Genomic DNA, 104,425 nt, shown 5'->3' on the forward strand with positions numbered 1-104,425 from the left:
CTGGGTGTTCATTAGCTCTGGTGCTGGGTGTTCATTAGCCCTGGTGCTGGGTGTTCATTAGCCCTGGTGCTGGGTGTCCATTAGCCCTGGTGCTGGGTGTTCATTAGCCCTGGTGCTGGGTGTCCATTAGCCCTGGTGCTGGGTGTTCATTAGCCCTGGTGCTGGGTGTTCATTAGCCCTGGTGCTGGGTGTCCATTAGCCCTGGTGCTGGGTGTTCATTAGCCCTGGTGCTGGGTGTCCATTAGCCCTGGTGCTGGGTGTTCATTAGCCCTGGTGCTGGGTGTTCATTAGCCCTGGTGCTGGGTGTTCATTAGCCCTGGTGCTGGGTGTCCATTAGCCCTGGTGCTGGGTGTCCATTAGCCCTGGTGCTGGGTGTTCATTAGCCCTGGTGCTGGGTGTCCATTAGCCCTGGTGCTGGGTGTCCATTAGCCCTGGTGCTGGGTGTCCATTAGCCCTAGTGCTGGGTGTTCATTAGCCTGGTGCTGGGTGTTCATTAGCCCTGGTGCTGGGTGTTCATTAGCCTGGGTGCTGGGTGTTCATTAGTCCTGGTGCTGGGTGTCCATTAGCCTGGGTGCTGGGTGTTCATTAGTCCTGGTGCTGGGTGTCCATTAGCCCTGGTGCTGGGTGTCCATTAGCCCCAGTGCTGGGTGGTGTGGATGACATCGCTGCAGAGGAAGGAAGCGAGAGCGGGGCCTGCAGGTCATTAATCACAGCCCCTGACACGCAGACGAGGGGGCTGGGGGACACTCCCCCCCCCCCCCCCAAAGCTCACAGCTGTCTCTTGCTCAACTCACAGGAGAGGTGAACCTCCTCTGGCCTCCTCTCCCCTCCTCCTCCTCCTCCACTTCTGCTTCTCCCTTTCATTTCTGACCGTGCCCTGTCCTCTGTTTCTCGCCTCGCTGGCCCCCAAACCCCCTGCCCGACCCCGAACCCCCCCCCCACGTTACTGATTTTGTAGCAGATGTCGAAACATGGCAAGGTGTACAACCATGCTGCCTTAGCTTTTAGTTTCTGTTCCTTATCTTCAGCTCCCCTCCCCCTGGATATTTTCAGTATTTTCAGCCCCCCCATCATCCTCCCTAAAACCAGATTCTATAGACGCACCAGATGTTCAGCACCTGAGTTCATTCTATCCTTTCTGCTCCTTAGCTACAGGAGGTTCCGGTTGGCAACAGGAGTTTCTTGAGCTGTATAACAGTACAGAAGGTCCATTTCCTATTTGTCATGATTTAGTCTTGGCCCAAACCACAAATATTCTTAAGACACATCAAACCGGAAAGTTTCTGTTTCAGTGGTAGGGACAGTGAATTTGCGGAGTTGAGTATCTGGTGCATGTGAAGGATCGTGGGCGCAGCCTCCCTCTGCTCCTGCTCTGCTGTTTCCCATAAACTTTTTCCATATGGGTGCCGCTTGCTCTTCCTTCATCTGAGGATTTACGAGAGTGTTTGAAGGAGTGTGTGGGTGTGAATGTGTGCACAGCCACATATGTGTGAGAGTGTGTGTGTGCGTGTGTGTGTGCGCGTGTGCATGTGTGGTGTGTGTGTGGTGGGTATGTGAGTGTGTGTGTGTGTGTGCGTGTATAGTGTGTGTGTGTGTGGTGGATGTATATGTGTGTGGTGGATCTGTGTGTGTGTGTGTGTGTGTGTTTGTGCGTGCATGTGTGGTGTGTGGCTGTGTGCATGTGTGTGTGTGGTGTGTGCCTGCATGTGCGTGTTCTGTGAGGTTAGGCAAAGTTCAGAGTAGGCCACATGGAGAGGAGAGTTAGCGGATGAGCTGGTGGATGACACAAGGTTTCAGTAAAAGAACACATCGGGGATGTTCACAGCTGTTCACCATTTCTGAGTCCTCTTCCCATGAAGAGAGCAACTGCCGCAATCCGTGGCCTCGCTTCAGGGATATCGGCCAAACCGAAACCCCTGTCCTCTCCGGGCCTTCGAAACCAAGTCCAGACGGTTAGCATTGGCATCGCAGACACGCCCTGCGTAAGCCCTGCCAGCAATCTCTCCCCATCACTTTAGTTAAATAACACGAGGGAGAGACGATTGCTCTCTCGCACAACATTAATGACAAAATGGGGGGATCTGGTACTCCGGTCAGGGAGGGAAATAAGTGAGCGAAATGGAGGTAGTTACACGGCCCTGATATCTGGGGACGTGACCACCAGCCGGTGGTTCTTTGAGACGCTGATCCGATGTGACGGTCGGACTGAATGACCGCGTACTTCCCGACTACCTTTGTGTCATTGTTCGTGTCCGCGCGCGGGGTGGGGGGGGGGAGGCAAGCCGCGTGTCCCGGTCTCTGATGCATTGTTTCAGTTGAGTCTCTCTGAGCCTCGGCTCTGTTACTGGCTTCCCACACATAAAAAAAGCAGCAGGAGAGAGAGAGAGAGAGAGAGAGAGAGAGAGAGAGAAGGCAGGCTTCAGCACTTTACCACTGGAGCAGAGGACAATTAATCACTACAGAGGTCAGGCCTGACAAGACCAGCTCTTTCTTCTCTCTCCCTCTCTCTCTTTCTTTTGCTCTCTCTCTCTCTCTCTCTTTTTCTCTCTCTCTCTCTAGGAGGAAGAAAGCCACAGAACAGAGGTTTAGAGTGAAAACAAACCAGCTTACCGCCTTTCTGTTCAGGGGCGATCTAGCTTTTTTCGGTGCCTTCACCACTGTGGTGATTTTACAGCAGGCATTTAAGTAGGCAGCCGTGGCGAGGCGAGGACCCCGATGTTTCAGATCTCGCAGGAAGGACAGCGGCGTTCTTTTGGGACCATTCCAACGCAGGGTCCTGGCAACATGGGCGAGGCTGTGATGTCAATCGCCTGATTGTGTTTGACACCTTAATTTGTACCTGGAGTGAGGTTAAAAGGCTAGGACAAATAGAGAGAGGGAGCGAGGGGAGTTTTTTAATCAGAGTAAATAGGCTGTGTCAGCTGGTGACAAAAAAGACCGCGGCAATTATCCTGATAGCTGGGGTGCGAAAAGGCTTTAAACTTTTGAAGTAACCCGAGAGGAAGTCTCCTCCATTCCAAGCGGTCAGTGGCGTTCAGCTGTGCACCCCTTGTTTTAGAGTGGCAAGAACACCCCTTGTTTTAAGAGTTGGTGCTCTGTACCTTCTATCCACTACTTTTTGAAACTGCAGAAACGGCAACAAACATTTATTAGCTGCCCACCCCCTCGGTCTGCCTCCCGCCCCATTAAGTTTTCTTCAATGTGATGCAAAAGTATGCAAGAGTCATTCCATTCATTTTCAATCAGTCCCTCCCTCCCTCTCTCTCTCTCTCTCTCTCGCTCGCTCTCACTCCTTCCAAATTTCCACCTCGCCAGCTCGTAATGTTCCACACCACAACTCCCTGTACCCCCCCCCACCCCACACCCCCACCCCCACCCCTACCTTCCCTCTCTCCTCTACCTAGAACCCCCCCCACCCCCCTTCCTCTAACCTCAGTGAGGCCTCACACACAAGCCCTGCCATAAATCAATGGGCAGAATCATGTCTGCCAGGGAGACTAAACAAGAGCGTTTGTGAGGATTTGCTCTTGCCCATTAATCATCTTGGCAGTTTGAAAAACACATTTCCCCTTTAATGGCTGTATTTGGATAATCAGGCCTGTTTCCCTCCCTGCCTCTCTTCTCCTCCGCTTCCCCCTCCCTCCCTCCCTCCTTCCTTCCCCCCCTTTTCTACCACGCCTGAAGCAACACTGTGAGACAGCTGGGTTAACTTACCACTGTGAGAGAGAGAGGGAGAGAGAGAAAGAGGGAGAGAGTGAGTTAGAGAGAGAGAGAGATGAACAGACCAGCACCACTATCACTATCACCAACCCCATCACTCAGCTTCAGAACATCTCAAGAACACCTCCAATTAGAGTGAACCAAATTATCACCTCAAAAACTCAAATTTGAACAATTGGGATACAACTACTAAAACGACTGCTATCAGGCTCTGAACATAACCGAATATCGTGTCCGTGACCACAGCCTGGTCATCAAAGAGGGCTGGTGCAGGTAAACCTGGCTAGCCAGCGATCAGCGCACGAGTAAAGAGGCAGAGACAGATTCATATTACATTACAATTTCCTCAACTTGCAAAATGTGAGTGACAACGAAATTTTATCAATAGCATTTGGAGGACTGAAGATTTCTCATCATAATGAAGAAAAATCCTGCCTTCTGAAGAGTGTTTGTGATCTGTTGGACAGATTTTTGGGGGCTTGTCTTCATTATGGCTTACCAGGCTCTTTGTGATTTCTGAGCTCACCTGTGCTCTCTTCTTATTGATGTTCCAAACAGTTTATTTTGGTTAGGCTGAGGTTTGGCCTATGTCTCTGTTTTGTTTCTTATTTCTCAGCCTCATAATGGATTCCTTGTCTTTCATTGCCGCAGCCCTGGTTCTCATATTGTCAAAAGCCGATAACAGACTCCAATATATTTGACAAGTTAATTTATTTACAATTGTTATTTTGTTGACTTATTTTTAAAAAATGGTTAACTTGCCACAATTAGAGAGGAAGAGGGAGAGGGAGGGGGGTGTGAGGTTACTCCACATCCTAAAGAGGGTTCTAAAACAATAAAAGATAATTCCTGGTTCTATGAGCAATGTTTCATTACCCAGTTTGTCTCTGGCTTTATAAACACACAATACATCAGCATAATGCAAACACACACACACTAGAAGCGCACACGTATACACATACATTATTATATTATGATTCATACATTATGTATACCCTGAAAATAACATGCTTTCACATGCCTGGAATACCCACGGGCTCTTGGAGCATAAGCGTATATGTGTTCTGGAGTCTGCTGGACTGCACCAATGTCAGTGCTATGTACGCGTGATCCTTTTCCATGCCACACGCCTCGTGCTGTGCCGCATACCTGTGGCCGGGAACATGCACCCACCCCGTGCATTGTAACGTGTGTGTGACCCTTCACACACGCTGTGATGCGTTAGGGACAGGTAGGCTTTTCTGTTGACAGGCAGACTTCTTGGGCCCAATTCTGACCGGAAAACATTTATTTACAACTAGAACTTCCAGCTCCTGTCATTGGCTGTACTCATTTCAGGGGCGGATCCACGCGTAGCTGCACTGCTAGGGAAATGGAGACACGGTGCTTCATCTGGGTCATGAGTATTGAATTATATACAGAAATTTCAAGTGCCACAATGGCTTGTTTGTATGCAAAATAGAACTGCCTGTACAGGGAGTCCGGCACACAAAGATTATCACAAATTACCCCTCGCTATGAGCATGGATCTTTTTTAAGATGACCCCCGCTCAGTAAAGACCTAATGAAGGCCGATCTGATGGGCAAAACGTCATGTTTTTCCCAAGTAAACATGACGGGATGTTGTACTCGTGAACTGCACTTGCTGGCTATTTGGGCGCGGTTGCACGGTAGAACTGGGCGTTCGTCAATGTTTTAGCGAGTCAGTGGCCAATATGGCGCGGACAGTGTTTACAGCTTTTGCACAACAAGGAACCCCCAACTGCGCCCGCTATTTTCTCTTCACGTGTCCCCACCCCTCAGTCTGTCTGGCTGCGCTGGTTAGCCGGAGGAGCGAGGAAGAGGGCATCTCTTCTTCAGGAAGCTGTCAGCGGTGGGCCATTCGTCACCGAGGAGGTCGCGCTCTTTGTGTTCCTTCCTGGCCTAAAGGTCTGGCAGAAGAGATCTGCTTGCTCCTTCAGCCGATGAGAGTATTTTCGGGGACAAAGCTTGCTGCCGTGTATTGGGTCAGAAGCACAGATTCTGTCTCTCCCCACAAGATACTCAAGTCTGCATTCTTAGCTCCCTACTCCCTCCCTTTGGACTTCAAAACATTCCAGTTTGATTGTAATCAGCTGAAAATTCACCAAGTGGGCATGGCCAAGTGCAGTACTCTGGCAGGGTATGTTCTGTACCGTAATGCAATACTGGAAACTCCTATTACCGACCGGAACCCCCTGCAGTTATGAAGCAGAGAGGATGGAAGGTGCTTAGTATCTGGTGTGTATAAAGAATCTGTGGTATTAGTGTCACACGCAGAGAGTAGCTAGTGTGTGGAATAGCCTGCTAGGTCATGCAGCTGAGGCAGAAACTGGAGGTTTTTAAAAACCAGGCTTGAAACGATGTTAGATACTATCTAGCCCTTAGGCAATCAGAGCACTGGGTACAGTTTAGTTAGGAAAATGGCCAGCATTGTTGGGCTGAATGGCCTGTTCTCGTCATTATGTTACGTCATTATGTTACATTCTTACACTCTGTTACAGTTCTCTACAGTTATATTGTGCTGGAACCCACTGTAGGTAAGAAGCAGAGAGGATAAAATTAATGCAGGAGCTGAATATCTGGTTAGTCGAGATAATCTACGCCACAGCCTTCACTGTAATATATAGAGGGTCGACCGTTTTGGCATGTTGCTTCAAGGGAAGTATGTTCAGAACTTCAGTGTGAGGAATGTTTCTGCAAATAGCTGTCATCTCAGCTGAGCTCAGGAGGTTAGTCAGAGGGCATGTGATTGTATGTATGCTGTAAGTAGGCTACTTTAACTAAAACTGCATGATTAATGTGTAGAGATTGTAATATCTTTCACAGTTGTGCATCCTTGCTATTTTAAAATATTGTACTTATTTACCTCACAGGTTTCCCCTGGTTTTCTTTGGATTCTGCTTATGGCTAAAGTTCTGGATGCAAACGAAGAACTGTTGCCTCACAAGATAATAAATAAAAAATAAATAATAAATCTCTAATTGGAGTCAAGTTATTGTGGGTGCTAATTGTTTAGTAGCACACGCATGCATATGTTCTGTGCATTTTTAATGAGCTGCCCAAATGCTTCAGTGCCTTGCTACTGTCTTTGCTATAGCAGTATGTTAGTCATTACGCTCCATAGTTGGGCACGGCATGAGATCATTACCGTATAAAGAAGAGGGGAAAAACATTTTAAGGGAAAGTCCTTAAGATAAAGAACAATAACGACCGCAACCTCGCAGCGCGGTGTTGGAGACGTGGTTTGGGTCAGAGCTGGGTAGCGGTTGCTGTCCGTCCGCATTACGTACATTAAAGAGTGAGAGAGGACAGAGACGGAGCAGAATCATTAAAGAACTAGCGCACGCGGTCGCGAGCCAAACCTCACTCCCCCCCGGGGGTACGGCATGTCACCCCGAGAGCGTTGAGGGAGCTAGGCTAACAGCGCCTTCTCCCCCTTGCCAAGGCACGTTTTTCCACGATCGCGGCTCTCGTGACGCATTGAAGCCGACGTCTCCGGAACGTTCCCCCAGCGCGTGGACAAATCGGACCCATCTGAGGGCGAAGCACGCATTAACGGCGCGTCATTAATGCGACGGCCTCTTTTCAACGGCCGTGTGTCTGTCCGCACAACTTCACGTCAAACGGAACCTCTGGACTCCGAATAGAGAAAAGAAGCTTAACAGTAATTTGCCAGATAACATTTATCAGGGGAGGAAGTTAGAGGAACTTAAAAAAAAAAAAAAAACGAGTAGTATGACATCATGACGAATGATGTGTCTTCAACATCTGGGTCGCTTTACTATGTTGTAAATGGATGAAGCATGGAGGGGAGGGGGTGTGTGGAGAGAGAGTGTGTATGAAAGAGAGAGAGAGAGAGAGAGAGAGTCTGTGTGAGGGGAAGAGAGAGCCTGTCACACACAGGCCAGTGTCTGTGCTGTTCTGTTCACCAAACCATTTGTGCCTTCGTTCAGCTGTTTCTTGAGTGACACCCTGCGTGTAATTAGAAGCAGTAGTTTTGGAAAGTTGTAGCAAACTTGTGCGCGTCTGTGTGTGTGTATGTATACATATATGTGTGTGTGTGTGTGTGTGTGTGTGTCTTCATCTCTCTCCCTGCCTGTCTGTCTGCTTCTCTAAAGTCCTGGCTGTCAAACCTCTGAGGCAGTGTGGACTTGGCATCTAATTGAGGAACAGTCACACACCCTGTCATCATTAATCACAGGGCCTGTCGGCTGCCCGCCCAGGGTGCGCGCTGTCCCGTGGTCCCGCGGCGCCAGAAGCGCGACAGGAAGTGACAGCGGGGACACACGCTCTCGAACCCTCCACCCCCGCACCCCCGCACATCCTGCCTGCGGGACGACATGAGAGGATGGATCAACCTCACAGGTACAATCTTAACACCCCCCCCGCCACTGCTTCCCCTCCCCTCCCCTCTCTCAAATGTGCCCCCATACATCCACACAGTCCCCCAGTCTCTCTTTCACAGTGTGTCACAGTGATTTAGTTCCCGTCCCTGCTCTTCGTGTTGTCTTGGGGACTAAATTAACTGTCACACACACCCCCTCGGTGTCAGCCATACAGCGTTTGAGTGTTGATTCAGCTGGAACTGTGAGAGGGGGAGAAAGATGGATGGAAGGAGAGATTGATGAGGAGGAGGAGGTGGAGGTGGGGAGGGGGGGATGGCAAGAAGGAAGTGATGGATAAGATAAATGAGTATGGATGGGTGACAGCAGTGTTAATTCCTCCTCTAAAACAAGATGAAAAGTTTTTTCTTTTTTTTACAGCCAAGCCCCGACACACACACACACACACATACACACAAACACACACTCCCACTTTCACATACGCACACACACACACAAACACACACTCCCACACTCACACACACACGCACACAGATTCCCCCGCTGTCTCCTTGCCCTCCCTCTGCACTGAATCAGACTTCCTGGAATCTCTCCCTGGAAGGACGTGGCTGAGCAGGCCAGCAGCACACTCAATCACACCGCCTGACACCCACTCAAGAAAAACTGTAATTTACAACAAATCATCTGTGTGTTTCCACTGGGCCATTTTAAGAACCTAGAACATAAATACAGCGAACCAAAAAAAAAAAAACGGTTTAAAAAAAAAAAAAAAAAACCCACTTCTAGCTAGGGTATCTCTCGAGTGTCTTTCCATAGGGGGCCCATAGGTGGCGATGAAAACCCTACAGTTTGAAAGGTCTTGACAGCTAACTAATAAGCCCGATGATGAGGTGTACCGATGAAAGTTCGAACCTCCATTAGTGCTTTCTACTATGACTCGGGGAGGTCGATGCTCGCCGCTGTTCATGCAATATTAAACACGCCCCCCCACCCGGCCCTCGCAGACGAACTGATACTCTCAGAGAGAGGATGGCATTGAAATGTCTTGCAGCTGCAGCGGCGGAGTGGAGCGTAGCTGTTAAAGGACTAGGCCTGTTTCCAGCAGGATCTGCACAGCACATAGTTAAGTAAGAGCATATATATATATATATATGAAATAATGTGCTCAGGGCCAGACATTTCAGTGAAGGTATATAAATATATATATACAGTGAGCTCCATAATGTTTGGGAGAAATACTTTTTTTTTTCTTCTCTTGATTTAGCTCTGTACTGCACAATTTCAGATATGTAACCACATGAATTGTTTGTTTAAAAATCCACAATTGAGTACAGAAAAAATGTCTTTGGCTCAAACATGACTAAATAGTCTCTTTTTTGAATATTTACAAAAGTATCTGCATATTTACAAAGATCTGCAATCAGTATTTTTAGTTCAATTTAACTTTTAGCCTCATTATAATTGAAAACATTGAGCGTGGAACTTTTTCTGAATCTATTTACTGAATCCCAAAGCTAGGCTAAAGAACACAATCCATTTCCATTTTAAATGAAATTAACTGAATGTTTAGCAGGGTTATTGTTATGTATTGTTATTGTTATAGTGATGTAACTCGAACCCAAGCTTGGTAGCCTAGCTCAACACATTCCCGTCTACACACATATGCACACACGTGCACACACACACGCTTCCTAACCCCGCTTCCCTGAGATCCACAGCGTGCTCATGGGGGTGGTGCTGTATGTGTGTGGGGGGGGTGGGGGTGTAAGGGGGGGTGCAGGCTCTCCAATTACACCCCAGGAGCGAGGGTACGAGGCCCAGCCGGTCTGGCAGGACTTGCCGTGACCTGAGAGGGTGATAGGTTTTGTTAACGGCCCTGTCAAGTTACACCTGTGCTGGGAACTCTGCTGTCCTGAGAGCTATTAAACCCACTGTGAGTGTGTGTGTGTGTGTGTGTGAGAGAGAGAGAGAGAGAGAGAGAGAGAGAATGAGGGAGAGAGAGAGAGACGCAGAGAGAGAGCGAGAGAACGAGAGAGAAAGAGAGAGAGAGCGGGACAGGGAGATGCAGAAAAATAGAGACGCAGAGAGAGAGAGATGCAGAAAGTGAGTGTGAGAGAGAGAGAGAGAGAGAGAGAGAGAGGCAAAACTCAGCCCTGTCCACCAGCTCTGCCACTCTGTACACATTACAACCTGAACCCCCAGATCTCCCCGGTGCCTCAGGAATAAGATCAGGCTGGATCATGTCAACAGTGTCATTACTCCGGCTGTCACCGGTGGATGGGCTCAGCCCTAAAGTATTGGCGCTTTAAAAAAAACTGTGACTAATGTGTTAGTAAAGTAATTGAGCAATGCTTTTTGGCATGCCTTACCTTGGTGGCGTGGGGGACATGGGGGGAGGCTCACGCCCTATAAAAACTCAGAGGGAGAGATTTCAGTTTTTTTAGGAGCGGGATAATAAGAGGCGAACCTCCCCTCTAATATTTCTCTCGTTAAAAGGCTCCAGTTGTCAGCCTTGCCCTTTTTTACTCTGGACCAACGAGAGAGATGGAGAGACAGAGAACGAGCGAGAGAGAGACTGTCCCTTGTTGTTCAGCGTGTGAAATGATATGTCATGGCAATAAAGCATTCTGAATTGAATTGAGAAAGTGAGAGAGAGAGAAAGGGGGAAAGAGGAGAGAAAGGGGAAAGATGAGAGAGAGAGAGAGAGAGAGAGAGAAGGCTTGGCTCTCCTGGGTCATTATTAAAATCAGTGTCCTGTGCTTTCACAGCAGCGCACAGCCCTGCGATGTGCTGAGGTGGCGTTTCACTGTGCTGCTGCTGCGGAGGAGGAGGAGGAGGAGGAGGAGGAGGAGGAGGAGGATGAACAAACAGGCATCAGCAATTAAGGTGCATTTCCCCTCTTTCTGAGACCGGAAGAGCCAGCTTCTGCTTCTCTGCTTCCCTCTGAGCCTGGAAATATACTCACAGCTGGAGCCAAATAACAACACACACACAGGCATAGACACACACATACACACATACACGCACACAAATACACATGTACTCACACACAAAAACAAACACAGAACAAAACCAGACTACCACAAACACACACGCAAACACTCACAAACACGACGCACACACAGAAAACCCACACGCACCTGGCAGGGATACAGCAACACCGACACAGAACATGGAACACATCGGTGCACCAGTACACCTCGTCCGAGGTCACAGCAGCACCAGTCAGGGTACGATGACAGACAGTCACACTTCCGCAAAAAACGAGCACCTCTCGGACGCAATCTCACACGGCTCGTTTAACGTAGCCAAGCCCTTCACTGCTAGCCCACAGCCCACAGAATAACACGCCCATCAAAATCAGACTCACACGTTTCTCTCGTTCACCCTGTTTGGCAAACGTATCGATCCGCTCTCAAGTAAATAACCACCCCCCCGCCTCACTCCTCCAATCAGACCCGTCAAAGTCCCGTCCCCCTCTTAATAGCCCTTGGCTCCCGTCAACGCCCGCCCCGAATGACCGTCCGTGTCAGGTGAGTGACAGGGCAGAGTTGCCACGGCGACAGGAAACCAGTGATTCACCGCGCCGAACGAGACGGCCGAGTGACGGACGGGTCGATGGCGGGAGGCCCCGCCCACTTCGCTCCCGGAGATGCAGGCCCCAGCACGCCGGGTGGGGGGCGGGGGGGGGCGGCACGTTGTCATTCGGGATCGGCCCCGGACGAAAGCTCGTCGATTCGGGGCGGCGGCACTTAGAGCGATTTGGAGACGCGTCAGTTCATGTTCGTCGTGCTCGATTACAACGCGCCAGACACAGAAAACCGCGAGGACGACACCGCTGGAATGGACAGAAGAAAAAAGCCAGAACGCATGTTTTAAATATAATCAAGTATCATTTATTAAACAAAATAAGACCTTGCCCTGCGACTGGATAGCACGGCCATCGCTGTGTGTTCTTTCAATTCATTTTATTATTTTTCCCCCAGTTTCAATCACCACCCCCCCCCCCTCAGCAATTACATTACAAAAAATATTACATCTCTTTCATTTGTGTGTTTTTTTTTTCATTATCAGCTGCTTAAATCAAAAATAAAAGGCATTTTATTTAAGCCCTGTCTGTTTGGACATGCGTGTCATCACCCCACCAGAAGGCGGGGGCGCTGGACTGCAGAAGGATGGATTAAAAAAAGGAAGGAAAATTCTAGAAAAAGAAAGAATACAAGTTTTTTTTGGTGGAAGAAAGGGGAGGGGCGGTTTTTCCTTATTAAGAAGCTTGCAGTTCATGTTTTGCCATGTTGCATACCACAAAACTTTTAATAAAAAAAGTGTAATAATAAGCATAATATTTTATCATCATTATAATTATCATAATAATAAGATTAAGAACAATGCATTTTGGATAATAAAAATTTTCCCCAACTCGAAAGCCAAGCGCTCCATTGAAAATAAATACACTTTGTCAGTCTGGGAGGAAAAAAAAGCCCCCCAAAAAAAGATAAATCAAAATCTTAAAAACAAAAACGAATCCCACACACTCAAAGAGTCAAACTTGCATGCGACCATCTCCACTTGGTATTCCTCCTCGCCAAGCGTCGCCAGGATACCTCTGCGGGACCGTCCCTCCTCGCCGCTGTGTCCCCCCCCCACACCCTCATCTTTGGGAGCACCCCTCTGGGGCGTTAAGAATCCCCGATGGAAGAGCAAGATGGAATCCCAGCTCCAATAAGCCTGCAAGCACGGTCCAATCCGGCGATGGCCTCCCCCACACCCCCGGGGGGGCCTGGCTCAACCCGGTGCGGCTCCCTGGCGAATGCATCCAACTGTGGGCCCGGCTCCGCCCCCCGCCTGTCATTGGTAGCCCAGCGCGGAGGCGGAGCCTAGCCTCTGGCTGTAGAGGGCGTAGGGGGAGTAGTAGGGGGCGGAGGCCTGGAGGGAGTGCATGGGGAGGGAGCCGGCGGCCGTGGGGAGGTGGGCCTTGCCGTAGGGGTGGTACCGGGCCAGGCCCAGGCTCGGGGGGGCCCGCAGGGAGAAGGAGCCGGGGGAGCTGGGCGGAGGGAGGTGGAGGTGGCAGGAGGCAGCGGCGGAGGAGGAGATGGAGGAGGGGTAGGCGGAGAGGAGCTTGCCGCTGTCCAGGCCGGAGAGGGCGGTGTGCGAGCGCAGGTGGGCCAGCAGCTCCTCGGAGCTGGAGAAGCGTTTGTCGCACGGCCCCCCCGCGGACACCCAGTTGCAGGCGTGGGGGGGGGGCTCGTTGGGCAGCATGAAGCCGTAGGTGTACAGGGGGTGGGACAGGGACGGGGTGACGCTGGACGACAGGGCGTTGTGGTGCAGGGAGTGCAGAGGGTGGGTGGGGTACACCAGGGGGAACCCCGATTTCAGGGCGGAGGGGTCGTGGACGCAGGACGTGCAGTTGCTGCCCCCCAGGTGGGGGGCGTTGGGGTACGTCAGGCAGTACGGGTCCCGGCACAGGCCCTGCATGAACGAGGGGGGCGAGGCTCCGGTGAGCGGGCTGGAGCTGGGGTGCTTCCCCGCGACCCCGATCCCCCCTCCGACCAGGGCGGACTTGGTATGATCCAGCCCAGGCACAAACTGGGAGGGGTAGCCCGCGTAGGCGCCCACGATGGAGCCGTGGTAGCCCATGCTGGAGGGGGGCAGGGGGAAGACGGAGTGGCCCGGTTTGAACGGGGAGACGGGGGCCACGTGGCCGGCCCCCAGGCCGCCGGGCTGCTGGGAGGGGTTCGAGTCGGCCTTCCCCGAGTCGTGGTGCGGGCTGCCGTCGGAGCTGGCGTTGCTGGAGTTGGCGCTGGCTCGGGCGTGGCTGGAGTTGGCCAGCTGGGCGCCGTCCAGCGCCGACTTGCACGGCTCCGCCTCCTTTTTCAAACCCCCGCTCCCGCCGTCCGTGTTGCCGGAGTCGCCCCCTGCTGGCTTGGGGTTGGCGTGCAGGGCCTGGGGGTGCTGGGCCGGCAGGGTAAGGGGGGACTGAGAGGCCTGTCTGTGCGGCTGCAGCTGGGCGTGCTGCGGGGAAGACCCGGAGCCGGAGCCTGAGCCGGAGCCGGAGCCAGTCCTGGAGTTCGGGGAGGCGGCGTGCGGGGGGAAGGCCGAGCAAGAGACCGCGCCGGAGCCGCCGCCGCCGCCGCCGCCGCCGCCGCCGCCGCCGGGCACCCGGAACCCGGCCTTGTCCGCCCCGCCGTTCCCGCCAGCCCCGTCCTTCCGGCACTCCCCGCCCACTTTGGAGTACGGCTTGAAGCTGGACTTGTCCTCCAGGGACTGGTGCTGCTCCCCTCCGAGTTTGAGGCTGGACTGGCTGCCGCCGCCGCCGTCCTTGTCCGCCAGGCTGCTGGAGGCGATGGAGCCCAGCTTGGTGGTGGGAGGCGGGTCTGGCTTCCCGATCTGAGAACAGGTCTGAGCCAGCAGAGCCAGGGGACTCTTCTTGGCATCCAGCTGTAGGGAGCGAAAAGGAGATGGTAAATAGGCATTCAATTCAGCAGCTGAAACAATTGATCGAAAACATGCTGGGATTACAGGGCTTAACATGGAAAGCGTGGATCTGAATTTCTGAAATGATCATTTAACTATTAAAAGTTCACATTTAATAAAAATTAAATGGAAGTTAAAATATTTGGCATTGCCTTTTTAACCTGATTAACAATTCCTTTTAAAGGCTTGGCTGTAGACTAAAAAAAATTTACGAAGGTATTTCAAAAGTCAATATCAATAGCAAACTCGTTATTACAAGGTGGAGTCATTACATTGTAAACCATAAATCAATCAAGCCATAAATTACATTTGGACGGCTCGCTACGGTAGTATCATTAGTTGTGGATGACAAATATTGCTTATCTGGGTTTGCGTAAGTCTCTTTGCGCCTTTCCCGGGTGGTGTTACATGCGCGTATTATAAGTATATGTATGCTAAACGGCTAGGGAGAACCATATTGTGATACTGCGATCCAAGAAATTTGAGAGAAAGATAAACAAAAAAGGAAAAACAAAAGAACTGGATATATCTTGCTAGACCGTCCCGTCGGTGAAAAAAAAGCACAAGGGACTTGCGTTTGAGTAACTTCTTAAGAAAACAAAGATAAACCAAATGTACGTGTGTCATAAAAGAAATGTACGTGTGTTTTAAAATAATAATTATGCTAATAATATAGACTTCCCTTCGGACATTTATAGTCGTGTTAAAACGTACATAGGCACAGACGCAGTAAAAATGGATCTGTGCTGACGCTCGAACAGAAACAGAAAAATCTAAACGTTGTTCTCTACTGCGATGTCAGAAGAGGAATCTCTAAGGGCGAATTGCCACAGTCGGTCTGGGAGAACATTGCGTAATGTATGCTGTACCTAGGATTCCAAGTGTGAAAAGTACAAACGCAAACGAAACTAGTAGCCTTTATTATCAGTGTTTATTTAAAAAAGAACGCCATTCTAAATAACAACACCAAGTATATATTTAAAAATCATAATATATTTCATTTCCTTTTACCGATTCGTATTATTATTGTGTTGGGCGGATAGACGTCTTCAGAAACCACAAAACAGACAGGTATACTCGCAGAAAGTGTCTTGCGCCCCACAAGATTTTAAGTAAACGAGGGTAAGGCTGCCGTAATGCTCATCGGGCACTTTTCTTGCTCACATGCAGCCTACATGGATAGGTTTATGTTTAGAAAAGTTTTTTCCTCATGAGAAACGCCCGACGAAAGCCGCAGTATCTTGAAAAACGCAATAACGTTGCGATCCAGTGACACTTTTTTAGCAGTGTTAGTGCCCCGATCCATCTTTGTAAAAGCACAAAGTCAATCCACGAAATGGGAATTAAAACGGACTGTTTTACCAGACAAAGGTATACTTTTACGATGAGAAAACATTACGCCATTGGAGAGGGCAAAATGGATACTTTACCTCAATGCTTACTGGCGCAGAGGTCAGCGGCTGGAGGTAATCCGGGTGCAGCAAGTGGCTATGCGCGGTCAACATCTTGAGAATCCGAATGGGCAGCCGCTTTGCCTGGCGAGTAGGATCCGAAGGGGGGAGTGCAGTCGCCGCAGGTTTTTTAGTACCGAGGTCCTTGGAGGAACACTCGCTTCTGCTGCCGTCACTGTCGCCGCTGGTCCGTCCGGGTGTCTGACTGCCTGTACGTGCTCGAGACTCACCAGGAGAATCGTTCATTTGGAGCGAGGCGGAGCAGGGTTCGGGCGAGGGCAGCGGTGTGGAATGTTTCAGAAAGCATTTATGTACGCATTACAAAATCAATAAACTGTACGCCCTTCTGTCGCGCCCTTTATTTATTTATTTATTTTTTATTTTTTGTAATCCAAGCGAAGCCTTTCTTTACCCTTGCGTCGTCCCAGCAAAATCAGAGCGGGTGATTGTCTTTTAGCCTTAAAGCAATAGAGGAACGCTCTGTCGTCTGCGGTTCATCACTCCCAACCCCGATCCGTCTTCTCTTCTATTTCTTTTTCAGAAAGGATACTAGTCTCCACCGCTGCTACTGTCAGGAAGGAGGGGAAGAAGGGAAAGAAACCCCAAAATAGAACCGTCTACGAGCGGAAAGACTGAGAGAAATATGGGATAAGGGAAATTAGAAAAAAACAAGAAATCCCAAACGCGGATGTCCGCGCCAGATACGCATAAGCAGTCCCAATAGCACTCCGTTCTCTTTCTCAACGCGCATTCCTCTCTACCATGAACACTTCAAATATTGTAGATCTGAAGGAGAACTTCAAAGCGAACAACCGCTGTCCAATCCTCGTAGCCCGCATCTGTAATGAGAGGGTTGGCGCTGGTCCCTTTAGGGCGGGGCGATGTCCACCCCCCCCCTTCTCTCTCTCTTCAGCTCTCTCTTTCCCTCGTCGTGCGCGCTCTCGCTCTCCTGTCATTAACGTTCTCTGGTTGTACTAAGGATACAAGTCTTGAGATGTGGGGGCCTAATGTCACGCGTGCCCGCACACATTTCTTACAGTAGCCTACTTCTTGTTAAATGTTAAAACACCCGCGATTAATGTTTTTTTTTTTTTTGCACCAAGGGACCGCTCACCCAGACATGCTGCGTCTGCTAGCCTTTCATCGGGACTGTCAAACGCGGGCCACTGTCCACCGTTGTAAAATTTACAAACAGACAAAATGTCTTTTTTGTAGTAATAATTTTATCTCACCCGGTGCACCGCTTTATATTTATCTTATGTTATTCACAAACATTTTCAGTGTAGCCTATTGAGCAAGAGCCACAGGAATTTGTTGAACGGTAGCCACGAAGTTCACGACGTGTCACTCAAGTCAATTTCTTTAGTGCCGCTTAAAACATCTGTAAATATTAAATCTAATAAAGCAAGAACGACCCCATATTCAAGTCTCCCTATGATACTGGAATGTTAATAACATTATTGCATTACTGCCGACTGATTCGCCAATGAGGTAATTTTGCTAACCTAATTATACGATGAATTGGTTAAATTACTTAAAAATTACGCCTGACAGGACCCATTAAGAGGGAGCTCGGGATGGCTGGAGTCGGCGGAGCTTTGATGCTCACAATGTTTTAGTCTCAATTGTATGCGAAATTTGCGAGGCTTAATCCCTAATAATTTAAGGGCGAAATTCGGAATAGCCCCCACTAAATAAACAGACCTCCTCCGCATATGCAAAGCGGCTATGCTTCCAGGCATCCACATAATAATAATAATAATAATAATAACTAAGGACTGTATTTACATTTTTTTTAACTCGCAGATGACGCCTGTTTGCTTTTGTTTTGGAGAGGTTTGTCAAGATTAGTTCAACATGCCGTTCCCTATTGTCTGTCTGCTGGGCGTAGTGTCACAGAAACCGCACTGTAGCCCTTTCAGACAGCTTTTGAGCTCTGCTGAAATGTGACGGGACGGGGGAGGGAAGAAAATCAACGAGGATTAGTGTTAATTTAACCTATAATTTGACGTTGAAATTGAAAATTCCAAATTACCAAAGCGAGCAAAAAAAAAAAAAAAAAAAACCCAACACATATTGCAGCTGTAATTAGAGCTAATATTGTTTGTTTTGAGAGCAGTCCCAGTATAAATCTTCAATTTGAACTGAGCACCCAACGCACTTATAATGACATAACCCTAAGTGGTATCGTTGAAAGGCACTGTAGTTTGCTGTTCTTCTGCAAATGGTAATATAAATTTTTGTTCGTCAGTCTTCAAGTGTTAGCATTTTTATCCAGGTATTTATTCTTTGCTTTGGGTTTCCCAGTCCCCTTAAGTGAATAACAGTTTAGGTTAAGATATCTAAAGTGCTATTACCACTGCATCCACGACTCTACCAATCACAAAACTGTTATTTTTTTTAGTAAATTCTGAAATATTATAAGTGCATAAATACACAGGTGCATTATGGGAACACTGTATACCAATGGCAATAGTTGACCTTGCGAAAAACCAATTGCAAACGTGTTCACAGAAGAAACGTGCACAGCTCTCCGGCCCAATCCACAAATTTTTTTTAGTTCTTCAGGAATTCTGCCACAAAAGTCCTGTGACCCCTTGGTCAACATTCCAAAGGCCTAACTGCATTTCCAGCCTGCCGCTCGCTCTGGTGACAGTGATGAACTGCAACAGTAATTCACAGCTTTATAGGGCAGGCTTTGTCTTCCAGTTGGGAGAGGTGCACATTTGGGGGTGCCTTTCCTAAATGGGTCTGTCCTTTTCGAGGGGCGATGTCAGACCTCAGATAAATCACCGAGGGGGAAAAGAGAAGATGGCGAAGAAACCAGACGGAGATTACGCGACCTGTAAGCTGTCAAAAAATCACCCGCACTGTCATGTTAAATTGGCAAGATTTACCGATTTGTTCAAAAACACACCTCCCTCCCTTGACTTTTTTTCATTTAAAACATATACAAGACCCTCAGGTCCCATCAATCAAAGGCAATGATGGGAAGAGGGTGGGACAGAGGAGCAGAGGTGGTGTTGGAATAATGTGAAGGCGTGGGGTCAAAGTTCAAGCCGCACTGGAAAGTCTTCCTTGACAGAGGCAGTGATAGAGCACAGAAACAGCCTGTTCTGGGCCGACTGAGGGTGGGGGGTGGATGGGGGGGCTGGCTATGTAGTCACTATACCCTAAATTTTCTCAGAAAACAAGCACAGCTGTGCGTGGAATGCCGGTGCACGCATTGGCCATTACGGACATTAGCGCGGGCCAGATGAGTCACCTGGTTAAGTGCCACCTGCGGGACGGCTCGGCAGGTACGAGCGCGGGTCGGAACACCGACATCAAAGCTGACACTTCCGTGAACGGCCCCCCCCCTGCGAGCGGCACAAAGGCGGCGTGAACCGCTGACCCAGGGGCCGGGGAGGGGCCGCAGATAAACGCGATGTGCTCCCTCCCTCAGCCGCCCTCCTCCTCCTCCGAGCTCTCGGCCACGGAGTGTCTTTAATGATAGTGTCAGGGCCCGAGGAGCAAACAGCCCTCGGGACACGGGTGTCATGCACAAGAAGGGATCTGAGCCCTACCTGGAACTCCTCTGTCCTTCCCCCTTTCCAAACAGACGAACAAAGGCGCTCGGCAGACGCGCTCAAATTACAGCGTGTCCGGCTCAGCCGCCAGAATGATAGCAATTTCAGAAAGGTACAAAAAAAAAAAAAAGAGAAAATTAAAAAAATTTGCCTGTCTGTCTTGTGTACCAGCAAGTCGAGGAATAGCAGAGCAAAGGAGAGATACATGCTGACAGTGTCCATTAATCTGTGTTTATCTTCTCTCCCTACTTGAGTGCAATTATGGGCCTTCAGAGTCATGGAGCCCGTGCCAAAGACTATCAGCCACCGTGGACAGAGTGGTTCTTGACTGCAGCGACTTGTGCCATTTGTCCTCTGTCAGACGTGGGAGCTGGGGGCGTTTTGGGGGGGGGCGTGCGTTGGTGACTCCTTCGCCTGTCAATAGGTCAAGTGTTTGACTTGTCGTTATTAACGTTAGCCGTCACTTATCACCCACGCTGAGTCACAGATGCTTGGGTAAAACCTGTAAAAATCACGGGACTGGGATGGTGGGTAAGCAGACCTTTATGCGTAGAGGTTTAATGTGATGTGATCTTGTCCTCTGAATGGTTTCTCTGAGTTTAACTTGCGAGGAGGCAGAGACAAACTGCAACATTGTTTGAGGTGAAAACTACACTGTATAATGTTCAGGGTTAAATCAACCCTGACATTGTGTGTTCGTAAATATATAATGTAAATATACATAATAATAATAATACATTTTATTTATATAGCACCTTTCCAGAGCTCAAGGTCACTTAACAAAGTTAAAATTATGAAAGTATCTGATCCCTAGTTAGAACACTGAAAGTTTAATTGTGTTGGCTATCTTTCCCAACCACTGAGATCTTGGGCATTTGTTGTATCAGTGTTAGCTTGTGCTGAAATTGCATCCTTTTAATTATTAACTATTTTAAGATTTGCATTTTTAAAACTTTTTTCCCTGTATGAAATGTTGATTTAATCTTGTGATTTATTTCACCGTAAGAAGCCCCATATATTCTATTCTATATAATAATCCTCTCAGCTAGTGACAGGAAACGAAATGGGGTGACAAGTTAGTGAAAACAACTTTGTCTGTGGGTTTATCCTGAAAAGCACCTTATGAATACGCATTGTCACAATCGCAGGCCAGAGATGAAAGGAACCGCGGAGTTCAAAGGGGTAAAGTTGGAAGGTGATGTTTGAACATTGGAATTTCTCTGTAGGTGGCAAGGTACCGTTCAGGGCCGTGATATTAGTCATTGTTTTATTACCAAAACAATAATGACACTGTTAACTTCGTTTTACAGTCAAAGTAGATTATATGTCTACAAAACCGTAGGCATACATCAAGAGTCAATAAAAAAAACGTATCCTCAGATTTACTGAGTACCAGCACGAGATAGGACAGCTGCTAGACCGTTTATTTTTTTGAAACGCCGCGCGCTGCAGTTTAACCGAAACTTAAATTAATTGATTCAATTTTCAGGTGGTTTCATGCAGCGCGTGGGATGTCAGCTTACCCTGAAAAAGAAGTGGAAAAGGGAAAGGAAAAAGTCGCGGGGAGGATACGGCTGAGAGAGCAGAAAAAGACTGAGTAGGCGGGAGTGAGGGAAAAAGACATAAAGAAAGAGACTGAATGAGGGAGGGTTCCAACAGGGAACTGCTCCCTTCATGTATCGCCTTGAAGTGAGCCGTTAACAGCTGTTCTGGCGTGTCGATGACTGATCGCCGTTTCCTGTTGTTGATGTTTTGAGGGCAGGTTTCCCGTTGCGAGGCCGAGCAGTAGCATAAATCTCCAAGCCCGAGAGGCGGAGTCGACAGTTGCCAACGCATAACTTCATCAAAGCGAGGGTCTTTAGCAAAACAACGGTCAAACATTACACCAGAAAGGAGCAGCTCCTTTTTTTCTGAGGAAGGACCTCACAGGTTCCTGCTATTTATATTCCCGGTGAGTGTCGTAAAGGATGTTTTCAAAGCCGATGCATTCATTCAAATGTTGATGACTCTTATTAAACATAGCCTACGCCCGATGAAAACGTACAGCACTATGTCATGATTAGGCGTATAAATGTCCAAATTTGACAATAAATGTCAAATCCAAAGTAAAGGAAACGCATAACCGTCATATCCTTTCCATAGTTTTCGTTAAAACGTTGTGACTGAAGTGATATCAAATGTGTGCCACGCGACTGTGTTCCAGATGACGCAGGGGTGGTCCGACAACACCTGCCTGTGTCAAAGCCGAACGGTGCTGACAAGGCAAACAGACTCAAGGCAAACCTACACAGTAAAACGTCCAGTGTTAGTGCAACTCTAGCAGTGTTAATTCAGCTCTAACAGATAACATTTGGAATTAACACTGGACATCTTACTGTGTACTCATGTTTGTTTGTGTGTGTGTGCATGGGAGAATTCACATATGAAAAAAAAAAAATACATTTACCTAATTTTAAATAATAATCATTTGGCAAGTCACACCGCTTGTTACTTGTGCTCTGCCACATCATAGGCCATATATGTTGAGTCATATGGTTTGCAGGGGTGCAAACATGGGCGTGATGTGATGATGACACTTGTAGAAAATGTGATGGATGACTTGAACTAACTAGCTAATTAGGTGACTGTGGAAATTCCTGGAACTCATTAGGTCACAGTGGCTCCAGGACGAAGGAATCAGAACCTCAAACTACACACATGCTGGCATGTAGATGGATAACAAATGTAGGGCAGCACACCTTTCCTGAGAATCCACGTGTTCCAGTTAGTCAATTGGTGGAAATGATGTCCAATGAGGAGTCGCTCTGATATTGATATCTGATGTCAATATCTGATATCTGATAAGAACTGCTGTTATTACCAGGCGGACTGAAATACTGTGCTTGAAATTAGCACTATGCAAAAACCGGGATTGAGCAATGGATTGATTGATTGATTGATTGATTGATTGATTGATTTTTTTTGGCCAGAAAATTAATGTAGCTGAAACAACAATGCAGTGTACTTTGCTACAGCTAAAACACAGCGATTGACTTTGGCACAGACAAACCTTTCACTAATGGGAACTATTGACAGGCGGAGCGGAGGACGGATGTTAGATTCACACTGTGGATTAGACCAAGATACGGAATTCCAGTTAACCAAAAAACAGTGATCCCTGATATGCAGATTTGAGGTTCTGCATTGCGCTAGAAGCTTCTATGAAAAATCTACCGCATTCACTGTGCTACAGATTTATGTACCAGTGCAATTTTAGACACTTAAGTTCAGGTTTACACTTGGGCTTTTGATGGAAGAAGCAGGCCATAACTTTGCTGATCCATTACCTAGAATATATACAGTAGAGTGACGTTATTTAAGGTGAACTATAAATGAGAACAATACATCAAACTTTTCCTTCATTAACTTCACTCTTGATTGTACATTTGATACTTGCATTCAGTTTTTACATTTTTTATGAATGTTTTTGATGGAGTCAGAGAATGACTAATTCATAAAAAATATAGCTTTGGTGCATGTGGAATAACAAGGAAGAACAATAAAATAGTACTATTGCAATGTAGAGTTGACAACAGTGTATTAGACCAATTAAAACTAGCTTAGATGAAGGCTAAATACCTTTTTTTCAGCTTAAATTGATGTGATGCAGTAAAACAGCATTTGTGTAAATGGTACATAGCAATCATTCACGTTACATCAACATGACTTCATTTGTGTTGTGTCCCAAGATCTGGGATACGGCCCTGCCAGAATAATCCTAGTTTTTGTTGTTTTTAAATGTGCTGTTATTATCCTTCTTTTACAGTCCTTTGATTTGTATTTAGATTCCTAGGATGATATATGATGTGGCTGTCAGAGAGAGAGAGAGAGAGAGAGAGAGAGAGAGAGAGAGGGAGAAGAGAGAGGTAGAGAGAGAGCGGGAGATGGTGAAGAGAGGGGGAGAGATAGAAGGAGAGAGAGATATATATATATATAAAGAGAAGGAAAAAGGAGAAGAGAGGAAAATACGCATAAATCACTTCCATTTAATTATCTGTGACTGATTTATGAAGTGTGGTGTATGGAAATGCAGGAACTAAAGCCGCTGTCTTGTGTGTTCTCCAGAAATAATAATAATATAAAAAAAGAAAAACAAGACAGGTTTATGGGGTGAGGCTGACATATGTGAGTCACCAGCCCTGGTGAACTGTAAAACTGGTTTTTCTCTCTGTCCAAGGCCTTTTAAAATCCCGGCACACTGTGGGATCAGAGAATTGGGAGCCTAACGGTGGAGAGCAAACTGCATACAGAACATAAAGGCACAAAGGTAGCACGGTGTGTGCGTGTGTGTCTGTGTGTGTATGTGTGTGTATCTGTGTGTGTATGTGTGTGTGTGTGTGCGTGTGTATCTGTGTGCATGTGTGTGTGTGCGTGTGTATCTATCTGTGTGTGCTTGTGCAAAGTACAATGTTCAGTGTTAATTCAACTCTAATATGTCATTATTCAAATAGGATGAAATGTACTCTGTCGGACCAAAATATACTCTTAACAGAGATGATTTTGCTGTGTGTATGTGTGTGTGTGTGTGTGTGTGTGTGTGTGTGTGTGTGTGTGTGTGTGTGTGTGTGTTTTCCAATGTGCAGGATAGGCCTAATTGAACTCCAGACTCGAGCGCTTCAGTGAATTGCCAAGCTTTGTACCCTAGCTTTACACTACTTCTGCGCAATGCGCTATGTTTACAGTCAAACTATAGGGGATTCGGCCCGAACTCAACATAAAATGGATGGTCTTATGGTGTGTTTGCCCTGGCATCAGAGCATTTATTTCATTTCATTGCATTACATTTCAGTTGCTCTGCTGACAAGCGTGCATGTTTTGTTTCTGCTGAATGCAACCACAAAACAACCACCCAAACATGACTCAAAAGTATGTGAGACACAACCACACATGGATGATGCACAGTCATTCCACACAATAGCACTCTTTAGATGCTGAAATGATAGGCTGGCATTACGGGAACTAAACACAAAAATGCTAATTAAAAATAAAAAAAACTAAACATTAACTCTCCATGTGACAAGAGAACTCACACACACACACACACACACACACACACACACACACACACACACACACACACACACACACACAGAGGTTTCCTCTCTTTTTCACACAGCAAAGGCCTTCTGCTGTCTTCGTGCCCCTTGTTTTCTATCTACGCTGACAGAGAGACTCACACACACAGATACTCCCTTCAGATAAGGCCTTCAGCGTGGAATATTTACATATTTGGGCAACCATATAATCTCTCTCGCTCTTGCGTGTCAGTCACTCCGTGTAGCCGCTGGCTGCGCTAATCTCCGCAGTTTACGGGATTGTCTGCTCTGCCTCCTCAGTCTGTGTTTGTCTTTGTCCTCGTCCCCTCTGCCCACCTGCTGTCTGACTGCCTGTCTGCTTATCTGCGCGGACAATGAGCTTGCCGCTAAGTGAATGTTCCTTTTCACCGTTTCCTTTTTTTCCTTACACTTCATTCATGCAAACACTTCACTAATATCGCATGAGCTTGCTCAATCTGTCACTCCCACACACACACACACACACACACATACACACACATGCGCGCACACGCACTCACTGTCTCTCTCTCTCTCTCTCTTTCACACACAGGCACACGTAAGCAAGCGTACAGACTTACAACACACACACACACTCTTGTAAAGTGACAAAAGAAGCTATTGTCCTCCACATGTAGCAGTTATTGGGAGTGGATTGTGGGGAAATGCCCAGAGAAAACCTCCAGCCAGCACCCAATCAGATCGCTGTACACAGTTGTGTGAAATTTCAGCTGACATCAAAAGGTGTTTTCCCCCTCCCTGCAGAGAAGTCCTTTGCTGTAGTCACAATCGGCTCATTCACCAGAGCCGTGACATGTCCTGTTTTTGAACCTCTTGTTAAAGTGAAATCTTCTTTACATTCCTCAACCTTGTACACTCACTGTTGCTGCCCTGTCACACAAGAGGTCCAGCTCCCTTTTTCCTCTGTGTACATGTACACACACACAAGCATAAGCACACATGAAGAAAAAATAGTTGAACAGAAGTGCAAATGCTATTTTTACCCTTGCATACGCTAAGTAATAACTTATCTCCTGATCCTACGTCACATTCCTTTTAAATCACGAGGTTGTGATCAAATGTACATGCACTATTATTTTGAGCAAAAATGCTGTGAACTTGCTATGGTACGGGATGTAAAAAAACAAAAACTGCCAAACAACAAAAGGCCCTCTTGGTTGTGCCCTCTGGATTAATGAACACAGGCGATGTGATGTCATCCCCGGCACCTAATTGCACAAGCAAGAAAGAAAAAAAAAACCCCACAGCCTCCACTAGCAATCTGAAGCGCAACAACCGCAAATTCCTTTAAAGTCATAAAACGGCCATAAAGCAAATCACTCACATTTTCATTTTCCCCCCATCACCTCCCCAGGGGAAGATAAACAGCAGTGTGGCAGTTGCCTCACTGTGTGTTGCATCTGTACATCTTACATTATCCAGTAATGCTGGGAACAGCCTCAGCCAAAAAAAAAAAAAGAGAAAAAGGGCTATCCGTTTATTTCGCCGCTTTGCAAACCTGCGCCGTGTCATAATGAAGCGGAGCAAAGCGACGCTGCTTTAGAACACCTTGCTGCCTGCCCCTCGGAATGGCGTCCTGAAACCCGAAAGCTCGGCCGTCCGTAATGGGCCCCTTGAAGGATGGACACTCACCCTCCTTCCCTTACTGGTTTCTGCTGGTGTAACATTGCTCATTAAGGTTATTGAGAGATCAATACTGGCCTTTTTAAAATGGACAGGCTGCCGGAAAATTGATGGTGACACGGGCACCCGGGGGCCCGGAGTCGGTCCCTCCCATTCCCCTTTTAAAGCCCGGTCCTGTGACAGCGTCGGGGCAATCCGTTACCATCGATCTCCGCGGCGTTGTTACGTCTTAAACAAAGATACAAAGGGGAAACCGATTCTATTTTAAAGACAGGTTTGTCTCAGGGTGAAAGCCTCCATTGATTCTTTCTAACCCCCTGCTGCGGGCTTTTGAGACGGAGCGATCATATTGATAATTTGCGGCAGTAACCCTAAATGCCGGGCCTCTCTTTTCCTCGGGCCTGTGATTACGGGAGGCACTTAAAACCTTTGCGCGTGTGACTGCGGGTGAATAGGACGATCCAGGTTTGGCATACCGTTCACTTTTGAGTAGAAATAATATAAAGTCTAGTCTCCAGCCCATTATGGAAAATTAAATTTTGTGAGAATGGTTTTATCCTGCAATCTGATTGGTTTTATTGAGCTAGCATAATGGGTAGTGGGAAAATTGGCTTGATTCCCAAACTCCAGTTGGAGCCCACCCCTCCTATTCCTCCAAACACACACACAAGATCATCATTTAACTGATCATTTGTTAATTATAAAAACAATTCCCTGGTATTGGGTGGACTTGGCTATCTCATGTCAGAGTGACAGCCTGGTCATGCTCAAAATTCTGAGATCAGAAGACCAGGGCCATCACCCTTATTCTATAATCTACATGTAGAATCCTGGCCAGCCATTGGCTAACACCTTGCAGCTGAAGAGCAAATTGGCGAACATGTTTGTCCTTAGAAAATGAAGAAAAGAAATATTCTAGTGAAATATTCTAGTGGGAAATCAAGGGTAAGTTCACTCTGCAGTCAGGTTAAAAACATTGTGTCTGTTGTACCTTCACACCTCATAATCAGACAGATGGTCTACTTTATGCTACAAGTTGATCCCTCTGTACGTCAAGACGGTGGCCCCCAGGCTAGCTTTACATTAAACATGGATGCAGTGCAACGAATACCGCAAATGCATCACCTAAAAATTAATACACCAGTTGAAATATTTCAGTTGTCGCCCGGAGGCTTTGTGAGTGCTTAACCGGGTCATAATGTTGTTGCAAACGGAACGGCATAGAGTGCATACAGATCTCAGATAACTTGCTAATGGATAAATACGCAGTTCTACATGCTTGTTTTAGTTATGTGGTTTTGGATAGGTAGATTACCATGTTTTTTTACAATTATGGAAAAAAAACAACAACCCAATGTCACTTAAGAGAATAAGTCATGTCTCTAGTGATGACACAACGCCAACGAGCTAATGAAGTAGCAAGAAGCAGCGAGCAATAGGCGTAAGAAAGTAGCAGTGATTATCACTAACTAATACGAATAGCATCCACACCGTTAATATATATAATTTAAAAAATCATATATATAATACAAAAGTATAATTGGTAACAGTTATTTTATACAGATAACCAGACAACTACCGGACTAGAGTGGTGGCAATCCAGTTTAATAGGCTACTGTGGACTGTATTGCCACAATTGTACCAGCTAGTGGTACAGATTGGAGAGCGACGTATGCTAAACTATGATTTTGCATTCATCTTTTGTTATGAAGTTAAATAGCCTTTATCCGCTTGTTTGTTTTGCCCCCACCTTTTCCGTTCATGCGAAAACAGAGTAATAAGCCAGCATTCCTGACCACGTTGAGAAGGAACAGCCATGCGAAATAATGATCTGTGTGTGGGGCTTATTTGAATTGAAATTGGTTACATATTATGCTACCCCGGTACAGTTCGTATAATAATACCGATTGCTGTTATTAGCGAATGTGCGTTTCAGTTTTAATAAACGATAGCTAACGCAATCCACACCATCCAATGTTTGTCCACATCATACGCGTCTTCTCACTCTTCCTGCTCGCAATTCACTGCACCCTGACAAAGCACTGCTACCAAAAACTAGTGCAAATGATTATCACCAAGGGATGTGTTTGGTTTAATAGATGCGTATAACGTACAGTGTTTGTTTTGAAACGATAAAACCGTAACGCAATGACTACCAGGAAACTACGAAAGCAGATCAGTATCAGGTATCTTCGACACGCCGCGCAACTGGATATCATTTTCCCTTTCCATAATTCTCTCTGAATAAAGTTTTATCATCAGCCTCGGAGTCCTAACAGTCAGAAATAAGTGTAGTGAGAGATTTGGAGCCAATTCTTCGATGAGTCCCCCCTCCGCAGTTCTTGAAATGGGTGATCGAGGAAGTAAAGGGAAGGAAAAGTTGGGCACAGTGGTTCCTGTCAGTCATCACGCACCGGAGTGAAAGGGGGGACCCTTGGCGGTCGCCGTGCCTTTGATGTGACGAAGGATAGAGGCGCTCAATTAAAAGCCTATCAATGTGTAAGTAAATCAACGCCTATCAGCCTTGTCACATCAAACAAACGATTATTACAACGGCCCGCCCACCCCATTAATCTCGCAGTTCGTGTTTGACAGCTCAGGGTCGTGGCGGCATGGCACAAGTCCCGGAGTGGAGTTTCCAAAAAAAATCGCGGATCAGATGACTCCTTGCAGTAATTATAGAGAAAACAGAGAGACTGAACAATCGTGTATGCGTTCCATTATTAAATTTTTCACATCGGCCTACGATTAACGGTCAGTGATCGCATAAATAGTAATGGTTTGCTCATAGTAATTCTATACTCCCAAACAATAAACATGCACAAAAGATCATACACAAAAAAGTTGAGTGTTAATTCAGCTCTAAAAGAGTTTAGATGAGTCCAGTTGGGATCTCATGTACTTTCAGAGAAAAATATTACTATCATTATCAGAGTTGATTTAACCCCATTTATTGTGTCTTGAAAACCAAACCTTGCACTTCAATGGCAACTGGTCCTGCTGGCTTTTGCTCTTGCTCACTTGAGTATCACAGCAATTGATCAGTTAAAACAGTTGATTACGAGGCTAACTCAGGTCACCTGGGGGCTGGTGTCCTGATGCAGGATTACTGCGTTAGCTGAATAACGGCACTGAGCAAACCACGGAACAGCTCTTTTTACTTCAGCCCATGTTCCAGATTTAGGAGGGTTCTGGGTTTTAGTCAGCGCAGTTATCCAGCTAAATCAGTAATACTGCTTTTCGATACAGGCCCCTGGTTTCTTGGGTGTGAATCAGTTGCTGATCCCGAAAACAGAAACCAGCAGACTCTGCAGCTCTCCAGGACCAGGATTGAGGGGAGTGCTCTCGAGGTCTTTGCTTGTGAAAATGAACTTTCGTAAGTTGCTTTCATTAGTGTTTTTTGTCATATACCTGCCCGGTGATTACCTGGGTGGCCATGAACTCAGCCAGCTGATTCCATTAATTATTTCTACCTCCTGACTGAAGAATTGTGCTTAATGAGAAAATCCAGGTGATTGGAACAAAATACAGGGGAGGTCTTTTACTTTCTGAACGTGTATATTCCACCTCTGGGTGTCAACTCGTTCCCAGAATGCTGCCTAATAACGATGATGAGCCGAGTGTGTTTCAGTTGAGTTCAGAAGCAGTCACAAGTTGTGCCTTGCCAACCCTTTTCTAATAAGCACTGTCATTACATTACATTACTGTCAAGTCAAATTCATCTCTGTATCTTAGCATATGAATTGGGGGGGGGGGGGGGGGTTCATACGTGTTAAAAATAGGGCAGGAGACTAAAGCCGTGTTCCAGAGGGACCATAACAATGAGTAAGTCCTCCACTGCCTTCCAATTGCCTCCCTCATTTGCCTAACTGTTTTCTGTCAGAAAAGGAGTGAAAGGATTCCTTATCTGTCCCACTGGCTGATGTCTTAAGTACGAGTGTAATTTATGTAAGAGCTTTTTGGGGCCCTGTCCCGGGACTGTAAAAGACAGGGGTAATGCTGCTAACTGCCGGCACATATGGAAAAAAAAGATTGATGTGAAAGGATTGCCATGTTGTTTGCCACCTCATTTTTTTAATGCAGTATATTACTGAGCTAAGTAGATGAATGGGTCTGGGAAAGTTATCCAGCTGTTGTTTGTAACATTATTTGTTCTTCAAGACAGTTTTAAAGTGGGGGACAATGCTGCCAACAACACTTCTTTATGAATTGCCCACTTGTTGACAGGTACTGTAGGTGACTTTGTGAGAATGCCTTGGAAAGTTTTTACTGTTACTTCGTGGCATGTTTTTTTTAAAACACTTTTTTTCAGTAAAATCTCTAGACATCAGTTTGCTGTACTGTTTTTTATGAACAGTCCCCCAGAGTTATACTTTTACAACTCCCTGTCCTCACTCACTCACTAGTAAAATGTGGATGCTATAATGTCATTGGAATGGCGTGCATATTATGACATCATCAAAAGTGGCCACTCACTAGATGTTAGAGCAGTAGGAGTTTCAGCACTCTTCTGTTCAGTGTGTATTTGTGCGATTTCTGCTAGGTTTGGAGGCGAGACGCCTAAAATGACTCCTTGTTTTGACTTCTGTTGGACTTCTGGGGCTTAAAATTGCAATGTCCAGGCCATAGTCCAGTTTATAGATGAGAAGTATTTAGCCGCATGTAGCTATACATATTCAAGCTTTGATCATGCTGTCTGCCATCTAGCTAGCTGCATAAAGTCCACTATAATCCAAGAACAAGGTTATAGCTAGCTTGCTCGCTTGCTAATTAACCAGCCATAGCTGGGATATGTATATTTTTCAGTTCAACTTTACAGAATTTAATATTGCTAACATTAAGAAATTAGTGTACAGCCGTGCTATAGCTCGGATTTTGCCAGTGGTCATCAAGTTAATTTATGTTAATGTGACACCCTATTAGTTTGATGAAATCACTACTAACATAAAAAAAATACAAATGAGCGCAAAAAAAGTTTTTGGTCCTAAAAAAAAAAAAAGAATTCAGAAAGCAAAGATCTCTTTATCACTGTATTTTAACACACATTTCCTGAGTAAAGTCTGTGTATTTTCATGTCTGTCCGTGAGTGACGTTGCACAGTGTGACTTGGCGTGGGACATGAGATGATTTATCCCGTTGAGTGGGAATCTTGGCTTTAGAAAAACCAATAGAGGAAAAACTTGGAAAGGAACTCTTGGCCCTGCTCATCAAGAGGAAAAGAAATAAATCATCTTTGTGCGCTCAGTACGTCAGAGGCAGGAGTCCGTCTGCTCTCCGACACGGATAAACAAATCAATAATGCATTTTGAGAAACGCGCATGATCGCTGCATAACTCTGCATTAACTTGTGGTGACATAGCACTCTACCTGTACCCAGGTCGCAATTTATTTTTCCCAGATGAATACATGAATGTGAAGCAGTGCCATAACTCACCAATATCTCCCCCCCCTCCCCGCCCCCCTTTCCCCCCTCTCCGAATATGATTATGCATGCCCCAGAAAGTCACAGGGACCTGTTTGTCACCCGAACCACGGCATTCTCGGTTTTGGAGCGTTCTCTAATGGCCGCCGGGCCCGGGGGCTGACACTTATGAAATATTTCCCGCGCTGACCCCCGGCTCCCTCCCTCCCTCCCTCCCTCCCGCGCGCGGAAAGGGTGATTAATCCTACCCCGCCGCAGACACCAGGAGTGCCCGAAAAACAACGGCGCAGCGAAACCAGATGAAAGATGACGCTCGGCGGAGAAAATCTTTAACAACATCCCCCCTAACAATCCATACGGCCTCTTATTGATTGCAGTGGGGATCACGTTGCCCTATTGTGCTTTTTTTCCTTTTTCTCTCTCTCTCTCTCTCTTTCTCTTTTCTCCTCCCGTCTTCTGTTCTTTATCTTCATTGCTTCTTGTATTTTTTTAAACAAAGCGCTCAGTTTTATTTAATAGTTTTTTTCTTTTTTTTTTTTTTTACTTTTTAAATCCACCTTTTTATCTCCTGCCTACCGTGGTGTAGGAATTAAAAACCCTTTAAAAGGGTTATTTAGTTCCTGAGAGTTGGGCTGATTGTGCAGTGTCCGCCTAAAGGTTACTCTGCTGTGGCGTCATCCATTACAGGTGACAGCAATCGTGAAAGGGAGAGAGAAAGACAGAGAGAAAAAGAGAGAAAGAGAATGAGGGAGGGGGGGGGTGAAGAAGTAAGCGCAGTTTTCTTTATTGTCCAACTTGATGAATGAGCCTCAGAACAAGGCAGAAAATACATCATATCACCTTTAATGGGCGCACATTTCTGTAGCCATAACTCAACGTTTAAAAATAGAAAAAAGTGAAATATGGTATCATATATTCCCCCCTTCTGACACATTTACGAGTCCACCCTGCAGTATAAATGCAGTGATTGCTATTTCAAAGCACCATGTCAGGATCTGGACTGAGTGCTAACAGCTGGCATGGGAGGGAGGGAGAAAGGGAGGGGGAGAGAGAGAGAGAATGAGCCTTGGAGAGAGAGAGAGAGAGAGAGAGAGAGAGAGAAATTATAGCCCTGGCAAAGTTAGACGTCTTTTCAAAAAAAGTCTCACTGGCAGCCGTAAGTTGAAGCGTTTGCGCTAACCGTTATTAAATCCGAATCCATGGCCTTGCGATGGCTGTTCTTTTCCCGGGAACCAGCTGGAGGAGATTCTGGGCGAACGGGCAGGACCCCGCTGTAAAAACAAGGCGGGGGGAGATAAGCATCGAGACAACAGACAGAAAGGGTTAGAGAAATCAATGAAGTACATGTGCGTTTGGTTTGCTTGACGTACCCCGCGACCCCCACGGTTTTCAGATGGGGGGGGGGGGTGAACGGCGCTCTCGGTCTCCGGGGTCTGCGTTTCTTAACCAGACGCTCGCCTCCATCTTGTCCGGGGGGGGCGGGCGACTCTTCTTTTCCCCTTTTTGTCCATGGTTGTGTTTCATCGCTTAGCTGAGAGAGTTACAGCCTTGCGGTGCGTGCGATGTTTTATTTCGTGATCTCGCTGTGATATATCACCAACACCCCCCCCCCCCCAGAGTCCTTTCCGCCAGAATAAGGACCTTAGCTCATGTCTGTATGTGACAAAAGGAGTGTTCTGTTATCAGTGCCAGAAGGATTGGCCTTGTCTTCACCACGCAGGACCCTGAGGAGAATGACGAAACAAGGCTCTTTCATAAGCAAGTAGAATTAGGGTACAAGAAAAAACTGTTTTAAGTAAGGGTATCTCTCGTGTAGTTTATTGATATTGTTGTTAAGGTTAATTTACGTGTTACGCAAAAGATTATTTTTGGCACTCTTTGCCAATATGTGGTGTACAAAGCGTATTTGTTTTCGTATTTGGATTTGAAACAAAGGACAGTATAAATAGCATTTGAACAACAGGCACTGCAAACATTCACTCACTGGATTTTATAGCTGTCTGACCTCTGCGGTTTTCAATTGTCTTCCACCCATAGATTTTGTAGTTTTATATCTCTCCTATGTCCAATACACATGCCTCTCTATCTCCTCTCTCTCTCTCTCTCTCTCTCTCTCCCTTCCTCCCCTGTCTCTCTTCCTCTCTCCTCTCCCGCCCTCTTTCAGAGGATCAGTCTATTAAAATCTATTCTGGACTCTCGCCACCAACACATCATTTATTTAAGCTGGGGCCAAGAAGAATTATTGTTGTGTAAATCTTAAAGCCTTTTAGAAGATCAAAGTTGCCAGACATAAATCACAGTTCCCCACAAATCCCAAAGTCACTCACTCACTCTCGCTCTCGTTCTCTCTCTCTCTCTCTCTCTCTGTCTTTCTCACGCGCATGCAAAAAGAGAGTGTGAGGGAGGGAAAGAGAAGGAAGGGGGGAGGAAAAGACTCTTTCTCTCCTCCCCTTTTCCTCTTGACAGGCCAAATCCCTCGTTCCTTCTGTTTGTGCGTTACTCCTCTCTTCTTCATCCTGCGTTGAACCGCCACACCAGCAGAGCACGCGCTCCCTTCCCTCTCCTCTGTTTTTATGTCTTTCATTTTTCATTTTCGACGTATTCCCTCACTTCTCTTTGTCATAGTTTACAGCGGTGCTCGGTTGTTGTGTGTCGCCCCCCCCCCACCGTGTCTGATTCGATCCTGTGCTCACACATCCGAAGAAGACCTCTTGGTTCCGATCTAGACGTGTGGCATCATTTGTTTTAAAAACAGTTTCAGTATTTCAACACAAGGACTGAAATCCCCTCATTGCAATGCATTTTTAACACACTTTTTTTTTTTACAACAATAATAAAGCCCACAGTAAGAGAGCAGAACAGATGTGTCTTCCTCCACTCTTGAATTGTAATTATTATAATGTAGTTATTGTTTACACATTTTTAAATGATCAGCATATTTTAAAAATTGATGATACAAATTCTAAAATTAGGTGTGAAATCTTTTTGATGTGATTTATATGTACTCAGATTTCAAGACTGTACATAAATTTTCAACTGCAGTGTTCTCAGTTGGGTTCAACTGCTAAAATTAGTTTGAAGGGAAAAACAGGAAACCTTTTTGCTTGCTGCTATTACTCACAATATCTAATAGCTTTTGCTATTAAAATAAATGGCAGCATTACTGGTAATAATTTCTCCAGTCTCATTGACATTTGTTTTTTAGTATGATTGACTGAGTGAGAGAGAAAGAAAGAATGAGAGAAGGGGAGTGGAGCTGAAGTGCGGTTCAGGATTGTGTTCTGAAGCCTGCAGGGTAGGATAGTGGGGGGTTGGGGGGTTTGGGGGGGGGTAGTGAGATGGAGTGGTTTTCTCCCCAGCCAAAATTTCTGACATTCTCCAGGCCTGTGTCTGGGGCAACCAATCACAGCTCTTATCTGTTCCTTAAGGACTAACTGGCTGATTGGCTGGCTGGCTGACTGACTGACTGATTGACTGGCTGTCTGATTGGCAGATTGGCTGACTGACAGACAGACCGGCTGACTGACTGACTGACTGACAGACCGACCGGCTGACTGATGGACAGGAGAGGGTAAGAGCGGAAACGACGCCTGACTTCATCAGTGAAACACGCCAAAAACACCTGGCTAATATGTCACTGCGCTGCTCCACATATCACAGGTGGTTTTCAGTCCAGCTCTTTTGTAGCACTGCGATCCCTGCTCTCCTTCACTCTGTGTATTCTCCAGTCTCAGTCTAATGTATCATGAGCCTGACAACTGCGGCTATATTTCCTCTGGCCTGCGCAGTTACAGTGGAATTCAGACCTTCCTTTTTTTGCGCATGTTAAAACCTCTGTGATAATCAGTTTGCTTTATGCAAGGTTTCAGTTCGTCCATTTTCTAAACAGTTTACTCCTGGTCAGGGATGTTGAGCCTCTCCCAGCATGCTTCAGGTGAAAGGCAGGAATACACCTTGGAGAGGGCTCGCATACCATTGACTCACACATTAATGCCACAGGGACAATTTAGACCAGTTAACCTGACCTCCATGTCTTTGGACGGTGGGGGAAATCCAGAGGAGGGAACCCACGTGGACACAGGGAGAACATGTAGGCTCCACACCGAAAGTCCCTCAGCTGAGATTTGAACTCCTACTTGCTGTAAGGCAACAGTGCCGTTCAGTGCACCCCCATGCCTTCCCAATTCAGTCCAATCCAGTACAGCCCAATATTTTAAGTAGTCATGGAGTTCGTACATGGAACACTTTTCAAATGTAAGCATGAGAAAACAGCCAAAATGGTTAATGCAATGACTTCATCCCCAGAAACCTTTTGCGGTTAGTTAACTGTGTAATTAACTGCTTTAATTGATCAATTAAGCCCTGAGTAACAATGAAGGCCAGCTCACCCTGCGGCTGTCCAGGGGCAAGAGTGAATACCTCCGCTCAAGACCAGTGCTTTTCAGACTCCTGGGGGCTCACTGTGGAACAATGTGTCTTTAGGCACATTACAAAACATTATGGAATATTTACTCTTTATGGCATTCATAGCTATATATGATGAAATCTGACCTTAAGAGTTAAATCTAACGTGGACATTAATTAACCCTTTGAAGAGTAGGTTTTTTTTTCTTCCATAATTCCGAGTCAGTGTTCAAGAACTCCATTGCTTTCAGTTACCGGTAATGGTCGTTACATCAGCATTAGAATATTCAGTGAAGAACATTCTGATCACATTTGTGATCTCGCACCTTGAAGTGTTAAACTCGACAAAGGGATAAATAGAAGGCCGGACAAACTCTCGTGTAGCCTCCTGAAAGAGACTGAAAAAAGTTTGTTTTTCTGAATCTTTCATTTGAATCTTTACATCATCTTTAGCCTCACCGAAAACACAATGAGACCTGGCTGGACCCCACCAGTGTCAGCTGGCCTGTTTCTGGGGGCATGTTCTGAATGTTCAGACCTTGTCTCCCAAGGTTTGAACATTCAAAACATGTAATTAGAACGTTCTTAACTGAACATTCTAATGCTGGTGTAACAGTCACTACTGGTAATGGAAAGCAATGCGGTTGTAGAGCACTGACTTGAAAATTTTGAAGAAACATTAAAAAAAAAACCTTCTCTTCAAAGGGATAAATCATGCGTGAAAAGGATTTTTTTCTTTTTTGGGTTGTTGTAAAAAATGGTTTTTGGCTGTCTCGCGTGCCTTAAACGACGCATTTAATGAAGCGAAAATCAAATGAAGTTTTTAAATTGCTCTGCCTCACAGATCACACAGAGAGCTGCTGTTGTGACATCTCAGCCCCCTGAGGGGGGAAGACGGGCTTTTTTTGATGTGCCGATTCGCCGAGGCTTGCGTTGGCTGCCAGATCTTATCGACAAACAAGGCTGACAAACGAGGAGGAGACAAAATAAAAAGGGGGTTAGCGATAAAAAAAATAAAATAAAAAAACGTGAAGGATTATCTTCTGTTCGTGATCCCTGTGATGTATCAAAAAGGGGATTTGGTGGAGATGATTTGACAGGAAAGGAGGTGATGGAGAGAAGGAGGAGGAGGAGAGGAGGAGGAGGAGGAGAACCAGAGTGGGGGAACATTTTGTTTTCTGTTATTTAATTTCTCGTCATTCTCTCTCTCTCGCTTTCTCATCAATCCTGTTTTGTTTTTTTTTTGCGCAGATTGGAACTTGTAGAGGTTATTCCCTGGAATTATTGCGGCTGTCACTCACAGGTAATTTCCTCTGAGCGAGAACGCGGAGGCGGGGCGACACGGGTGACAGACAGGTCTCTTTGAATAGCCTCCGTATCAGATCACAGGTAGTGACAACAAGTCGTCACCATGGTGACAAAAAAACCCAGATACTGAAAGGAATAAGCCGCGAACAAATCACGTCAAGAATGCAAACTGTCGTCAGCTTCATTCCAGGATTTGACGACCAGAATATTTGACTACCAGAATTGGTATATTTCAAGATAGCGCTTGAAATATGCCAATTTAGTTCAGTGCGCTTGCTTTTTGGCATATCTTTTGTAGACGTAATTATGACTGTTGTACTGATGTAGGACGTATCCGGAGAGGGATCTGGCATTGGGAGGGGGAGCAGATGTGATGTACTTAGTTTTCACTGTATTCGTGCTCAGTCTAGCGCTAAATGGACTGTAAGAGTTACTATTGGCCCATCTGAATATTTAAAACCAGTCAGTTGACTATTTAAATAGCCAACATTTTCACTGTAGGCAGGCTTGTGTGTGGTGTAGGCCAGGGTCCATTGTTTGTTGACCAATAATTTGGCAAATGTTTGTACAATCTAAAAAAAAAGAAAGAAGTAGAATTTACTTCAATTTAATTTGATCATGTGCATTTTTAAATTCTTGTTGAGATGAACCTGGCAGTTGTATCTGATGCTGAGCACGTGTACTGCCCTATTGTCTGGAATGGTCAATGGAAAAACAGGCCATTATCCCGCCGATCTTTATCAGTGATCACACCTCATTCTCGCCCGTAGGCCCCTCCCCCCCCTCTCCCTGGGGGCGTGGCCTGACGAGGGATGGTCTGTGAACTGGACCAAGATGGTTCGATCCGCGTTTGTGTTTTGTCAATGTGAATGAGCCCCTCAGCCTCAGCAGATCGGGAACATTACCACCGGTGTGCTGCCCCCAGTCAGGTCAATACGTCGATTTGAGGATAACTGGTAATGTGGTTTTAATAGAGGAAAATGCCCTCGCTTCAGTTGAAATGATTTCTGCGCACTGGCTGCAACAGGGTTGGGTCAGGGGTAGAGGTGGATGGGTAGATCTGTCCTCTCGCTTCTGTTCGTCCAAAATATCCCGAAGCTTTTGAAATGTACTCTGGGAAATGAAGGTACAGTGAGTGGAGGTGCATTTTTTTTCTTCAGGAAGCAAATGTGCCAAATGTACCCTGGAATTACAAAAACGTTTGCTTAATTCACTTTATAAGGAAAAATATGTTTTTGTTTCATAAATTATTGCGGCAGAAGTTCATTCTGCTCTCCTTCAACTCACTTTGAGGAGTCTCTGCCACTTCCGTGACATCATCCGCAGCCTGTGACATCATCCGGAGACCCAGCGTGTTAAACTGGCCACCTCGTTGACAGCTTAATATCCCCGCTCTGGTTTTTTTTTGCTGCGGCGCGTTCTGGGAGTTGGGAGGGAGGTGTAACTCTGGGCACCTCCGCTCATTGAAGTCCGACGGACGGGGTCATTTCTAAAGCTGTGAATTCTCAACGCCGGAGATTATCTGGCTCCGCGGGTGGGGGCCCCCGGGCTCCCGTTTGCCTGTGTGTTTCGGGGAAATGGCACTCGGGTTCGAGAGAGACTGTCACGCGCACAGACGCTCTCTCTCTTCCATCGCCTGCTCATTCGCATTCCCACTGGAAAGTCTCATACTCTTTTTATCCCCTAAGTGAATACATTAGTCGATATGGGGATAGATCATCGTCTGTCATTCATCTTTGTAAGTCTCTGGCGGAGTTTAATATGCATGTAAGATAAGTAGTTACCATTTATTCTTTTTCTATTTACAATTTACAAAATTATTTCTACTCATTTTTTTGATCTTGTATATGTTTTACCCTTATTTCATAACATAGTATCTTTTTTTATTATTCCACTATGAGTCACTTTGAGCTGCTTGATTCTTTGTGTGAGAGGCACTGTACAAATGAAGTTTATTACTTATTGTATAGAAAAGTGAGATCAACATTATATTCCAAAGCCTCTGGAGGAGAGTGGAGTGTTTCCGTAAACGTTCTTCCTCTGAACGAGTTCAGTGGTGGTGCTGGAGTGTGGTGGGGGGGTGGGGGGGGGTTGGGGGCAGGAAATTGAGAAATGCCCAAAGTGTGAGAGGGGCCACATGGACCCCTCCATCCTGAGGAGGCTAACAGGAAGTGAGTTTGGTCACAAAAAGAAGAGGTGTCGCCTTGCTTTGTACTGTTGTAGTTCTTGGTTTATTTTGGGGGGGTGGGAGCAACATCTGTTTCTTCCACCTGTCTGTAGCCTCTTCCTCTGTGAAAATACATAACACACACTCACACACACACACACACACGCACATACATACACAACCACTCCCTCAGCCACAAGTTCATATCATTAGCAGAAAGAGAAAAAGAGGGAAAGAGAGAGTTGAGGGGCAGAGGCGCGATTAATGTTTTCCTCCCCAATCCTCTCCTCCAGGGCAGACTTCTCTGGTGCCCCGTCCTATCACACCCCTAACTGACACTGTTTCTCTCCCTCTCACCTGTCTGTCACTCTGTCTGTCAGTCTGTCTGAATGGCGGATCAGGGCGTGTGTGAGGCGCGGAGTGCTTCAGTCGGCGCTGCTGCTCTGATCCTCAAGTTTCGTCTGAACCCCCTCTCCCTCCCTCAGGGGACAGGGGGGCTCCCGTCTCACTGTGCCCGTCACTGCAGCCCTTGTCACCCCCTTTTGGGGTTCGCTCCTTCGCCTCGATCCTCACTTACTGTTCCAGAGCCCCGGTTGTCCTGTGCGTATTGGCCTTCTTGGCTCAGGCCCAAAAGAACCTGCAGCTCTGTGCAGTTTCTCAGAAGGTGAACAGGTGTCTGTGATATAAATGGTTTTTTTTAACCTGTCATCTGACTCCGTGTATAGAAACATGCATGAACTTGCGTGCGCACCAGTGTTAGTGTGTGTGTGCGTGCATGTTTGCATGCTTGTGCATGTGTGTGTGCGCGCGCGCGCGCGTGCGTGTGTGTGTTAATGGTGTTTGAGGTGGTGAGACGGCAGCAGCCTCCTCCTTTTTTAAATGAACACCTTCCCTCTTCTCTCATGTTCCCCCTGGCAGTGATCTGGCAGGGAAAGACAGCTCTCACAAAAGGAGGAGAGAAACAGGGGGATGGGGTGGTGAGATGAAAAGTTTAAGGGGTGAAAATAGAGTAAGGAAGGGAACCTGACAGCACCTTGAAAAGAGCTATTGTGTGTCGGGGAAATGAGTCTGTGAGAGGTGGCTTTGATCTCCAGGAGCTGGGATGGGGGGTGAGGGGGGGAGGGGGGGGCAGGGCGTGCTTGTAAACTGGGCTCTCCATACTCTTTTTTTTTTGGGGGGGGGGCGGAGGGGCGGTGGGTGGAACATGGAGTAAATCCGACTTGCAATTACCTTTGATTAGAAGTCAAACAAAGAGGACAATGGCTCTAATGACTGTACAGAATGAAGCCAAAAGGTCAAGTTTTGAGGTTTGAAATGTAAGGGTTTCATTGAAATCCTTCTGGAGACTCTCAGTTTGAACTTGCTTGGTGTACCAGCTCGTCCCTGAGTGTAGACAAATTAAAAAGGCGAGCACTGGTGCGAGTGTGATAAACAGGTCTTGACGATCGATCGTACCTTGAACCTGCTGCTTCAGGAAACCGTGGGCACAGGAGAGGAGTAGCAATGGGAGGGTCACTTTCGTTAAAGAAGATCAACTTCAGATGGTGAATCTGAGAGAAATGTGCCAGAAAACAAAGACGAACGGATGTAGAGGATGTAGGTGTATCTCCACCTTTGGTTCCCAGCTGGAACGTTGCTGTCGTACCCTTGAGCAAGATAGTCAGCCTGAACCACTTCAGTGAATATATCCAGCTGTATCAGTGGATTATATTTAAAAATGGAATCCGTGTTAATTGCTCTGGATAACAGCATCTGCTGAATTCTAAAATGTCAATCTAAATGTCATAATAGTGTACTGTTTTCCCTCTCAAAAATGGTGGTGGTGAGTATAGGGCTGTATTCACCCTAGTAAAATGGCGGTGGTGAGTATAGGGCGGTATTCACCCTAGTAAAATGGCAGTGGTGAGTATAGTGCTGTATTCACCCTAGTAAAATGGCAGTGGTGAGTATAGTGCTCCATTCACCATAGTAAAATGGTGGTGGTGAGTATAGTGCTGCATTCACCTTAGTAAAATGGCGGTGGTGAGAATAGGGCTGTATTCACCCTAGTAAAATGGCGGTGGTGAGAATAGTGCTGTATTCACCTTAGTAAAATGGCGGTGGTGAGAATAGGGCTGTATTCACCCTAGTAAAATGGCGGTGGTGAGAATAGTGCTGTATTCACCCTAGTAAAATGGCGGTGGTGAGTATAGTGCTGTATTCACCCTAGTAAAATGGCAGTGATGAGAATAGTGCTGTATTCACCCTAGTAAAATGGCAGTGATGAGAATAGTGCTGTATTCACCCTAGTAAAATGGCAGTGATGAGAATAGTGCTGTATTCACCCTAGTAAAATGGCGGTGGTGAGAAAGCTTTAGTCCCGGGACATTCGTGACCTCTCCTTGACTGGAGGAGGACGGGTCGGGGTGACTGATCCCCGTCAAGGCCGCGCTGACGGCCATCTCAGCGCCCAATCATTTATCCATCTGTCACTTCCCTGGGACAGGCCTGGCTAAACCGCCTTCGGGCCCCTCAACTAACAGCCGAAACCTGCCTCTGACTCCTTCTCCCGAGTGAGCGTGTCTCTCACTCTCGCTTTCTCTCATTTTCAGCTCGGCTCAGTTCAATTTAAGTGTTGTAGTGGCATGACATATTCAACAACACGTCTTCCCAAAGCTTGTCAACACGTGCGTTTGTCAGCAAGTCGTGTTGTCATCGTGAAAGGTAAGCTGACAACCTCTCGTACACAAATAGAGGAAGTCTTTTGTACCACACAAAATGTGTGTGTGTGTGTGTGTGTGTGTGTGTGTGTTTATTTGTTTATTTAGGATCCCCATTAGCAATACACAGTGTGCAGCTAATCTTCCTGGGGTCCGAACATAAAATACATACAATACGTTTTAAATTTTATACTGTGTGTGAGAGTGTGCGCGCATGTGTGTGAGTGAGTGAATGTGTGTACGTGTGCATGCCCGTGTGTGTGAGCGTGTGAGTGAGCGAGATTGTGTGTGCGTGTGTGTGTGAGAGAGAGTGAATGACTGATCATGCGTGTGTGTGTGAGTGAGCGAGAGTGTGCGTGTGTGTGCATACTTGTGTGTGTGTGAGCGTGTGAGTGAGCGAGAGTGTGTGTGTGTGGAGTGAGTGATGACCTGAGCATGCGTGTGTGTGTGAGCGGAGTGTGTGTGGTGTTGCATACATGTGTGTGTGTGAGCGTCAGTGGTGAGCGAGGAGTTGGTGTGTTGCGTGTGTGGTGTTGTGCCCCGCAGCCTGCTGGATGTCTCTGAGTTTAGGGCAGTACTGTCATGGAGCTTGATGCTTCCTCTTCGGTTTCTGACTTTTTTGCCTCGGTACCTCTGTTCTTTCCTGGTTTCCCTGTGTTTGTTGGAACAAAGACTTGTCTTCCTAGCTATCTTTCCAATTTTTCCTGTTAATTTAAAACGGTCTAACTATTACATAGTTGCTTTAACATGCAAGCATAACAGTGATTAGATTGTATATTATACAATACCTCACCATCTTTCTGTGAAAGTACTTCTCTCCACTTTGGGGGCTGGTCGGTGATTGACAAACATACGGGGGTAACCTGACCCCATACCCCCCCCCCCCAACCTCCGCCTTCCAGGAATGAAATCTCCAGGCAACGTAACAGAAATCAAACCGAGCTCAGCCAATAGCCTGGAGGAAATGGCGACGCTGGGGAGGGGGTGGTGTAGAACGCAGCGTTCAGCGTTAACTGTACCGGAACATGCCTTCAATTTTTTATTTAATATTTTTTATATAACCCCATTGAAATATTGGCGGTCGGTAGGTGGAAGAAATATATGTTTGACTCTCCGCCCTCTCTCCAGGCCATTGGACGGCCGGGCGGTGTGTCATTCTACTCGGTGATCCGCCAAACATCCACAAGCACCGGCGTCTTGCTCCAAGCTAATTGCGGGCGGCGCGGAGGTCAGCGCGACAAAGGGGCTCCCAGCTCCGTTTAATCGCACAATGTCTGTGCAAAGCATGATGGGGGATGACAGGAGGAAGAGCCGAGCCTCATCTGTCAGGGCCCCCTCTTCCGGGCAATTAGGCCTTTTGTGTTTCTGCGGTTAATTATGTACTGAGACCAGCGACGGGGGGGGGGGGAGACCGCGTTTAATGCGTAAAGGCCCGAATCCTTATCGGGGGGCTCTGGGGGGGTCCTCGGGTCTGGGACAAACCCGCCATACGTGTGTGTTTGTGTGTGAGGAAGATGTGGGATTTTAAGGATAGAACTTAACATGCAGATTTTTTTTATTTTCCTCTTTAAAAAAAAAAAAAAATTATTTCTTGAAGTTTTTTGACACTGGTGTAAATGTGGGTGAGAGCAGGCACAGTAAAGGGAAAAGCAACCTGCTTATCATTACGGGCGCTGCTGTGTTTGCGAATGTGAAAATTGTGTAGAAAGCTGGTTACGGCTAGGCCAGAGAGGAGGCAAAAGCAGTGTTTGTGCTCTGGGTAGAAACCTGAATGCCATTTTCCCCCCGCAGTTCTCAGAGAGAGCGGTTTTGCGGGTATTCTTTGATTATTATTGCATTCACCTCCAGCCAGTCACCAGCACTAAAGTTTGTGCACTAAAACTTTGATTAAAAACACGCATATGAAATCATTGTTCAGGTGTTTGGGGTAGAAACTGCAAAAATTTGGCTGTGAATGAATAAAATCACTTTATGGTAGTACAGGGGGGTGCAGTAGATGTAAACCCTTATCCGGTATCTGGATAAGTGAGTTCTTTTTCTCGCTTTAGAATGTAGGATGTGTTTCATATGGGAGCTCTGGCCTCAGTTCATACAGCTGTGGAGAAGCGAAAGAACTGATCTGAGCAGAATGGCAGTGGAAAACCTGCAGTCACTGTGTGTGTGTGTGTGTGAGTGGGTGTGTATATGTGTGTGTGTGTGTGTGTGTGTGTGTGCGCGCGCACGCGTCTGTGTGTGTGTGTGTGTGTGTGTGTGCGCACGTCTCTGTGTCCGTGCGTGTGTGTGTGCGCGTGTGTGTGTGAGAGAGTGTGTGTGTGTATATGTGTGTGTGTGTGTCATGTGTGTGTGTATGTGGTGTGTATGTGTGTGTGTGTGAGTCCGTTTGTGTGTGTGTGCGCATGTGTGTGTGAGAGAGTGTGTGTGCGCGTGTGTACTTATGTGTATGTGTGTGTGTATTGTGTGTATGTGTGTGTGTGTGTGTGCCTGCATGGGTGTCTGTGTGTATACATATGTGTGTGCATGCATACGTATGTGTGTGTAGGAGTCCAGCAGGGAGCTCCAGTCTTCTGGATGGCCACAGACCACATGCGTTTCTGAACCATTCTGTCATTCCTTACTGCATTTCTGCTTTTACCAGTTTGTGTCTGGGGGATTCGGTCTGTTGTTGTTCTGATCATTTTAAAAAACAGAAATGGTGGACGAGAAGAGAGGAGGAGTGGGATATGAGAGAGGAGCAGACTGGGACAGTAGATAAAAGAAAGAGAGTGAGTGAAAAGGAGGGAGGTTTTATCTTATTTTATTACTGTTATTTATCAGTCTTTTTTATTATTACTTCTATCTCTATATTATTTATCTCTACATTATTATTGTTATTATTATTAATAATATATCTAAATTTAATTGTTATTCATATTATCTTAAAGTAATTGTTATGACAAACTTTGGCTATTTGTTTAGCAAAACGTGTCATATCAATAAAGCATTTACATTTAAAAATGAGAGGGAGAGAGTGTCAAAGAAAGAAAGGGTTGAAGAAAAATGAGAGAAAGAACATGGAAGATAAGAAAAGAAAAAAGTAAGATGAGAGGAGAGGGAGAGGTTTGTGTTGCCATTCCTTGTTACTTATATTTTCTTTTAATAGCCATGAGGGTATAATCATGAAAAATATATGGGAATATGTATTGTAAAATACATAAAATATAAAGTATATCAAGGCAATAAAGAATTTAAATTGAGTTGAATGGCGTTGAACTGAGAGAGAGAGAGAGAGAGAGAGAGAGAGAGAGGAACAAGGAGTGAAAGAATATGGGAGAGGTACAAAGAGATAAAAAGCTGTAAAAAAAATTCAGTTAAGAAAGAGAAACCGTAAGAAATAAAGAAGGGGGTTGAGGAAAAATGAGGAGTAGATGTAGGAGAGAAAGCGAGAGAGAGTCAGTTTTATAGAAAGAAGAAGGAAGAAGAAAATAAAGGGAATTAGGGATGTGTGCGCAGTGATGGGTCAAACAAGGCCTGTCAACAACATGGCTGCTTTAATTTGACATATTAATGTGGCCTGCCAGCACCAATAACTCAGTACATACAGACAGGGGCTCCAGCACATGTGTGCATATTTATTAGGGTCCATAACTTCAAACCCCTTCGTAAAATATTAAATCCCCCCTTGCGCAGAGAACTGCTGAGTGTTATAATAAACCGTCGGACCGTTTTTTTTTTCTTTTTTCTTTCTCCTTTCCTTTTTCTTCCCGTCATAAATTTAAGAGCAAGAGGAAGGAGACAGCAGAAGGGGCTTGTGGGATACGGAGTCATCAGAATGTCTGAAAGAGTAATTCATTTCAATGAATCAGCCCAGACTAAACACCGTGAGGGGGTTAGACGAATGGCGCAATGTTTTTTTTTGTTTTACGTTTGGCTTCTGTGCTGGTGTTTTATTATAATCTATTTGCATTATTTATTTGTTTTACGGATGCTCTTATCCGCGGTGATTTATGGGGCGCCCAGATTCCACGGCCTAATTATACAGCGGGGTTTTTTCGTGGGGGTAAATCAGCTGTAATATGTAATACAAGTGCTCAACATTAATGTTTCTGAGTTTGACTGATGATGCGTTTCAGGGGCCAGCTCCCTGCATCAGCCGCCACTTTGCAGAGCGGCGGTTTGGACTGCGGCCTTCAAGTATGATGTATTTTGTTTCGCGTTGCCGTGGCGAGATTTAAATTCTCCGGCGAGAAACGAACCCTGGCGGATCGTTTCACAAACAAAATGGCTCCTCTCGTAACTCCCAGCGTTTTGCCGCTCTCCAAAGATATGTCTGCGCCGTCGAAAATTTGGCAACCTTCGGCTAAACTTCTGTCCAGACAAGGACATTTATTCGTCCTACGCCCAGAGTTTATCTTTAAAGCAGCTGAGGGCCCTTGTATTGCTTTAATGGTAACATGCAAGCAAGCAACAGCGCTTGGCAGTATTCATTTTTCAAGTTCGTTGGCTATCAATCTAGTTGGCTAACGTACACCGCAAATCTTTCAGTCCCTCTGCTGTTCAACAAAAACACAATTTTTCTTTTTGAAGACACATGAAGAACTGTTGCTGTCAGTCGTCATTCCAATAGCAGGTCATGGACTCCTCTGCAGGAATCTTGGTTCAGTCCTGGTCATGGATTTCTGCTTCAGATGGAGTAGAGAGAGCTGGGCCAACAGAGACTTATAGATTAGGGTGTGATTCTGTGATGCTGTGATGAGGAAGCATGAACAGGCTGAAACATTGTAACCAAACCATCAAAGCTCAGGTGGAACAAGGCTGGACTGACAGGAGATCCAGTGTGTGGGAGTTTCTTTTCATATTCACAAGGTGTGCAAACATTCACAATTTACTCTGCAGAGAGTGGGGGAAAAAAATGTTTTTATTTTAAAAAGATCTCTATCTCAGAGTATGAGGTACCCTTCCCGGTGATCCCTTGTAATTTAAGAGGTTATCCCTCTTTTTTGCTTTTATTCAACTACTTGTTCCCTTCTTCATCTGGGTTTCATTCTGGTCTACATTAACTTTGCATTTTCATTTTTTCCACTTGCCGTTGGCTGCATTCAGCCTCGGACAGCAGGGGCTTGTGGGTAAAGAGGGGAACAGGACTACTAGGGTGGAAAGGAACTGGTCATCTGGTCCGTCATACTCAGTGGGAGAGGGGCTGCATTTATCATGCCTTAATCATCACAAACCAGTCAACTCCGGCAACGCTGATTGGCTCTTTAACAGCCCCCTCCCATTGCACTGTTCCTCTGGTTCTTTCCATGTTCCTGGGCCCTGTCCTGCCCAGCTCTCAGTAATGATGAAATGAGATTTCCGCTTGCAGGTGTCCCACACTCATCTGTTCACCTCTCAGTCCAATTCATTCACCTCTCAATCTCATTCATTCACCTCTCAATCTAATCCATTCACTTTTCAGTCTCATCCGTTCACATCGCAGTCTAATTCATTCACCTGTGTTTTTTACTCTGAGGGCTCCAGTAGTGCTTTCCTGGGACATCAGGAAGCAGCGCTCTCATCACTCCACGAAACCGTCCGTACAATCCCAGCCGGGATGAATTCAAGCCTACCCACAGCCCAGAAAGAAACAAAAACTTTGGAGGGTTTGGACTTTGCCTTTAAAATATTCTCAAGGAGGAAGAAGGAAGGAAAACAAGAATTGAGGTTTAAAAAAAAGAAAAAACAAAAACTAAAACCCTTGAAACGGATGAAAACTTTCCGCGGCACTAATGGCCTCGTTGACAGGCTGGAAGGAAGCTGAAGGATAAGGGTGATCTGGGCTTCAGGACAGGCCTCCGGCAGCCACCGCCTCCCTGACATTTACGGCTTAGAGGAGCTTCGGATAAGACCGCCGGGAGAAAGGAACCCACGGAGAGATCCGCGCGCTCGCTTCCCCCACGGAGAACGCCCTCGACCGGAAGGCCCCCCCCGTGCCAGAGACAAACAATGGCGCGATCCGGAACTCTGGGGTTCATCTCTTAGGCCTTACCACACCAAGAATTCCAAAGGAGGGGAGGGGAAGGGAGGGGAAGGAGGGGGGAAGGAGGGGGAAGGAGGGGTGGTTCTCGTTGATGGGAAGTGGAATTTATGAACCATAAAGAAATCTTATGGAAGATAAAATAAGTCAATAATTTCCAGAATGAGTAATGGCACCTCTCACCGCAGCCTCCTCGGTTTATATCTTCATCAAAAACCTGTAATTCTGCTGTGAAAGAAATGTTGCAAATGATTAATGTTTATGAGTAAGTGTGTTGTATCACATATTTTGAATTTATTTATCGCGGCTGGCTCTTTAACGGACTCGTTGTTGGCTGAAGCCCATGCGTACTTTTTATTTTATTTTATCTGAGGCATTGTGACACCCAGGCGTGCTGTTTGGTTAGAGATTTGAGGGTGTGTATGCGTGTGTGTGCGTTTTGGAAATTTATATTGGATATAAATTCACTATACGCAATAACTGTTTCTTTCCGGTCTGAGTAATGAGCAGTTTGCAGGGCGTGAATATGTAAGTAAAATGCAGGCACTTTAGGAACAGAAACCAAATACAAATCTTGGTCTGGCCGTGCAAACATACCGTTACAATGACACAGTGACAGTCACACAATCGCGCCTTTTCGTTTAGAAAAAAGGAACCAGCTTTAAGTTACTGTTATGACGCCTGCCATAAAATAATTCACATTATGTGTTTGCTTAGCGGAAGCCATAAAACCAGGGGGACTCACATTTTTTAATTCTACCCATTCATAAAGCTGATATTTACTGAAGCAATTCGAGTTGCGTTGCAATGGCAGAATTCCACTTTGGGGCTTAAACCTGCAACCTCTCAGTTGCCACCCCAGGTCCCTAACCGTCATTCTGCCCAAGATGGAATAATCACAGTATAACGTAAGGAAAAAATGGGCCATACAGTGCTCCCATTTTCCTGTATTTTGACTTACAACTTATAACTTCTTCTGTCTTCTTTATTTTGACTTGTAGCTTCTTCCTCTCTTCTCTTTTGCTTCTGGTCTGACTGTATTCATTACATTACATTACAGGCATTTAGCAGATGCTCTATCCAGATACATTGCATCCATTTATACAGTTGGATATATACTGAAGCAATGCAGATTAAGTACCTTGCTCAAGGGTACAACGACCGTGTCCAACTTGGGGATTGAACCTGCAACCTTTTTGATTACAACACCAGCTCCTTACCCATTATACTACACTACCGTCCCGCATTCATCTTCATCATGTGCCCCTAAATCACGTTCTCCTATTTTTTTCAGAGGGGACGTTTCTTCCTACATTCTTTTGTTTCTTTCTCCCCCCTTTTTCGTGCCTTGGATGAAGTGTGACTGAGCGGTGGAGCAGCACATGACAGGAGTTCAGATGGCAGGCAAGAATAAATTCAGACATGTGATGCAATCTGAAGAGGTCACAAGGTCTTCTCCCCCCTCTACCATAAAACACTAATTTTAAACATATAATCTGTGCAGTTGTTGAGAAGCACACGCTCTCTTATTCTCTCGCTCTCTCTCTCTTTCTCTCTCTCTCACTCACACACACGCACACACGCACACACACTCACACACACACACAGTCACAGCGAGCTGCTATCTTGCTTCGATCAAAACAAGAAATGTCCAAACAGAGGGCATGAAACATCAGTGCAGAGGAGCTCAAATTGAAAGTGACAGCTTGACATATCATATAACACCCATAATGTGATTAGGCCAGTGTGCTGCTTTCTCTCCGCACTCTCAGAAGTAAAACGTTACGTGGCATCAGCCTGTGCTAGACATATTCAATCTCTTTCTGTAAAAAAGAGAGAGAGAGAGAAAGAAAGAGAGAGAGACAGAGAGAGAAACTGGCTGATTTTTACCCTCTTAATCCTGCTGGAGATTGTTCATGCTTTAAAGAGAATCTGGATAATGCTGTAGTGAAGTTGTGGCCATTGGTTAGGAATTGCAATTGCAAACACATGTGGGGGGGGGGGGGGGTTTGGGGGAATCGAGTTTCATGGTTTAAGTATGTGTGGGCCAAAATCAGTGAGTTTCTGTGGGGAAAAAGATTACCCAAAACAATCAAACAATGCTGGCCCTAAGTCACTATATCTGTGGAAATAAGCGCAACTGTACAATAACTAAAAATTCTCTTTTATAATGTTAATAATGTTATAAACTGTACCTATGGCGAATGGAATGTGTAGTTATTACATTAATGGGTATTACCACTTCTTGCCAATAAAGTGTAATAGCAATAAAGCAATAGTTTAATGCATTATAATATTCAATATGACTAAGCAAAATAAATCTATCATAAATATAGCAGATTTTTAGTGTTTATGATATGGGTGTCCCTGGTTTCATCTGATATATCACCTTACTGAGGGAGGGTAAGTCATTAACCAATCAAAATGTCCCAAGATCGTGAATCAACTTCTGTCTCCTGAAGCACCTTATGTACTTAGGAGGCCAGGAAAGTATGAAGAAAAAATAGACTTATCAAGATAAGAGAAACAAAAGAAGTAGAGAGAGCTGAAGAGGATATGGAGAAGAATGGGGATGGAATGAAGGGAGACAATAACCAGGAGAAAGAGGGGGAAAAGGAGAAGATCGAGTGACTGAAATGGTGGATAAAGAGAACGAGAGAAAGGGTGGAGGAGAAAAGACAGAAAAGGATTGGGGGGTGTTTGGAGTTAAAAAAAAAAAAATGGCAGCCCAGTCCAGCAGGAAATTCAATAAAAATTCTTCAAAAAGGGCCGAGGCTGACATTGAAAAATAGCAGAATTATAAAATGGGAGCGAGGTAAAGAAAGAGAAGAGTTATTATATTTGGCAGAGAGAGAGAGGTGGGGAGGGGGGGGGGGAGAGGGACAGCCCTGGGCTGCACTTTCAAATGAGCCGTCACCTATTGAGGGAGTTAAGCCTTGCGTTGATTAAATACGGAGCCTGCAACCTGCAGCCCGCCAGCAACGGGAGAGAAAGAGGGATGTCTGCATTCAGAGAGGGAGGGAAAGAGAGGGGGAGAGGGGAGGGAGGGGAGGAGGGAGGGCTGGGGCTGGACAGGAGAGTGCATTGGGCACAACAGCAAAAAAAAAGAAAAAAAAGCTTTAAATACCCAAATAAATAAGCTCTACTGGAGAGGACACAGAGTACGTTTACAGTGATAATGGACAGAGAGATGGAGGGAGGGAGGGATGGACGGATGGCACGTGCTGGGAGGATAGAGTGGGTTGGGGAGGGAACAGCCTGCAGAAGTAAAGGAGAGAAAGGAGGGATGGTGGGGAGGAGAGGGGAGCTTTGGGGTGTCAGAGATGGATGGATTGGCCTGCCATATACTGAGAGACAGAGGGCCCCAGGTTCTCTCAAATGAGGGTAATTCTTCAAATGTGTTTAAAAAATGTGTCAGCTGGCCAAGAGGCAAACTGGCCCAGTGTGGTCAAGCTATCTTTCTTTCTCTCTCTCTTTCTCTCGCTCTCTCTGTCTCCCTCTCCCTCTCTCTCTGCCCAAATGAAACCAAATTAATTTGAATGATCGATTTAGTGGCAATTTATTAATGTGTCAGAAACATCACGGAACTAAGCATCATGCTATATGAACCAAGTAGCATCACAATGAAAGTACTGTACACCTGTATAGATTTGCTACTGGTGTTCTTAATTCAAGAGAGGGAGAGTGCTCTTAATTCAAAAACGTGTTACCATTACCCTCCACACCCCCCACGAGGGGTGGAGTGCGCTGTCCCCCCCCCCCTTTGCCACCCCCCCGCTCACGGAAAGCTCCGGAAGCTGCTGATGGGATGTGACTTGGGCGACCCCTCTCCTCCCCTGCAGACACGGGCACAGCAGAGATAAGCAGTGGCGTGCGGCTGTGCGGTACACGCAGAGGGACGGTCGATTGGGGGTGGCCCTGACCTCGTCTCTGCCCCTGCCCCCATCGCTGCCCCCATCACTGCCCCTGCCCCAGCCCCTGCCCCTGTCCCTGCTCTTGGGCGGAGTAGCAGGGGGACAGGTGACCCGTGTGGCTGCTGATGTGGCCGGCCTGCCTGCCTCTGTGCTGTGGGGGCAGGATGCTCAGCAGAGCGAGGAACCGTGACCTGCTTTCACACGGCACACACACACACACACACACACACACACACCAAACCGCACGTCCCCATGAGTCACTTGTACAGACACGGCGTAATTTCACGGGTACTATGATAGGGTACTGTGTACACACACACACACAGAAATACACAATGCAGGCTTTGTGTAAGGAATGGCGTTTGGTAATGAGCGCTCTGCCACAGGGCCCCACAAGTACACGGTCATTTCCTTCCCCCCCCGGTCCGCTCGCCGTCCCGTTTGAACGACGGCAGCTCCCCCAGCGCTCGCCCGCCCCTGTGCGTTTGGGGGGGACGCGGAGTGGTGACTGAGAGCAGAAGCGAAGCTCGGCGTTGCGCGGAGACACATGTCAGGACTAATCCGGGCTCTCGGCACAGTCAGGTGGATGTGTGGGCTTTTCCGCCTTGGCCAGGGGCCCCTCCGTCAAAGTCAGCCTCGCAAACTCCAAGTGACGCGTGTAGCCGGGAGCGGCGGGGCTAATGTTACAGTACCAGTGAGCGGGGAGAGAGGCGCACATTCAGTGTTCGGCAATAATGATAACATCTTAGTCACTCTCTGTCTGTCTCTCCCTCTCTCTCTCTCTCTCTCTCTTATGTCTCTCAGTTTCTGCCAGTCTGTCACTCTCCTCCCTATCTGTCTCTCTCTTCTCTCCTTCTCTCTCCCTGTCTTTTTCGCTCCTAACTCTTTCTCTCTCACTGCCTCTCTGTATTGCTCTCTCTCTTTCTCCCTCCCTCTCTCTCTCTCTTCTTCTCCTCTCTCTCCTCTCTCTCTCCCTCCCTCCCTCCCTCGTTCTCCTGGTCCCCTTGTCTCATGCCCTGGGTATAAGGACGTCATGTTGCGTTTTGAAGATAAAGGCTGAGGACTGACGCAGAGAGACAGTTTGGTGACAGGCCTCACGCCGACACCGGCACTGCCAAACGGGCGGAGGCAGAGAGAAATATGCTGCATGTCATTTTCGGTAAAAAATGAGGGACGTGTGTGTGTGTGTGTGTGTGTACTGTACATGCGTGTGCGCATACAGTGTGCACATGCATGTGTATACATGCGTGTCTGGGTGCTCTCGTGCACACGCGTTTGCAAAATTAATAATATAATCAGTAGGCAAACAGGGAGCCCATTGTTGTTTTTAAATCCTCTTTTTTATCGTGCACACTTCCAGCAGATAAGGTTTTCATCAGAGCTCCTCCAGTCTATCTCTAGTCTCTTTTCACCTTTGATGAAAATGCAAAATGGGGGAAAAAAAACTGAGTGGAAAAGAAAACAAGTCTCGAAACTTAACACGAAACATATTTACTGTCAGCACTCTCAGTTTAATACAAAAGTAACTGACTGCCACAGCGTTTACCGGCAGGGCTGAATTTAATCTCATCTCCCCCAGGAAATGAATGCTGGTGACAGGAATGTCAACTCCATTTTGTTTCGTGCTTTGCCGGAGAACAGTACCTGTCTCTGTTTCGCTGTTGCACAAGTGCCCAGTCATAGCTGCCCCGCACGCGCGCACACGTGTGTGAAGCTAAACCGGTCTTACTGTCAATCTTTCAACCGTACGACTAACACGTTAAAAAAAAAAAAAAGATAAATTATTTTTGAAAAATCGCCCAGAGGAAAATCCAGTTCATTTAAAACCGTTCCTCCTTCTGTCAAGATAACTGTAATTTAATGCACCTCGGCTAAAAACAAAAACTAGGGGGAAAAGTGAGAGAAATCAGCCTCTGATTTAGATGGGCAGCTTCAAGCTGTCCTCTCTACTGAGAGTTCTCCTATAGCTTTCAGCTCTCTCATAGACTCTGTGTGCTCAGTAATGTGTTTTATCATGATTGCGCCTTTTCAGGTATATCATGTAAGACTAAAATTAAAGTCACTGCAATCCTGGGTTTTTGCTTCTCTGGGTTTGAAAGACTTGCATTGCTGTGAAGTTTATTGCGGCAAATGTTTTGTCAAATGTACTATGGATACGATTTCGATTTCATTTTATCTTGATTGAACTCCTTAGCTGTTGTTTCCCACCACAGTGCAGGGCTACTAAATTAGCCTTGAAAAATAAAGATGTTTATCATAATTTTAAAAAGCACAGCAATGTGAGGTAGATGATCGTTAGCATCGTTAGCATAGGGCGGGTTGCAGGCAGTGGGTTGAATATCAGCCCAGTGACTGTTTGCTGTGGTTTCTGTGCAAACTCAGGGCTGTCTGCCTGAGGGGCTTTTGATTTTGGTGTCAAACTCTCTCACCCCCGTGGGCATCAGAGGGATGGGAGGAGACGTGTTGCTAAACCCCTCCATGGCCCAGATAAGTTTTCATTTCAACTCACCCCCCCCCCCTCTCTCTCTGCCTGTCAGTCACAGAGGGGGTGCCCCCCAAACAGGATGTCCTGCCGTGGATGAACTTTTGGGCCGAAGAGTTCGAGAGGGTGAAGAGTTCAAGGAAAACCGAGCCGGCGACAAGAGAGGTGAGTTCTGGGGAGACGCAGGGGTTAGGATGGGGGTCGGCGGAGGGTGGCTGTGGGGGGTTTGGGGGGGGGGGGGGAGAGTCCAGACGCTGGATAAACCACCCCAAATATTCTTCTGTCCTCTCTGTGTTTCTTTTCCTGGGACACTGTTCTTTGATAGCTTGGGATTACAGGGTTCTATCTGACTTTTTTGTTTTTTTTTCTTCCAAAAAATGAGTTATTAACATTTGAATGCTCTTTGTCTTCTATCTTACCACAACACCACAGAAATAACATCTGAAATCACTTTTGCTACACTTTTTTTTTTTCTCTCCTGACATTTAAAACTACCAGATGCGATACAAAACAATGCAAAAGCTGTGGGACTTGAAAACTCTGAAGCTTGTTGTCTCAAATTTATACTGTCTGCAGATAGAATGCTGTAATTACAAGCTTGTGATCTGGTTTGCCGGAGGATCTTGGTGGTATTTGACTTGGCTCGGCTCGGTTTCCACCACACCCATTCAAGATTATTTGTAATATGGGAGCGAATCATAAATCTCTCTGAGATTCCAGCGATGACAGGCGGGCCTTTCAATGTTAAAAACACAGAGCTGAATATCTACTCACCATCCTGAGCATCTTTGTGCTCAGGATGGTCTCTTTTTTTCCATGTGGCGTTTGGCAGCTGTGTACCGATCCATCCCGCTGCAAAGCCACTGAGATGAAACCGAAAAGCCCATTGAAATAAAAAAGGCATTTATTGAGTTTATGAAAAGGCCCATCGCATGTGCGTACATTTGTTGGGAAATGTAATTGATAAAACGGGAGTGAGAGGGAGTCTGAGGAGATATTCTTGGCTCGGAGGATCATGTGCTATTTTGGCGGAGTGGTGTCAGAGGAGCGGCGCTAGCAGGAAGCGGTTAGCGGTGTTCGGTTGCGTTCTGATACGCGCCGCGGAGGGAAAAAGCGGGAGAGGTGCACTTAGCGATGCCGCGCAGCAAACCGCTCGCCCCTGAACGCTTTCATATCAATCTCCATCGGCACGGCCGCTATCGATCAACACATTAAAATACTTAACGGAGCAGGCCGGGCTGATGCTGATTGATTGTGAACAGCGATGTCTGTCGTCTTACAGCGGCAAGACGTGGGTGAAATTTAATGCTGTAACTGCGTGACTTAATTTTTTTTTACAAACATTGTGTGGTCCAGCAAAGGCATCTATTTAATTATCCTGGCCATGTACCTTTACAGTACTGGAAGGACTTAACATTAGGACTTAAATGGGAAAAAAATTAATATGATGAATAGCAATGAATTTAACAAAAAATTCCAATACTTCAGAGAGGTAATGAATTATTTGTTTATTTATTTACTTAATTGTATTTGTTTGTTTGTCTGTGTATTGCACCAGATATGGCTCCACATGCTCATTTCCATCTGTGCTGCCCATATACTGTGAAATGTTGATTTAAATATCTCCTCTGATCTTGATATTGTGTATTCAGTGTCTGCATTCTGCATTTCTGTAAGGGGGGGCAGTGGGGTGGGGGAGGGGGTGAAGACCACATCAGAAGCGGAGACACGGCTCGTTTTTTCGGCCAGCGAGCACAGTAATGGATTTTCGCGTCAGGCTCGTCTGAGCCTCGTGGCTAAATTAGAGCCGGCACGTGATTGTCCGAGGCTGAGGTCAAGGGGAGACTTGACGCCCGACACTGTGTGTGTGTGACAGTGCATGCTCGGTCATGTGGGCCCGTGTCATAACCTTAACAAAGACTGCCACTGAGACAGCAGGACCTACAAGGATGCACCAATGAATTAATAATAGTAATAGCATGATAATAATAAATTCAATTTTAGTGACCACTTTTCCACAAACTCAATGCAGAAAATGTTGACAAAATGAATGGAGGGAATGTGTAAGATACTCTTTTTTTAGTCACTTGTTTGGTATGTAAGAACTCTTATGTAAATCGGGGGGGGGGGGGGGGGGGTCTGATTCATAAACGTCTGCAAGAAATATTATTTGCACATTATTATATAGTATTATAATACTATTTAAAGTGTAACCTCTATTTTGGCTAAAGCATGGATACTTTGGGGTTTCTGTAGCAGTTAAAGAGAAGATCCAAGGACTATAAAGTCACTGTGGATGCATACCCACCCCATTTAAGAATCTCAAGGAAGTTTTAAAAAGAACTTCTGTAATGAATTTAAATGTCTGGGGGGGAAAAAAGTAACCAAGGATTTTTTTTTTTTTTGACAAATTAGCTAGAACACTTTTGACTGTCGAGCTGCTAATTTATGGCTGTGCAAACTTCCAAATGTTTGGCTTGGACGTTCAACATGGCGTCCCGCAGCTCTCTGAGGTGACTTGCGGTGTGAAAAACGGCCGTGGTGTTTTATTATGTATGCCATTCTCTCTCTCTCTCTCTCTCTCTCTCTCCGTCCCCCCCCCCCCCAGTCTTTTTCACGGAGCGATTGCTTTTAATGCTCTGGAGTGCCGTAAGAGAAGGGCGATTCCTGTTCGCATTAATAAAAATAATATTTTTCAGAGCGAGGTCTAATGGTCAAAATGTCACTTTTTATAGCTCGCCTCTTTTCCCCCTCCAACCATAACTCAACAGAGCGCTCGTTTATGTTCCGGGGGGCGGGGGGGGGGGGGGGGGGGGTTGCCGCTCGGCTCCCTTGCTTTGTTTGCGCTCATGCGCACTCGGGGCGGTCCACATGCCACTCTGGACGCCCGTGGAGGGGACGTACCTGCAGTGGCTTCGCGGCGGCGGCGGATTACCTGCGGTACCTGCTGGGTGACAGAGCGCCTGCCGTTATGGGCGACGGTCTTTCAAGTTCCTCTGTGGGGGCGGGGACTCCGCCCCCTCAGGGTTTAATTGGCAGGGTGAAACTCTCCTGCCCTGTTCCGCACCCCTGCCCCTCGCCCCCCCCCACGATAATAAAACAGGAGTCATGCACAGTGCACCCTCCCAGAGCTATGTTTGCTGATGGGGGGGGGGGTAGGGGTGTCAAGAGGGAAAGTGGAAGAGAAGAGGAGAGAGGGGGACACAGAAGGAGAGGGACGGAAGAGAGCAAGAGAGCGATAGAGAGAGAGCAGGGGGAAGGAGAGAAAGAGAGGGTGAAGAGAGAGGGAGTGAGAGAGAAAGGGGGAGAAAAGGAAGAAAAGCGTTTGAGAGGGAGAGAGAGAGAGAGAGAGAGAGAGTGCGCTCAGAGAAAGTGAGTGTGGTGTAGCATTGCAGCCTGCCAGCCACAACCCGGGTTTAATTAATAGCGAACAGAAACGCAGTCAGTCACACAGGGGCCCTTGAGCTCAGAGAGGCGGCTCTGACAGGCCTGTAGCGCTGACTTGCTGCTAGCGCACAGCCGGGACGCTAAGCAGCGCGGGGAGAAAACTGCTGTTTGAACTCAAACGTTCTGAGAGACCACAGCCAGGGGTGACGGAGAGTCTTGGGTGACCCCTTGTAACCCTGGGGACCCCTGCTTCTGTCTGTCTGTCTGTCTGATGGATGGATGGAGGTGCTGGGATTAGGGGGTGGGGCTTGTGTGTGTTTGTGTGTGTGGACGTGTTGTGTGTGTGGTTGCGTGTGTGTATGATGTGTGGTGTGTGTGTGTGTGTGTGTGATGTGTGTGGTGTGTGTGTGTGAGTGCGTGTGTGTATGTGGTGCGTGTGTGTGTGCGTGTGTGTGTATGTGCGTGCGTGTGTGTGTGTGTCGCGTGTGTGTGTGTGTATGTGTGTGTGTGGTGTGTGCTGCGGCGCGCGCGTGTGTATGTGTGTGTGTGTGTATATGTGCGTGTGTACGTGCGTGCGTGTGTGTGTACGTGCGTGCGTGTGTGTGTATGTATGTGGGTGTGTGTGTGTGTATATGTATGTGTGTGTGTGTGTGTGTGTGTGTGTGTGTGTATGTGCGCGCGCGTGTGTGTGTGTGTGTGTGTGTATGTGTGTGTGTGTGTGTGTGTGTGTGTGATGTCGCGCGCGCGTGTGTGTATATGTATGTGTGTGTGTGTGTGTGTGTGTGTGTGTGCTGAATTCCTGAGGAGTTCATGGTGAGGCCAGGTCCCATGGCTGAGTGCAGAGGAAGCCCATTAATAACAGGGGCCTGACACCAGGACAGCGCGGCGTATAAATGATGCCTTCTGTTGCCGCGGGAGAGCCGGTCAGTCACGCAGTGAAGGGGTCACTGTTCCGCAGGGAGGGGGGGCCCACGCCCCAGCGCTCCGCTACACCCCGGAGCTGTGTGGGGTCTCTGTGTACCCAGTTACGTGGGGAGCCCCACACCGCAGCACTGGGCCCCACCCCAGAGCTGTGTGGGGTCTCTGTGTACCCCCTTACTGGTTTATCTGTCCCGCTCCTCTCCTGGCTTTCAACTTTGTGAGAGTGCCTGTGCTTTGTGAGTTATACTTTTTCAGGTAAGGGAGAGAGAGGAAAAAATGTATTTTTACTTATTATGTGTGAGTGTTGCTCTTAAGCTTGTGAATGTGTGTTGTCTTAGCAGTAATTCGATTTAGTGGGATTATTTTCTTTGGCATTAAAAAGTCTTTCTCTCTGACTGCAAATGCACACATGTTTAGGTGCTTGCATGTGTGCAAGCATGCGCGTGTGTGGGTGTGTGTATATCTGCGTGTGTACATGCGTTTGTGTGTATGTGAGTGTGTGCGTGCGTGCGCGCGCCCGTGTGTGTGTGTGTGTATGTCTGTGTGTGTGTGTGTAACCCTATCAGTGTGCGCTCTGCGTACGGCCTTGTCACTGTGAGGGAAGACTGATGGGCCGTCGCAGGCAGGATGGATTCCTGCTCGTCGGGGTCCTTCAGAGTTTGCAGGGCTCGCCTTTGATCTGCCTGATGAATAATGAATGAGGAATGAGGCGTTAGGTGGACAGAGTGTGTGTTCCCCACCCCTCTCCCCCCCCCCCGCCCCCTCACCCCCTCACCCCCCTCACCCCATGTCTCATTGCATTACAGAGCAGAGGGAGAGGTGTCTGAGGAGACAGGGGTGATTGAAAGGGGACGGGACAGGGGTCAGGGAGAGGCCAGCGCAAGGCCAAGAGCTCACGGCGCACCAGGCCTGGCTGGGCCTGGCTGGATCCCTGCATGGCAGCTGTTTCTCCCCCCGGGCTGAGTGAGGGCCGCGGCCCTGCTGCTCAGAGTGCTGATCTAGGAGCAGTTTTGCCTTTTAACTCATAATGGATTAGGATGTGGACTCGGGGGGGGATTGCTGATCCTAGATCAGTTCTTCTGCTCTGAGAGGCTTTATCAATATGGACCCCATCTTCATGAGTGGATTCTTACAGCTGCAGCCTGATTTGAGTGAAAGGAGTATTTTTCATGTCATGACCTGGTCACAGTCACTGCTGGACAGGTATAGGCTGGTCTGGACATGTGGGGTGAATACAAAATTTCATTCTAAGGATCTATATGTTATATGGCCTTCAATGAATTCCCTTTTCTCCGCCCCCCCCCCTCTCTCTCTCACACACACGATAGATTAAAAGTGAAAAGTGAGAATGAAAACCAGGTGTGTGAGCTTTTTTGGAGGGGGTGATTTAGCTGTTGTCGGCACCCCCAGCTGGGCTCTCTGTGGTCAGGGTTGACATGGGGGTCAAAGTGGAGGCTGCTGGGGTTGCTGTTTGTTGGTGTGGACCCGGGCGTAAAGCTATGCCCCAGGGAATTCTGGGAGCTCAGCAGAGAGGCGGAAGTCAGTGAGAGAGCTGAATCCATATCTTCTCCTCTAACCTCTTCCTCTGTGCATATTTTCTCATTTTATGTGAGATTTGCAAAGGCATATTCCTCCTAAGACCTCATTTTTGTCCCCTGTAGGGAACATGAGTCTCTGTCATTAATATCAAGAACCATATATTCCACTATGCTGAAATCTACCCTAACAAGGGACATTCAATAAGAAGAAATAATATTTTTGAAAATGTTTTCGCAGCAACATGTTCTTGTCATCCGAGACACCCGTATTATGTCATAACAATTTGAATAATTATACATTATTTTCTGCCAAGTCTCACGAGGATATGGCACTTTTAATTACTGTTACTGCTCTGAATTTTCCGCTATAACGATTTTGCTCAATTTTTTAAATTTTTTTTATTATTATTGATACATGTTGTTCTTTCCCACCAATGCTTCTGACTGCTTTGTTGGAGAAGGGGCCCTGTTTCCTCCTGGTAGAAGTTCAGCGAAGTTCCGCATTTTCCCCATTGAATTTACATGTGGATCCGCGTGTCTGTTCTTTGTCAAAACACACTGAGTTTGTGACCTGGGAGCACTTGTGCAGGATCAAACGGGCTGTCAGAGGCACAGAGATCCCCGCTGACACGCCGGCAGCTTGATTGATGGAGGCAAAATACAGGTTGTGTTGTGGAAATGAAACCTGATGCTAATAACAAGCTGCTGGCTTTCAGTCCTCTTCCCTGAGCTGTCTGCTGCATGACGATGCAAATGTGGGATTGGGAACATAACCTCACTGATAATATTATTAATGGGTTTTTTTTATTTTTTTATTTTTATGAGTATTATATAATAATACGATTTGGCAAATTATGTTATTTAGCGTGTTATCTCATTCGCAGATGACACAGATGCGTTGCGCAGTGCTACAGTTTAGTTTCAGGCCATGATGCAGATCTTCGGGGGGACTGAAAAGGTCCTCTGTGCTTTGCTTAATTTCCGTCATAAATCCCGCAGACCGGCTCAATGTGTTTCTCTGTTTACTCATTTGAATGATAAAAACCGAGCGTTTTGAGCGCGGGTTCGCGGTGTCAGTGACACATCACTCGGAGCGGGTTTTCCAGGCGTATGCAGAAGCGCTCTTTTGACATTTAAATCAATGGCCCGGGGAAGTCTCCGGCACCATCCAACCCAATGAACTTTTCACACCAGTCTTTGAAGAATGCAAAATGTGAGCCTCTCTCTCTCTCTCTCTCTCTCTCTCTCCTTTTGACTGTTTATAGGAAAATTAGCACCGGTAGGGAAGTGTCCAAACAACATGAGTTATTGCTCACCAGATACCTCTTTTGAGTTTAAAGGAGATTCTGAGCAAATGACTCCAAAAAACAAAGATAAACACTTATAAATCATGGCCCTGTGTGAGAGAGGAGGAACAGGCCTGATTTATGACCCTATAATATTGCATTCACTTGCAAACCCCGCTGCCCCCCCCATCCCCCCTCCCCCCCCCCTCCACCTCCCACCCCAACCTTGTGAAACTGTCCTGCATGTTCCTGTCTACCCTGTTTAACCCCTGCCTGGTAACATTAATTCCCTTTGACAAGGTACTTACAGCCATGACAACTATATGAGATCAAAACCTTTGCCAGTGTTCTAGGGAGCCTAACAACACACTGGCTTTTTTTCTCCCCTTTGCCTGTGTGCATTTTGGTGTGTGCGTGTGTGTGCGTGTGTGTGTGTGCATGTGTGTGTGTGTGTGCGTGCGCGCACGGGTGCATGTGTGTGTTTGTCAGTAGGGGGCAAGGGGGGGTTAGGTGGGTGATGTAATATTATTTCCCAGATCATGAAAGAAGTCAATGTTTCATTTACCAGTGCTGAGAAAGGACAGGGCAAAGAAAACAGAGAGAGAGAGCGAGAGAGAAAGAGGGAGGGAGAAATAGAGAGAGAGAGAGAGGGAGAGAGAGAGAGAGCAAAAAGAAAAGAGAGCCAAGCCATCAGATTTGATGTGGGCGTTTTTCTGACAGCCATAATTCTCCAGCCTACAGAATTTCATCAACACAAGTTATGTTAAAGACGTGCCGCGGGGCTCCGGCCCTTTCAAGTCTGCCGCTCTGACAGGTAGATTTATTAGTCCTGAAATTTGTACAGATCAGACGTCACTCATGGCAAACTGTCAAAGTGTCAGAGCGCTGCCTTCCTCTGGGCCCACTGCCGTTTCAAAGCCTGTCTGCAGGGACAAAGATTCCTCACTCACACTCGCACGGAGAGAGGGAGAGAGGGAGGGGAGAGAGAGAGGGAGGAGAGAGAGAGAGGAGGGAGGAGAGAGAGAGGGAGAGAGAGGGAGAGGGAGAGAGAGGGAGGAGGGAGAGGGAGAGAGGGAGGGAGGGAGGGAGAGGAGAGAGGGAGGGAGGAGGGAGAGGGAGGAGGGAGGAGAGGGAGGAGAGAGGGAGGGAGAGGAGAGAGAGAGAGGGAGAGAGTAAGAGAGAGGGGAGAGGGAGGGAGGGAGAGTATGAGAGGGAGATGGAGGGAGGGAGGGAGTGAAAAAGGGAGAGAGTGAGAGAGAGAGGAGAGGGAGGGAGAGAGGGAAAGAGAGAGAGGGAGAGAAAGAGAGAGAAAGGTAGAGAGTTAGAGAGAGGCGGGAGAGGGAGGGAGGGAGAAAGAAAGGGAGGGAATGAGGGAGTGAGAGTAAGGGAGAGGGTGAGAAAAGGATGGAGAGGGAAGGAGAGAGGGGGAGAGAAAGGGGGGAAAGGAAAGAAGGAGGGAGGGAGAAGGATTACATGAAAGGGGGCTCACACACATGCAGAACAGATTAGATGTGAAAGGTGGAAATGAAGAGCAGTTATGTGCGGGAGGGGAAGGGTGTTAGGGTGACACCGGTGCCCTCTAACACAGATGACTGACAGACAGACGGACACCTCGGGGGTGATTGACACAGGCAGTATGCTGGCTGGTTCATTTTTTAAACACAAACTTTGAAAGACGTTTCAAAATATACAGTACATACATACATAATAAATATTACTTCAGCATTTTATGGCTTGTTTAGGTTTCCCTTCGTCTCAAAATTCTATCTATTATAATTTAGCTACTTCTGATTTACTTTTTGATTTGTAGGAGGCTGAAATGTAGCATAGAAGCTGAAATTAAAATAACAAACGAGGCTGAAATCCTAGAGAAGGTGTGAGAACACAGCGGGGTTTCTGAGTGGCCTCCACCGCTTCAGCCTTCTCCCTGAAACGCGTTTTTATTCTCGCGTTTGCTTACGGCCCCCCGGCACCCAGTCCAGTGTTTCGTATCGAAAGTGAGCAGAAAAGGGGGCCTGGAAATTTGGGGAGGTCTGGAAGAAAAGGGTTTGTTGGACGGAAAGAGAGAGAGAGAACAATTTAAGGCAAAGTGTTGAGTGGCGGAGAAATATGGAGGGAAACTATGAGTGAAGGACAAACGTGAGAGAATTTATATACGAACCGCTGTTGACGTGTCTGGAGAGGGAGGGGAAAAAAGAGAGGGATGAACAGACTGATGGAGATCAGGAGAAAAAGGGTGCATTAGTTAATATGAGTGGGGGGAGGAGGGGGGTGTGTGTGTTTCTCTGTCTGCAGCTCAGAAACTTCCATCAGCTGCACATCTGGTTCTTATATCTCAGAGTTAATTAGTCATATTGGGGTTGTCTGAAGATAAATTTATCATCCGAGGAAAACACAAACAGTTTGAAAAATGGAAGGAAGCGGGGTGACACAACTCTGACGTTTAAATAAATCATTCCGGCGTGATTAAAAACTTACACGCTGCGATGGGCGGGGAAGGGACGGAGGGATGGAGAGAGGGATGGAGCGATGGAGGGGGTTGGGGGTCTCCCTCTCTCTCTCTCTCTCTCTCCCTCTCTCTCCCAGGCCTCCCTCCTTGGCCTCTCCTCCGCTCTCAGACGTGTGTTTTTAATTCTCAGGTTTATTACTCCGGTTGCGTCCCGGTCCTCCCCCTGCGGCCCACTCCGCTATTTGACTTTGCCGTAGACGCGGCGGGGCCAGATCAAATATGTATTCAAAAGCGCAGGTAAAGCGCTCCTCAGGATCCTTCAGGACGTGCAGCTTCACTGGGGGGGAGAAAAAACTCACAGTAAATATGAAGGAGGGATTTGCGTTCTGAACGTTGGCGAAAAGCTGATCCTTTTTTTTGTCTGTCTTCTGCAGGAATGTTAGCGTTGCCTAAAGGGTTAAAGCATTTCCAACGGTCTTTCGACCCGGGTCTGAGACAAAGTGGACGTCTTTCTTCTCAACGGTGCTTTTTATGTGTCACTTTTTCCAATTCATCCTCTCTTTCTGTCGCTCCCCGTCTCGTCCTCCTCCTCCTCCTCGTAATCATCATCATCGTCGTCGTCGTCGTCGTCGTCTGACAGGCGAGAGGCCCCGGAATGTCGAGAGAGAGAGCGGCCCGTCCGCCGCGCGTGACCGCGTGACCCGTCTCTGTTTGCTGATGTGTAATTACGTTTGTGTTTTCTCCTCTCGTGAAACCGCCGCCGCCGCCGCCGTGTGTCGTGCTAACATTCGGGTTTGGCAGCGCTCTCGTCCGCGCGTCTGCGCTGAACGTTCCCTTCTTCTTCTTCTCTTCCTTCCTCTGCCGCCGCGGCCCTTTTTGGAAGAGTCAGTCAATCAGACGGCGTCCTGCGCGGCGCCATTTGTGGTAATAGAGCGGCGCAGAGTGCCTGAGAGGGTACAATTTAATTTCTTTTGTCGACGGCACAAAAAAAAAATGCCGTTTTGAATGGCTCGGGATTTTAAAATTACGCTGGGTTTGATATAGCGTGAATTGCCACTTTGAGGAGAAAGATAGAAAGGGAAGGACAAGAAAAGGCAGGAACAGGAATGGAGAGAATAAAAGAAAAAGGAGGAGAGGAAGAAAAAAATATATATATATAGTCGAGCGGGGCTCCCTGACAGTTTGTCTGTTACAAGTTGTCAGATAATTACACCTCAGCCCTGCAGGCACACTTTGGTCGTCTTTGATTGTGACAGAGTTTGATTAAGAGCTGTGCTCCCACCCTAGCCTTCAGCAACCTGCAGCAGACGGCGAAGAAAGGGATGGCGTGAAACGAGACGGAGGGGGGGAGAACCCGCGCCTCGGAGAGGAAGGGAATGACAGGAATCTCTCTCTCATTTGAACTGGCCTGCTTGTCCCGTTCTCTTTCTTTCTTTCTTTCTTTCTTTCTTTTTAATTTTTAATTTAATACAGGGTTGGCTTCATTAGCAGGCCGTGTCCTCTCGTACCCCGAGCGCTTGTGTGCCCGTGTTCCCCACTCGGCTCCCCGTGCGAAACGCGGCCTCAGTTTCGGCAGATAGGCAGGGCTTTGTGAGAACGGGGGGGGGGGGTGGATGTTTGGGGCCTGTTTGTGTATTTTCGGGAGGCTCTCCAGGTGGAAAGAGACTCTTCCATCCTGAGGCCTGAGTGTTGACACGATACGGCAGAACCTGCCAAACAGCACTCAGCGCCGCAGACTGACAGGCAGGCTCTTCAGCTCGCCGTCCGCCTCCCCTCAGAGAGTGTGTGTCTGCGTCTGTGTGTGTGTGTCTGTGTCTGTGTGTGTGTGTCTGTGTCTGTGTCTGCTGTGGCGCGTCTGTGTGTGTGTGTGTGTGTGTGTGTGTGTGTGTCTGTGTCTGTGTGTGATGTGTTTGTTTGTGTGTGTGTGTGTGTGTGTGGTGGGTTTGTGTGCGTGTGTGGCGCGTTTGTGTGTGTGCGTGTGTGTGTGTGGCGCGTTTGTGTGCGTGTGTGTGTGTGATGTGTGTGATGTGTTTGTATATGTGTGTGTGCTTGTGTGTGTGCTTGTGTGTGTGAATATGTGTGCATATGTGTGTGTGCGCATGTATTTGTGCGTATGTGTGTGTGCTTATATTTGTGTGTAGGTGTGTGCACTTATGTGTGTGCCTGTATGTGTGTGTGTGCGTATGTGTGTATGTGTGCATGCGAATGTGTGTGCATGTATGCGTGTATGTGTGTGTGCTTATATGCGTCTGTATGTGTGTGCATCTTTGTGTGTGTGTGTGTGTGTGTCAGATGGGGTGGGGTGGGTGGTGACCCAGAGCTGTGCAAATGATGATCACACACAGAGCAGTAATGACCTGAGTGATCCTAAACGTGGCTGAAAGTGTGTGTGACCCGGAGGGGATGCGGGTGAGGTAGACTGTGTGTGGTAAACATGGCAGGTGCCGTTGGGGGTTGCGTACGGTGGGATTAAAGGCTGGTAATTAAAGTCTTTGGGGGAATGTGAAGGGATCAGCTTGCCGGGGGGGAGTGTTGGGGGTGCACACACACACACACACACACACACACACACACACGTACACACACACACACACACACACATGTACACACACACACACCCAGACTGAGACAAGCAGGGCCGCTCATACCTCACGTAGGTCTTTATTTCGGAATGTTATAATTCTCCCAAACACAGGGTCGCCTCAACGCCTGTTTCTCCAGCGCCCCTCTGTCCCGCGAAGCGAGTGACTGACAGCGAGCGAGAGAGAGAGAGAGCGGGATTTACGGCGTGACGGGGGGCGGAGGAGGGGAAGGGGCGGCGAGCTGGGAGTCGCAGCAGCCCCCCCCCCCCCACCTCCCGCTCCAGAGAGATGGCTTTAGCACAGCCTAATAAACCACAGACTTCATTTACGGCTTGATTTATGGGCGGTGGCTAAACAGGGCGTTTGCGCTGACAGGAAAGGAATGGCTTTTGCGACCGAGTGAAGGGAGGGAGGGAGGGAGGAAGAGAAGGAGGGAGGGAGGGAAGGAGGGAAGGAGGGAGAGAGGGAGGGGCCCCGGACTCAAGTCATGGAGCACATCGTGGTTTAGAACATGAGGCTCTGCCTTCACATGAGCCCACAGAAAGGAAAGGAGATCGCCGCGGTGTCAGTGTGTGCCACAGCGACTCTTCTGTACTCACATTTAAACAGGAGCTGCACCAAGAACACCGTGTGTCTATGTACTGTGCAAACAGACACAACGCCCTAGTCCACACTTGAACACACATGCCCTGACACCGCACACAGAACGCACATACACACACATACATACTGCACACACAAACACTCACTCACTTCTTCCCAGCTCCCCTCTGCGTTGGTCCAATTCTTATAAAAAGCCCCCTTCAAAATGTTCCTTCCGTAAGGACGTTGCAGGTCATCCAGAGAGTGTTTGTGTTTCTAGGGTTCTTTCTCGCACGCGTGCTATTGGCTTATCATTACCGGCCTCCTCTGAGCAGTGCATGAGGTGGGTTCTGATGGGCAGGCGTTGATGAGGTAAGAGCTCGCTATGGAAAGCGTATCATCGAAACAGAGACTACGGGATGCGCTGTAAAATTGCAGATATTGTAAACGAATGTGTATGAGAAGCTGATGAAAGAAAAGAGAAAAGCAATCCTGTTTCCCGGCTCTTCAAAGCCCTGCCAGACAGGAAGGTGCGCTTCCCTCTTCCTGTCCCCTCAGCCTATGGGAACCGTGTGAGTGTTGGCATGGAAAAAGAAATGGCGTCTTCCCACCCTGTTGCATAATGGATTCTGTGATCTGTTTTTCCCCTTGAGAGGAACTGAAGTGATTGATCATGGGATGGAGTGTTGAAATAGTTCTCTGTTGAAGAAATGGCATAATGATAATGATGATGAAGACTTGGCTTTAGAGGCTTGAACGTGCAAAGAAGAATTATTAGTCTGTTTCGTTGTTTCTGGATGCCTGTGCGAGTGTGCATGTGTGTGCTTGTATGTGTGTGTGTGTGTGTGTGTATGGTGTACGTGCCTGTGTGTGTATGTGTGTGCTTATGTCTGTGTGTGTGTGTGGTGTGTGTGTGTGTGTGTGTGTGTGTGTGGTCTGTGTGTGTGTGTCTGTGAGAGAATGTCAGAGGCGCTGCCACAGCTGTCGTGTCTGTCAGTCAGGTGTTGTGTGAGAGGAATCGGCTGACCCCCCCTATTGCCTCTTTCCTTTGAATCCAGGCCGCTGACCCCATTACACCTGTCAGTGCTCAGGTATAATGTGACCTGTCAAGCGGGCCCACTCTCTCTGGCCCCGCAGCTGTGTGCTCTGAGGGACTAGGCCGGGTTCGGAGGGGGCGAGGGGCGGGCCCATTGTGAGACGCCGGCCCCCGTGGGGGCTCCCCTGCGGGGACGGGGGGACAGGGGCAGGCCGGCCGGGTCGTCCCGATAAAGGGGGGCCTCTCGGGAACCTCTCAGGGGCGTGAAAAAACAAGAAAGGGACAAACAAGCGGAAAGAAACACAAGAGAAGAGAGAGAAAAGGAAAACAATGGGGGCTTTTTCTTTCTGCGCTGTTTGTCTGTTTGTTGCTAAGAGGAGGAGGGTGGTGATCCTTATCTCTGCGCTGGGGGGGGGGGGGGGGGACACAGAGGGGGCGCAGGCTGCAGCAGGGAGATTGTGGCCTTGTTTGTGTTTGTGTGCGCATGTGCGTGTGTGTGTTTGCTTTCGCATCTGTGCGTGTTGGTATGCGTGCATGTGTGTATGCGTGTATGCACATTTGTGTGGTGTGTGTGTGTGTGTGTATACATGTTTGAGGCAGGGCCAGGGTTTGTTTAGGGAGGGGGATGCAGGAACTTTTTAGTGGATATTCAACACAGGACATTAAAGCAGGAAACAATATTGTGAGACAATGCTCCCTCTAAAACAATAAAACAATGAAGCTCATTACCTTTTCAGATCAGTTCAAAGCGAAGCCTTTGTTTTTGTTTCATTAATAACAGACATAATGGGGTTTAATACACCCTGGTGATGTTTGGCTCACATTGTACACTGGGGTAACTACTGCTGCTCCTGGAAGCTGCTGTTCCAGCTCGCTGCTGCTGACCCTGGCTGTTCCATCGTGCTGAGGCTGTTCAACCTAACCGCTAACCCAAATCACTGTTCTCACTGCTGCTGTTCTTTATCGCTCCTGTTCCATCTTAGTGCTGCTGCACCAGCCTGCTGTTTCCTTGCTCTGGTCTAATGGTTCTGGGTGGGGGGTTAGGATGTTAGGATGTTAGGCCGTGACTGACAGGGGCCCTCAAAGGTGGTGGGGCCCAATGTGAGATCTTTTCATGGGGCTCACAATCCCAGGTGTCACCCCTGAATGGATGAGACTTTTTTATATCTAACCAACGACAAATTCAACTTCCAACAGCCATTCATAACACATCCTGTTCGACAGGTGTAACTTACGCTGTAGGATCAATTTCTCATATTACAGAATTGTGTTGTAAACTGGCTTTCCGTATGTGATATTTTCTGTTTTTTAAAGTCATAACCCCTCACTGACAGGAAGGAAGTCATGACAGATCTTGCTTTTGTAAGGTCTTGCTTTTGGGTGTGATCTAGCGGCTGCGGTGATGGAAGTTTACTCACTGTCTTGGTGAAGGACTCCCCCGAGGTAACCACAGTACCTGCATGTCACCACTAGGTGACAACAAAGTATTCACATTACCAGATATTGCACCAGTGGAGTAGAAGGCTCTAAACAATGTAAGGGATGGAAGGTACTGAAATTTGAGTCACTGAAATGCAGCTATTAATAAGCAGTTATAACTCTCCAAACAGATCATTCCTAACTCTGTTTTCATATAAACACTGCAAAAATTTAATATACACAACTGCTCAAATCAAATATACAAATGAAAAATAGTTTTATTGCATAAATTCTGCAATTCTCCATTTGATTATACAAGGTTCCTATTCATAATACAAGAGTTATTCAAAGTAACGTGCAAGTAACACAAATTCTAATCAAATAAATGGTGTTTGAATTTGCAAATGCCAAACCTGCCTATTATATAATTTAAAGTTCCCTTTTCATACCCGCATTGCTTAAATCACAGTAATGGCTCTGAAATTGTATAAACATGGCTTAAATTAAATACACACAAGTGTAATTTAATACAAATCTCACCTCCTTTTGATTATACAATGTGAGTTTGCTCTCTTTTGCGCAATGCATTATGGTCCGTGTGTGTGTTCGTTAGCCAGTCCCTTGTTTACCCAAGTCTCTCTTTATACACGATTTGTTTTGTGCGTCTGTCCCGTCTTTGATTAATGAACACCGTGGCCAAAGCAAATGTGTATTTTTGAGCAATATGTCCTGAGCGTTCTGAACATAATGTGATAATGATGACTGCGATCGGCTCTGAATGCCAGACGTGTAAAAACTGGCGGTGGACCGTTTGGGGAAAAAAAAAAAAAAAAAAAACGGTCAAAAACGGTCACTATCCGCGCGCGAGTTGTTCCACTTCATGACAGAAACGTGAATATCCTTAAATCACCGTGCTCCTGTAAATGATTGTGAGAGAGAGAGAACACCGTGATGCGGTATAACTCACCCGGCTTTGGAGGGGGGGTGGCGTGGGGACGGGGCGGGCGGGGGGGGGGGGAGGACGCAGTCGTGCTGCGCGCTGCTTCAGTAAACGCTGCAGCGGCTTCTCATCGATTTTCCTTTGTAAGTCATGATAGAAATGAGGCCGGCGAGACCAGAACAAACAGCGCCTGCGATATCATTACCGCCGGTGAATAACAAATCACCTGTTCAGTCCGAGCGCTCCGACCGCACGCTCCCGCTCCGTTCTGCTCGCCTGCTACCGGAGAGACGCTTGTAAAGCAGTTATTTATACACTAGTCTAGTCTTTTAAATAATGTCTTCCTGCAAACTGGGCTTTTAAAAAAAACTGGCTGCGTTGCCATGTGTCATGGTCTCCGTATATGTCAGAACGTTACCTGGGCAGAGGAGTCTCAGTAGATCATGGGTTTCTAAAAGGGGTGTGTCTAAGACACAGGGGGTGTGTCTTAGACTCAGGGGGCATGTCTAATACTCAGCAGAGTATGTCTTAGAGTCAGGGGGGTGTGTCTTAGACTCAAGGGGTGTGTCTAAGACAGTGTCTGTGACTCAGTGGGCATGACTAAGACTCAGGGGGGCAAGTCTTAGAGTCAGGGGGTGTGGCTAAGACACAGTGTCTGACTCAGTTGGCATGCCTAAGACTCAGGGGGCGTGTCTAAGACACAGGGGGGCATGCCTAAGACTCAGGGGGGTGTGTCTTAGACTCAAGGGGTGTGTCTAAGACAGTGTCTGTGACTCAGTGGGCATGCCTAAGACTCAGGGGGGCATGTCTTAGAGTCAGGGGGTGTGTCTAAGACACAGTGTCTGACTCAGTGGGCATGCCTAAGACTCAGGGGCGTGTCTAAGACTCAAGGGGGCGTGGCAGTGAGACTGGTAGCGAGGCTGCTGATTTGATCAGTGTGGCCCACCAGGATGACGCGGTCACTTTTGGGGGAGGGGTTTGGCTGATGTGCCGTGGAGCGCCGGGCCCCGATGGGGCGACCCCATTACAGCCGGATCTCCGGGCGTCCTCGTGGCCCGGTCCTGGATAATTTACAGCGCCTTCATCTGAGCGGAATGCCTTTCTTGTACAGTGTAATGGAAGCAATCTATTCTGCCTGTCAGCATCGGAAAACGCTTTTTCCCCCATCAGCTGCGGGGGAAACGTTTGACAGCGAGAGGGCAAGACTGTTTGTGTTTAGGGGCCTGCGTGTTGGCACAGAGAGAGGGGTGTGTGTGTGTGTGTGTGTGTGCGTGCGTGCGTCTGATGGAGCGTTTCCTTTTGAATGCACTTGCTTTATTATGAATGGCTTCTTCCGGAAAAGGTTGAGTGTGTATTTTCATACGGGCTTGGTTTGAGTGCTGCAGCTTGACACACGGACGCTTCCGCGGCTGGATTCTGTGAGCGAGTCGTCGCTCTTTCAGTCGGCGGTTGCTCTGAAAAGCAAAGGCCGTGTTTATTTGAGCGGTGTTTTGGTGATGGATCGCAGCGCACACACGCAGCGTGTGGGTTGCACAAGCGCCCTCCTTTTCTGGGAAAACGGGTCCGAGGGGGGAAAGGGGGGAAACTGCACTTTTTATTGTCCATCGAGCTGCTTCTTGGCACAATAAACAAAACGCCTTAAGTTAAAACTATGAAACCGCGCTTTTATTGCCACCTGAGGCGGGGTGACTGTTCTTTATTTTACTAAAATTAAAAAAAAAATGTTTCCAAAAGCGTTCCAAATGTTATATTTCCATATCTAGTGGAGTGCAGATTCTGATAGGGTGGAATATTCCTGCTCTAGCTAGTACCTTGCTATGCCTTCTTATATGTCAACCATTCTGATACATTTTTATTTCTTTATAAATACCGGAAGTAATTAGTGGGGAAGCAGGGTAGGTTTGGTCTTTCTGTGTGTTCTAATAGCATGCAGTTGTTATCCAGAAATTCAACAGGTAGGTAGGAATTATATCTTGATGGATTGCAAACTCAGTAACTGCTCTTATTGTGGTGATAAGTGCATTACTTTGCATCAGGATCCCATTAATTAATACACAGATAAATACACGATTAACACTTAATTCAGTCCTACATTAGAATCTCAAAACAAGCTGATGAATGCTTTATGGAAGTAATTAACATGAATTGTCTGCATGTATCTGCTTTAGGACCACAGTGTAAAAACAGCGCTTTTAATAACTTACTGTTATGGGTTATGGCTTAAAAATAACAGTCCCGTTACAGGGGTGTGTTATTTTTAGTCCGGCTGCAGTCCGAATCCAAACTCCGCTCCAGGATTCTGGGCTGCCCTCGCCCTGAGGGTTGAGGCTAAACCTCCTGACTCCGCGATCTGCCGCAGTCTTCAGATGAACTTGATTTAACGGGTTATGGGATCCTGCCAGAAACACCTGAAGCCAATGTCCCAGATAAGATCACCCATCCACCAATCAAACAAGGAGCCGGGGGACTGAAAATCCTGGGCCCTATCGCATTTAACTGTTTTTATACATAACTTATTTCATACATATATTCATATACGCATTACGCACACGCACATACACACACACACACATACACACATATTAGTGATGCATGACAGCTCATATGTCTTTTTTGCTGTTATGATTTTAATAATTTATTAGCCTTACATTCTAGGGCTAATAAATGGTTGCTAAGGTGAGTGGTCTTGTTTATGTCAATCATTGGTTGAACGAATCGAAAGCTTCTCTGGTTCTCCACAGCGAAGCAAATGCGATTGGTTCAAGCAAGCAAGGCACTCAGAGCAATGTTTTTCTTCGCCCTTTTTTGGCGGCGTGAAGCCTTGCCCTGCCATCACTAGAGATGGCCGCTGCCAGTGATCTGCAGGGTGACCCAGTCAGCTCCGCTGCAGTCCAGTGTCACCTTCCAGGTGCTAGTCCTCCCTAATCCCCCCCCCCCAGCTTTTACCCTGCTCAGACATGCATGTCACCCTTCCTCCCCCATTACCCCAGCCACCGGACGCAGGCCGCGCCGGGAGGAGAGGGATGAGTTTGTAAAGGCTTATCGATTTTCCGGGAGAACAGCTTCATCAATGTAGAATGTGCTTGGCAGATGTCTGATAATCGACGCTCGCGCGACTTGACGGACCCCTCGGATCGAGCGGAGAAAGGAGCAGCGGTTGTGGGGGGGGGGGGGGGAAGATAAATAGAGCGCTGTCCCGGTCGGCTGGCGAAATCGAGCGCGTGGCGGAACGGCGAGGCGAATCGCGAGACGAGGGGCGACGTTTCCGCGGCCCGCTGTCGCGCCGGCTGACCTGGAACGTGACTGACAGCCACAACGCGCTCTCCCTCCCGACCCCGCGTCGCGCTACACCGCCTGACCTCCAGGGGGCAGACCTCATTATCACGCCCGGAGTTTCCCGCTGTCGCGTTTGGCCCGGCTCCGCGGGAGGCCGCCGTGACAAGCTGCAACATGGCCGCCCGCGGCCCACGCACACACGCACCTCACCAGGGACGCCGTCTCGACCTTCACCACCGCCACGGCTCTGACTGGAGAACGGATAGAGAGAGAGAGGGAGGGAGGGAGGGAGGGATGAGTTAATCATACTGCTCCTTATGATGGCAGTGGGTGTGGGTGTGGGTGTGGGATGGGGGGGGTTATTTATTAATTAATCCCACCCACGGTCACTCTCGGGCTCGCTGCCGTCCCGTTGGCCGCGCCTCTCGTTAGCCGCGCGGTAAGAGGCGGAAGTGACTGCCTCTGACAGCGTAATTTACAGCGTCTGTGGGACGCTAACCGCTAACCGCGCCGCGGCGGCATTATTTATGCTACATTAGGCTGCCTTGTGCGCGCGGCTGTCTCCTAGGCCAATCCATCAGCTGTTTGTTTTTTTTGATTGTTCTTTTCCCAGCATGCCTTTGAGAGGGGGGGGGTGGGGTATGTGTGGAGGTGGGAGGGAAGATTGGGGGGAGGGGCTGTGGGGGTGGTCAGGCGAATTGATTACGATCTTAGGGGGCAAAATTACAGCAATAACTCAGAGGGAAACAATAATTACTGGATCATAGCCGTGTTCGCGAAAACTCCCAGCAACAACAACAAAAACAAAGGAAAGCGTCTCTAAAAGGCTTCCATCAGCTGTTTCCGAGTTTCACAGGGAGAGGATAAGATAAGGAGCCGGGGAGTGGGGGGTTGGGGGGTGTGGGGGGGTCACCTTGATTTTATGGCTCTTTTCTGTCTTTCTGGACCACCCGTGATTAATGTTGTCCAGTCCCACGTCAAGAGAAACAGTCGCTTAACCGGCTGGCGTGTAAGAGCAAAGGCTATCTCCCTGTAGACAAAATCATTAAAGGATACTTTCAATGATGCTTTTGGAAACAAGAGTGCAAAATAAATGTGTAAAATTAAACATTGGTGAACCGCTTACCCTTTTCCCAGGCGGGGAAAGTTAAAATGAAAGGTCGGTTTTTTGTGGCACGACCGATTTTCAAGCGACGTACTTAACAAATTTTTGGGCCTGCATGTGTTTGCCATCACTCGTCGAGAGTGACTGGAGGGGCGGTATCTGTAATTATGCGAGTATCATAAACAGGAAGTGCCTCCGGCCGACGGGGACGCGTTACAGAGTAAACACGGCCGCCCCGCTAAGACGAACGGCCCGGTTTGGAGCGCCGGAATCTCCGCCCCTCCCCCCCCCACACACTGCGTCACGCCGCATCGACCTGTTCATTTATTTTTCCTCCTCTGTCCTTCCCACGGAGCAGCGACACGCGCGTTTAAGCTGCCGCCCAATTCATTTTCATTTTTATTTCCATCAACTACAGAGACCCCCCCAGCGCCCCCCCACCCTACCGTCAGCTATTCCTGGGTTCCAACCACCAACCGACCCCCCCTTTGGCCCCCACTACAAGAAACCAATTTCTCTGCCCCCCCCCCACCACCACCTCCTCTCCCCATCCAATCCTCTCTTACCCTCCATAAATCCTGTATACAGGAACACTTTAATGGGTAATTAATTGAAGCTGCTCCCACACAGTAATAAGACAATAAATTACGATGTGAGCCGGTGTGCTGTGTCAGTGTGTGTTGCTAATGACTCTTCAGGGCTGGGGAAGCGCTGTAATAAATTAGGCGGGAATTAACTGCTGCGTGGCCCCTCGCGTCTGCGCCCGGCGCGGGGAGAGGGGGGCGGAGCCCAGCCGGCGCGGGGAGAGGGGGGCGGAGCCCGGCCGGCCGACGGGGCCCGCCGCTGCGACGTAGCGGCCATGTTACCCCCGTGCCGCGTGAGAGCGTAACGCGGTCCTGCTGTCCATCATGTAGGCCCATACTACACATGTGCGTACTAGTGCACACACGCACGCACACTCACATAGACACATACACGTAAACACAAGCTTATGCACATACACGCACACACATACACAAGCATACACATACATACAGACATAAGCTTATGCACATACACATACACACTCACATGCACATATATGAACAACTTACAAATTGCACTGTATCTTCATACTGTACACTTCTATACACACGTTCAGATACAGAACCTACTGTGCTCGTACTCATCTGTAAGCTCCAATCAGGATTTGCTAATTAGTACAATTTTTTTGTGAAATCAGCTGGCATGAGTAGAAGAAACATGACAAGATCTTTACTTTCTGACCCCTGGACTGTGGCTTGGCAGTGTAGTGAAGCCCCACTGTACACCTGTGCACCTGCTGTCTCAACAGAGAAAGAGAGAGAGAGGACGTGAGTGAGAGAGAGAGAGAGAGAGAGAGAGAGAAAGAGAGAGTCAGAGAGAGATTAGGCTGTGCGTGTGATAAATACCACCAACCCCCTCCATCCCTTCATCCATCCATCCTCCCGTCAGTGTAAATCAGGACAAAAACCTCCCAAGTGTGGCAGCATCATCGTCAGTTCTTCCACATTTCCTGAGTCACCCCCCCCCCCACCCCCCCTCACCGAGCTGATCGTACCCCCTCCAGGAGGACCGGGGCTAATGTGAGGTGTGAGGAACAGGGCGGGGATAAATATATAAATAAGTGATGAGATATGAAATTAATGAGTGGCGCTGCTTTAAGCCGGAGCCCTGGCCGTTATAAGGAAGGACGGGGCAGGCGTCCTGCGCTGCTGGCGGAGACGTGTTTTTACTCTCCCCGCGGTCCCGGTGTGGGGGGGGGGTTGAGGGGGGGAGGGCGGCGCAGCTGTCGCTGCGGGTGATTCGGGGGGACGGAGACGAGGGGCGCCGCGCTCCGGACTCGTCTCGCTCGCCGCGGTCACACGGACGCGGGCAGCGGAGCGGCACGACCGGCGCTAGTGATGTCATCGCCGCCGTGAGGAGAGGGGGCAGCAGGGGGCGGGCGGTCATCATTGTGGGTCACGTGACCCGTTCCTTTACAGTCTGATTGGTTGGAAGGGGCAGGTGTGTGTGTTGAATTACAAAGCAGGTTGAGGGGTTGTATGTTCCTTATATAATAATAACGTGTTTATTTATATAGGACTTATCAATAACAAAGTTACAAAGTGCTTCACAAAAACATGAAAGAACAAAACTTGATGTGTATACAATTTTAATGCAGTGAGAAATAAAGCAATAAGGTTGAGTATGGACTGATGTGGTTTTAATGCAGTGGGGTTTAGTCTGTGGAAGTGGGGTGCGCTGTGGCTGGGTATTTAATACAATGGGGTTTAGTTTCTGAAGACGGGTTCTCTATTGTTGGGTAGATGATGATGATGATGATGATGATGATAATTAATAATAATAATAATAATAATAATAATAGTAAATATAGTTTTTTATAAAACCAGTGAGGGGAGAGCTTACAGAGGCTTGGTCTCAGTCCATCATGTTACGGTTGAAAGAATCTTCATGTCCTAATTCTTTATGAGTGCTGGAGGAGGGAGATTTGCCTGTGCTGGGGGGGCTTTAGATTGCTGGGTGCCCAAAATATTAAAATCTGTTTGTCTGAACTCCTCATGGTTCTGAGTGCGTGGAAGTACTGAGTCTCGAATGGAAGAAAACCAAAGCTTAAAAAAAAAAAGAAAAAAACCCAGTACATAATCACATGCTTGCAAAAGTGGAATTTCTGTAGATAGTCTTTAATCCCATTTTACTGGTTGTCTGATTAAGAGGAGAGGGTGAGGGATGGGAGAAGCAGAAGATGGAGCAAGCAAGAGAGAGAGAGAGAGAAAGAGAGAGAGAGGCAGACAGGAAAAAAGAGAGAAAATTGCAAATGAGATTAAAAGTGAATCACGGAAGAAAAATGGCCGCGCAGTTTACGTCCCTCTAATTAAAAATCCCGCCAGTCTTCCCTCTGTTCTTCCCCCCGATGCTACGCTAACGAGCCGGGTTTAGTGGCAGTTATGTAGATAAAAACTCTCAGTGATTGATCCGAATGGCCTGTTGAAATTCGTTTCACTCCAGCATATTGATTTAATTCCGTTGCTTGAAAAGCGCTAATTAATAATGATAATAAAACTGTCGCAACTCATTAACATCACCCGGATGCTCCTTTTTTCACAATCCCTTTATCTCTGTGCTGTCTTCTGCCCCCGCTTCTCTCTCTCTCTCTCTCTCTGTCTCTCTCCTCCTCTCTCCCCTCTTCTGCCCCCGCTTCTCTCTCTCTCCTCCTCTCTCCCCTCGTCTGCCCTCGCTTCGCTCTCTCTCTCTCTCTCTGTCTCTCTCTTCCTCTCTTCCCTCTTCTGCCCCTGCTTCGCTCTCTCTCTCCTTCTCTCTCCCCTCTTCTGCCCCTGCTTCGCTCTCTCTCTCCTCCTCTCTCCCCTCTTCTGCCCCCGCTTCTCTCTCTCTCTCTCTGTCTCTCTCCTCCTCTCTCCCCTCTTCTGCCCCCGCTTCTCTCTCTCTCTCTGTCTCTCTCCTCCTCTCTCCCCTCTTCTGCCCCTGCTTCGCTCTCTCTCCTTCTCTCTCCCTTCTTCTGCCCCCGCTTCGCTCTCTCTCTCTTCTCTCTCCTCCTCTCTCCCCTCTTCTGCCCCCGCTTCTCTCTCTCTCTCCCCGTCTCTCTCTTCCTCTCTTCCCTCTTCTGCCCCCACTTCACTCTCTTTCTCTCTCTCTCTCTGCCTCACTCTCCCTGTCTCTCTCCTTGTCTTTTCCCCCCTGTCTCCCCCTCACCTCCCTCCCTCCCTCTCTTTCTCTGCCTCTCTCTCCCCTCTTCTGCCCCTCTCTTTCTCTCTCTCTCTCTCTCTGTTTCTTTTTGCTGTGTTTCAGCTCTGTGAGTGCAGGAGATGCTGAATGATGCATCATCTACAGTAGTAGAGACGTCAGTGCAGCAGAGTCATATTCATTCACCATTAGGTCTCATCATGGCCGTCAGTGTCACTGCCCTGTAACTTAATGAAACCTGGATGTGTGTCGGGACTAAGTGTGGGAAACGTGGGTTAAACCAGCCACTCAATCTCTCATTAGGCACGTTTATTATTATCATGATGAATAAATATGTCTGTTTGTAGTTATATGATAAGACAGAGCGTATGCAGAGGGACTTCTTTTGGGACTTATTTTGTTGTTGTTTCATTTTGCGGTGCAATTAACTTTTCTCAACCCAAAAACCCTCCTAATCTATGCAAATCAATGAGGAAAAGAAAACATTTTGTTTGTTTTATAAAAAAATTCTTTAGAATGATTTTTTTTTCTCAAAAGAGAAACTGTGCTTATTTGTATTTCTCCTTTCTTTCTGTTTGTTTTTAAATCAAAGCAAGGCAATTAGCCCACAGTCTGCTTCGTAAGGCTGTGCTGTTCTGTATTGTTGAGCCTGCTGTTTTTCCCTGTTGCCTCATCAGGACTTTTGCCTGGCCAGTGCACCATGCCCCCATTACAAACTAAACTACTGATGACCTACAAACAAACCACAAACTAAACTCCACTGGTGACAATATACATACAAACTATATTCTCTACTGATGACCTACAAACAAACCACAAACTAAACTCTACTGGTGACCGACAAACAAACCACAAACTAAACTCTACTGGTGACCTACAAACTACAAACTAAACTTTAGTTATGACAATATACATACAAATTATATTATCTACTGATGACCTACAAACTACAAACTAAACTCTACTGATGACCGACAAACAAACCACAAACTAAACTCTACTGGTGACCTACAAACTACAAACTAAACTTTAGTTATGACAATATACATACAAATTATATTATCTACTGATGACCTACAAACTACAAACTAAACTATTGTTAACAATATTCTTGCAAACCATATTCTCTACTGACAACCTACAAACTAAACTATCTACTAACGACCCGCACATGAGGTACACTCTACTGTTGCCCTGCATACAAGCTACACTATACCAATGACCTTCACCACACCATTACTAATAACCTATAGGTAAACTACGCTTCCTTCTAATGACGCACAGAAACAATAGCAATGACACTATCTACTTCAAACCTGCACACGGACTACTGTCAACAAACCACGATTCTGCTTTACCTGTGCACCTGTGCACCTCACCTGCACCCTCCGACACTCCACCTGGCCCCATGAGAGAGAGGGAGGGAGAGCGAGAGAGAGGGAGAGGGAGAGAGAGCAAGAGAGAGAAGAGAGTGTGCAAGAGAGAGAGAGGGAAAGAAAGAAAGAGAGGAAAGAGAGAGAGAGAGTGTGTGTGTGTGTGTGTGAAAGAGAGGGGAGGGAGGGAGAGAGAGCAAGGGAGAGGAGAGAGTGTGCAAGAGAGAGAGAGGGAAAGAAAGAAAGAAAGAGAGGAAAGAGAGAGAGAGTGTGTGTGTGTGTGTGAAAGAGAGAGAGGAGGGAGAGAGAGAGAGAAAGGGAGAAGGGGGTGTTAGGGGCGGTGATGAAGATAAAGTTGTTTGGCTGTGTCACAGGCGGCCTTGCCTCCACACTCGGAGGAGAAGTGGAGAGCTTAATCCATCATCGCCGGCGGGACTGACACTGCGAAAGATGGAGTGTCGAGAGAGCCTTTTTGGCGGCAGGGGCCAAGAAACTTCAACAATATTTTTTGCTGCCTGTCAGAGGGTCTAATAAAGCAGAGCGAAATATGAACTATCTAGCACTGATGTAATGCGTCTCATAAATCTAATTTAATTACTCTGTGTGGGGACAGGGAGAGAGAGCCCTGCCTGGATTTATAGTGTCTTAACTTGGCATCTTAACGACTTTGTGCTTTTAATATCATTACACCGTAATTTATTCTCCTGCCCTCCTGCTCACCGAAAACCTGAGGCAACACCCTGGCTCCTTCATATTTTTATATATTTATATATTTATTTATCAGTCTATTTTTACTGAAGGAGGGGGCTAACTCCATCGATGCCATTATTTATTTTGCTTTATTCCCTCTTTATCTTTCTGAATGAAGCAGAGGAACCCGTCACACTCGACTGGCTATTTTTATTTTTTTGGGGGAACGTCCACGTCTCCATGGAACGTATCTCATAGCAAAACGGACGTTATTTTTTTTTGTAGGCAAGTTGAAATATTGCTGTTTGTTAGCTATGGCCGTCTGTCTACAGGCCAGTTTCGGTTTTGCAGGAAAAGTCTTTCTGAAAGTCTCCAAGCTTGACTAAAACGAATGGATTGTTCCGAACCTGGCATGGCTTCCGGGACGGGTCCCATTATCTTTTGAATTACGCCCTTCGGACCACAGTGAAATGGACAAGTATGATGTAGAGGGGACATAAATAATAATGCCAATAACTGAGGATAGTTGTCATGATAACTGGGGTAATGGTTGGCTCCCACATGCCCACTGCTCAGAGCTTGAGTTTGGAGACAGACCGTGTTGATGACAGGCTGTTCTCAGCGTTGGCCCAGTTCTTATGGAAACCCTGTTTTTATCATTATCTCAGTCCATTATTAAAGAGCTACAGATGCTTCCCAGCCAGGAAAAAAAATCTTCATTGTGTCTTCATTGTGTGATTGTTTTCACCCCCGATCAGATCTGAATTTGTTTTTCAATGGGCAGGGTGCGTTGGCAAAGACGATCTGAAATCCTACCACTACACGCACGCTAAAAAAGAAAATGATTATTTACAGTGTCCTCATATATTTATTTGTACATTTTCAAAATGTCCCCTAGAAGAGTGGCTGTTGAAAATGTAGGCTTCTCTCGGTTTTGTGAAGTTTGTTTTTTTTTTTTTTCTATTCTGGCCTCATTCATAGATTGACTCACTCATAATGTCTTCCATCCTTCCGAAGCTGCGGGGCTGCAGCGTTGATAGTTTTGACAGAGGAAAAGAAGTGGAGGTGTGTGTGTGTGTGGGGGTGTGTGTCTGCAGTATATTAAAAAGAACAGGAGGCTGAGGTGTGTTTGGCTAGAACCCGTGTCCCCGTCCTTGGGTTGATCTTGGTGGTCGTGACGTTGGTGGTGGTGGCGGTGTTTGCCTGCAGTAAATTAAAGAGCACAGGAGGCTGAGGTGTGGCTGGCTGGAACCCGTGTCCCTGTCCTTGGGTTGATCTTAGTGGTGGTGATGCCAGTGGTGGTGGAGGTGGCCTGAGGGTGTTTGCCTTCAGTAAGTTAAAGAGAGCAGGAGGCTGAGGTGTGTTTGGCTAGAACCCGTGTCCCTGTCCTTGGGTTGATCTTGGTGGCGGTGGTGTGGGGGGTGCTGGTGATTGGCTGGAACCTATGTCCCTGTCCTTGGGTTGATCTTGATGATGGTGGCGGTAGTGGTGGTGTTGGGGTGATGGTGATTGGCTGGAACCCGTGCCCCTGCCCCAGCCCCGGGGGCAGTGAGGACCTCCTCAGGGCTGTGAGTAATCCCAGCCATGGTGTTCCAGTCCTGCAGGTGCCTCCTGCTCTGACCTTCGACCCTCAGTCCGACCTCTGACCTCCACACTCTCTCTTTAACACTTCTCCAGCCTCTTCAGGTCACTGTCTCCGTTTACCCCCACCAGGGTTTTTTTTCTGCACTTCTTTTCTTTTTTATTCAGTCCTCCCACCCCCACTTTCCCCTGCCACCCCTCCTTCCCCCACCCCCACCCCATTTAACCCTCATTTAATCTCCCCTCTCTTTGCCGTGGAACCCCACCCCACTGGGCTGGGTTCACTGGCTGGACTTGTCGGTCTCCCCAGACCAAAAAAAAGAAAAAAGGAAAAAAAAAAAGGAAAAAGAATAACAGGCGGAGAAGGAGGGGAAAAAAAAGAAATAAAAAGAAAGAAAAGAAAAGAAATAAAAATGGAGTCGGGAGGGAAGGCAGGCCGTGTCACGCTAATAGCTTCCAGAACCTGCTCCACATTAGGCTCATATGGAATTCAGCTGAGCCATCTCGCTAATGCAATCCGCTAAATGCCTGCGCAGGCCGCTCTGACAGTGACATATTAGTTTTGCTGCCTTCCGCAATCTGATATCTCTGAGTTTGCCACCGTACTAAAGATTTGATTAATGCCGTTCCATTTCGGACCAGTAATTGGCCACGACTGTACCGGAGAATAACCAGGACCCCTCCCCCCCCCCCCCCCCCAGTGCAGAGCAGGAGGTGCGGAGATGCTAATGAGAGAGCGGGTTAATTAAGCTCCCGGCACCATGGCGACAGTTACTGATGACTGTTATGACAAACCGCCGCCACTGAACAGACCAGCCCCCCCCCCTTAAAGGTTCGGGACAGAGTGCTGAGCTGAACAAGACTGCAAGGGGAAGGCGGGAGGGAGGTGAGGGAGGGAGGGAGGGAAGGAGGGAGAGGTGAGGGGGAGGGAGGGAGGGTGGGATGGGGGGGGGTGGCTAAAGAAATAAAAATATATTATCCAGGCCAGGCCTCCGGCTCATTTTTCTTGTCGTATTTTTCCCTGCTAATGCTAACTTCTGGACTCTATTCCCACTCCCACACTTCCCTTCCTCCCTCCTCCGCCGGGGTTTTTTTTTTTTGGTCCACACCCAAGCGAAGAGACGCCATTGGCCGAAACTGTGCCACAGTGCAGAGGATGGAACAACAGGGGTAGAGATGATTAAATAGAGGATAGGACGGCCATGATGTCACCTCACACCTTACTAAAAAAAGAGAGAGGAACTCCACCAATCCCAGTGAACAGTTTTGTGTTAAAAGTAGGTGAAATGCTGTCTAGGTGTTCAGATGAAGCTCCAGCTACATTTATTGAGAAGTGAAAATTTAGCGGAAGTCAAGCCAACAAGGACGTAGCTACTGTAGGCTACATCCGGGTAAAACCTGAGCTGTATCGAGGTTAACCTCGTCAGTTTTCGTCAAAACGTCTCTGAACTTAGATTTCCGTCGCTCTGCACATCCAGTTTCCGGCTTTTTGTCACTGGGATCACACAGTACGATGGCAACAAGCTTTAGAACAATCCAGATGATGACTGGCACATACCTTCTGGCTGTTCTTCTGCAGTCTCTGTGGGAATTATGAGGAAATTGCCAGAAAGCATCCATCACTGATAGTTGTTCTTGTTCTGTTGGTTGTTATTAACATGCTCTATCACTTGCTGGAGCTTCTCTCCTTGTTTTCTATGAGTGAGGTGCTATCACAACCATTTTAATCCCATTTCATTACCTCAGATCTTGGGTGGGGATGGAGAGAGAGAGGTGGATGGAGAGATGGAGAGAGAGGTGGACAGAAAGACGTAGAGAGAGGTGGACAGAGAGGATGAGAGACAGGATGCGAGGGGGGAAGAAAGTGAGGAAAAGTTTGGATGTCTTCTTTCCTCTTACATTCAGTAGAGGCGTTACACTGCAAGAATTTTACTCTTCTGTTTAGACTATCAAGATCTTGTTCTGTTACTTTTTTGCTAAACAAGACAAAACGATTGCTAATGAGGTCAGACAGTTTGCCTCATTTCAAGATTTGCCAATGGGGAAAGAAAATCGTCAAGCAAACGGTAAACATGTTATTTTTTCTACCTAAGAGAAAAAAAAAGAAAGTTTAAGTCTCATTTCAAGACTAAAACACTTGTTACCGCTGTATTTTTTGCAGTGTGTTAGCCTAGTTGTTTGTGTCAGTCATGCTGTGTGACAAATGCGCCGGTAGGAGCTAGCATGGCATTACCTGTACAGAGTCCCCGAGTGAGTGTTCTAGTCTGCGCGCTGTACGTTTGGAGCGCATATGAAAGCACTGCCGGCTGTACGTCTCCTCTCCCTGACTGTGAATGGCGGTGGAAACGCGGGTGACAGCAGGCAAAGTGCCTTGTTTGCTCAGGGATTTGCTCGCTCAAAAGAGAGGGATTAGCACGATGTCTACGAGCCGCGGCGCGCGCCTCGCAAGGTGTACCGGCCAGAAACGTCGGCCAGAAAACAAACGCTGAGGCACGATGGTGCCCGTCTCAGGTCGGCCACTCCCACTCTTCCTGCGCCCCGTCCAATCACTGAGCCAGCTTGGCGGTGACACACCCACCTACAAGCATTTATCGGCTTCTCTTATTCAGAGCGACTTGCACAACTTGCATTTTTCTTTCATGAAGTCGATTTATACAGCTGGATATTTACTGAAACAATTCAGGTTAAGTACGTTTGCTGAAGGCTGAAGGCTACAGGCCAGTTCCCCACCTGACAATCAAAACTACAAACTCTGAGTTAAAAGCCAGTCCCCTGCCCATTACACTACACTGCCAGTAGAGTGGCTGAGCTGTGATCTATTGCTCATGTGCGCTCTGTACAAAATGTTCCGTGGGCGAAGGCTTGGGCTGCAGCTCGGAACGGGATTGGTTAAGGCCTTGTGGCCAGTCGATTAGAAATCCGATCAGTATGAGAATAGTGAGGATTGCAGTTTTTACCCTTGACCGCCATATTGACTTTTCTGGCTGGCTGCATTGTTCAAAGCACTGAAAGGGACTGCGAGAAAGACTAGGGGAAACTTCATGATGGGACAGACCTCGCAGTGTGTCGGTGGTGTGCGTGGATCTGGGGGCATGCTGGGAAATGGAGTTTAGATTCTGCTGTGTGGAGCCCTTGAGGAAGCTGTGGTGCCTGGCCCAGTAAGAGCTAACAGCTGCTGACATAGAGAGCAGATGTATTTGGATTTAGAATGAGAATTAAAAGTTTATTAGGGGTGGAGTTCCGGTGATTAAGACACAAACTTTGTGTGTGTGTGTGTGTCTGTGGAGGAATGTCAGCTGGAACAATGTGTCCTGTTGTATCGAGGTGTTGGCAGCAAAAAGGAGAGATTTAATGGTTCTGGTCTTTATGTTCTCACTTAAAATCTCTCCCTCTCTCTCCTTCTGCATATCCCCCCTCTCTGTCTTATGTCATTTTCCATCTCTCTGCCCCCTTCTCTCTCTCTCTCTCTTTGTCCAGTCTTTCTTCCTCTCTTTCTTTCTCTCTCTCCCTTTCCACCTTCCTCCTATTCCCCCTCTCATCTACTCCCTTTCTCTCTTCCTCTCATTCGGTCCCTTTCTCTTTCCCTCTTACCATCCCCCCTCTCTTCTTCTGTCCTATCTTTTTCTCCCCCCTCCTTCACTCTCTCCCTTTCCCTCTACCCCCCGTCTCCTGCTCGGCCTGGTATGAGCATGTGACAGAGACCGGACCGTGAGACAGGTTCCATATGTGGGAGGGGGCGGAGAGATTGATGACAGCGGAAAGAGAGAAACAGCATGTGCTGCCCCCGGGCATCCTGGGAGAACAGGCAGAGTGAGAGGAGAGATGGATGGGGTTTGGGGAGGGGAGAGGGGGAGGGAGGAGGGCTCAGGCGCAGGGCTGAGCTCAGTGGGGTCTGACCTCGAGATGTCCCCTGACCTTCGGCTGAACCCGGGCCCAGTCACATGATGCCACAGATAAGAGGAGCTTTGGACGTGAAGGTAGCTGCTGACTTTCTGAAGAGCAAACAGAGGAAGACAAACGCTCCTGGAAACATCTGGCGAGTTTTGTGTTGTTACGCGCGACTCACAGTTAATATGGACTTGGGCTCCCCAACCCCCCCCCCCCCGCTTCAAAGGGTGCAGGGCCGGCCCATTATTTAAGGAGCTCTTGGGTGATTGATTCGGCTGATTTTCCTGTCAGGGGAGAAGTGGGGGGTGGGGGGTGGGGGGTGGGGGCGTGGGGAGGGCCAGTGTGAGTTCAGGGGCGGGGCCTGCCTTTCTTCAAAACCACTGAACTGAAGTTCAGGGAGACATTCAAATTCAAGTCACCACCCCCTATAACACACTCTCACACACACACACACACACAGACGAAAGGAAGGACGTAAAAAAGAGGAGGGAAAAGCAGAGGTCTGTTGAGCTGGTTGGCTGGGTGCAGTTTCCGCGATGTTTAGAGCTCCTGTAATTACGCTTTACGATCTGGTCCTTGGTAAACGCTACATAAATCTCCCTCCCCCCCCCCCACCTCCACGCCCCCCCCTCCCCCTTCCACCACCCCCGGTTATCATGCAAACATCGTAATCCCAGCCACAATTTCCTCCCTTTATTAGCAGTCACTTCTGATTTAATGGGCCCTTGATGATCGCGCCGTAAAACAGTAAATGGGGTGTCCACACTGGGGGGCCGGGAGAGAGGAGAGAGGGAGCGAGGGAGCACAGGAAGGAGGGAGGGAGGGAGGGAGAGAGAGAGGGGAGGGCTCTGAGCACTCCCTCTCTCGCCCCCTTCCACCACACACACGACACACGGGCCTCTCTGTCCCTGCTCAGCACACATCAGCCTGCGATTTATAAACCCCAGCAAAAAACGCTCATATAAATAACATTCTCCTTTGCCCTTTAATGATTATGCTGTAGTTTACGGAAGTTGATTTGTGTGTATTTAGTGTACAGGTGGACGTCCCCAGACTGAGATTTGTGTAATGGATACTTCCTCATTGCCACCCGGCTTTCCTTGGCTCCGCCCAGCTCTGTTTCATCTTCAACAAAGTACATTATATTATATTCAACGAAGTACATTGTATTACATTACAGGCATTTATCAAATTCTCTTTTTCACTTTTTAAAAGTGCTCTATTAAATTTTCAGGCACATTATATGTTACAATATCTCACAAAGACTATAATTAAAGGAAATAAAATGTTACAAAATCCACATCCAGAGGGACTCACACAACTTATCTTTGCATTTATACAACTGGACGTTTACTGAAGCAATTTCACGTTAGGCACCTCAATGAATGGTGCGTTGGCAGTTATTTTCATCCCACCCTATAGAGGGAGGGAGGGGCGGAGTCAGAGGGCTGACAGTGAAGAAAGGGGTGTGTCTTCTCACCTGGCAGAGAGAGAGAGGGGCAGAGTCAGGGGGGCCATCAAACATTGGGGGGACAATTAGGCCAAACCCCACCTCTGATGTTACCTCCGAGGTGTGTGTGTCTCACCAGTCAGGCACCTGGGTCGTCACTGTCTACGCAGTGCCATCATCAGTGCTGACGCACAGCGACACACCATCTACCCACAACACAGACAGACAGCCTCCCTCTGCCTGCCAGCCACAGCTGCTGTTTGAAAGGCAGGTAAGGTTATATATGAGAGAGTGTGGGACCGGTGTCACCTCCAGGTCCCATGCTGTGTTCTTTCCCTGGTCTCATTCACCCTCCCTCCCTTCTCCTCAGCCACAGAAACACAGAGAGAGAGAGAGAAAGCGTTTGATCTGCGGTGTGGTCCAGGCAACAAAAGCATGCTCACACAGGGCAGGATGTAGTGTAGCGGCCTTCCTGTTTAAAATCAATAACTAGATATATATATATAACAGACAGGCAGAGACGAGACAGGCAGTTCATGTCTTTTTCCCCCTTTTTTTATGAACCAACAGGAACGGCGGTATTTATGCATATGTTAATTGATCCATAAACGGGGCTGGTGGAGAACTGGCCTGGATGCTCGGCTGTAACGAGAGCAAATGAAGAGTTTGATAAACGAGGCAGCCATCTGTCGGGGGGCGGGGGGTAAGGGGGGTGGGGGGGGCAGCTGACAGCGAGCTGTGTGGGACGGGGCTGAGGTGTGGGGGGGGCGGGTGTCAGAGAGGGCAGATTAATTGCCACTCCTGTGGTATGTTAATCACTCTTTCATCACCCCGAGCCTCCCTCAGCTGTTGTCCTTTGTCCCAGCGTCGGTGTCATTCTTCAGGGCTGTCCAAGTGTGTGTGGGGGGGTGGGTGGGGGGGTGGGTCAGGATAGAGTCTGTACACACCCACAGACACCATAGACCCTGCCAGATACACAGCTCCCTCTTGCACTGCATTGATCGCTCTGTCTCCTGCCGTCAAAGCCAAAAGGTTTCAATTCGATACACCTCAGGAATATTTGTGAAGGGAACATGACCAACTACAATACTTTGGCAACAGACATTCTGTACTGTGATTTAGCGCCAGGAAGTGTTCCTACCAGCCAGAACCTCCTGGCATCAGCCTTTTGGCTTCAGGAAAGAGAGAGGACAGAAGAAACAGAGGAGTTGAACATCTGGTTATTTTATAGATCTGTGGTACAGCCGGGAGATGAGGAAGCGTCCATCTTGTCTGGCATGCTCTCAATTCCTCTCTGCTGCCAAAGGCACATCCTTCTCCATTGGTGGTGGCAGGATAGCCGGCTGCCTTCCCACTACATTACCCACAATGACCTGCAGCGCATGACATCATGCCTAATGGTAGAAGTGGTTAACAGTGAGATGGTTTTCTCCACAACAGTAGGCTTCATTTAACTTTGTGATGTGTGCTTTGGTCACCAATGGCTGCATGTACCATGCGCTCATTTTTAAAGCAAAGCTGCGCGTTATACTCATGGCACCATAAAGGTCGTTTATTTCCTGAAAAGTATGCTCCCTAATATACTCAGCAAAACCTCAGAAGTAGGTATATCATCCTGGGATTTTAAGTATGCTACAATTTATAGAAAATTATGCCTGCTTAACTTTCTCAACCAGTGTACTCAAAAATCTTTACTCAATAGTAGGGAAGTGCGAAGGAAGGGAAGCTCTGCAGGAGGAAGAGCTGTTGGTGATGTCATCTCCTCTGTTTTCATATCATGTGACTTGGCATGTCATTAAGCTAGTGTGATCTACCAACTTTCCCTGATTTATAGCTGTGACAAGAATTTTGAGCACATTTCCTTGAGTATTTAATTTCTTACCCTTCCAAACCATCACTTCACTTTTACTTTATGTGAAATACTAAAAGCGCATCTGACTAGGAAGTGAATATTGTCCAAACTGGTTAAGTTTAAACAAATATTGCAATGGTGATAACGAGCTGTCTCTTATCAAATGTCTTTCATTGTTTGATTATAAATGGACTGAAGAGGGTTTATTGTGGTTTCTTCAACTTGGAGACAGGTGGTTATGCTGTAAACTGAGTGTGTGAGAACCACAGCCTGCAAGTGCATCTTAGCTGCTTCAGTGGGCAAACTACTCCTTATACAGCTAACATGGAACAGACTGAATTTGAAATCAGTTTGAATTCAAACTGAATTTGCAAAAATTTAGCAAAGACTAAAAGCGAGGAGTCCAAATGTCATCAAGGATATTTCAATTCAATGTGGCAATTTTAATTAAGGTTAGTTAATCTGGCCACATCATTCTGCTTCATCGTTTGTTTTTTTGTCTGTCCAGCTTGGGCTATGTGGAAAATACTGGTGGACTATAGTCTAAAATATCATATTTAAAGAAGCGGGTTTTATATTTGTGTGTGCAGTATGTGGCTGACCTCGGGTGAACTCTGGCACGGCACGATGATTTATTCCCAGTGCAGAGTGTACACTGTTACCTGTCATAAACACAAGCAAGGCAACATATTGTTGACTGGTGGATCATATTTACACAATTAAACCACCATCTGTCTCACCCTGTAAGCATTCAGCACACATAATGGCCCGAATCAGCAGGACTCCTTACAGCTCTCTCTCTCTCTCTCTCTCACACACGCACACACACACACACACATACACATACACACACACACACACACACATACACATACAAAGACACACTCGCACACCTATACACTCACATACACACACACACACACAAACACACATATACACACACACACACACTAAAAAGCTGCACTACTCTGCCGTGACAGTTCCTCCAATAAAAGAGGAGTATTCATGACAGGACCAGTAGGAAATATAATGATAACAGAAACAGAAATAGCAGCAAGCGACTGGATCAGATTCCAGACTGGACCTCAGCTGAAGAAACTGGACGGGTGATCCAGCATTAAGTATCAGGGTGGAGAGATGCGTTTATTTTAGATACACCCCCCCGCCCCCCCCACCCCCCAGACCAATTATGTTCCTACCACCCCACAGGGTTTATTTGTCATGAATGTGTGTTTATTTCAGAGTTCAGACTCATTTGGTTGCAGGGCCTTTGCACGCTATTTCCCTGTGAATGCGCTCTCTGTTCCCTGCGTAAATGCAGTCCTGCTCACGGCATTGTGAGCGTGTGCTGAGTTTGTGTGTGTGCTGCGATCTGCTGTATCTCCGGGTCCTAGCAGGGTTTCATGGAGCCCCTCACAACGCTGAAACGCAAACATGCAAACGCGGACACTTAGCAGTGATGAGGATGCGTGGTACACGGATGACGATGACGATGACGATGGTGATGATGATAGCAGAGTTCATGGCTGAGTTCGTGGGTGGAAGAAGCATGGGTGGCAGGACTTTTACTTTCGGACCCTTGGACTTTTCCACCTCTGTTAACCACTGGCTCTTGATGTGAGATTCCAGGTTGGCTGGCCCAGAAAAATGTACCATTTCTGGGAGACATTGTCTGGGGGTGCATTATCCCACCTTGGGGGAGGTACCCTTTCTGTGAAACAGGCGGTGGGGTGAAATCGCTGCAGCACGTGGATCTTTTATGAGAGTTGGGTGAAGCAGAGGCCTTTGCTAAATTTGGGAGACCCCTGGAGCGCGCGGCGGTTACGTCTCCTGCATGGTGGCCCGCTGTCGTTGACACAGGAAGAGGAAATGGCGTTTGCACAGAGGTGCGATTTCGGAGGAAGGAAGGAGGGACAGATGGGACCCATGCAAACAGAGGGGACTGGAACGAAATGATTACATTTAAACAGGGGGAAGACAGCAGGGGGAAAAGACTCGACACAAAACCCCTGTCATTGTCCCGGTCAGTGGACGATTTTAACATTCATCTTAAAGATCTTAGAACCGTAATGATACTCATGTCTAATAAAATAAATGTGATAAATGAACTAAATATTTTAATTCATTAATTAATTGACTGATTGGTGCTTGGAGTGAGGAAAGGCATATGGAAAAGACCCTGTGTCCAGGCTCATTTTGTGTGTGTATGTGTGTGTGTGTGATGGAGAGAGAGAAAGAAAGAGAGCAGGGGGCAAGGGAAAAAGAGGAAGAGAGAGAAGAGAGAAAGGAGAGAAAGGAGGGAGAGAGAGAGAGGAGAGAGAGAGAGGAAGGTGGGGAGAGGAATAGAGAGGAGAGAGAGAGGGAGGAGAGAGAGAGAGAGGAGAAGAGGGAGATAGAGAGGGAGAGAGAGAGAGAGATAGAGAGCACTGCGTGGCTCTGCAGGGTTTGTCATGCAGAATGTAATAAGCTGTAGGTAGCGTGTCTTGTGGCCGGTGATTTATGGGGCCTGTCTGCCAGCGCCAGCACTTTGTCTGTTCTGCGCGCAGGATGAATGGGGCACTGTCAGCTAGGCCTGAATGGCCTCTCCCTCTCCCCCTCCCTCTCTCTCTCTCTCTCCTTCTCCCTCTCCTCTCCCCCTCCCTCCCTCTCTCTCCCTCACTTTCTCCTCTCTCTCTCTCTCTCTCTCTCTCTTTCACTCACTATCCTCTCCCGCTCCCTCTCTCTTTCACTCCCTCCCTCCTTCTCTCCCTGCCTCTCTCCTTCTCTCTTTCTCATTCTCTCTCGTTCTCAGATTACCTTCCTGTCTCTCCTTCATCTCATCCTTATCCTCTCTTTTCTTTTCTTCCGCTTTCCCCCATCTCTCCCTCTTCACTCTCTTCCTGTTCACTTTCATCATGTGCTTCTGTTCTTTTTCCTCTCTCAGAATTTAGCGTAATCATTTAACAGATGGTTTAACCAAAGCGACTTACAAAAGTAACATCTCTTCCTTTCCCTGATTCCTCTGTGCCACAAAATAATAATAATGATAACATAATAATACATGTATCATATGCAGAGCATATGTAGCAGCATATTTATTTGGAGCAATTTGGGTTGCTAAGTACTCAAAGGCAGTGCCCCACATGGGAATTGAACCTGCAAGTCCAGTTTCCTAACCATCATGCTACACGCATTATGCCACATTGTGCTCCTTGCTGTCTCTTAGCTCATCTGTTCTGTTGGCTGACAGTGTTGAATGTAAGCGCTAACAAGCTAATGGAGCAGGACTGCACATGTTAAAAAAGCAGGCACTGTCCTCAATTGGAGCTCAAACTTTGAGTAACTACAGTTAGTGACTGAAGTTCCTCACAAAAACTGCACACACGTGAGGCAGAAAAATGATCAGTGTTAATTTAACTCGAACAGTTTACATGAGTCTAGGAGGGATTAAATGTACTCTTGTGTCAGAGTAAAATGGTACCCAACCCTGTTCCTGAAAATCTGTCGTCCTGTACGTTTTCATTTCAACCTTAATTTGGCACGCCTGATTCTACCCACTATTGAATGTGCTGTGCTTTGTTTGGGTTGGGGAGAAAACATACAGTACAGGATGGCAGATCTCCAGGGACAGGGTTGGGCAGCCCTGTTATGATGTGTAGTGGAACTCATTGGAATGTTATGCAGAATGTTGGCAGCCGCTTCATTCCAACTGTCTGTTTCTGGGTCTAGGGGAGCCATATTCGGGACCAACGGTGGGCTGTAAGACCAGATCCAAGCAGCGCTCGGACACCTGTCCCAAGTGAGGATGATGAGGCTGAGGAAGAGGCTATCTGGACATATGGCCAGAGAGACATAATCAGGTACATTTGGTCTGGTCTGAAACCAAGCAAACTTGAATAAAAAAAGACATAAGCACATCAGGGTGCAGATCAAACAAACTTGCAGTGAAAGTGCCCAGAATCTCAATGTCTTGTTGAAATACCTAAACGCTTCATCACATAACTGAGGCGTTTGTAATTTATTTTTTTATTTTTTTGGCATTCCCGTGTTTTATACCAATACAGCTTGCTCTAGTGTGTTGTGCAAATGGAAAAGTTCCCAGTCCAGGTTCTCATTGGGTGTTGATTTAGTGGTACTTCAAGGGCCTGTGGTGGAATTCCTCTCCACACGGACAGTGGAAAAACACCAGGGTTTCTTGGATGCATGCTTGACGTCCTGGCTACCGCTATGTACTGCTAAAAAAGCAGGGAAAGATTCAGCACATTAGCGGTGGTTAGCAGCTGAATGTTAGCGGAGATGGGCTCTGCTGGTTAGGAACAGGCTGAACCCCCCAGTCCCCCCCCACCCCACCCAAACCCACCAGAATCCGCCGTTCTCGCTCCTGTGGCAGAAATGCAATAACAAACTTTTTTTTTTTTTTTACCCTCCAACCCTGTGAGTGGTCAGTACTTTTTCCTCTCTTATCATTTGATTTGATTTCAAACATTTTCCTGTGCAAAAAAAAGAAAAGCAAAGCTTGGGGACTGGGTCTTCGGTCAGCAGAATTTTGGTGGAGAAGGAAAGACGGAGAGAGGGAGGGAGAGAGAGAGGGAGGGAAAGCGAAAGAGCAAACGGCAGCAGAAAAAAGAAGACGAATGTGAGGAGAGGGCGGCAGCGGAGGAGGAAGGAGAGAACGAGGCAGGGGTGGCAGGGAGGCAGAGAGCTGCAGGGGTTCGGATGGCGGCGTGGAATAAACTAGACTCTCACGGTTAATTGAAGTGGGCTGAGATCCCGATATTAAAAAACACAAAGCCTGTTTGCTGAGGAAACAAGGAGGGTGGTCGCCGCGGAAACGCACAGGAGATTAACGATCAACGCGAAGGATGCGAGGGAAGGGGAGGAGAAAGGGGAGGGGCTTAAAAGAGAGCTTAAAACAAGAGAGCTTACAACAAGGTGAGGGTGAAGCAAAGACAGCAGACAGATGATACTACAGAATTATCGGCACAAACACACACACACACACACACACACACACACCGGGTAAGGTGATAACTCTGTGCTTTACTAGTACAGTAATTACAGTCCTAGAGGGGCCTCTGGTTTCCTGTTTCTAATTAAATTTCAGTAAGAAGTCCAATAAACTTTGTTCCTCCAGGTTCGCCATGCTAGCAGAAAGAGATCTTTCAGACCTGCAGGAACCGAAGCTCGCGCTGCCTGTTAATGTTCTACCAAGCAAAGGCGGTCATCCGTGGTCACTTGTACGCACTCACATCCTACAAGGCCAAAGTGCAGGAAAGCGCGGTGACTGTGATGGGTCAGGTCATAGTGGTAACATTGCAAGAGTTGTGTAACAGAATGTAAGAATGTTTATGGTGTCGTAGAAGGGAACGGCACGGAACTTTAATACCACAGATACTTTAGACGAACCAGATATTCAGCTCCCGCGTTCCTTTCGTCCTCTCTGCTTACAGGAGGCTCCGATTAGCTGATTGGTGCCGTGTTACAGTGGAGAGCATCCCCAGCCACATGTGTTGTGTGTGGCCACACCCCTTGAGACATTTTCAGGATATGTATTACGTTGCAGTGTTTCAGCTACAACAACAGGAGGCAGCACTTTCTGTGCTAAGAATATGAAGCTGAGTATCTGGGGGGACCTGTATAGCATGTGGTAGAATGCAACATGTAGGTACAATTGTGATGTCATTCATCCTGTATGATTCCATTGGGCCATTACTTCTATCATCATTATGATCAGCAACCCGGTTGACAGTTGACTGTTTGATTGCTGTTGTTTGAGAGCCCTGCCGTGACAGCGTCAGCCAAGCCTAGCAAAGCAAAGCAGTGCACAGATGTGTCAGGTGATGATGGAGGATCGTGCAGTGATAGCATTTCTCACTATATTCCCTGAAATAATAACAGTCATTCCTGTCACTGTCAATAAACAGCCTGGCTGTGTCACCTCCAAAACAGTCTCAAAGGCAAGTTACACAGTTTCAGAGATTTGTCTCCCGCAATCTGATTTGATCTAGCAAGTTTAAACCAATGTTATGTTACGAGTCACTGATTCGCCACGCCCAACTGGAGTCACACTGACACAAGAACATGATTTGTCACGAGAAGGAGCAGGTGACCGGTTGGTTTATTATTAAAAACGCGTTTCCCAGACCTTTGCTGGATTTATATCACGTCAGTGTTCAGCCTGGTCAGGCTCATAGAAGCGTGCAGTTATGGGCCTGGCAAGTGAGACTTCCTCCTAAACAGCAGTGGGGCTGCGGCATTCGTTCCAGAAAAAAACCCCCACATTTCCAACAAATTATTAGGCGAAGTTAGACTTTTTCCTTCTTCTTCTTCTTCTTTTTCTTCTCTCCTCTCATCCTTTTCTTTTTTTCTCCTGCCGGTGCTAATGGAAGATAAAGTGCGACATGGTAATGATCCGTCCATGGTCACTGCACACAGCCTGTATCGATCGGACCGGTGATTTATTGCAGGTTACTCTTGATTATCGGATCATTAATCAGTCTTGGATTACCCTATCAATAAAGCTGCCAGCCCGGGTTTGTTTGTAAAGTGCTTGTCAGGGTGGGGAGGAGGAGGAGGAGGTGGAGGAGGAGGGGGGTGGGAGGGGTGGTGGGGGGCGGGGGGGGGGCATTGCCCTCCACTCAGCATATTTCGGATGACCGTCCAACCCCGGAGCTGATTACCCTCTAAAACAGCTGACATCCTCAGCTATTCTGAGCGGGATTCATGGCGGGTTTATGTTACGGGGGAGACACCTCCCGCATTAATCTCGTCTCGCTGGGGGCCTGTGGGGTTGGGTTGGGGGGGGCAGGGGGGGCGAGGGGCGGGCAGGGGCACGGCCATAAATATTGGGGGTGAAGAGTATCGTATCCCGGGCAACGCGTTGCCCCCGTTTACGTTTCGCGCTGTTTTTATTGGGCGTTTTATCCGCCATTATCAGTGACACCCAGCGGACCCGAGAAGGAAAAGAAAGAAAGAAAAAAAAGAAAAAAAACCATAGAAGAAGAAGACAATGGAGCAGCGGTCGGAATGCGGCCGCGCGCTAACGCTAACACTGCTGTATTATTAATGATAAAGCTGTGGGCGAATCGATGGACGGTACGACCGCCCCGTACGCCAGCGCCAGGCCGTTAATTGACTCTGCTTTGGAGAGGAGGGGCCCAGAGGATTCTGGGAGCACCGGAGAGGCGCCCAGATGAAAGCAGGGCCCCCTTTCCGTTGGTCTGTCTGTTATCACCTCATTCCCCAACCCACACACACGCGCACACACGCACACACACACACACAGATACGCATCTAATTTATGACCTAATCTCCTTCCCTAAATTAGACGACGGATAAAAAGTTATTGCTCCTGTCACAGGTCCAGCATCTTTACGGCAGGCCATAAAGCAGGGGGGCCTCCTACCCCCCCCCCCCCCCCCTTCTCCAAGCCCACATGCACCAGAACCTGCAGAACTCTTTTATTGCCTCTAACAAATTGCAAATACTGATTTTACTATAAAAGGGCAGAATAATGGGCTGGGTTTTTAATGAGCGCAGTGTTGTTTGTGTTCTCAGACAAAAAAAAAAAAATTGAGAACACACAGCCAAGTCCTTCTGCTGGCTTTGTGAAAATTGCTCTGCGTGTCCACAGTGACGGATTAAATGCTCCAGCCCTCCGCCTGCTGCCCCCCTGCACAGGCCCGCCCCCCACCCATATATCTGTTCACACCGCCTCCCGCCCCCTCCCTCTGTCCATCCATCTCCTTTCTCCTTTCTTCCGCTCTTCCTACTTTCTCACTTTCCCCTCTTTATTGGCACAACATTACGCGGCTTTGATTTAAGCTATGGCGACAAAAGGGAAACCAACACGACATGCAAAAAACGATTACGTAACTAACCTCTGCGTGTGATTATACACAGCGTGTAAAACACAAAAGCGATTATATGCATAATCACCGTCAGTGATTATTCTCTTATTGATTATAACCCGGCCTTCTGCACGTTCTTGGTGATCGTGCGCTTTTTGTGTTCCTGAGGCTAGCACTGAGGTTCTCCTGCTTTTTGCAAGTCGCTCTGGATAAGAGCGTGTGCTAAGTGAGTGTAACGTAATGCGCCTGTGTCTATATATCTCCCCTGTCTTGGAGGAGGGTGGAGTGACATCATTAAGACTCCCGGACGGGATGAGGGTTGAGGTGCTGGGCTCACCGCCGGGCCCAGTAACTGGATTTCTTCGACGAGCCACGAGGGGAGGAGCCACCAGTGGTTCCCTCCTTGACAGTATCAGCTGATACGCAGGGCTGGGAGGAGGAGGAGGATGGGAAGGTCCTGTCCTTTGCCACTCTGAGCCCGGGAGGTTTTGAGGAGGCGAAGGGGAAGGCCGTGTGTGCAGCGATGGTAGATGTCAGGATCATCAGGGCCCTTACGGGATATTAGAGGGCAGCAGTGGCAGGGCTACCTGAGGGGACAGAGTACATGGCTGGTTTTGGGTGGGGGGTGATTTATAAACTCCCTCTCCCCAAGAGCTTGGGGGATCTTGAATTGAGAGGTGAGGGGGCCCTGGCAACAAATACCTTTCTGTCCCAGTTCGATTCAAATATGCGGGAGGGGTGCCTGTTTTGTAGTCTATCCGAAAAGGTTGTGCATGTGTTTGTGGATTGTAGCCAGTTATCATTGCTTTGCTTAATGTGCTCTGTGGGAAGATGGGATTGCTTTTTTTTTCTGCGGGTCTAAACATACTGGGGCCGATGTACTTGGCAAGGGCAAAGGCAAAAAAGTGTTTTGCTTAATTTCCTTTTTGGTCAGGCTAAGTTGCCCACAGGGCTCGCACGACAGAAGAAAATGCAGAGTTGTGGGCCTGTGGACCCAGTTTTAATGTTTGGGGGATTGGTCTCTGTGCACCTCAGGACTGAGTATGAATTTTATAGTTTTGTGGATGACCTTGATGCATTCCAGAGTGCCTGGTGTGTAGATGGGGCCGTTTGCATTGGTCAGGGAGGGTAAACTGTCAATTTGTACGTGATTGGAGTAGTCCGGTTTGCTTCAGGGAATCTGTAGGAGTCTGTAGGAAAAAAAAGGTTGTAGGAAACAGTTTCATGCATTTTTTGGTGGATGATGTTGATTATCTGAAAAATGGATGTACTGTGGTTGAGTGTAGGTGTGTGTTGGCTGTGAGTGTGGGGTGGGGACTATTTCTTTATTTGTATGTCTTCTGAAAATTTGCTTGTTTGTAGGTGATGAATGGATGGTTCATGAAAAGATGTCAAAAGTCAAAGTCCCCCTTTCTTTCCCTTCCTCTCTCTCTCTCTCTGGTTTTTTTTCCATTTTCAATTCAAATACTTAATTTGTTTCTTTTTCTGCTTTATGGTGTTGTGGTGTGGTGTTGTGTTGTGTGTGTAGGTCGTGTGTGTGTGTGTGTGTTGGTTTGTGTGTTATGTGGTGTGTGTGTGTATGTGGTTGTATGTGTGTGTGTGTGTGTGTGTGTGTGTGTGTTGTGGTGTGGTGTGTGTGTGTGTGTGTGTGGTGTATGTGTGTATGTGTTAAAAGTGTGTGTATGTTGTGTGTGTATGTGTGTAAAAATGACCGTCTCTGGGCTCTCTCCGTTTCTCTCTCTCTCTCTGCCTGTCTCTGGTTCAGGGGGAATGGCTGCTCTGACCCTGGAAGGGCAGTGTTTCTCCAGTCATAACAAGCCCCAGGAGACGGCCGCTGTGTTGGGCTCACAAACGCACTTCATTACGGCTCGCCTGGGGACTCGGGGCCCCGTTCCTCCGTCTTTCACAACACCGCAGTCTCCCCCTCTCTTTCCTTTCCCCAGTGCGTAACCCCATCCTTCCATCTCCCGCCTTTTCTCTGTCCTTCATCCCATCTTAAATATCCGTATTCATCATGGTGATAAGGGTGGCAGCACGGAGTATTGGGGAGGGAAGTACACCCGTAGATGGCGTTGGTACCTTGGTGATGGCTTGGTGCTTAACCTGAATAGCTTCAGTAAATCTCCAGCTGTATAAATTGATTGTCTGTCAAAATATGTCAGTCGCTCTGGATAAGAGCTTCTGCTAAATGCCTGAATGCTCTTGTAAATAGTGTTTATATGAGGGTACTCGTTTCTTTTTTCCTCTCTGGCCATGGCCATCGAGAGAGAGAGAGAGAGAGAGAGAGAGAGAAAGAGCTCCTTGAACAATTGAACTACAATACCCACAATCCAATTCTAGATAATGACATCAAACAGACAGCTGGAGAAATATAATGTCAGAGCCCAATACAAACCACTGGAAAGTATATAATATCAGCACTGCATCCATGGTGTATGTGCACCTCTCTGGAAGGCATCTTCTAAATGCCAAAATGTCATGTCATGTAATGTAATGTAATGTGTGTTTTATAGGAATAGATATAGGGGACGAATCACACATAGGGAAATGGTCTGTTTTGGGTGTGTGTGTGTGTGTGTAAGGGTGTGCGTGTCTGCATGGGTGTGTGTTCGTTGCAGTCCACGGGGATCAATGTGTTAGAGTCACAGTGTGTAATGACTCTGTTTTCGCTGTAACTCCAGTCTCCCCGGAGAGAGAGCCACCCCAGCTTGTCAATTATAGATGAGTGTCTGTCTGTGATCGATGGCCTCAGAGACATCTCTACAGCTAAGTACTGTCATTGATACAGCTCTACAGGAACACACACAGAGCTACACGCAGAGCCTCACACACGCACGCACACACACACACACACACACACACACACACAAAACACGCATGTACTCACACACACACACACTTTCCACATGTATCCACACACACTCACACACACCTAGACACACACACAAACACGCACGTACTTGAAAACACACACACACACACACACACAAATACAGATGCACACATCTCCACACACGCTCACACACACCAAGACGCACACACATGCACACACACACACACACACGCACACACGTACACACGTTTCCACACAATCTCTCACACACCCAGACACACACACTCATACAAACATACTAAGTGAGCATAATTTTAATCAGCTTGAGTGGCAGCTCTCTCCAATCAGTGTTATCATCAATAAGCCACGTCTAGCCACAGTCTCTGCTTTTTGCATTATAGGTGAACATGAGGCTTGAGTGCGACTTGAACCCTATTTCAGTAGTGTGTCCCATTTTGTGCCTTAAGTTGACTGTGGTGTCATACTGAGACAAAAAGAGGGAGAGGGAGAGGGAGGGAGGGAGAGAGAGAGAGAGAGAGGGGGGAAGAGAGGAGAGATTGCCAGAGAAGTGGCAGCAGTATACTGGCTTGTTTGTACACGAGGCCCAGGCTGTCTCGGTGGAAATGGCCTGAAAAAAAGCAGCGATAATTTACAAGTCTGCCTAAACGAACATTATTTTAAGAGCCGCAAAGCTTTCCGAGCATCTCCCCCTCTCTCTCTCCCTCTCTCCCCCTGCCTAGCTGCCATTTATCATTCCCTAGATAAAACATTGGGAGGACAAAGATTACAGCAGAACGGGGTGTTGGAGGAAGTGTCAGCATGTCTTGGGAGAGGAAGAGGAGGGGCCAGGGCATGTGTGCACGTGTCACTTCCTGTCTGCATTCAGCCTTTTTCTTTTCATCTTACTCCTCTATGATTATCGCTGTGCGTCTGGCAGGGAAAGAATGAAGTTTCACTTTTTCCACCCCTTCACTTGTTCCCCCAATTTCCTCTCCTCCTTCCTCTTTTTGCCCTTCGTTCACCCTCTCCCCTCCATCATCATCATCATCCCTTTTTCTAATAATCACCATGCATGATCTCCTTTGATGGATTTTTTTTTTCCCCAGCAAAAAAAATACAAATCTTTGCTGTGGCGAATGACTAATGCTCAAGCCAACAAGATGGCCAACAAGACACTCGCTTCACTGCAACGTGCAATTACCAGCCTCAGTGTGGCTCTCGCGTAAAAAAAAAAAAACACCCAAAAAAAACGGATCAGTTCAGGAACCCCAACCATTCATTACGGGCCCAACTGTCCAGAAACGGCAAAAATCATTCAAGAGATTTCACGACAAACAATTAAACACGGCGCTGAGCGTGGCCAAATAACACCGCTCAGGCCACCAGCGGGCTGAAGCCTGACGGTCATCATCAGTCTGAGGCCCTGATGGTTATTGATATGTTTGTCACGGGTGTCTGATCGCTGAGGTGCGTGTGGAGTGGTTAAGCGGCCGAGGTGGTGCCGCTCCTGCTGGGAGCTAATGGCTGTGGCAGGGCCGGGGCTCGCTGCTCTGCTGCTCTGCTGCTCTGCTGGACTGCTGCTCTGCTGCTCTGCTGCCCTGCCGGACTGGATGTAATGAGAGCGGGGCTTGAGTTAGCCAGCGCTGCGGCCGGGTCAGGACGCGGTCGGAAAGCCGCGATTCGCCCGGCCCCAGCGTCGCGCTGAGTCGCTTTCATCAGCCCCAGCATCCCCCCCTCTCCATTTATCTGCACTGTCTCACATCTCTGCGTGTGCCTGGGCCTCAGAGAGCTGACGTGGCTCCCTCCTCCTTCCTCTCTCCCTCTCTTTCTCTTTCGCTCCTTGCTTGATGTTTTTAGGCCCACGGATTGTTTATGTGAACCAGATATTCGCCGTAACGTTCAAAGCTCTGTCTGACAGCGTGCCACCGCTTTTCCGGCTCGTTTGTGTGAAAACGAACGGGCAAATCACAAAGATAAAGCATCCACAGCAGAGCAGAGACGCAGAGAGTACCAGAACATTCCAGTTAAAAACTGTAGCCTCCTAGATAAGGAAGGTCAGATGACTGGAGGAGCACTGTTGAGTTAAATATCGAGTCCTGCGTAGAATATCTGTGGCTTGGTGTGCGGTGGCACACGTATGGAGCAGAGGATGGCGGCGTGTTCACATGATCAGATACTGAGGTCGTGCAGTCACAGCCTCATGCCTCAGAGAGAGGGAGAGACAGAAAGAGAGAGAGAAACTGAGAGAGAGATTTGTTTTCTCTCCTGCCCTCTCTGTGTTTGTGTAGAAAGCGCTTTCCACGCCACCGAGGGAGATTACATTTCAGAAATACACCAGACAGGAGGGACAGGATAATCAATCACTCAGAGGGGACTACAAAAAAAAACAAGAACAGAAAAGAAAAGAGAGGAGAGGGGGATAGAAGAGGGGGAAAAAAATACATGTATACAGTTATGACTGCTGGCCGCGTCTGTATGAGGGAATTGGAGCCATAAATCAACGTTCCCTGTCACGGGGGGCTAACGCATGGGAAAGGAGAGAGAGAGAAAGGGAGAGAGAGAGAGAGAGAGACAGAGAGAAAGAAAGAGAGAGAGAGAGAAAGAGCCCGGCTCTCCAGGCTTCCCCGTCGCCCCCGCGCTCAAATGCAATTTCCCCGGCCGTCAGGAGGAGTGACGCGGAGCAGATAACTCCGCCGTGTGTGTGTGTGTGTGTGTGTGTGTGTGTGAGCGCGCGCCTGTCCTCCACCCTCAGTGCAGACCTCAGCACAAATATCATTACCCTGACACCAGAGAATTTGCTCACTGTGTAACCTCATTATTCTCACTCTCAGATAAGGCTTGTAATTGCCCGAGACTGTAATAAGGGAGAAGAAGTGTGCGTGTGTGTAAGTGTGTGTGTGTGTAGGTGTGTGTGTAAGTGTGTGTGTGTGTGTATAAGTGTGTGTGTGTGGGGGTGTGTGTGCATGTGTGTGTATGAATTAATTTCATTCTTATGTCTCCACAAAGTAATGCATTAATCCCATTTGAAAAATCACTATGGTTTTGAACACTCATTATTTTCATCTCATCAATGAAATATAATCTGAGTGCACATTCAGCCAAGTGATTCATGTACAAATATTGATAAAGATACTAATCAGTATAAAATAAAATATTGAGATAAATCATTCTAGAGACAGAGACAGCAAAACAATTCATGACTATTTAAAAGACTTATTAATGTCAGTTATATTTGTCCGCTTACTTCAGTATAAACGTAAAGTTTGGATCATCATAAATGGTTATGTTAGGTTGTGTTTAAGTTGGCTAGGGCCTCTCAGGTCACTGCTTAATTCATTCCACCCAGCAATGCGTCATGCTTTGATTGGCTACAAGTTGTCATCACTCAGTGATACACTTCTTTTGATTGGTGCCTGCTAACTTGGGGCCTGTAGTGTAGGATGTAGTCATAGGCTCAGGAGTGAATGCACTGGGGAAAGGAGCTGAGGCTGAAGACACATGATTGGCAGCGTTCTGTGAATGCCTAAAAATGAATAATGAATACTGTTCGTCCTTTTCACCTCAGAGAGGAAGAAAAAAAACTCACGCTCTCAAGACAGCTTAACAATTTTCCAAAAACCCTGCCCTGAAGCTTTTTGGATGGAAGATGAAGTTTTTAAAGGAAAGCAAAGAAAGGGAACAGAAGCTGGGGCTAACAGTTTGTTCCCTCGCTGTGATTTGTGCAGCAGTAGGAGGCACGTAGGGAATGCATCATAAGGATGGTCGTAGTTAAAGTGTGGCTGATGCACCGGTGTGCGTGCTGGCAGCGTTTCGGCCTACCTCAGCCCAGCCGCCGCACCTCGGGCACCGGCACGTCCTCTGCTTTTTAATTTTCATATGCCTTTGCATGCGTTCCTGTGCGCGGCGAAACGACACGAGGAGCGAACAGGCAAAGCCAGGCAGGAAACGCGGCTGGGTTTATGGGTTAGCCACCAGGGCAACGCCT

The 104,425-nt window shown here is 47.4% G+C and overlaps 1 protein-coding gene and 1 long non-coding RNA gene across 3 annotated transcripts; one reads left to right on the forward strand and one right to left on the reverse strand.

Moving 5' to 3' along the window:
• Window positions 1-12,100: 12,100 nt before the first annotated feature.
• On the reverse strand, window positions 12,101-16,835 carry znf703 (zinc finger protein 703). The gene is made up of 2 exons (XM_064353791.1): window positions 15,989-16,835; window positions 12,101-14,522 (listed from the first exon to the last, which is right to left on the reverse strand). The coding sequence occupies exons 1-2, from the start codon at window positions 16,253-16,255 to the stop codon at window positions 12,933-12,935; spliced, it is 1,857 nt and encodes a 618-aa protein (XP_064209861.1). The 5' UTR covers window positions 16,256-16,835; the 3' UTR covers window positions 12,101-12,932.
• A 4,250-nt stretch (window positions 16,836-21,085) lies between these two features.
• On the forward strand, window positions 21,086-60,739 carry LOC135264887 (uncharacterized). Of its 2 annotated transcripts, XR_010332817.1 has the most exons (4): window positions 21,086-21,529; window positions 23,795-23,884; window positions 54,759-54,868; window positions 59,818-60,739. It is a non-coding gene; the product is annotated as an uncharacterized LOC135264887 (long non-coding RNA). The 2 variants fall into 2 exon arrangements; XR_010332816.1 differs by lacking the exons at window positions 21,086-21,529; window positions 23,795-23,884 and adding an exon at window positions 29,405-29,691 and having other exon boundaries at window positions 59,818-60,737.
• The last annotated feature ends 43,686 nt before the right edge of the window (window positions 60,740-104,425 follow it).

The sequence above is a fragment of the Anguilla rostrata genome, chromosome 10, assembly GCF_018555375.3.
Source record: "Anguilla rostrata isolate EN2019 chromosome 10, ASM1855537v3, whole genome shotgun sequence".
NCBI classification, from domain to species: Eukaryota; Metazoa; Chordata; class Actinopteri; order Anguilliformes; family Anguillidae; genus Anguilla; species Anguilla rostrata.

What these genes read in the sequence shown, in the direction of transcription:
- znf703 (XM_064353791.1), bottom strand. Translation starts at nt 16,255, where the DNA reads ATGAACGATTCTCCTGGTGAGTCTCGAGCACGTACAGGCAGTCAGACA. An exon ending in CTGCGCCAGTAAGCATTGAG is followed by an intron (nt 14,523 to 15,988) that starts GTAAAGTATCCA and finishes CGCTCCCTACAG; the next exon opens with CTGGATGCCAAGAAGAGTCC.